This window comes from Capra hircus, chromosome 13, assembly GCF_001704415.2.
Source record: "Capra hircus breed San Clemente chromosome 13, ASM170441v1, whole genome shotgun sequence".
Classification (NCBI taxonomy): domain Eukaryota; kingdom Metazoa; phylum Chordata; class Mammalia; order Artiodactyla; family Bovidae; genus Capra; species Capra hircus.
Window position 1 is genome coordinate 3,254,652 of NC_030820.1, and position 144,179 is coordinate 3,398,830.

The following is a 144,179-nucleotide window of genomic DNA, read 5'->3' on the forward strand; positions in this document are numbered from 1 at the left end:
GGGTGTTGAAATCTCCAGCTATTATTGTTGAATTGTCTATTTCTCCCTTCAATCTGTCGCGCTTTGCTGTTATACTGTTAAGATTATAAATGTCCCTCCTTGTCTCTAGTAGTAATTTTTATTTGAAACATCTATCATGTCTGTTGTTACTATGGTCACTGCAGACTTCTTTTTGTTGTTTGCATAGTTTTTTTCTTTTTCCATCTTTTAAAATTTCAACATTTGTCTTTGATAAACTAGGTCTCCTATAGGTAGCAGATAGTTCAATTGCTTTATTGAGAAAATCCATTTGACCAGCTTCTGCCTTCTGATTAGTGTCTTGAATAGTTACATTTAATATAACTGATAAGGTAGGATTTATGTTTGGCTTTTTATTTGCTTTGTATATATCCTATGCATTTCCCATCAATTTCTCCATCATTGCCTTCTTTTGTGTTAAATTGATATTTTCTAGTATACCATTTTAATTTTCTTGTCATTTTTTTCTTTAACTGTTCTTTTCTGGTTATTTTCTTAGTAATTGCCCTGTGATTTACAATTACCATATTTATTTTAAGAATCTAGTTGAGATTAATATTAATTAATGATACAAGTTAATATTAATCTTGCTATTGAAACTATCTCAGTAGTACACAAAAACTTTTCTGATATACCTCCAATCCCCTCTAGCCACCTTTATGAATGGTAATACAAATTTCATCTTTATGTTAATATATTATAAACCCATCAACACAGTTTCATACATATGGATTAATGCAGATGTCTTCTCATAATAGAAGAGAAGAATTACAAACCAAAAACTACTGACTTTTATATTTAACCATGTATTTGCCCTTACTGATAATCTTCACTTCTTTCTGCATATGGATTTAAGTCACTATCCAATGTCTCTCCATTTCAGCCCTGTAGTGTTTCTTGTAAGGTGATTCTGCTGGCAGCAAATCCTTTCAGTTATTGTTTTGTTTTAATCTAAGAATGTTTCAAGCTATCCCTTTTTTGAAAGACAGTTTTGCTGAATATAGAATTCTTGGATAAAAGTCCTTTTTCTTCATCACTCTGAATATACCATCTCACTGCATTCCTGGTTTCTGATTAGAAATCAGCAGTTAGTCTAATTGAGGATCCCTTATACTTCTCTCTTATGACTTTCAGGATGCTCTCTTGGTCTGTGGCTTTTAATAGCTTTATTATGATGTACTTCTACTTGGAGTTCACTAAGTTTCTTGGATGTTTAATGTTATTCCTCAAACTGGGAAGAAGTTTATTTCTTCAAATATTCTTTCTATCTCTTTCTTTTCTCCCATTCTACTTATTTTATAGATATTTGGTATGTTTAGTATGATCACTATCACGATGCTGTGATCACTCACCTAGAGCCAGACATCTTGGAGTGCAAAGTCAAGTGGGCCTTAGGAAGCATCACTATGAACAAAGCTAGTGGAGGTGATGGAATTCCAGCTGAACTATTTCAAATCCTGAAAGATGATGCTGTGACAGTGCTACAATCATCACACCAGCAAGTCTGAAAAGCACAGCAGTGGCCACAGGACTGGAAAAGGTCAGTTTTCAATCTGATCCCAAAGAAGGGCAATGCCAAAGAATGTTCAAACTACCACACAATTGCACTTACCTCACAAGCTAGCAAAGTAATGCTCAAAATTCTCCAAGCTAGGCTTCAACAAGTACGTGAACCAAGAACTGCCAGATGTTCAAGCTGGGTTTAGAAAAGCCAGAGAAACCAGAGATCAAATTGCCAACATCTGTTGAATCATAGAAAAAACAAGATAATTCCAGAAAAACATCTCCCTCTTCTTCATTGACTACACTAAAGCCTTTGACTGTGTGGATCACAACAAACTGGAAAATTCTTAGAGATGGAAATACCAGACCATCTGGCCTGCCTCCTGAGAAATCTGTGTGCAGATCAAGAAGCAACATTTAGAACCAGATATGAAAAAACGGACTGGTTCCAAATTGGCAAAGGAGTACGTAAAGGCTATATATTGCCACCTTGTTTATTTAACTTATATGCAGAGTACATCACGGGAATACCAGGCTGGATGAAGCACAAGCTGAAATCAAAATTGCTGGGAGAAATATCAGTAACCTCAGATATGCAGATGACACCACCCTTATGGCAGAAAGCACAAAGGAACTAAAGAGCCTCTTGATGAAAGTTAAAGAGGAGAATGAAAAAGCTGGCTTAAAACTCAGCATTCAAAAACGAAGATCATAGCATCTGGTCCCATCACTTCGTGGCAAATAGATGGGGAAACAGTGGAAACAGTGACAGACGTTAACTTCTTGGGCTCCAAAATCACTGTAGATGGTGACTGCAGCCATGAAATTAAAAGACACTTGCTCTTTGGAAGAAAAGCTATTACCCACCTAGACAGCATCTTAAAAAGCAGAGACATTGCTTTGCCAACAAAGTCCATCTAGTCAAGGCTATGATTTTTCCAGTAGTCATGTATGGGTGTGAGAGTTGGACCATAAAGAAAGCTGAGCACCGAAGAATTGATGCTTTTGAACTGTGGTGTTGGTATGTTAAACATTTGTTGCTGACTGTTTTTGACAAATGCCCTGGGGAAGACACTATTCACATTGATTGCATTCTGGTACATGACAAATACAGATAAGCCCTAAGAGCAGGAGTTTCCAGGAAACTTTTAAACAGGTCAGGTCAGTTCCGTTCAGTTCAGTCACTTAGTCGTGTCCAACTCTTTGCATCCCCATGGACTGCACCACATCAGGCCTCCCTGTCCATCATCAACTCCCGGAGTTTACTCAAACTCATATCCATTGACTCTGTGATGCTATCTGATCAACTCATTCTCTGTTGTCCCCTTCTCCTCCTGCCTTCAATCTTTCCCAGCATCAAGGTCTTTTCAAATGAGTCAGTTCTTCACATCAGGTGGCCGAAGTATTGGAGTTTCAGCTTCAGCATCAGTCCTTCCAATGAATATTCAGGACTGATTTCCTTTAGGAAGGACTGGTTGGGTCTTCCTGAAGTTCAAGGGATTCTCAAGAGTCTTCTCTAATACCACAGTTCAGAAGCATCAATTCTTTGGTGCTCAGCTTTATTTATGGTCCAGCTCTCACACCCATACATGACTACTGGAAAAACCATAGCGTTGACTAGATGGAGTTTGCTGGCAAAGCAATGTCTCTGCTTCTTAATATGCTGCCTAGGTTGGTCATAGCTTTTCTTCCAAGGAGCAAGCATCCCTTTTAATTTCATGGCTGTAGTCACCATCTGCAGTGATTTTGGAGCCCCCAAAAATAAAGTCTGTCATTGTTTCAATTGCTTCTCCATCTACTTGCCATGAAGTGATGGGACCAGATGCCATGATGTTCGTTTTCTGAATGTTGAGTTTCAAGTCAACTTTTTCACTCTCCTCTTTCATTTTCATCAAGAGCCTCTTTAGTTCTTTTTCACTTTCTGCCATAAGGGTGGTGTCATCTGCATATCTGAGGTTATTGATATTTATCCCGGCAATCTTGATTCCAGTTTGTGCTTCACCCAGCCCAGCATTTCTCATGATGTACTCTGCATATAAGTTAAATAAGCAGGGTGACAATATGCAGCCTTGACATACTCCTTTCCCCATGTGGAACCAGTCTGTCGTTCCATGTCCAGTTCTTACTGTTCAAATAGTGACAATTCTCTCTCTTTAAAAGAAAAAAACACTATTTATTTTAATTGGAGGATAATTACTTTACAATATTGTATGAGGCTTCCCAGGTGGCATTAGTGATAAAGAACCTTCCTGCCAATGTAGGAGATGAAAGAGACACAGATTCCATCCTTGGTTCAGGAAGATCCATCCCCTGGAGGAAGGTATGACAACTCTTTCTTGAAGGATCTTCTGGGGAGTTCCAAAACAATTATGCTTCCCTCTACTGGCCTCTAGGCTCATGGGTTTGCAAGGGTACTACAGAGCTATGGAAAACAGAATGGAAGCAAGAGAAGTTAAATGCCACAAAACTTGCTGTTCTTACCTAGATTCAGCCATTTTTATTGAATAAATTGTTTAAATCAGATTGTTGCAAACCTTTGCCTAATTTGCAGAGGCAAGAAAAAAAAAGTTTTAGAAAAATTTTGCGAATATTCTTATTGCTTTTTTTCAAGGAGCAGATTTTGGAAATAACTACCACATCATTCCAAAAGTAACTCCTTTATTATTACTATTTTATTATTAAAATGTTGACTCCAATAGGATTCCTGCCCAGATGTCAGCTCCCCATCTCACATTTAATCCACACTCTCTCTTTAGCATTACCCAAAACAAAGAGATTAAAAATCCACTTCAAACAATTTTTTTTTCTTCTCCACTCTAAAAATGGGTGCCATTTTGACAGACTGAACAAGCAAGGTTTTAGAATTGCCAAGGCATTATGAGATAGACATTTCAGATAGAACATTGCAGCCCACCCAAGTCAGGAGTGCCTGCTTAAAAGCATTTTGAAATAATTTTGATATCTCCATCCTTTTTAAGAGTAAGGCAGTCACATTAAAAAAAAAAAAAAAACCTCTAGGAGTGGAAGTGCTGAATCACATGGTAGTTCTATTTTTAATTTTTTGAGAAACCTCCATAATATTTTTACTTTCCTGGTGACTCAGATGGGAAAGAATCTGCCTGCAGTGCAAGAGACCAGGGTTGGGAAGATCCTCTGGACAACGGAATGGCTCCTTATTTCTGTATTCTTACCTAGATAACTCCATGGACAGAGGAGCCTGTCAGGCTACAGTCCGTGGGTCACAAAGAGTGGGACACCACTAAGCGACTGTCACTTCTCTTGTCAATAGTGCATAAGTATTCCCTTTTCTCTAAATCCTTGCTAACATTTGCTATTTCTTGACTTTTTTATAATAGCCACACTGACAGGTGTGAGGTGATACTTCATCGTGATTTTGCTTTGCATTGCCCTGATTTTCTAATGCTGATTATCTTTCAAGGTGCATGTTGGACATCTGTATGTCTTTGGAAAATTGGAAAATTGTCTATTCAGGTTCCTTGAACAGTTTTTAATCAAATTGTTTTATATTGAGTTGTATGAGTCCTTTGTATATTTTTGGATATTAGCCCCTCATATCATTGACAAAAATGAACCTCCACACGGACCAAGAAACTGAAGTCTCCTTAAGGCCAAAGTGCTGAGAACAGGAATCCTCTCGCGGGGGCCAGCAGGGAGCGCCACTACCCTCCTTCCTCCAGACGCCCCGCCTCAAACCGCAAAATCCCGTCTTTACACAGGGCCTTTTCCTCTTTCTCACGTCTCAGCTGTCTCCTCTTCTTCCTCCATGAACCGTTCTCAATAAAACCAAAAATCTCCCTCTCTCTCTTCAAAAAAAAAAGATTTCTCCCATTCAGTAGGTTTTCTTTTCATTTTGTTATTGGTTTCCTTTGCTGTCCAAATGCTTTTTAGTTTGATGTAGGCTCATTTGTTTACATATGCTTTTGTTGTCCTTGCCTAAGGAGACAGACCCAGTAATTCCAGTTCTGGGTATTTATCCAAAGAAAACAAAAACACTAATTCAAAATATATATATGCACTCCAATATTCATTGCAGCATTTATACCAGACAAGATATGGAGGCAACCTAAGTGTCCACTGATAGATGAATGAATAATCTCAGCCATAAAAAGAAATGAAATCTTGTCATTTGTGGCCACATTTATGGACATAGAGGGTATTACACGAAGTGAAATGTCATACAGACACAGACAAATACTGTATGTGGAATCTAAAACAGCAAGTAAACAAATATAACAAAACACAAACAGACTCAAAAATACAGAGAACAAACTGGTGGCATTCAGAAGGAAGAGGAGTGGGAAGATAGACAGAATAGGGGAAGGAGGATTAAGAGGTGCAAACAGTTATAAAATAAGTAAGTCATGGGGAAGTAATATACAACATAGGGAATATAGTCCAAAGTGTTATAATAACCAAGTTTGGTGACATATGGTAACTAGAGTTATTGTGGTGATCGTTTATTAGTATATAAAAATATACTAATTAGTATATAAAAATTACTATATACTATTAATTAGTATATACTAATTAGTATATTAAAAATCCCTATGCTATACCCTGAAACTAATATTAAGTCAATTATGCTTCAACAAAATTTTTTAAATAAAATAAAATCAGGCATTTTAGTGTTTATCCTTCTCCAAAGTAACCATCTTTAAATATTTCAGTTATAAGTTCTTCTTACTGTTTATAACCTCAATGTTAAGTGATATAATTCTATTTCTTAATATACCAACTTTAAATGATATTTATTAATCCTTTCTTATTAAAGGTTAGAACATGATCTAATTGGCCCTTTCTCCCTTATTCCAACACCTAAACTTTGTTACTTCTGTTAATTTTTGGCTTTCTGCTGATTAATTTTACATATAACTCAATATATAATCATATAATATGATTATCTTTTCTTTCTTTTTTTTAAATTTTAATTGGAGGGTAATTACTTTACAACATTGTGTTGACTTCTGCCATATAACAGTGTGGGTCAAGTACATGTGTTACCCCGCCTCCTGAATCTCCCCCCCAGCGCCTCACCCCTTCCCACCCCTCTAAGTTGTCACAGAGCACTAGGCTGAGCTGCCTGAACCCAGACAGCAGCTCCCACTGGCCATTTTAGACAGGATGGCACAATATGCCAGTGCTCCTCTCTCAATCTGTGCCAACCTCTCCTTTACTCTCTGTGCCCAGAGTCCGTTCTCTGTGTCTGTGTCTCTATTCCTGACCTACAATTAGGTTCATCAGTACCATTTTTCTAGATTCCGTAGACATGTCCTAATATACGAAATTTGGTTTTCCCTTTCTAACTCACTTCACTCTGTATTAACAGGGTCCAGGTTCATCTGCTTCACTAGAACTGACTTGAATGAATTTCTTTTTATGGTTAGTAATATTCCATTGTAACCATATGGACCACAACTTCTTTATCCATTCATCTGCCAGTGGACATCTAGGTTGCTTCTATGTCCTAGTTATTATAAATAGTGCTGCTATGAACATTGGGGCACATATGTCTTTTTAAATTATGGTTTTCTCAGAGTATATGTCCAGTAGTAGAATTGCTGGGTCATGTGGCAGTTTTATTTCTACTTTTTAAGGAATCTCCATAGTGGCTGTGTCAATTTTTATGCCTCCCTTCCTCCAGCAGCCCCTCAGTCACCGATCCCCCAGCCTAGACCTTCTCCCACTCCCCCCTACCTGGTACCTGGTCACTCCTGGGGCTCCTCCCGTCAGCCTGTCCACTGCAGGTCCTTCCCGCACCTCCTGAGCATCCTAGGTGTGGGGAGACATGAACCCCCTGCCTTCCCTCACTGTCATCTCGGCTTTGCCCCTAAACTTTATTTTTTTCTTCTATCAGCTTTATTCTCTTACAAGTGAAGTGAAGTAGCTCAGTCGTGTCCAACTCTTTGAGACCCCATGGACAGTAGCCTACCAGGCTCTGCCGTCCATGGGATTTTCCAGGCAAGAATACCAAATAAAATTGGATAAATTGGATCTTGTACATTAAATAAAATCTCTCCACCTTGTCTCTTCCTGTTAAAGTACCTCCTTTAACAGTCACATTCTGAAAGTTCTACCATCTCTTTTTTATAATATTTAGATTCTGTTAGATAATTAAATCTTCTGTGCTTGATATACAACTTGATTATAAACTTTGAAAATTAATAAATAGCACTTAAGCATTATGATTATATGATTACTATCCATTACAGAACCAGGTAAAATATTATGTTTTTAAATATTCCTATGGCACTAAATCTTCACCATAATAACAAGAAAATAAAGAGAAAGAACAAATGGAAAATATTTCCTTAAGCACCATCAAAAATTTCTCAAATTTTTTTCATATTTGAACTAAAAATCTAAGTTGTAGTTTTGCTTTTCATGGTATTTTTAAATAGGGACTTTTTATTTTTACTGCTCTTAGAAGAAAGCTGTGGAAAATTCTTAAAGAGATGGGAATACTAGAACAACTTATCTGTCTCCTGAGAAACTTGTGTGTGGGTCAAGGAGCAAGGCTTAGAACCAGACATGGAACAACTGATTGGTTCAGAACTGGGGAAAGGAGTCCAACAAGGCTGTATATTGTCTTCCTGCTTATTTAACTCATATGTGGAGTACATCATGTGAAATGCTGGGCTGGAAGACTCACAAGCAGGAATCAAGATTGCCAGGAGAAATTTCATCAGATATGCAGATGATATCACATTAATAGCAGAAAGTGAAGAGGAACTGAAGAGCCTCTTGATGAGGGTGAAAAGCAGAGTGAAAAAGCTTGCTCAAAACTCAACATTCAAAAAACTAAAATCATGACATCCAGTCCTATCACTTAATGGCGAATAGACGTGGAAAAAATAGAAACAGTGGCAGATTTTATTTTCTTGGGCTCCAAAATTACTATGAACAGTGACTGCCACCATGAAATTAAAAGACACTTGCTCCATGGAAGAAAAGCTATGACAAACCTAGACAGTTTATTCAAAAACAGAGACATTATTTTGCCAACAAAGGTCCATCTAGTCAAAGCTATTGTTTTTCCAGTAATCATGTACGGGTGTGAGATTTGGACCATAAAGAAGGCTGACCACCAAAGAACTGATGCTTTTGAACTGTAATGCCAGAGAAGACTCTTGAGAGTCCTTGGACAGTAAGGAGATCAAACTAATCAGTCCTAAAGGAAATCAACCCTGAATATTCATTGGAAGGACTAGATGCTGAAGCTGAAGCTCCAATACTTTCTTTGGCCACCTGGTGCAGAGTTGACTCACTGGAAAAGACCCTGATGCTGGGAAAGATAGAAGGCATGTGGAGAAGAGGGCAGCAGAGAATGAGATGGTTGGATGGCATCACTGAATCAATGGACATGAGTTTGAGCAAATTCTTGGAGAGAGTGAAGAACAGGGGAGCCTGGTGTGCTGCAGTCCATGGGGTCACAAAGAGTTGGACATGACTTAATGACTGAACAACAACAACAATGCCATTGTCAGACCAATACCATAATCATCCACCTTTTAAATTATACTATTTGCTACATATAATTTGCACTGATATATTTCTATACTTGCTTCCTAGCTTTGATAGTAAGAAAAAAACTCAATATTAGTTCTAATATTTCTTAAATCTTTAGTCTACCTGCATTTTGTGGCTTCCTTTGCAAATATATTTTATTAGGGTACAATGCTGTGAAGTTGTTTTTCACAGAAAGAACACAGGTAAACTTCCTGATGTTGTGTATATCCGGAAAGGTCTTTATTTCACCCTTTATTGTTTATGAACACTTTGGCTTGGTATAGACTTACTGACTAAATTTTATCTTTCTTCCAACATTTGAAGACTTATTCCATTGACCCTACCTTCTGGATTCACTGATGAGAAGCCTGATGTTGATGTGATTCATATTTCTTTGTAAACAACCATCCTTTTCTCCTCTACAGAACCTCTTAAAATCTTCCCCAAGGAAAGTGGAAAATAATTTAAAAGAAACAACATATTCATTGCATGGTGCTAACTTGTCAGTGAACAATACTTACCTAGTCATATTAATGGCTAAGTGATTATATAAAGAAAACTCATGATATTGAAAGAACAGGGAGAGGAAAATCTAAGAGAGCTTGATTACCATTGATCATAACAGGAAGTCAAATGATATTCTATTTTATAAATCAAGAATTAATAGTGTTAGAGCCTTCCCTTAGCAGCTAAGAATCCGTCTTCCAGCTCAAAGGATGTGTGTTTGAACACTGGTTGGGGAACGAAGATCCCACACTGGGGGCGGGGTTGCAAGTAAGCCCACATAACGCAACTAGAGAAAGCCTGTGTGTGCAATGAATACCCAGTGCAGCTAAAATTTTAAAATTTTTTAAAAAGAGTTAACAATGTCTGCATATTATTTAGAAACAAAAAAAATTTACCCAAAGGAAAAGCTAATGTCATTGACAATTGTTGCCTCTTGAAAATAAGATGTAGATAAATAAACAAATAGATAAAGTCAAGAGCAGAAAAGTGTTATAAAGAAAAATAATTCAGAGTAAAAAAATAAAGAATGATAGCGAATTGGAGATTAGCCAAACTCAACGAGTTTGGATTATCAGAGAAGGTTCTTTTGAAAAAGTAGCAGTTGAGAAAATGAGACATGAGTGGGAACAAGTGTTTCGGGTAGTGTTTTGGGTTAAGTTAATAGCAAAGGCAAAGGTCCTGAGGTGGGAGTGAGTGTGATTGTACAGTGAACAACAACAAGACCAATATGACTGCAATGAAGATAAGTGGAGAGAGAACACTGGGAAAGAAACTTAGAGAGCTGGCCAGGAGCCTGATCTTACAGGTCAAGAGAAGAGCTCTAAGTGTGATAGGAACCGTTTAACATTTTTGAGAAAGACTTGTCTTTGAAAAGTGTCACTGTGGCAGCTATGTAGAGAAATAGGGATTAGGAGACAAATTAGGAATTTACTTTTAATAATTCACTGAGAAATGATGGTGGCTTAAACTAAGATAGGATCTATGGAAAGTTGAGAAGTCACTGAATTTTAAAAATGTACTGACAATAGAACATTTGCTTACGGGTTAGACGTACATGTGAAAGAGATGAGTGAAATAAGATTTTTCATCTTCTTTCTGAGAAAGTAGGTGAATGTAGTTGCCATTTATAACACAGGGGACAAAGTGAGAGGAGTCATTTTGGAGTTAAAAATCACAAATTCTTCATGCTAGGTTATAAATCCATATTTATGTTTTTATTTAAGTGCATGTGTGGAATACAACGGGTTCGAGAAATAAATAGGACTAAACATGTAAAGATGAGAGCATTAATAGGTAAATGCTACCTGAGGTTCTATGTGCTATATGTGCTGTGTGCTAAGCTGCTTCAGTCGAGTCTGATTCTGTGTGATCCTATGGACTGTAGACCGCCAGTCTCCTCTGTCCACGGGATTCTCTAGACAAGAATACTGGAATCGGTTGCCATTTCCTTCTACAAGGGATCTTCCCGACCCAGGGGTCAAATCTGTGTCTCTTAAGAGTCCTGCATTAGCAGGGAGGTTCTTTAACACTAGCACCACTTGTGAAGAATTGGATAAAATCACCAAGAAATGAGTGTATAGAGAGGAGGAAAGGTCTTGACCTGAGCCTGGAGAGTTGAGAAGATGAAGAAAAGCCAGAAAAGGAGAATACCAAGATGCATCTGCGTATTACTTTAGTAAACAAGACATCTTGTGATATTGTTAATTAAGCTCGTAAGTATGCTCTTTTGTCTCAACAATATTTTTGGAGGTATGTCTCCTTGTGAAAGGGCAACAAAAGCAAAATTAAACAAATGGAACTACATCGAACTAAACTACTTTTGCATAGCAAAGGAAACCATCAACAAAACAAAATGGCAGTCTACTGAAAGGGAGAAGATATTTGTATATGACATATCTGATAAGGGGTAAATATTCAAAATATATTTTTAAAAACTCATACAACTCAACATCAAAAAACAAACAATGCAACTAAAAATGGGCAGAGGACTTGAATAAACATGTTTCTAAAGATGACATAGAGATGGCCAACAAGCACACGAAAAATCACTAATCATCAGGGAAAAGCAAATCAAAACCACAGAGGTATCATCTCACACCTGTTAGAATGGTGATTATCAAAAAAACAATAAATAGCAATATTGGCAAAGATTTGGAAAAAAGGGAACCCTATTTTTCTGTTGATGAAAACGCAAACTGGTAAAGCAACTATGGAAAACAGTATGACGTTTCCTCAAAAAATTAAAAATAAAACTACCATACAACCCATCAATTCCACTCTTGGATATTTTCCTGAATAAAATAAAAACAATAATTTGAAAAGATATATGCATCCCTATGTTCATAGTAGCATTATTTACAAAAACCAAGATATGGAAGCAACCAAAGTGTGTCCATTAATGGATAAATGAATGAAGAAGGCATGATATACACATATATTAATATTTTATACATATAAACAATGGAATATTACTCAGCCATTAAAAAATAAAATCTTATAATTTGCACCAACATGGCTAGACTTGGAGGGCATTTTGCCAAGTAAATAAATGATAGAAAGACAAATACTGTATGATTTCACTTATTTATGGGCTCTAAAAACAAAAGAAATGAACAAATATAATAAAACAGAAACAAATTCATAGATACAGACAACAAACAGGTGGTTGTCAGAGGGAGGTGGGTGAAGGAGATTAAGAGGTACAAAGTTCCAGTTTCAAAATAAATGAGTCATGGGGATTATAATACAAAATAAATGTATAGCATGAGGAATACAGTCAATAATATTGTAGTAACTTTGGTGACAGATGGTTACTAGACTTGTCATGATGATCATTGCTTAATGCATAGAAATACTGAATCACTGTTATGTGCTTAGAACTAACATAGTAGTGTGGGTCAATTATACTTTAATTTTTTAAATGAAGCTGAGAAAAAAACAGCTGATTAACTTGTCTAAGTCACACAGTTGAGAGTAGAGCCAGGGTATAAACACAGGCCATTTGGTTTGTGAGCCTCTACCGTGCTGCCTCAAGAAAGCCAGATTTTGGCCACTCTGGAGAATAAAATGCAAACGGGGCAGTCTCACAGTGATTAGAGCCATCTGTGTATGAAAAGGCTTGCCTTTCTGAAACGGTGATGAGTCCTGTACAACCGCAGGTGTTCAAGTACAAGTTGGACTACCACTTGGCCAAACTAATCAGAGTCTTACTATTCGAAGCGTCATCCATGGATTAGCAGCAATGACACTACTTGGGGGCTTGATAGAATTTCAAGCTCCTCCTCAAGCCCACTATCAAAGCTTAAGAAGCACTCTAGCACAGGATATTTATGAAGCGGAGTTATAATACAGGGGTGAGAAGCATGGCTATACTGTCAGAGAGGGCAAACCTCAGCTAAGCCAGTTTCGAGCCATGTCACTTATTTGCCTCAGTTCAGTTTCTACATCTGAAAAGGGCCAATAATTGTATTCCCATGGGGTTGCTGTGAGAATTTAATGCACTTATACATGAGAGAGTCAATTCCTAGGCAGGTTGATAAGAAGTCTGGGGGTCCCTGAGGAGGAGAAAGGGGTCTGGGGCTCTCAAAGCAGAGATAGGGGTCTGGAATTCTCAAGAAGGAGGAAAGAACAGACATCTTTTTTTTTTTTTTTTTTTCCTCTTTCTCTCTATACACTCCTTAGTCTTAGTCACATAAAATGTTTTTTTCTTTAAGACCTGAACTGATGATTACACACAAACAATTCTGTTTAAACTCTGTACTAAGGATTATATAACAGTTTCTCCTTTCTGAAAACATTCTGGCTAATCCTGTTATCTTAAAATGTAAATTATGGGAGTGGGTCTCCTAAGATCTTTACAACCTTGAGACATTCTTTCGATTTAGACTGCAGCTATGAAATTAAAAGAAGCTTACTCCTTGGAAGAAAAGTTATGACCAACCTAGACAGCATATTCAAAAGCAGAAACATTACTTTGCTGACTAAGGTCCTTCTAGTCAAGGCTATGGTTTCTCCAGTAGTCATGTATGGATGTGAGAGCTGGCCTGGGAAGAAGGCTGAGCGCAGAAGAATTGATGCTTTTGAACTGTGGTGTTGGAGAAGACTCTTGAGAGTCCCTTGGACTGCAAGGAGATCCAACCAGTCCATTCTAAAGGAGATCAGTCCTGGGATTTCTTTGGAAGGAATGATGCTAAAGCTGAAACGCCAGTACTTTGGCCACCTCATGCGAAGAGTTGACTTATTGGAAAAGACTCTGACGCTGGGAGGGATTGGGGGCAGGAGGAGAAGGGGACGACCGAGGATGAGATGGCTGGATGGCATCACTGGCTCAATGGCCGTGAGTCTGAGTGAACTCCGGGAGTTGGTGATGGACAGGGAGGCCTGGCGTGCTGCGATTCAAGGGGTCGCAAAGAGTCGGATATGACTGGGCGACTGAATTGAACAGTCCTATAACCACCTTTTAAAATGCATTTTAAAACCTGGGATAAGTTTAACCCCCAAAGTTTAAAAAAGGCACTCCTGATCTTCTTCTGTGATGCTGAATTGCCACAGTATCTTTTGAAAGATGGGGAACATTAACTTGCTGCTGAAGGGTCTCAATAATAATACTGTTTCACAATTAGGTTGATTCTGTAGAAAACAAGGGAAATGGGTAGAAGTGCCACATGTGTTGCTCTATCTCTCTGCGAGACATGCCAGACTTGTGTTCTAAGGGTGTGGATTTGGGTATGAAACCTTCAGCTCCCTCCTGTCCTTACTTTGCCCCTGTATCTCAGATTCCCAGCTGAGCAGGATGAGAATCAGGGCACGCTTCCTGGAGGGGTTGCCTCAAGTCTAGGTAGAAATTCAAAGTCCCAATTGTGGTTGAGACTATTTAGAGGATCCAAAACGTACATGGAAGGCTTTATAGGACTGACTTGACTTTGTGATGCTACTTGGAGAGATGTAACACATGTCTTGGGACAGACACTGATTCCTGACTCAAAAACTTGAGTTTTGGGGGAAGCTACTACTTTTGGAGATGAACTGGATGTATTCTTAAAGGACTTAAGCAAGCACACACTAAGACTTTAAACTATGCTAACTTGGCTGACATAGAACAGGGAGAGAAGGAAACTCCTGGTAAATTCCTAGATAGACTATGGGAGGCTCTCCACAAGTTTACTGTAATTGATTTCAACTTTCTCACTCACTCAGCGCCAGATATCTGCCGTAAGTTACTAAAACAGGCGTTCAGACCAAATCAGTCTCTAGAAAAACTGTTACAGCAGGCTCAGACAATATATTATAGTAGAGAATATGAGAAGGATAAACCAAAGAAGAGGCCCAGGCTCTAGTGATGGTTGTGAAAACTGCTAAGAATCAGCCTGAAGAGAAAAAAGCCCAGAGGGACCCAGGTGAAAAGGGACAGGCCTGTTATTACATGGGAAGGAGGGGCACCTCAAGTGGGCTTGCCCTCAGGCACCGAAGCCGCTCCCAGTTCCATGTCCAGTCTGTAAAGGACCACACTGGAGAAGAGACAGCCCCCTGAGGCGTAGGTCCCAGAGGTTGGGCTCTCAGGACAATCAGCACTGAAGGTGCCCAGGGGTCCCCACACAAGCGCCTGTTCTAATAAAATCTGAGGAACCCCAGGTGTTAATAATGGTGGTGGGGGGGCAATCCAGTCAATTTCCTTTTGGACACTGGGGCAACTTTCTGAGTCCTCCTGAAGCCCGTGCCCGCTTTCCTCCTGATCCACTACTGTAATGGGATTCTCTGTATGAGCCAAGTGTTATTATTCCAGCCATCCTTTAAGCTGCAACTGGGACTCTGTGCTATTTTCTCACGAGTTTCTATTTGTGCCAGTCTCCCTCACCGGTCTAGGCATCTGTTTTCATGAATATGGAGCCTGCTCTTTCTCTCCCATTAATCTAACAAAATGTAAATCCTAGAGTGTGGGCTGATGGAAAAACTATGGGTTGAGCACAAAATGCTGTCCCTGTCATCATTAAGCTCAATAACCCTCACCTATTTTCACATCAAAAGCAGTATCCACTAAAGCCTGAGGTTAATGAATGGGCAAAATATTACTGTACTGACTTCTCATGATGTAAGTGGGAGCTTAAACTCGAAAATTCAGAGCAACAGTACTCTACCTTTAAAGCTCCTGTAACTCAAGGAGTGTCAAAAGCTCTAGGAATAGAATATCACACTGTTCCTGGGGACCCCAATCTTCAGAAAAAGTTGAAAAGGCTAATGACATTATTAAGAGGCATCTGCATAAGCTAACTCAGGAAGCACAAGACAGTTGGTTTAAAGTTTGACCCACAGCTTTAATGAGGCCTTGAACTGCCTCTAAGAAGAAGGGACTGTCTCCATAGCAGACTGGTTTTGTGCACAGATATTGTCATAGATCCTGAAGTCTTAGAATGAACTATGTGACTCAGCTTTCAGCTTTTCAACCTCCTCATCAATTGAAGGCTTCCCATGGTGGGTTTCTCCATTCAAGAAAAAGACTTTCTTCAACTCTGAGAATACCTTCACCACCAACAATCATATGTGACGCCTCTTCTTGATCTGATGACATCTAACAATCTTAAGATGGAGTGATGTAACTATGGAAATAATGTGATTTTTAATTTTGATTATGTTTTAACCTGGTTTAATGACTCTTTTGCCTTACATCTGTAACTGTACAATGGGGTTTGTTTCTAACTGTCTGAAGGCTTTTAAGTTACAAATGGTTGTCCAGGCTCCTAGAAGTGCCACAACCTCCTACAACTATTACTTGGGGCTCCTGGATCAGAGGCCCTCAATATGAGGGTTAGGAGAATATGCTGCCTCAGCAATTCAGGGACAATGCCTCTCAATACCAGGAAGTAGTTATGGAATGAAAATGATGCCCCTTTCCCTGGCAACATAATTCTCCTAAAAGAAAAAAGGGGAATGAGAGAGTCAATTCCTAGGCAGATTGATAAGAAGTCTGGGGTCCCCAGGGAGGAGAAAGGGGTCCAGAGCCCTCGAGAAGGAGAAAGGGGTCTGGAATTCTCGAGGAGGAGGAAAAGACAAACATCTTTTCTCTCTCTCTCTTTCTCTCTCTCTCTCTCTCTCTCTCTCTCTCTCTCTCTCTCTCCATTCCTTAGTCTTGGTCACATAAAATGTTTCTTTCTTTAAGCCTGGAACAGATGATTACACAACAAACAACTCAGTTTAAACTCTGTACATATAACAACAGTGTATCCTGCTTGAGGACAGTTTCTCCTTTCTGAAAACATTCTGGCTAATCCTGTTATCTTAAAATGTAAATTATGACAGTGGGTCTCCTCAGATCTTGACAACCTTGAGACATTCTTTTGATTTATTTAATAGCTAATTTAAAAAGTATAGAACTCCCTTGTTTAGACTAGTGAGGGGGGCAATCTCCATCCCCCTTCTGATGTCTGTATAAGAAGCATTCTCTGTCCCCTTTCATACCTTAATAAAGCTCTGCTACACAAAAGTTCTTCAGTGATCAAGCCTGGTCCCTGTTTCCGAAGCTAAATCTTCTTCAGGGATCACAAATCCAACACTGTTCACCTTAAGGTATCATACATGCAAAGCACACATCACAATGCCTAATAGCTAAGTACTCAATAATTGTAAATCACTAATAGGAATATGCATCAGATGTAAGACTAGACCAGATAAATACCTCCTTTATCCTCTTTAAAGAAAAGAGTTTTATAAAAAGGATTTAAGAGGAAAAGGGTAGGAGAAATCAATTGATGCATAAATATCTTCAGTTTGAAATGCCTTTGATTCTTCAGATGAAAGAGTATTCAGTAGGAAGCTAGGAATATGTTTCTGAAGATCATGAGAGAAGGTGGGATGTGGAATATAAAAGTGAAAGTGTTAGTAGTTGTGTCTGACTCTTTGTGACCCCATGAACTGTAGCTCACCAGGCTCCTCTGGCCATGGAATTCTCCAGGCAAGAATACTGGAATTGGTTGCCATCTCCTCCTCCAGGGGATCTTCCCAACCCAGGAATCAAAACAGTGTGGATTCTTTATCACCCAAGCAATCAGGGAAGCCCATACTTCAGAGAATTGTGGGAATAAAAAGAGATCACATGTGTGCCAGTGCTTTACAATTTGTACAAATGTGAACCATTCAATCTTCTCTTTGGCTTAGAGTATTAAACTGTTCGTGATGGAGAGTCAGGACATGCTCCGTGGGTAAATGGAGCTCCCAGAGGGCTTGTGCAGGGCTCAGGGAAACGTCCAGCTTAATGTGTGGTGCACCACAATTTTACAGCTTCAAACCAAATGCTGTGGAGAATGAGCAGTCAGCAGAGAAGGTGGGGACAGGAGCAAGAGCATGATAGAGCACTTTAAGAAATGGAAAGCGTTGCACACACCGTCAAGTGAAGTCAGAGGTCAAAAAGAAGGGCAGTCCACTGGATATGAGCAAGAGGTCACTGATGCTATCTGCTGAGATATTAGAGTGCCTTGCCCAGCCTGGTACCTGTTAGCTGGCAGAACTGCACTGCTTTTCATGGCCAACGCTAACAGAATGACCCCAGATAGCCTTGCTCCATCCCAGCCATATCCTGAATTATTCAAACCAACCCATCCCCACCTGACTTTCACTGCCAGAGTCTCTGGCTCTTGAAATCAATTCTTATTGAAGATCTCACATCATCCCCTCAAAAACAGTAGCTGACACTTGATATTGATATTCTGTTCTGACTTCTGGCTGACTCTCTCCAGTATATTTTGAGTGTTTCTTCTGACCCAATTTTTACTTATGCTCCTTATTAGGTATTGATCTCTGAATTCCCTCCTTGATTGTACTTGGCATTCTTTTCTTTGGACTGTATTTTTTCTGCTTATTCCAAGTAATCATCTTGCCAGCCTAGATCTTGTCTTGAAATTCAGCCCAAACAAACCTATGGTCAGTGATCCATAGACTCATCCCATTACCAGCATGCTTGCATGCTAAGTTGCTTCAGTCATGTCCAACTCTTTGTGACACTATGGACCATAGTCCTCTAGGCTCCTATGTCCGTGGGATTCTCCAGGCAAGAATACTGGAGTGGGACATTTCTCTGAGAGTGTCTTTGGATGAAATTAACATTTAAATCAATAAACTGATGAAGCAGATTGTCCTCCCTAACGTGGTGAGCCTCATCCAATCAGCTAAAGCCCTGAGTAGAACAAAAAGGCTGATTCTCCCCCAAGTAACAGAACTCCTCTTGCCTGGCTTCCTTTAAACTGGGACACTGGCTTTTCCTTGTCTTCAGATTCAAACTGAAGCAACGGTTCTCCATGAATCTTGAGCCTGCTGGCTTTTGGTCTAGACCTACACCATCATTGGCTTGGTGTCTTTGATCTCCAGCTTGTTGGCTCACCCCACCCTGCAGGTCTTGAGACTCATCAGCCTCTATCATCATGTGAGCCAAATCCTTACAGTAAATGTCTTTGCATATATATATATATATATATATATATATATATACACACATACATACATATACACATACACACACATACATATTAGAGAACAAGAAGGGGGAGGGCAGTATGGGGGAGAGAGAATGTATGTCTCTATATATTCATTATCTATTGGTTCTGTTTCTCTGCAGAGATACAGATGGAGTAAGTTCAATGGGGCTGGCAGAGTCTGTACGAAAGCACAGTGATTCCAGTCTATACTAAAGCACAAATTCCAGCTGTATCATTTATTAGCTATGGTTAGATTACTTAGCCTCTCTAATCCTCAATTCCCCACTCTGTTTTACTAAAATCCCAATCCATTTCAGTGTCAAGCATATGGCAGGTAAATGTTGAGTAAATGAATGAACCAATACAGGTGAAGAAACCAGAGTCATTAATTGATACATATTTCATTAGCAGCTAATGAAAACAATCAACCCTTCATATTAAAGCAGAGTTATGTCACTACTTAAAGGAAAAGTTAAAAGTCTCATCAAACTGAGAGGTTTACTTAATCATTACTTCACAATTTACAATTTCCTTTTGAGTTGGTTATAATTTTTGTCCCCATTTTACCTATGAGAGGACCAAGGTACAGAGAGGTTACAGATCTAATAAAACTCCTGAAAGACTTACTAAAGGAATATTGTGATCGCTTTCAAAGAGCCCTTTGAAAGTTTGCTAATTTTGGCTATTATTTTCTCCTTCCTTTTGTCCCTGTCACAGGGTTCTTCCTCCCTGCTTGACCACCTTCATATCTCAGTATGGGAGAGGGTCCTAGGATGCGTTCATGTACAAAAGAGACCCTATAATTTCGATGCATTAAGGACTAGGAGTTTGGAAGCACTCAGCATCTGTCTGCTAAGTACTTCTCCTTCCATCCTACAATGTTGTTCTTAGTAAGGAATGAGGTGTTATTTGAAATTATGAGGTGCAGTCTTACTTTTTTTTTTCCAACACAGCAACCCAGAAACAGAAACCAATATCTTTAGTCCTCCGTCTACCTCTTACAAGATATGTCTCTGCCTCAGAGGTTTCAGGGCGCAATGAGTTTAGATTTAGAGTATTTACGTTTTCCCCAGGTACTATTAAGTCACTGTCTATAAATGGGGCGGGGGTTGGGGTCAGAGCTGGAAAAATGTATAAAGAGAAAGCAGCAAGTAAGCCACATGGAAAGGAAACCAAGGAATTGAAATGGTTGATCTGTCAAATTGTATATTCTTGTGCATTCACAATATTTTGAAATATTGTTCATGGGTATGATCTTGGAGAAGAGGGTTCTGAGCTGGGCTAGTTCTAAACTACTTGCAAACTGACTTTGGAAAGACCTTATAACATGTTATAAAAACTTTTTAATAATTATTCTTTGTGAGAGACAGTGAGAGTGCCGTCGCTCAGTCGTGTCTGACTCTTTTCGACTCCATGGACTGTAGCCCACCAGGCTCTTCTGTCCATGGAATTTTCTAAGCAAGAGTACTGGAGTGGGTTGCCATTTCCTTCTCCAGGGGATCTTCCCGACCCAGCAATCAAACCCAGGTCTCCCACATTGCAGGCAGACATTTTACCATCTGAGCCACCGGGGAAGTTTGTATCTTATACCTTACCTGGGAGATATAAACTAAAAATCTTACATCTGGAGTTACTGCAAACCAGGATACTCTGGCGCATGATGTACCAGAAAAAGCTTTCAGAGACTGAATTAGCATAGTGTAAATATCCATCCAGCAGAGCAGGTAATTTTCTCATTACTCATCAAATGAGCTCCTAAGCATTCATTACTCTACATGTTGGATCTTTGTAGAAATAACTCACAGGCAGCTGAATCATTTCAGAGCAAATTTCCCATCACTTTCCTTCTCTGTATGGCTTAGGCCTTTATGGATCCTGAATAACATAAATATGCTGGTTCCCTACTGGCAAGGATGACTATGGATTTTATTTTAAATCAAGCAAGGAGAAAACCCTAGGGGGGAAATCTCATAATCATATTAAAATGCATTTAGAGATGTCTGGTTTTCCTGAATAGACTTATATTTATCCAATGGCTATGTTTTCCAATTTATTCTTTTCTCAGAACAAAATGAAGAACATCTCAAATAGCATCGTTTTTAACAGAAGCACAAGAGAATGAGAAATGCTGCCTTCACCCAGCATAATCCTGTAGAGCTTGAGGTATTTTCTGTGATGCTTTGAATCAGTCTGACTCTCTCCTCGACTGTGTAATTTTTAAAGATGTCAATGTGGGGCATCAGCAGCTGAAAATTCAGAATACCAAGCCAGTCCTCCCCTGTGACTGCCACAGAGCTGTCGCCCGCAGGATAAGCCTTCATCACTGACGTAGATACTTTTTCAGTTTTACTATTTTTTAATCTGGAAAATCCCCTACCTCCTCCATTCCTGCACAAAACTTTCTGCCTGAATGACTTTCAGACTGAGGGCCATATACATATTCTGTTTCTTTCCACTTCAGGCTCCCCAAACCCTCAACTTTTATGGGCTAAAAAAAAGTCACATTTAGAGGAAAAAAAATTCTGATCATAAAGCGTTTTGCTGTGACATCAGTGCATTCGCCTTCACTTCTCCCAGCCCATTCCAGGTTGCTCTACAACGAAGGTGATAGTTATAACTAGGAGTTTCATTGTCAAGTATCTGAGGACCAAGCAGATTCTTTTTCTTAACTGTATAAGAATATTAAATGTTTAATGAAGTAAACACATTTCAGCAACACGTCCTGTTTTCAGAATCCAGCTTATTTGTTAATTATTATTGAAAGCATTAATATTTCAAAATACCCTTTGGTCAAGAAGTCTTTAAAGAGACTATAACATCCACTTATTTCAATTAAAGGTATTGCTTATTGAATTCTTACAGTTCTGTTCGGTATAAATGATCCCTTTACAACTCTGCTTCTCTCCTTTGTTTCCTGGGATTCGTTCTCTCTCTCTCTCCTTGTGCATTAAAAACCTAAGCTGGCTCTCATGCCTCAGAGCGGGGTTGTGTGTTGCGGGGGTTGGGAGTAGAAGTTATACGTTGTCCCCCACCGAGCCCCCAGACAAGGATTTTCCATCCCCTAAAAGGAGCCGTCAAATTTTAACACTGCGAGGCACGACTTCTAATCTCATTCTTCCCGGAAAAGTACAAACAGTTCCTCAACCGAGGTCCCCCCTCCCACGCGCTCCCCAGCTTGCCCTCCCCGCGGAGAGCCCCGAGACAGCCTCCCCAACACCTATGAATCATCCGAGAGGCTGCCACCGCGGGACTATTTGCATATGCGCCCTCCACCACCCCTCCCCTTCTTGGCGCCTAAAGCACACAACAAAGGACAAGATTATTGCTTTATGATTATTCTTTTTAATCTCTCCTATGACCAGCGCTACTAGCTTCTCTCGCCCACGTCTTGTTTTGAGCATCGGAAGGCCAGCTTCGTCTGGTACCGAGGGTTTGCGCACTGAATGAACCAGCAGAATTTTGTAGCGTCCCAGCATCCTTGAACCTGTAGCTATTCCCATACTACCCGCTCCCCAGAAGCCTAGTCAATCCTATAAGGCATGTACGGCGCCTCTGTGGACTAAGAAGTTCAACATAAAACCCTAGGCTCCGACTGCAAATTCAATCCCAAACAGCGTCATCTATTTTGCCCTCCTCAAACAGCTCTCAACTCCAAGCCTTGAACTCAGCAAACCCACGCTGGTTGGGTTAACTACCTACCATTCCCTACCCTTTCCCCCAACTCCTTTGAAATCTCTGTGATGATTGCTCTGACGTACTTTAAAATAACGTGTACTAGTCTCTCTCCGCAACTGACCATATTAATGCGAACTCCAAGCCCTCGATGCTACTTTGATAAAATGAAGAAATCACTCATAAAAATAGCAACCCACGTAGCCTGACCATATATGGAGCTGGTGGGGGTTGACAGGGATGCCCCTTCGGACCAGCTTTTTTTAAAAAGCAAATTGCAGCTGAAATCCCCCACCCCTTACTCCTCCTCTGCCTTCCCCTTCCGTTTCATGACTCAACCAAAGACTCAACTCAGCAGGGGAAATTTTTTGTATATATATAATCGCATATAGTCCATGTATATAACAAATACACATACATACACACACCTATACAAACAAAACAATATCAGAAGACCAGTCGAGAGATAAATGAATTTGCCCGTGCCTGGGTGTTAAAGTGGAATCATAAGAATAGTTCCGTTCGGGTGTTTATAAAAGACTAAAATACAAAGCTTTGCAGTAAAGTGAGCTGGGAGCTGAGTCAAGCGCTCAGTACCTCGCGGCTCCTCGCGGCTCCTCCCCTCCCACCCCCGCCCGCGTCCTCCCCCCGCCCTCCCATCAACACTTCCTCCCCGCCCCTCCAGGAGATGGCTATTAAAAGCTGCTGACGTCAAAAGGGACGGCCATCTTTGATGAGGGCAGAGCTCACGTTGCATTGAAGACAAAACCTCGGGGAGGTCAGGCGCTGTCTTTCCTTCCCTCCCTGCTCCGCGGCTCCTCCACACTTGGAACCTGCAGGGGCCAGGCGAACACCACCCTCTGGAGAAGCCAAGGTAAGGAGACCCCTCCCCAGGTCGTGGATCTGGCACTGGCTGGCTGCATACCCAGAAGGGACCACAGCTGGGCAGACCAAGTGAGCTTGGGCAAATACAAGAATTTGTGCACCCAGGGTGCGGTATTCCGTCTGTGTGCGTCCGGCTAGACTCTCGCCTAGGGCTTTATAAAGTATTTTCGAGGTGAGCTGCTTAGGGAAGGGGTGAATGGGGGTAGTGCAGATGGAGCGATGGGGTGGAAGCGCAAGAATACGTATGGAATAACTTACTCTTTTGAAACAGTAGTGGGACCCTCTGTCTCTTCCATTTTGCGATGCAGTTTTCAGAGATGTTTAGGCTGCTGTTTTTATCCTCCCCCCCCCCCCCTTCTGTAGATGAAAACAAACCAACCCTGTCGTTCTGACCTTATTATCATGACTGCTGTCGTTAGGGCGCTGTTATCCAGGGAAGAATTAGGTAGAAGGCAGGGTGTGGGCGCTGGGAGGCGAAAGAAAGGGGAGTTCCCGCCCCGGGCAAGCTGAGCTGCAGCCGCCACAGCAGCCTCCATGCCCCACAGACTTGATTTATGCCGCCTGCTCCACGTCAACAGCAGGCTGGCGGAAGGCGGGCGGGTAGTGCTGGGTGGGAGGGCTCTGCGGAAGACTGGCGGGGGCGGGGGCTCGGGCTCGCCTCCGGGACTGCGGCGGCCCGCGCTCAGCACCCTGGACAGCAACATCAGGGGACTGCATTGGCGCCCGCGACCTTTCAGCACCGCGGATAGCGGTCCGGCCACAGCGCCGCATCTACCTGCGGCAGAGACGCCTGGCCAGGGCTAGAGGTTTCAGGCCAAACTGCTTCTCTGAGACTCCGATCTCTCGGATATCCCCAATAGAGCAGGCATAGTAGGTTAAAAGGGAAAAATAAATCCCTCCTACCGGACCCCTCTGCAGGCAATTACCAGTTCCCATGCTTAGCTCCTGTATAGCTTCAGAAAAAAGTCTACTTATGGAAATTTTCTGTTACTCTCTCCCTCTCCTTACCCCCCGCCTTTTTAAGGTAGAAAACAAACACATTTTTAAAGATTTGTACTTATCTTCCAGTAGGAAATCAGGGGTTTTATTTATTGACACAAAATAGATCTGTCTACAGATCCTAGGTGGTCATGGATAAGGGTATATATGAAGATGGCAACACGATCTCTTTATAGGAGTGTTATATCTTTTGACATATATCTATTTGATAAAAAAAATATGGGGGTAATTGAACTAAGCAAAATCAACTTCAATAATGAATCCCTCTTCCTCTCCTTTATCTTTGTAATTAGGCATGAACAGAAGCACATACCCATAAAAATACATCTGTAAGAAATATTATGGGTCTTTCAGGGTGTAGATTTAACCTCTTTGGCCATGATTTCAGAATGAGAGTGTTTCCTGTAGACATTGGTTATCTCAGGATAATTTTCTGATTTTGACAACATTAAGACTGGTTTTCCTCCGGAGAATCCAACCGTGTCCTTCAGTGTGATGCAGATGGAAGGACCATAGTGTTAGACTGAAACTGGACTCTGACCTAAAGATCTACTGTAATTTCCTTTACAGCACTGCGGGATTTTGCTGAGGCAGTGATAAGTACTTTAACTATTTTCTACTCTGACATTTTGAGCCTCTGAGTGAAGAAAAATTGTTACAGGGATATTTCCAGCCATTTGGCATAGACAAAAATCAATATAAAATGACCAGGAACAAAACTGTGCTCGCTGAGTAGTTGTTAAATAAGAGTAACAGCATCATGTGTAAGAATGTAGATACCACACAGTAAATAAACGTTAGCATGATCCCTTGAAAAGCCTTAAAATAAGATCTTATATTGGGGCTAGTCATTAAGTCCAGTCATTTATATGCTAGAGGTACTCAAATGCCCTATCCACTTAGAGAAAGTATTTTTCATTCCTGGCTATTTATTTACTACTGTTATACAGTTTTTTATGGATAACTATGTGGATCCATGTAAGTATATATTCAACTGTTGTTGGATACAAATGTAAAATTGTTATTGAAGTGTATGTAACTGCATAGATGAATTTTATAACTCTGCAGTCTACAGATGAAATAAACAACTGTGTTTTAGTGATGGGAGGAGAGGAGACAAGATGGCTAGGAGTCTTTAAAAATGCTTTGACTCCATGCTGCATGTCCAGACAGCTCTCTGCGTAGTTGGGACAAATGAAAAAGCTCAACGCTTCCGGAATTACGTGCTTGGTCATTAGTAACTACTGCTGGGTTTGTTTGCTAGTGGAAGACTGGGACGGTGGGGCAGAGGTAGAGGACTGCAGTGAAGCTGGCAAAGGGCACAGATCTGGGAGGAAGTGTTGATGTGCACAATTATGGAGCTAATGGCTTACTGAGAAGTTAAACAGAAATGTAATTGAAACATGAATTTTAACATTTACATTGTTGATAAGCTTCAGGGAAAAAAATCAAAATATTTCCTATCTTAAGTTTTAAATTTAAAAAATCCAGGGCAATACAGTGAGAAGAGGCAGAAGCAGATGGATGTAAAGACTTGCCAAGAAACATTAACACAGACCTTCTGATGGCCCCTGCCTGATTGCTTGCTGGAATTTTCTGCTTTACCACCTTGGCATTCAGAACATGAAACAATTTGTAATCTTATTAACCTCTCCATGGTAAAATCTCCCAAGAATTCACTATCTTATTTTCACTTTGTTAGACATGCGTGACCACACATGCACAAACACAGTACAAACTGCCCCTGAATTAGATTATATAAAGACACTTTTGAAGTCTTAAGTCTTGACCATCAACCAAAAGACTGAGGTGTCTGCCAGCAGCACCTCCTCTTGTAGCAGGCAGCCTTCAGCAGATCGTGTAGGTGTTGGCGATCAGGAGAAGTGAGAGATAATTTGAGAGAGAAGTTGAGAAAGAAGATATGAAGGATTAAAAATACATGAGTCTGCTTTTTATATGATGCACTATGAATAAACTTTTTCTCACATCATGGAACTGATTTACAGCTCTATAAAGGGAAGAAAATTGGTGTTTTCAGCCTCAGTGCTAGATACATTTCTGCAATGTCATCCCTTGTCAGCAGAGACAAACCTGATTGAAAGATATTGATCAATCAGTGAGCACCAGATGCATAAATGAACCCAACTGAAGATATAAAATCTCATGCTTAAATGGTTTTTGACCTCAAGAAGTTTAACATCTAGTATTCTTAATGAAAACAATAAACAACAAACATTTGTAAATAATACCAGAAAGAAAATACAATAAAACAGTAGAAGGAAAATCATGAGGGAGTATATAATTATTTGCTAAGTCAGTGTGACCAAAAGTAAGGAATGGAAATTCTTAGGGCAATATTTCATTGGACTAGAATGGTTTGACAGAGGAAACAGAACCTGAGCTGGCTTTTGGAGGTTGGAGAGAGGTGGGGGGAAGTCTGCCAAGTAAAAGTTACAGCATAGGTAGGACTACAAGTTAAACATGCTCAAGTTATGCTCAGCAAACCCTAAAAATGCCCATCCATTTGGGTGGAGTGGGAAGCTTGAAAAGGGGAACATGCTAGAACAGTGAGTTAGAGCCATCTATGAAAGGCCTTGAATGCTACACTGAGGAATTAGTGCTTTATCCTTTGCAGATGATTTCTGAGCAGAAGCTGATGTACAAAGTAGCCATGTCTTTTTTTAGCATTTTGGAATTGTTGTTGACTGAATGGAACTAAATTTGCATTCTCTCATGAATAGAGAGTGGCAAAGTGTTATCATAAAGGATGATAAATTAAAAAAATAATAACCAGTCCTCATTTAGTCATCTGTTAAGATCACCCTGCATGGAGGGAATATTCTCAGATATAGAGAATGGACTTGTAGGAGAAGGAGAGAGTGGGACAAATGGAGAGAGGAGCATCGACATATATACACTACCGAGTGTAAAATGGATAGCCAGGAAGTGGCTGTGTAACGCAGGGGGCCTGCCTGGTGCTCTGGGAGGGCCTAGCGTGCTGGGATGGGAGGAGGGGGGGGAGGCTCAAGAGGAAGGGGAAATATGTGTAATGATGGCTGATTTGCACTGTTGTACAGCAGAAGCCAACAGAATACTGTAAAGCAGTTTTCCTCCAATAAAAAAATAAAGGAAACCAGATATCTCAAAAAATAATGCATTTTAAGAAAGATCATCCTGCAGTACACACATGGGCTTCTAAGTCCTACCCAGAAGTTAATTGTAAGTTTCAAATTTTAATTATTGACTGGGAACAAATTATTCAAGATGAATGTCTACCAAGAAGGTTCAGAATCGGGTCAGAAATCTGGGGATGAGAGGTATCCAGAAGGCACACTTGAATAATAAACACGTGGAACACTCTTGTGGACTCTGAGTAGTCTGCATTGTCAAATATACTAACTGGATAGATGGGGAAAGAGGCCAGGTTTTCTATTCATGCTTCAGGTAGCATGACACACAGAACCAGTTCCCAGTGGCCAAAACTGGAGAAAGAAGAAAGGAAAGAAGGAATACAAGATGCTATGATGAAAGTTTGAAAAACTGAGGTAAGGTGGGTAGTATATCCTATTTCTTTCCTTACCATCCTAGCATCCTAGCTGAATTTTGCTGATTACTCTCACTCCAGGGCTTGCTTGAGGTCTGAGCTATACCCATTTTGTTTTTAATCTTGTGGTTGCTACTCTCACAGCAGAGCTTCACAATTCCAAATTCTGATGGAACTGCTGAGCCCGAAATAGTCCGTGGCTTCATGTGGAAAAATAAATGGCAGTTGCAGACATAGATCTTGTTGCTATTTCAATTCTCGCTCAGAAGTGTCAAGGGACTATTCTCATCTGTTCTTCACCAAAACACTGGCAGGAGAGACATCCTTAGGATAACATGTTGATTTCCAAGTTGGCTCCCTGGGGCAAAATTGCAGATAGTGACGTTTGATGCTTTAGAAGGTCAGACTGATGGTTATTAAACTGAGTGCAGAGGGCCTTCCAAGTTATTAAGTAGAAGGGAGGAGATAGGACAGAGCGCTGAGGAAGCAGAACGTGGTGAGTGGAGACAGTTTTTTAAAAAGTAATCTTACAAGAGGAAAGAGGCTTCAGAGAAATTTCCAGAGAATGCTGTCTACACTTTGAACTCTTCAGAATTACTATCATTGCTACTTATTTGAACATAATTTTCTTCACAAGGATCTCAAAGCACTTCGCCCAATATAAAACTCCAAGCAGTTTTCTAATGTCTAAATAAATGATAAACCGTAGTCAGTTCATATGTGATATTAGATAACATTTAGTAAGCCATAAATCTGAGAACAGAGATACCCAAAGCAGTGATTAATCAGAACAGGTCTGTGGGGGAGAAGAGTGAACCTCTAATTCTAAAAGCTTTTACCTGTGCTAGCTCACTGAATCCTCATAACAGTCCTGTAATCAGGTACCATTATTGTTTCCATTTTACAGAAGAGGAAACTGAGGCGAAGAAAGGCTAAATAACTTGCCTAACATTACAGAGCAGAGCCAGGGTTTAAATGCAGTCCGTGTGATTTCAGAGTCTAAGCTATACACTCTGCAGCCTCTTGCAGTGTCTACATTTTTCATGTTGGAGAAATAGGGCACAGAATATCCATGATTTTTTGTTTGTTTGTTTGCAGTATCTTTCCCCTTTCAGTTTGACGGCAGAGCATGATGGCAAGGATGCTAGCTGCTCAGGAGCCAGGAGATCTGGATTTAGACCCAAAGCAACTGCTTTTTATTTTCTTTAAATGAATCATTCAACCACTATTGAATGGTGGAACTGAGTTCCACTTGGAACTCAATTTCTCCATCTACTGAATGACAGAATTGAATGAATGCTTCCCAATATTCTTACCATATTAATGAAGTTAATGAACTCAGTGGTGAAAAGTCTAGGTGGGTGAGTCTGAGACGGTTTACCTGGTGGTCTCAGAGGTTACTGCCTAATACTGCTTCAGTAACTGACCTGACTGCCTCTCTCAATGTAAGATTGATTATATCCACCGCCCCTCTGCTCCTCAGCGTTTCTCTCTCTTTTTTCCCCCCTCAATAATTTCTTTGACATCATCTTTCTGAGGCCTTTCTGGTCAGACTTAAGAAATCTTGACTTTTTTCTCAAAGCCCTAATCTGAGTCATCACTGCTTTGGGGGATCTCCCCTCCTTCTCAATCAGATTTATTGCTGTCTGGCACAGACTGTTTTATTCAACCTGCCTAAACTTTTTATAATTCCTCTTTTAACCCACCTGACTGTTTTTAAATTTTTCTTTCTAAACCCCCTTTTGATCATGACTTCTGCCTCATTTAAAGCAACTGATTAGCTGTTATATCCTCATTCTTCTTTCTTCTCCTACCTCTTAGAAAAGGGGAGACAGAAGCTTTTTATAGAGTCTGTGAGATCATAAGTACTTAAAAAGCAACATTTTTCATATGAACTGAATTACATGATTTAAGTAGCCAGCTCAAAAACTAATAAAATTTGGAGGATTGGGAGAAGGTGCTGAAATAGCATTACGAAAAAGTTTCAAGGATGAGGGACTAGGAGAGAAGGAAGCTTTAAAGGCTATGAGATTTAAAGTTCAGAGGTTACAGCTGGCGGTACAATATATGTTAATTAAATTCATAGTCATGTGTGGATTAAATTCACAAGTTCCAGAAAAGCCTTGTTCCCCTTGTTGCTATAACCTCACTCTTACTGCAGACTTCAGCATCTTTCCATCAAAGTAAAGCATGATAACAAGAGGAGTTGCTAACTGATTTTCTTACTGCTGACTCACAGAGGTTAGTTTCAGCAGTGATTAACTAATGAGAAGAACAAATCTGTATCCCCAAAAAGAGATGGGGAAAAGTCCTGTTCAAGTGTTAGTGCTTCCTTTTAAATGCTTAACAACCATTCTGGAGGAACTCAAAGTGAATTAACAATGCTCAGACTGGATTGGTGCTGAATGACAGCTGCGCTAGGTTTATGACTTGCTTTCTGTGGTTTTGAAAAATAAATTTGATCCTCTTAGTTAGTAAAAGAAGCTGAAGTATAATCCCTGGGAAGGGAAAATTAAAACAACTTACTTATCTTTTATTCTATTGTTGGGTTTTTGTTACTGATTTTATTTGGTTCCTATTACCGAGAGGGGCTTCCCTGGTGCCTAGACTGTAAAAATCTGCCAGTGTGGGAGACTCAGGTTTGATCCCTAGGTTGGGAAGATCCCCTGGAGAAGGGAATGGCCACCCACTCCAGTATTGTTGCCTGGAATTCTCCAGGACAGAGGAGTCTGGTTGGCCACAGTCCATGGCAAGAGTCAGACACAAGTGAGCAACTATCGTGTTATATTACCCAGAGATGGCTAATTCTCATGTCTTAATTTGAGACTGCACTTTCTGCCCGCTTACCTCATTTTCCAAAATGGTCCATTTCATACTTGAAGAAAAGGTTGTTTTCCGTCTAGAATGGTTCCAGGTTCAACAAAATGCCTATCTTGTCCCAGTTTCCCCATCATTTTCTATATCCAAATGACCCTAGATATAGCTTTTGAACTTGGGAGATGATTTTTTATGCCTGCAGGCTTGAGTGAGTGGTTTCTGTCCTTTGCTGATGACAGGTAAGAAAACAAAAGCCTCTCAGCTGCCCCCAGAGGCCAGAGTTTCCCTGTGCTCCTGCCTCATCCCTATTCTAGAGAAATCTCTCAGTGCAGCTTAGAGAGTCCTGCAAGTTGAACAGAATTCCCTTTCCATGGAGAATCTCAAGCCAAATTGCTGATCTCTTTTATTCATGTTCTGTACAGTTTCAAAGAATAGTGGCTGACAACTTGTGAAGCAGTATATTTGTTAAATTTTGCTGAGGTTGGTCTGACAGCTAGTTAGAGGCAAATCACACTGCAGCATAGACAGAAAGTAGAGGGAACTAAATGCCAGTAAATCGGCTAGGAAGAACACTGGCAAAAGGTTTCAATATGCAATAGTTCCATCGAGTGAATGTTTTCATTTTCATAGGAAAGTCCATTATAACTTCATTATAATACTAGAAAGCAAGATAGTATTCCTGATTTATGCTTGAGAAATTGCTGACTATATGAACTTTTTCCAATTTCAAAGTGACTATCCCTCTATTCCCTCCTCAAACATAAATCAGCTGTCATTATAGCACTCTTCACTAATTAATTCAACAAATATTTATTGAACATCTGTCTTGTCCCAGGAAAGCAGTACTGGTTAGTGAAGATAGAGCAGTGAATAAAACATACATGATTCTGCCTTCAGTGTATTTTTGCTGGGCATCTGTTCTTGATGTATTTTTCTTTTAGAAGACACAATTCACCTTGAGTCCTTTTAGACTCAAGGACATTAACCCAACTTAGAAAAGCATTTGGCTCTCTGTCCAAAATATGCAACTGATTGAAAGTTTCTACTCAGTGATCAATGTCCACGGAAAGGTTGTCATCATAAGCAGAATGTAAATTAAGAGCCATCCTTAGCCATCTAGGAACTTAGTAAACATCTAAGATGCATCTGTGTGCACACTTGTCTCTGTTTGTGTGGCAACAAATGAGGAGATCACTAAATGTCCTTTATATTCCTGTTATATTACAGTACCCCAGTCTCTCCCTATATAGACAATTCCCCACCACTCATGGGGAGAATAGGTCAGGCTTCAAGAAACATAGTATTTCCTAGGCCAGGAAACCTAGTCCCAACTATAAAATTCATGGCACAAAGTAAGAATAGAGTGACTGAGAAAAACAGCAACATCTTTTAGGTGACAGTACCTCCCAAGCCAATCCACTCCCCTCCTCTGGAAACTCCCTCAAACAAGTTTCAAAGATTCAGGAACAAACAGAAGAATGTAATGATCTCCCAGCTCTTGCTTTTCAGAATCTACCTCTTCTTACCAATAAGCAGTGCCCCCATCTTCCTTATAAGATTTATCACATTGCTTTGTAATTAGGTACTTGTGAATTTCTCTACCTTCACAGACTATAAAGGTCTTTGAGACCAAGGGCAGTGTCTTAACCATCTTTGAATCCTCAGCACTTGTAACAATTCCTGTCACACACCAGGTATACAGGAAAAGAATGAGTGAATGGGGATGCCAGCTACCCCTTTGCAGAGAATTCTACCACTGTAAGTAATTTCTTCTTTTATTGATCAGATATGATGATCAGAACAACTCAGAAATACAGATTCACCCTAAATGTTGGAATAAAATCGTGTCCTAAAGAATTACGTTTGTTTATCCCAACTAGCTGCCAAAGTTTGGCAAATAATTAATTTTTCTGACCTGCTGTTTTATCACCTATGAGTCAAGAGTTAAAATGCTAATGAAGAATCAGAAGAATCTCAAGAAAAACACTACTAAAAGTAGGTTTATATTCAGATATGAAAAACCACTGAAGAACATGAAGGATATTGCCTATGAGTGATTTAGGCCAGTTTCACATATAAGGCCAAGCTGTTTAACATAGATAAGCTGTTGAAATTCTTTACTTTCCGTTAGGATAGAAAGGATATTTTTGCTGCCTCTCTTCACATGTTTACTGAGACATACAGTCAGTGGAGACAGATCGGTGGCTTCAGCTCACTCTTGTTTTTGAGGCCACGCATTTTGCTCGCTTCTGTGATGGAGTTGGTGGCCTGGTCATATACGAACTCTCCATGTTGAGTTAACTTCTGAGAAAATGTCCTCTAAACACAATAATTTCTAACTTGTCCTTTCAAACATCCAGTGTCCTCTTGCGTAGGAGAGAAAAATACCCTGAGACATGATGTGGTAAATTAGTCCCATTTATCATCCACCTGCCAATGCAAGACTCAGGTTTGATCTCCAGGTCAGGAAGACCCCCTGGAGAAGGAAATGGCAAACCACTCCAGTATTCTTGCCTGGAAAATCCCGTGGACTGAGAAACCTGGCAGGGTTGCAAGACAGTTGGACATGACTTAGCAACTAAAGGACAACAATCATTAAGAAAAAGCCGTTACCAACGCAGCGCTGAATTTTGCATGCCCCGCCCCCGCCCCGCCAGTCCTCTTGAGACAAGTCTAAAACCACTGAGCAGTTACTCTGTGCCCTACCTTCCCCAGCTGAGTGGAGGCACCACTTATTGGCCACGAGAAAAAAGTAACTAACTTGTTGCATGCCCATAGTAGCTGTGCTAGACCTTGGCATACATTATCTCATTTAATTTCCATGGCAACCTTAAAAGCCTTTGGAATTTTTGTTTCTCTGACTGCAAAGCCCATGCCTTTCCCTACCACCTTATGAATTTTCTCATGAGTCGCACACAATACATTGAGATCTTCTTTTAGAAAATGTGCTCTGATGTACAGAACATGAGTCAGCAAAATCTGAAGAATTCTGTCCTCTGGACAAAAAAGCTCAGGTGAGATATGGTGATGCGCGCTACCTGGAGAAACTCACTGAGCGCTGAGTCAAGTGCCAGAGGGCGGCATGCCCAGCCCATCCCTGCCGCTTCAGTTACATCATCCTGACCAACTTGCCCAGCTTGGGCTGAGCCTCAGTGTTCCGTCTGTATGAAGAAAGCAGTGGCTGCCTTGCATGCGTCTTATGATGCTATGTGGCGCTGAGCTTGTGGAGTATTGTCACCTCCCCCAGGGAAAGAAGGACCTGCTGTCACCATGTTCCACTGTCCACCATTTGCGGCGCCAGACGTCCAGCGTTCTTTATCGCAGGCCACGTAAAGGCCGTGTGCTTCTCTTCCTCTTTGTAGTGTGGGTGTTGCTTACAGAAACAACAGGTCATACCACCACATTATTCTTTTATCCTCAGCAGCATGCACGATAAAATGGGAAAATGTGTCAACAGTCTTTGGTTTTTCTATTTGTGGAAGGATTTTTCAAATGCTTTTGAATAGCACCTCCACTTCGGGAATGGCTTTGTGAGTCTCAGGATAGCTTTCGGAAATGAAGAAACTCGGGCTATGCTTTATCAAAGCACTGGTCCCCTCTTGCTTAAGGCCTTGGGTGTTAAGGCCCTTGAATTAGAGATGATATGCAAAATTCCCTGCTCTGCTTTAGCTTAAGAAAAAATAATTTGCTGTAAGTTAGTGAACTGTTGCTGAAGCTACGTCTGTTGGCTTCATTTTGTATTGAGTGTTAATATTTTTGTTGGGGACCATTGGGCTCCATATTAAATATTGTACGTGGGCATGTGTGTTTTTGTACATGCACATAATATATAGGCAGAGAGGTACAAACACAGACTCTCTTGCAGCCAGCTCCAGGGACAAGATTCCTACATGCGTCACCTCATCAAAACCTTTACCTTTATTCATGAAAACCAATAAATATAAAATCAAATATATAATAGAACAAGTCATGTGAACTGCAAAAGGTATGCTCCAGCCTGCTTTCACAGAATGATTTCCCTCCAAAGTTGGGAAATGCTCCCAAACAATTCTCTATGCAGCAGCGACCTTACATTTTGGGGGAATTCTTGCAAATTGAGACTCACAAAAGGAGGAAGGGCTTCAGAGATAAGTGTACTCAGGCACAGCAAGAATATCTTAGGTCCTGGCTTCCCCCTTATCCCTCCCAAGATGCAGAACATGCCTCAGAAGATTTGCAGCTTGGAGGAGCAGAAAACGTAACCTCTCTATGGATAAGAAAAAGAAAAAGCCAGATGGAGGACTGGGCTCTACTTGCTCACTGCCTGTTTCCCATCTTACAAAGCACTTAAGTTGGGTGTTGGAAGGGCAGATAAAGGAAGGAGCGGAGGGAATGGTGGAAACTATCTTCCCAAAGAGCGAAGGTCCCCATTTTAAGGGACAAGGGAGGAATGAACAAGTCTGAGAGGCAGAGAATGGATGCTCCTTCCATGTGGCTAATAAGAGAGGAAACGAGTTTTCAGATCCCAAGCGCAGTACTGCTGACCCTCCGCAGTCATGGCTCTTTACTCTGGGACATTGGCTCTCAAACTGCCATCTCTGTACCAGCAACATCAGTGTCCCCCGAGTTTGTTAGAAATGCAGTTCTCAGGCCCCATCCCATCTCACCAAGTCTGAAACTTCAAGGATGGGGCAAGAGTCTTCCTGTTTCATCACTTCCAAGTGATTCTGATACATGCTGCAGTTTGGGAGCCAATAGCCTTTAGTAGGTCCTTCAAGTTTTCACACTGATCTTAAATGGGGTCTGATGAGAATGAGGCATTTCCCCTGTTCTCTGCCACACAAAAGCTGTGTGCCTAGGTATTTGGAGAGAGAAGTCCTGTCCTGGGCCCCTGGTTAGAAGTCTCCACTCACTCTTCTGACCTAGTTAATATGTGGATGCTATTGCCCATCAGAATGAGTTTGAAGGATGGGAAAGACAAATGTCCAGAGAATGAAGGCAGGGGGCCTGGGTGGGGAACGTGGGCTCCTTTGTTATCTTTTTCCCCCTGCAACAATTTTTGGCTGTTAGATTCTTCCTCCTGAAACTTAGAAAGATTTACCATCTCGCCAAATGACAGAGTAGCCCCTGCTTTCTGCACTTCCAGCCTGCAGCCTCCAAAGGATACCAGAGAGGAAACAGTACCCACTCCACAAAGAATGAAGCACTTCTCCATGCCTTTGCTTTGGGCACCTCAATAAACTGCCACAGGCGCAAGAAGGGAGCCTGACCTTTTCCACTCATCCCGCACTGGTTTGTTTTCTCCTCTGGATCAGAGCACCAACTGTCCTTAGAAGAAGGATCCTGACGGCTCACATCAGGATCTGTGTGATTTCTGTCCTCAGCTCACACAGAACCATAGGTCTGAGCTACGGCAGAATGTACAAATGGCATTTAAAAAAATAATAACAGATGACCAGGCTCAGAGCCAAATTATTTACCAAGCCACAGGTGAGCATTAAGCAGGACTCCAGACTCAGAGTTCAGTGCCCTTCTGTCCTGTTCTTCCTTGCCAGTCCTGCCTCACCTCTTCCAAATTTCCTCTCCACTCAGGAGATGTCTCAGTCTGTGTTCCCCTCAGAGATCTCAGGCTTCAAATGGTGACCCAACATTTATGAAAGCATTTGAGGAACATTTTGATTCTGAGCTGCCAGGTAGAGCATCCTAAAATGATTGGCTATATTGCTTGTGTCTATTTGGGGTTTGCACATGACAGAAAAGCCCAAATATAGGTTATTTAGGCAAAAATGGAGATGAATGGTTGCTCAAAGAGTCTGAGTAAATGTTGAACAGCCAAACCATGAGAAGGACAGAGAGGTTGCTGGAATTCAGGAACCACCCAAACCTAGTGTTTAAGCACCTCCAAGGCTCTCCTGCTGCCTCATGGCAGTGCTTCCTTCTGCGCACTGACTGCGCTTCCTCCCCTTGAAAAGTCAGCTCCTCTCCCCGTACACCGGAAACATGGATGCCTCGTTTGTGCTCCCTGCACGGCCACTATTGAAAACGGTCTACCCTCTATTGTCTATACCCCATGTTAAACGATCTCAGAACAGCTCTGGCTCGTGCAGCTTGGGCCAGGTGCCCAGCTTATATCCATTGATTGTGGGTGTGAACATCATGCAAGATTATGTTTTATGTGCTGGAACCACACAATGCAGTTGAGGGGAGACCAGGTTCAGGGTTGGTATGATAAGCCGCAGTGTGTCCTACATGCACAGACTTAATTTTTATCAGGTCACTTACCAAACTTGGAGAACCCCATGGACAGAGAAGCCTAGCAAGCTACGTACGGTCCATGGGGTTGCAAGAGGCAGACACGACTTAGCGGCTAAACCAAACCAAACCAAAACCAATATTTAAAGACTTTTTTTGATGAATTGCTTCCCATGATATGACCTAATTTTTTAACTTCATGACAGCTCTCGAAAGGAAAGTGATTTATCTAAAAAGTAACCATTTTGTGGCTATGCAAACTGAGGCATCAGAAATTTGACTGCCCTGGGAAACATGAGCTACCTACTTAAGGCAATGACAGTGCCAGCTCAAGGAAAAGGACTGATCAGATGGCTGGTTTTGCTTTTAATCCATGGTTAACAAGCTAATGACCCCTAGGCTTAATACTGTCCACAGACTTGCTTTATTGGGCCAATGCTGAGTTTGCAAACACTTTAAATCTGAGTGCCTTAACATAGAGTATTTCTGTTTCAATTTGCCACAGAGCCTAGCACTAAATGTCTTTATATACCTGCTTCAATTCACACATCTATTATTTTCCCAGCCTGTAAGGGCATTTGAGTTTGTTTCTACTACCTAAAAGTAGTGGTTTTCTTGGTGATTCTATGATCCTGTCAGAATCAGATACAGCTAGAAGTTTCCTGGGTTATCTTTTCCTAGTCTTCATAAGTGATGTTAGTATTTGGAGACTAGGTTGGTTGTATTAAATAGGCCAACCAAGTTTTTTTGTTTTTGATTTTTAATCTGAATGGAGTTAGCTTTTTTTTTTCCCCACTGACCCTCCTAGCAATCTAGGGAAGTCTTTGGATCCCTTTGCAGGGTGATATGTTTTAATGTATGAAATGAAATACTTAGGATTTCATAGGAAATCAACTAAAGTATAGCTATCAAAATATTTAAATTGTGGGATAGCAATATATAATCTTTTAAGTATTTAAGTATTAAGTAACAATGTTTGGTCCAATAACTACCATAGTTTCATAGTGGTGCTGAGAATATAATATTCTGACATATTTTCAATAGCTGTAAAGTAATATGAAAACGTCCTAATATTTCTCCTGGTGACTCATCAGGGTTTGCACCGTCCTGGTGGTGGGGTGGGAGGAGGCTGATGGAGGGAGCAAGGGGGGGGTCTGCATGCCATCTAGGTACCAGGGACAGCTGGGAGACCCTGAAGCCATTAGTCTTTGTTATGAAACAGTTTACCTTAAAACTTAGAAGTTTGAAACAGCAACCATTTATGATCACTTATGGGTATGTGGGTGACCTGGGTGGTTTCTTATTCAGCTAGTAGATTGGCTAGGGTCCTGTTGGTCCATGATGTCTTGACTTCTGTGAATGGTGGTGGGTCCTGGCTCTTGGCTGGGGCAGTAGGAGTGACTGGACCACATATCATCCAAAAACAGCATGAGAGGGCAGGCCACCATGTTTCACATTTCCCAAGTCCATTGAGGCCACGTTCACTATCATCCCATTGGCCAAAGTAAGTCACGTGGCCAAACATACAGTGAGTGGGGGAGGGGCCACCCAAGGTTGTAGATAGCAAAAGGGAAATTATTTCAGCCATTTTTATAAAATTATCAACCACAGCCCCCAACAATCTTGGGAGCATAAGTCACAGAAACCACTCCACCACCACAGGCTGGGCTCTAGGCTCTGCCTGTCCATCTGGGGGCTTCCACTAATTTCCACAAACCAGGGAACTTGGGCATGCGTGATTATGACCTTGTCACCTTGTAGGCCTCAGTCCCTTCCTCAGCCTCAGAGTCGGAGCCCTTGGCCTAAGCTTGCATATCCTTGAGTCAAGAAGGCACTGTAACCTTTTACTGCATCTCTCCAAGGTGGCCAAGAAATCACAGAGCCAGATGTCTAGTCAATTCAGGAGGCAAAGGGAAAATTTTCTGCTCTGAACATTGAGGATGAGTAAGCATTTCTGTGCTCCAACTGGAGAAAAACATCAGTTTCTTACTGTTTTGTGATGATGTTCCTTCATCTGAAATTTCACTCGGGCTTGTCTCAGTGAATTTGTATTCGAAGTTTTTTCTTTGTCCTTCCAGAAGTCTCCTCTGTATAAGAAAACCCTGCTTTGTCCTCTAATTGCAAAAGCTCCCCGTAACGGTAGAAGCAGCCCTCAGCCAACCCACTATCCAATGAGGGCTTTGGAAATGGGAACCCGAGGGAGGAGGCAGTGGAAAAAACCCTGAAGGCTTTTCAGCGGTGCTGCTGCACCACGGAAAACAAGCCAGATACCTGCATCGGGACCTCACAGCAGCCCCACCAGAAACTTCATCTTAGCTCTTCTGCAGATTAGCAGGGGATGTCTGGCTCGCCCCACTTTCTGGTCAGGCACTTGCAAAGAGTATCCTGAAAGCTGGCTGTTGATTTTCTCAAACCACTTCACATGGCAGGTGGCAGGCTCCTGAGGATAAGACCCCAGGCAGAAGAGCTGTCCACTTGTTCAGTCTTTCAGCAGCTTTAGTTTACTGAACCCCCAAAGTGAAAAAGGAAAATGCAAAGGCTTCTAAAGGTTTTCATCAGCATGCTCTCTTAGGTAGAGTCCTCCTAGAAGCAGAGTCCGGGAGAAGGATGCCGCACTCTATTTGGGAGGTGATCCTAGGAAGCAGGGTGGTGTGCAGGGAGGCTAGCTCAAATGGGAAGGATGCCAACCCATGGGGCATCAGAGAGCAGAGTGCTGCCTGCAGGGGTTCATTCCCGGCAGGACCTCTCTCAGAAGGAGCGTACACTATGCCTGAATTGCCCCACCTGAAGGGCATGGAATCTGGGAGTACTTATGTATCAACTCCCATCCTTCAGTGGCTAAGTGCCACTTGCACCCAGCCCTGCAAGATGCCAAGCTTACTCCTGAGAATGCAGAAATCCCCTAAAGCACATAGGTGCTTGTCATAGATGCTCTTAGAATATAAGGGAGAGGAGAGTCCCAAGGTGATGTAGGCAGAGAATCAAGAATGACTGCTACAATTTTGCAAACTGTCATCTCCAGACACCCCAAGGGTCACAGCTGTCTCCAGCTTTGGCACATAGATATTACAACCCTTCATTTATTCAGCATCTCTGTGCTAGTCACTGAGCTAAGGTTTTTGCATACATCATCTCATTTGATTCCCATGATAACCTGCAAGGTATTATTAGGCTCATTTAACAGTTGGGAAAACTGAGGTTCAGTAAGTAATTTAAGGTCAGTAAGTTACCTTAGTCTCTTGGCTTGAAAATGGCAGAACTAACATTCTCATCCAGGTCTATCTTCAAGTCTAAGCTCTGTTCACGGTAACCCCTCTCTGAGGGCAGTGGGCTGTCCCTCTCATGTCCCAGGCCCCCCTACCTACAATGATAAAGTGGGACTTACATTTTGGTCTCTCTAAGCTCTCTCCCACTCTCTCTAAGCTCACTACATCTTTGAATCCCTGGATCCTTAAACATTCTCCAGCCCACACCCACCCGTGATCTGTGCTCCCCCATCCAGCATCTGTCAGGCGCTTTGTCTGGTCCTGCTGCTCCTGGTTTCTTACTGAAGGAGTCGGAGAACCATCTTTCTGTGGCATCTTGTGATCTTAAGGCTGATTGCACCCATGGGCCCCAAGCAGACAGAATCAAACGGTTTGTTTTCAAGCACCAAACCAAAATGTAAGTCCCACTTTATCGTTGTTAACATTTAAAAAATAAAATGGCATGGGGTGAGGACCGAGAGAGGGAATAATCTTTCCAGCCTGCCAGCCGGAGAGTGGGAGGGAGGTGGCAGCTCTTGCAGTCCCAGGAAGGATGCTGCAGCTGTCGGCACAGAACGTCAGTCTCCAGGTGGCAAAAAAATAGGAAGGGGAGCATGTGGGGTGCATAATGATGGTACACAACTCCATTTTAGAACCCATATATCTGACTTCATGGGGGCCTTCCTGTCATTTTGGAAAACATTATTGATAGCACATCAGTGCTGCTCTGAAGCCAGTATTGGTGAGTGGCTGAAACTCTCCACCCTTCACCGGACAAAAACAAGATAAAGTTGGACCTGAAAGAACCCAAACTAGGGGGAGGGAGGGTCTCTGATGGAAAAGTGCCCTGGTATAGATCAATGAATGTAAATTTCATGCTATGGGTTCACAGAACCCATTTAAATGACATACTCTAAAGTGCTTTAATGGAGATATGGAGATGAAAGCTAGGGCACCTTGGGTCATTCAGGCCTAGTTTGAATCCCATCTAAGAAACCATTTCTAGTTGCTTCTGAACCACTCAATGCGGTGCCCCCAGGGGTGGGGTTCCATTGTAGAATCATGGAACGTTGAGCTGGAGAAAACGTTGAGAAGCCTTTGATTCAAGCCCCTCACTCACAAGTAAGGACACTTTGGGACTTTTGTTATGAGTAGAGCTTCCATGCTACACTGCAGTACCCGTGAGCCTTCCCTAAGTAGAGGTGTGGAGGGAGACAAGAGAGGGCAGAAGCCCTCTGGTCTGGAGGAGGCAGCCTGCAAACCCATAGCGGCCTCCCTAAAACCCAGGTGTAGCTCTTATCTATTGCTGTGTAACATTATTACCGCAACCTTGTGGCAGAGCATCTCACAGTCCCATGGGGCGTGGGTCTGGGCACTGGGTGGCATAGAATACCTCATGGTCCCGTGGGTCCTGGGTCTGGGCGCTGGGTGGCATAGAACATCTCACAGGTCCCGTGGGTCCTGGGTCTGGGTGCTGGGTGGCATAGAACATCTCACGGGCCCGTGGGTCCTGGGTCTGGGTGCTGGGTGGCATAGAACATCTCACAGTCCCGTGGGCCCTGGGTCTGGGTGTTGGGTGGCATAGAGCATCTCACGGTCCCGTGGGTCCTGGGTCTGGGCGCTGGGTGGCATAAAGCATCTCAGTCCTGTGCGTCCTGGGTCTCGGCACTGGGTCCTGGGTCTGGGTGCTGGGTGGCATAGAACATCTCACAGTCTGTGGGTCCTGGGTCTGGGCGCTGGGTAGCTGGGCTCTCTGCCCGGGGCCTCACTGGCTGCTGTCCAGGGTCAGCTGGCTGCACCTCCTGAGGGTGTCTCCCAGGCGAGTTTGGGTGGTTGGCAGTATTCAGCTCCTTGGGCTACAGGACTGAGGCCCCGTTCCCTGGCTGGCTGGCTACCAGGAGCCATTCTCAGTTCCTTGCAAGCCCCCTCGCAGGCCCTTTCAGAAAGCTGCAGTTTACTTCTTCAAAGCCAGTGGGAGAATTTCTTCAGGAAGGGCCAACCAACTCCCTGGTTTAAGGACTTTCACCTGATTAGGTCAGGCCCACCCCCTAGATGATCTCAAAATCATCTAATTAAGAACCTTAAGTACCTCTGCAGGATCCTTTCACCTTTTCCATTTGACATAACCTAACCACTGGGTTATGTGTTATCCTATCACATTCACAGATGCTCACAGCCAGTGCCCAGCTGATTACACACAGAGCTTATGGTGGAATCTTCAGCACTGTCTTTTTTTTTTTTTTTTTTCCCCTGATGTGGACCATTTTTAAAGTTTTTAATGAATTTGTTACAATATCACTTCTGTTTTATGTTTTGGCTTTTTAACAATAAGGCATGTAGAATCTTAGCTCCCCCACCAGCGATCAAATCAATACCCCCTGCATTGGAAGGCGAAGTCTTAATTAACCACTTTACCACCAGGGAAGTCCCTTGAGTGTTGTCTTAGAATCCTTCCCCCACACTGGGGAAAGGCCAGTTCCATTTCCTATAGCCCTTCAACTGTCCATAGGCTCCTCTCCTGAGGGCACCCAGACCCACAACCATCTGCGGGCTCCCAAACGACCCTATCTCAGCAGCTCAGTCTCGCTCTGAACTGGGTAATTTGGTTATTTGCAGCCTGCCTGCCAGCCCGAGTTGGGGCGCGTGCACTTTTCTGACCTTGATTGCCTGAATCCACAGTCGTTGTTCCAGAAGAGGCAAGGCCTGCGGAGCCCTGGAAGAGCAGGCAGGGGGCTCTGGAGGAATGCCTTTCAGTGTTAGCCGTTAGCAGCCCTGGGGACTGATGCAAAGGCTTCAGTCACAGTGTGGGGCCAGCAGTCACAGCAGGTGCTGGGGTCCCTGGCGCGAGCTGTGGAGACGCCTCTGAGAAGCAGCTCTTGGGGGTGGGGAGGATGCCCCGTGGCCTCGCTGAGCTTCCGTGGAGCTGAGCAAAAGATCTGGGGCCCGCTCACCCTGCTTGAGAGGGGCTGTGTGCGCTGTGGGCCCTCGGTACATGAGTCCCACCAAAGCTGGGGCGCCCCGAGCCAGGAAGAGCAGTGAGGACGTGGCCAGAGAGAGGGGGACTGGAACAGACCTCGAGGGGCCAGTCTGGCAGAACAGTGCCATCGCAGCACAAGGGTGGCCTCTTTTTCTGTGATTTATAGGCTACCTGGTAATGCCTCTTGGGCCTCAGAGGTCGTCGGTGGGCTTAGATCCCCTCGACGCGGCGTTGGAGCACCAAGCACCGACGCCTCAGCTCCGCTCCTTCCGTGCACTTCCCGAGCATGTTAGGTGCCTAGTGCTTCTCTAGGTGAACAGGGCCAACAGTCAGGCAAGATCGGCAGGGAGATACCGCTTTAGCAGGAAGAGGCAGGCATCCAACAAGCAGAAAGACCAAAAACGGTCTCCGATGGCGGCTAAGCAGCAGGGGCTAAGCAGCAGATTCAGAGAGGGTGAAGTGGAAACGATACGGGTCAGGGCGGGCCCCTCTGAGGGCGGATGGCAGTCCAGTCCCAGAGGCGCAGGCACCAGGCCTGGTGGGGGCGAGGGTTTCAGGATGGTGGTTCAGAGCCCTGAGGCAGGAGCCAGGGGGCTGTTTTCAGCAGCAAGGGGTCAAAGCTGGTGAAGAAGGAAGGGATGTGGGGTGAGGCCGGGGTTGGGAAGTGCTAGGTCGGCCAGGACCGCTGGGCCTGGAGGAGGGTCCAGCTTTTGGTGGAAGAGCACTGCAAGCCTCTGGAGGTTTCCTCAGAGGGGCTTTATCTTTTTCCAGCATCACTCTGGATTGAGGTGAAACAAGAGCGGAAATAGGGAGCCCAGTAGGAGGCAACTGCGTCTCCTGATTGTAGCTGTGGATGGAGAAATTAAGACCCCATGAGAGCCATTCTAGGGGTGCCCAAGGAGACACTGATGGTGGCCGGTGAGGATCACTGGGGTGAGAGGACCCTAACTGCTGTCCCCCAGTAACCAACTGGAGTGGGATGCACGCAGATAGAAGTCTGGTTCCCTGGTTGTAACAGAACTCAAGTGCAAGTGATTTGACGAGGAAGGATTCTCAGGTCAGCTTGTAAGAGTGTGAGGAGAGCAAGACAGGGAAGGGGAAAGAGCCCAGCAAGGATGCCATCTCAGCTGGGGACTAGCCTCAGCCTGGTCCTGAGCTCCGGAGGGCACAGTGCATCCTGCCTTGAGGGAAGGCGGTAGCTCCGTATCAGCCAGTCACTGGGCAGCCTGGAGTGCCGGGCAGGACTCCCAGGCATCTCAGGGTGGGGTGGCCCATGAGCCAGGGGCAGGGCTCAGGGGAAGTCACAGGTGTGACCTGTAAGCACAGCAAGCCTGACCTCTGGGGAACTGGTACACCTTCCAGTACAGAGTCATCGGGATCCAGGCAGGGCACCTCCAGCATCCCTTAGGGTAGCCACGACTCAGCTGAGTGAGGGAGTGAGGTGACTAGGCCGTAAAGTGCCCTGCTTCTGAAAACATTGGAACCAAATATAAATAAATTAAGTGAGCTAATATGGAAGGTCTGTTACAGGAGGAACTTCTCATTGTCCACGGGTCCTCTTCAAAAAAGCCTTTAAATAGTCACCTCTCACTAGGCACTTAATTGGTTCCCGGATGTTCCATTCACTCAGCTCCTCAGGAATAAATTTCTGGCATGCTGGACGGTGTCATAAAACAAGCTCTACTGTCTGAATAAAACAAAGCAGAAGGATGAGTTTATTGCAAGGCTTTTGACCTGTGAACTGGGAAGCTCAAGACTCCAGGAGCAAAGAATTCTAAGTTGCTCACAGACTGAGGGATTTATGGGATCGATACAGAAGCTATTTGGCTTTTTCAGCTGATTGATTGCCCAGGGATCGTTCTTATTTGGGTCAGGGCAGCTGAGTCAGGATCACAAGGAAATCTAGAGCTGATGGGAACAGAGCTAGAGTTTGGGGATTGGCCGGTGTCCTCTGCTGATTTCTGAGAAGAGCTGTAAAGTCCTGTAAGGCTCGGTTATGTTTCCTCTGCGTGCCTGTATCGACCGTCTTGATTTCGTTCCTGACAATAGCAAGTCGATTTTAGTTTGCTTCTACAAAAGGAGGTCTGAATACCCATTTAGCCAGCACACCTAGGATTAGGCCCACCTAACCAGTAAATTAGAATCTCCCATCAAAGAGATACAACTCTGTTTCTGAGAATAAATATGAGAGTACATCTGCAAGGAGTGTTGCTTCAGAAAGAACCACTGCACTGAGCCTTTGACTGTGTGGATCACCACAAACTGTGGAAAATTCTTAAAGAGATGGGGATACCAGACCACTTGATCTGCCCCTTGAGAAATCTATAGGTAGGTTAAGAAGCAACAGTTAGAATTGGACATGAAAAAAAAGACTGGATCCAAATCAGGAAAGGAGTAAATCAAGGCTGTATATTGTCACCCTGCTTATTTAACTTATATGTAGTATACATCATGCGAAATGCTGGGCTGGATGGTGTACAAGCTGGAATCAAGATTGCCAGGAGAAATATCAATAGCCTCAGATATGCAGATGACACCATCCTTATGACAGAAAGCGAAGAATAACTAGAGCCTCTTGGTGAAAGTCAAAGTGGAGAGTGAAAAAGTTGGCTTAAAACTCAACATTCCGAAAACTAAGATCATGGTATCCGATTCCATCAGTTCATGGCAAATAGATGGGGAAACAATGGAAACAGTGACAGACTTTATTTTGGAGGGCTCCAAAATCACTGCAGATGATTGCAGCCATGAAATTAAAAGACACTTGCTCCTTGGAAGACAATTTTTGACCAACCTAGACAGCATATTAAAAAACAGACACATTACTTTGGTTTCTCCAGTAGTCCTGTATGGATGAGAAAGTTGGACTATAAAGAAAGCTGAGCGCCAAAGATTTGATGCTTTTGAACTGTGATGTTGGAGAAGACTCTTGAGAGTCCCTTGGACAGCAAGGAGATCCAACCAGTCCCTCCTAAAGGAAATCAGTCCTGAATATTCATTGGAAGGACTGATGCTGAAGCTGAAACTCCAATGCTTTGGCCACCTGATGTGAAGAACTGACTAGACTGGAAAAGACCCTGATGCTGGGAAAGATTAAAGGTGGGAAGAGAAGGGGTCAGATATGACTGAACAACTGAACTGAGATCACAGAGAAGGAAGCAGTAGCTCAGGTGTTCGGTTCAGTTCAGTTCAGACGCTCAATCGTGTCTGACTCTCTGCGACCCCATGAATCGCACTCCAGGCCTCCCTGTCCATCACCTACTCCTGGAATTCACTCAGACTCACGTCCATTGAGTCAGTGATGCCATCCACCCATCTCATCCTCTGTCGTCCCCTTCTCCTCCTGCCCCCGATCCCTCCCAGCATCAGAGTCTTTTCCAATGAGTCAGCTCTTCGCATGAGGTGGCCAATGTATGGGAGTTTCAGCTTTAGCATCATTCCTTCCAAAGAAATCCCAGGACTGATTTCCTTTAGGATGAACTGGTTGGATCTCCTTGCAGTCCAAGGGACTCTCAGGAGTCTTCTCCAACACCACAGTTCAAAAGCAGCAATTCTTCGGTGCTCAGCTTTCTTCACAGTCTAACTCTAACATGCATACATGACCACTGGAAAAACCATAGCCTTGGCTTAGAAGGACCTTTGTTGGCAAACTAATGTCTCTGCTTTTGAATATACTATCTAGGTTGGTCATAACTTTTCTTCCAAGGAGTAAGCCTCTTTTAATGTCATGGCTGCAGTCACCATCTGCAGTGATTTTGGAGCCCAAAAAAATAAAGTCTGACACTGTTTCCACTGTTTCCCCATCTATTTCCCATGAAGTGATGGGACCAGATGCCATGATCTTCGTTTTCTGAATGTTGAGCTTTAGGCCAACTTTTTCACTCTCCACTTTGACTTTCATCAAGAGGCTTTTTAGTTCCTCTTCACTTTCTGCCATAAGGGTGGTGTCATCTGCATATCTGAGGTTATTGATATTTCTCCCAGCAATTTTGATTCCAGCTTATGTTTCTTCCAGCCCAGCGTTTCTCATGATGTACTCTACATATAAGTTAAATAAGCAGGGTGACAATATATAGCCTTGACGTACTCCTTTTCCTATTTGGAACCAGTTTGTTGTTCCATGTCCGGTTCTAACTGTTGCTTCCTGACCTGCATACAGATTTCTCAAGAGGCAGGTCAGGTGGTCTGGTATTCCCAGCTCTTTCAGAATTTTCCACAGTTTATTGTGATCCACACAGTCAAAGGCTTTGGCATAGTCAAGAAAGCAGAAATAGATGTTTTTCTGGAACTCTCTTGCTTTTCCAATGATCCAGCGGATGTTAGCAATTTGATCTCTGGTTCCTCTGCCTTTTCTAAAACCAGCTTGAACACCTGGAAGTTCACGGTTCACATATTGCTGAAGCCTGGCTTGGAGAATTTTGAGCATTGCTTTACTAGCATGCGAGATGAGTGCAGTTGTGTGGTAGTTTGAGCATTCTTTGACATTGCCTTTCTTTGGGACTGGAATGAAAACTGACCTTTACCAGTCCTGTGGCCACTGCTGAGTTTTCCAAATTTGCTGGCATATTGAGTGCAGCACTTTCACATCATCATCTTTCAGGATTTGAAACAGCTCAACTGGAATTCCATCAACTCCACTAGCTTTGTTCGTAGTGATGCTTTCTAAGGCCCACTTGACTTCACATTCCAGGGTGTCTGGCTCTAGATGATCGATCACACCATCGTGATTATCCGGGTTGTGAAGATCTTTTTGTACAGTTCTTCTGTGTATTCTTGCCACCTCTTCTTAATATCTTCTGCTTCTGTTAGGTCCATACCATTTCTGACCTTTATTGAGCCCATCTTTGCATGAATGTTCCTTTAGTATCTCTAATTTTCTTCAAGAGAGCTCTAGTAGCTTTCTAATTCTGTTGTTTTCCTCTATATTTTGCATTGATTGCTGAAGAAGGCTTTCTTATCTCTTCTTGCTATTCTTTGGAACTCTGCATTCAGATGCTTATATCTTTCCTTTTCTCCTTTGCTTTTTGCTTCTCTTCTTTTCACAGCTATCTGTAAGGCCTCCCCAGACAGACATTTTGCTTTTAGCATTTCTTTTCCATGGGGATGGTCTTGATCCCTGTCTCCTGTACAATGTCACGAACCTCCATCCATAGTTCATCAGGCACTCTATCTATCAGATCTAGGCCCTTAAATCTCTCACTTCCATTATATAATCATAAGGGATTTGATTTAGGTCATACCTGAATGGTCTAGCGGTTTTCCCTACTTTCTTCAATTTAAGTCTGAATTTGGCAATAAGGAGTTCATGATCTGAGCCACAGTCAGCTCCTGGTCTTGTTTTTGTTGACTATATAGAGCTTCTCCTTCTTTGGCTGCAAAGAATATAATCAATCTGATTTCAGTGTTGACCATCTGGTGATGTCCATGTGTAGAGTCTTCTCTTGTGTTGTTGGAAGAAGGTGTTTGCTATGACCAGTGCATTTTCTTGGCAAAACGCTGTTAGCCTTTGCCCTGATTCATTCTGTATTCCAAGGCCAAATTTGCCTGTTACTCCAGGTGTTTCTTGACTTCCTACTTTTGCATACCAGTCCCCTATAATGAAAAGGACATATTTTTTGTCCTACAAGACCTTCATAGAACCGTTCAACTTCAGCTTCTTCAGTGTTACTGGTTGGGGCATAGACTTGGATTACTGTGATATTGAATGGTTTGCCTTGGAAACGAACAGAGATCATTCTGTCGTTTTTGAGATTGCATCCAAGTACTGCATTTCGGACTCTTTTGTTGACCACGATGGCTACTCCATTTCTTCTAAGGGATTCCTGCCCACAGTAGTAGATTTAATGGTCATCTGAGTTAAATTCACTCATTCCAGTCCATTTTAGTTTGCTGATTCCTAGAATGTTGATGTTGATGTTCACTCTTGTCATCTCCTGTTTGGCCACTTCTAATTTGCATGGATTCATGGACCTAACATTCCAAGTTCCTATGCAATATTGCTCTTTACAGCATCAAACCTTGCTTCTATCACTAGTCACATCCGCAACTGGGTATTGTTTTGGCTTTGGCTCCATTCCTTCATTCTTTCTCGAGTTATTTCTCCACTGATCTCTAGTAGCATATTGGGCACCTACTGACCTGGGGAGTTCCTCTTTCATATCCTATCATTTTGCCTTTTCCTACTGTTCATGGGGTTCTCAAGGCAAGAATACTGAAGTGGTTTGCTATTCCCTTCTCCAGTGGACCACATTCTGTCAGACCTCTCCACCATGACCCGCCTGTCTTGGGTGGCCTCACGGGCTTGGCTTAGTTTCATTGAGTTAGACAAGGCTGTGGTCCTAGTGTGATTAGATTGACTAGTTTTCTGCGAGTATGGTTTCATTGTGTCTACCCTCTGATGCCCTCTTGCAACACCTACCATCTTACTTGGGTTTCTCTTACCTTGGATGTGGGGTATCTCTTCATGGCTGCTCCAGCAAATCTGCAGCCGTGGCTCCTTACCTTGGATGAGGGGAATCTCCTCACCGCCACCCCTCCTAACCTTGAACGTGGAATAGCTCCTCTAGTCCCTCCTGCACCGCACAGCCACCGTTCCTTGAATGAGGTGTCGCTCTTCCTGGCCACGGCCCTAACCTCAGATGCAGGGTAGCTCCTCCCAGCCGCCGCCCCTGACCTTGGACTGGGGTAGCTCCTCTCGACTGTTCCTGCGCCATTGCAGCCTGGCACTCTCGGCCACTGCCCCTGACCTCAGAGGTGGGGAAACTCCTCTTGGCCACCACTCCTGGAGCATGGGGTCCTCCTGGCTTCTGCCCCTGACCTCGGACGTGGGGTAGCTCCTCTCGGCCGCGCTAAGTGCGCCGGTCTCAGCCGCCCGCACAGAGTCACCTTAAGGCAGCTGCCCCTTTGACTTACCTAAAAGGAAGTAGCTTTACTGCTCAACTCCTAAAAGTGTGAATCCATGGTATCCAAAACTTGTCTGCAGATGAGAATTCTGGTGGCTCTTATAAAAATTCCAAAGCTCAGGCCATGTCTTAGAGCAATCAAGTCACAATTTCTGGAAGCATTTTTAAATAAACTCTTTATTTAGGAATAATTTTAGGTCTACAGACAAATCTCAAGGGTATTACACTGCCCATCCAATTTCTCCTGTTAACATCTTACATTTTCACATTTTACATTTGACACATGGTACATTTGTCACAATTAAGAAACTGACATTACTATTTATGAAATTCCGGATTTTATTTGGATCCTACCAGCTTTTTCATTAACACTCTTTTCCTGGTTCAGGATCTAATCCTGGTACCACATTGCACTTAGCTGTTATGTCTCCCCCACATCCTCCGATCTGTGGTGGTCTCTCCATCTTTCTCTGATTTTTATGAACCTTGGTAGTCTTGACGAGCATTGCCCTGTATCCCCCAATCTGGGTTTGTGTGCTATTGCTCTTAGCTTTAGATGAGTTACAGGTTTTTGGAAAGAATATGGCAGAAGTGAAGTGTCCTACTCACCACCTCCTGTCAGGAGGGACCGTAAATCCCTGTAGTATCACTGGTGAGGTCTACTTCAGGACTTGCCAAAGGCGCATGAATGCGTGCCTGGTCATTTCAGTCATGTCTGACTCTGCAACACCATGGACTACAGCCCACCAGGCTCCTCGGTCTATGGGACTCTCCAGGCAGGAGTACTGGCGTGGGTTGCCGTGCCCTCCTCCAAGGGATCTTCCCAACCCAGGAAAGTTGAACCCTCATCTCCTGTGTCTCCCGCTTTGCAGGTGGATTCTTTACTGCTAAGTCCCTGGGGAAGCCCACTTGCCCAAGGCAGAGCTTGGCAAGTCTCTCCCTGCAGAGTGACTATTTTTCCTTTCCATATGCTTATGTTAGAAACTTATCACTGAATCTAGCCCATCCTTAAGGAGTGTGTGTATGTGTGTGTAGTACCCAGACCGCACTCACCAGCAAGAACCTGAGGGGCACACTTCCATGGCCACCATACTGCCCTCCTCTCTTTGCCTTAGTTCCTAGTCACTATTATGCAAACTTCTTAAATGATCCAGGACTTAGCATACTCCTCAGAGCCCCTGGGACTGAGTCAGCACTTCCTGGCTATGTTACCTTGAGCAAATTGTTTAGTAACCTCTGAGCCTCAGTTTCCTCATCTGAAATAAGAGTATTAATATCTATTTCTAAGATTTATTGTAAAGATTCCATCAGATAATGCCTATAAAGTTTTGACTACAGTGCCAGATACAGAGCAAATATTCCATAAATGTTAGGTACCAACCGTAGTAGTAATAATAGAAGTAGTAATGCCTTCCTTACTCCACCCATGTGCATTGGACATCTAGTACCACAATAATTTATCTCAGTGATGAAAACCAATAAATTGGAACTTATATTTGAAAGGAATGCATTAAACAATTCATTCCGTTCTGTTTATATATTAAATGAACACTTGTTTAGCGTTTACCTTCTGCCAGGCACTGTTCTAATCATTTGCATAAACATTAACTCATTTGATCTTCAAAAAAAGCCTATGAGGTAAGAACTACTCTCAACCCCATTTTATAGATATGAAAAACTGAGGCACAGAGAGGTTAAACAGCTTACCTAAAAGGACATGGCCAGAAAGTGGCAGAGCCAGGATTTGAACTGAGGTCTGATTTTGGAGTCCATACTTATAACCACTACAGTATTTTAAATAGTACTGTCAAAAGTATGGAGTGTTATGAGACTGTTTAAAATGGGGCATGGCCTGGTCGGGGAAAGGGACTCCATCAGGAAGTGTGCCTGTGAAATCTTGGGAAAACTTATACCAGGAAAGTGAGTTGGGAGTGAGATAAGGGAAGGAGAGCAGAGATGTATGCTAAGATTTGGTTCTCTCCAAGGCCATTTGACGTTAAATATCCTTTACACAGGAAGTCTCTTTCTTATTGCTTTCTCAATTCTTGAATATGCACTTGGGAAAATTCAGCAGGTCTTTGATGTTAAGGAGATGTTAGGAGAGGGGAGGACACTGCCTTCAATAACTCAAACTGGTGGTCAGTATAAAAGAATCTGGACCATCCAAAACACATCCTTGTGCTCTGTCTTGCGCACTTAAGAAAGTCAATCTGTCTTTCATTTTTATGTCGAGTTTGGTAACACAAAGGAAGCTTCTGATTGTGAAAACTTAGGTTAGCTATGTTTCAGGAGAATGAATATTCTCTTAAATTTGCGAGTCTAAAGAAAGTATTATTTCCTGGATAGGGTGGGTTTCTGAGTACTGCCAGGGCCTCACCCCGACTATGTCTCCAGACCCATGTTCTTGCACCTGGACTCAGCTACAAACTTCTTGGCGACAGAAATGCTATCCTACTTATCATCCACACACAGGGCACTGACAATTCCCACACAACTGGTGCTTCATACATATTTTTAAATGAGTTTATAATTAAATAGACTCATGAATAAGTCTGTTTGTTTACTTACCAGTGCAGCCTATTTGAAGCCTCAGAAGCACATGTAAATCATAAGCTGTCTTTTCTCTTATCCTTTCTTGTCCCTGTGTAAAATCATCTTTCTGCTTCCAAATTTGGCAGGGAATAGAAGTATATTAATTCACATCATGACTGAAATTTTAAACATGGCTTTACCTACATCTGAGACTTCAAAGCTTCATGCCCTTCAGCCCAGGTAATGAGTATCCTCAAGGTTTGGCATTATTTAGTGGAGCTCATTGGAATTCATCTTACACTTGACTGTATTGATTCCACTTCTTTCTGAAGCCTGCTGGGAAAATGCAGAATTCTAGGGCTTTCATGAGGGTCATGTTGATTCTGAACTGATTCTGAGCAGTTATATTTCACAGATAGAGTCTTACTTGAATTTTCCTGATTGAGAGCAAAAAAACAAAACAAAAAACATGGGTGGTGGGCATGTGATGTGTGTTCTGTGCACATCTGTCCGTGTTTGTGGGGTGGGCACAGGAGATGGAAGAAAAGAGGTGAAAATGACTGACCGGTTTATTGAAAGGGAAAACAGTTCGTACTTGCAAGGTTTTTAGTGAACATTGCATGATCAGCTGAACCATAGAGAACAGAGAAAAGAGGTAAACCACCTTGGCAATGGCAGGTGTGTCTAGGGGGACGCTTTTCCTACCCACCATGCCCAGAGTCTCCACCAGTCCCCCAGCTGTCATCCACAACACTCACTGAACTCAAGTGAAAAGTATGTGTGCTAGGATACCTCGCTTTCCAGACAAGTCTCCTGAACTTCCTACCAAATCACCACTTTTTCAGCCATAAAGAATTTCATGGGCTCTTTGAAATCCATAAAGAGTGGATATGCTAAAAGTGTCCCTATAAAGAGAAAGGTGGGGATAGAAGAGGCAAATCGATCAATACCCATCACGAATATTCATTCTCCAGAAGCTGCTCACCAGGCCCAAGTGCAACATCCTACTAGGGCTCACATTATCAGCCCCACGCAGTACCTGTTGACCATCTGCCACATCCTAGACACTGTCCTGGCATGTGGCTGCCGTCTAATGTAACGGTTAAATGGTGGGTGTTTCAGCCTCAGATCTGGGGGAAGTTATTAAATCTTCCTGTTCCTCGTTTTCTTCACTTATCAGATAGGGAAATGATAACGGAGTTGCTGTGGAGAGTATCACATTTTATTTTCCCAACTTCATTCTTCCTGTCCTGGCCCACAATGTCAGTATTGTCTTTCAGACCAAGCTAGATATTTAACTGGGAATAAATTTCAGCTTCAATAGAGAAAAAGGTTAAGAATAGAATGGCTGGTTGTTCCTGAAATGCCATATGAAAAATTTATATTAAGTCAGGCTTCTTTTTTTCCTCTTGGCCTATTTTCTTTTATTAAGGATGAGAAGACAGCACCTTCCATTACTGACGTGACTTCTGAGCATATTTTATTTCTGCTCTACTTGCTGCCTGCTGCTTACTCATCCTGATAGTACCACTATCTTTAAAACTCCTAGCATAGAAGGGTAAAAACAAAAATGATTTCTGGGTATGGAGAGAAGAATAAGAGGATGGCACTTAGTAAACTTGATGTATACCCAGTATATCAGTTAGCATTTTCTGGGTAACAAATAGCCCCCTCAAATGTAGTGGCTTCAACACCATTTATTTAGCCTATGATTCAGAGTCAGTAGTCTGGGTTGAGTTCAGTTGGGCAGTTTTTCTGCTCGTGGTTGGGCTCATTCTATGGTCAGTTGCTAGGTCAGCTGGGTGCTAGTTGGTCTAGAGTAGTCTTAGCCGAGATGGCTTATCTCTGTTTCACATGGTCTATCTTACAACCCACTAGGCCAGCCTGAGTTTGTTCACCTAGCAGTTGCATGGATACAAAGAAGTATAGAAGTCACCCCAGTCCAATCGATCATCTGAAGGCCATGCCCATGGGTAATGGGCCTAGGATGTTTTTCTTCATGATAGACTGCACAGGAATGAGCAAACTCATACACGTGTACACATGTGCAGAAGCCAGTAAAATGTATGCTTGGCTCTAAGGATAAAGAGACCCATGAGGACCCAGATAATACTCCACAGCCAACCCAACACCTCATCCAATTCAGTTGTTAACACTTTCTCTCCTTTAATGAATATCATTTTTTATAGTGTTGTTTCTGGTTATAAAAACAATTAATTTTAATTGCAGGAAAAGTATGTCAAGAAAAGTATAAAAAAGAAAGTCAACAATGATCTCACAGTCCAAAAGCAATAATTAAGTAATAATTATAACGAATTATTTATTATATATATGCAAGCTCTCTGATAACCAGGCATTACTGTGAGATGTGGAGGTTGTTATTCATTATTAGTTATATAGTGTTACATAGTGTGTGTGTGTGTGTGTGTGTGTGTGATTTCTGTAGTTATTCATTCATTCATTCATTCAGTCCTTCCTTTGGGGAGGGGCTCAGCTGGGAAGCCCTGGGATGCACAGTGTTATGAACCCCACTCCCAGCAGCCTCTGGTTACTGATACTTAAGGGACTGTCCCCATCAAAAGAGGTGAAAGAAAAAAATTGAACAGAAGTTTTGCCTTTTGAAGGTACAGAAAGGAACCTGCTCTAGCACCTTCTGTGCTGTTTTTTGTTTCACTGGATTTCTATGGGGGAAAAAACGAAACCCTCCCTGTGGTTGCCAGGGCATCATTACGTGCTGACCGCGTGGAGTGTGGCTTCTGTAGCCATGTGTGATCAGCTCATGGCTTTCTGGATGCCTGCCCTTGCTACTCAAAGTGTGGTCCAGGGATCAGCAGAACCACTGGGCAGCCTGACAGAAGGCAAATTTATAAGCAGCACCCCAAACTCACTGGACTAGAATCTCTGTGGTTGGAGCCCAGGAATTTGTGTTTAACAAGCCCTCCTGGTGATTTTGACACAGCTATTTTTTTAGAAGCTCTGGTGTTCTGAGAACTCTGTAGAATGGATTGATTTGCTCCCCAAGGAAGATAACTGATCTGTGGAGAGTTTTGAGTTTGCTCACCTAGTGACCCTCAGGATCACCTCTAGAGCTTATGAAAACATAATTTTGGGGGCTGCATGCTCAGAGACTCCAGTTCAGCTGGCCTGGGGTGGGGCTCGTGAGTTAGTATTCCCAGCGAGTCCCCTAGGGCTGCGATGCTGCCAGCCCTAGATCACACTCCAACTGGCACTGCTTTAGCCAACACCCTTCTCCAAAAAAGAAACTGACCTCAACTTTCAAGAACTTTTTGAGGTCTCTGATTCTATGGTTACCTTTTAAAAGGATATTTTCTTAACTGGGGACTCAGAAAACCACTTATTTTCAAAACATTTTTTAACCAAAGTCTGTGGCATCATCGACTCAAAAGGATATGAGTTTGAGCTAACTCTGGGAGATAGTGAAGGACAGGGAAGCCTGGTGTGCTGCGGTCCATGGCATTGCAAAGAATCAGATACAGCAGAGCAACTGAGCGACTACAGAAACTGTTTTGAAATAGAGCTAGTGCTGGAGCCCAGAGGCATTTCTGAAAGAGCTGGCTAAGCCTAAGAGAATAGAAAGGTGCAAGTTACAGTCATAATTTCATGTTCTGGGAACTTTGCTGGCCTTCCAACTGGTTTCATTGGAAGCAGAATCCCTGGAAAATATGGCTGGAGCTACATTTTCTGGGCACATTAGTCAGGCCCTACAAAAGTGACACTTGATGGCCAACAGTGGCCTCTGTGTCTCTCATATTCCCTCCACCTTCTATGACAGAGTCAGATAGTGTGTGTGTGTGTGTGTGTGTGTGTGTGTGTGTGTGATTTCTTAAACTGCTCATTGGATTCTCCAATAAATATTAACATGCATTAATTAAGGACATATTGCCTTCAGTGATCAAAGGAAGACTGGTGCCAAAAAACTGCAGGAAATGAGCAACATGTGTGTGAGTGTCTGCTCAGGTGTGAGAGCCCAGCGTCAGGTCAAACCAAAGCTGTTACACTGAAGGGTGCGCTCTGACCCTTGTCCTCAAAATCAGTCACTTGATGTTTTCTGTGTGCTAGCCTCCCTCAAAGGTGGCTGTTGAGGACCCGTGAGGGGGTAGTGGAGATGTCGGTAACATAAAGAGGCCAGTGTAACATGAAGTGAGAAAACAGGACACCTAGGGGCACACAGCAGTCAGAGGGGGCCTTGGCCCAGGCTACCAGCCTCCTCCCAGAGATACCACTTGCCCTGAATTCTGAAGGCTGGCCCAATAAAGAAGGCAGGGCAGAGACTAGAGTTGATATTGCGGCAAGCGAAATCACAGGGATTTGTAGGATTACAGTAAAAGTAGGTAAGCATTTTCATCAACCTTGCTCCTGAGGGAGCAATGATTAATAAGTATGAGACAAATTCTTTGGAAAATGTTAAACAAACCTCCTGCCACCTCCAAAAAGGAACACATAAATAGATTTGAAAGGATCTATGTTTGCTCTTGTGATTAAAGCAGGCCAACCTTTTCCTGGGTGGCTTTTCTGTTTCCATTTTGTTATTCATGAAATCTTTCATTTCCCATCACATCCCTTTGAGGTTCTAGTGAACTGAACAGTAGGCACAGAAAAGCCCATTTGCCTGTAATCCCTGCCTGCTAGAAAGTGAATTTATGGAATTTTTAAGTATTTATGCAGCTACCAGAAAAAAGAAATCTCAAACCTGGGGAAACGGGCAGAAGAGGAACCTGGAGACTCAAGGCATGCATCCTCAATACTCGTGTCTGCCAGGTTATTACACCAGCACACGCCAAATACAAATGTAAGCCTTGTTTCTGCCATGGCTTCCATGACCTTCTAGAACCTTCTGGAGTTCTACCATACTTAAGTGGATAAGAAAATGGGTGCCTTAACTTACTGTCTGGAGACATAGGGATACGTCGACACATTCTCAGATCACACTTGCAAACTCAGTAGTGTCCAAAGAGTTACAGCGTGACTGTCCTCTCAGCCCATAGTAAGTATATTCTAAAGGTTGGGTCATTTATGTCACTAGTGAGAACCAGTTGGCTGGGAAAACACATTCACAGAGCATTGGAGGAATAAAGATTTATATAAACAGTTAGGAAAAGATGTTAGAATAAATGCTTTCAGTTAAGTATGAAGCTGATTAATGTCTTATAGGGCAATAAAACTGTAATACTTGGGATTATCTTTTCTACTAAAGAGAAACCATTTGTATCTCTATTGGACAAAAAACTCATTTGCTCAGTTGTCTATAAAGTGCCATTTAACTTGATATTCTGTTCCCTAATTAAGAGGAAATAGTGAAAATTTGGGGGGTGATGGATACAGTTATTACCTTGATCACAGTGCTGGTTTCGTGGGCAACGTACATGTGACAGTACAGTTTAAATCTGTGCATATATTTTATATCAATTATGCTTCAATAAAGCTGTTAAACAGAAAGAGAAAAAATAGTAAGCCAAACAAAGAAACATTCCTCTATAATGTTAAACAATTCTCCAGTCTGATAGAAAAGGATGTGATCATTCTCCTTTATTTCCAAACTTTGGATAATTTTTATTGACACCAATTAAAACAGCTGATTCTAGAATAAAAGAGATTTAGATTTTGGTCACCTGCCAGTTGTGTGACCCTGGCCAAAATATTTAAACCTTCCTAAAGCTCAGGCTTTCTATCTGGAAAAAAAAAATGAAGATTAAAAATAGCCTTCTATATAACTAGGATTGAAGGAAATAATACATGTGGAATGCTTAGCAAAATACCTAGTACATATTATACTGAGGACTAGTCAGTGTTCACTGTTTTTAGTTACTGTTTCTAAGGAAGAAAGGGCTTCCCTGGTGGCTCAGTCAGCAAAGAATCTGCCTGCAATGCAGGAGACCAGGGTTTGATCCCTGGGTCGGGAAGATCTCCTGGAGAAGAAAATGGCAACCCACTCCAGTATAGCTGAGGAGCCTGAATGAGATAATAAGACGGATAGAAAGAATACAGACCAAAAATGAGGCACCAAGAGTACTAAGAACTGCATCGTCTTGACCACAGCACCTCCCTTTACCTTATGTCTCACTTCTCACCTGTGGACTAGGCGAAGAATAGGTGAGCACCCAAGCTGGATCTAACTCTTAAAGTAGAACTCACTTACCAGGCCTTGGGCCAAATCCTGATGGAAGTCCGGCTTCTTCTCATCCTGGAGCTACTCACAGCTCTTGGAACTATTGGTCCCCAAGGCTGTGTAACCCAGTGGTCAAGGGGAAAGACTGGATTCAGACTCTCTGGCTTCAGATCTCAACTCTGCTACTTGCCAGCTATGGAACCCTGGGCCATTCACTCAACCCCTCTGTTCCTTGGCTCCCTATCAGTAAAATGGAGGCAATAAAAACACCCTTTTCTGGGCAGATGCTCGCTGCTCAGTGGCCCTTGCCTTATTATTAGGGCCTTTGCATAAATGGCTAGGCAGCCAAGGGTCCTGGATGTGTCAGCAGAACTGATAAGCAGTGTTCACCTTCTCAGAGGGATGAGGATTGAAGACATTTTTATATGCAGAACCATTTCCCTTTGGGCTGTCATTCAGTAACAGCTACAAAGCTATGTTTGTGTTACTAACACACATTGATGACTGCATATACAATCTAATGACACTGAGGTTCTGGTGATCATGCCCAGCCTGGCACTGGAGGGAAGGTGTTGACACTGCACGGGGCCCAGGCAGGCAGGCTGCAGGGTGAGCTGGCCAGGCTTTCCCCCCACTGACTGGCAAGGATCCCTAAGCAGGATGTGCCTCATGCTCCCACAGAGCCCACAGATGGCTTCCCACCTGCTTTTGGCCAGATGACTTTTCCTTGGTTTGGGGGTATTGCTCTGCCCAGGGCTGCTGGAAGATGCATCCCCAGAGGCTCCTCCCCAGGCACTGTGGGCCCGCCATGAGATCCTGGGTCCCTTTCACCAGCTCTTTACACAGTGTCTGCAGCTTTTGCTGCTCAGACAGACCCTGCCTCCTGCCATACAAAGAGCTGCCTGTGTATAGCCCCGTGAAGCGCGCCTCAGTCAGACAGAGTCTCAGAAATGCCTGTGAAGTCTTCGCGCCCCTCATCCAGGCAGAGGCTTTCGCCCATGGCTAACTGGGGTGGGAGTCTGAAAGCCCAACTCCCTGGCCTCAAGGCAGCACATAATCTCAGGCTGGTTTTACACTTCGGGGCTCCCTGCAGGATGAGCCTGTCTTGCGTGATGTCTTCCCCTTCTTCAGCCTACTTCCTCTATTCTCTCCCAGGTCTCTGCTGAGACTCTTCCCCAGGAGAGTCTTGTACACAGATTCTTGGCTCGGGGTTGGCTCCTGGGAGAAATCAGTCCAGGACCACCTCTTTCTCCCTGCTGTCACCAGGATAGAAGTATCTTTCTGCCCAGAACTTGTGGGGCCCCTATGGAGAAGGGTCCAACTTTTTTTTTTCTGTTTTATTCTGGAATATAGCCAATAACCAGTGTTGTGATGGTTTCAGGTCAACAGCAAAGGGACTCAGCCATGCATATACATGTATCCATTCTCCCCCAAATTCCCCTCCCCTCCAGGCTGCCACATAACATTGTGCAGAGTTCCCTGTGCTACGCAGTAGGTCCCTGTTGGTTATACATTTTAAATATAGCAGTGCATACATGGGGAGTCCAACTCTGAGGTTCCTACAAAGTCAGGGCTTGTTTTGAGAAAGGGCCCACTCTGAGCGACTGGTTTTGTAAGCACTGTGAGAGGCTTCCCTGGAGGCTCAGATGGTAAAGAATCCACCTGCAATGCAGGAGGCACAGGTTCAGTCCCTGGGTCGGGAAGATCCCCTGGAGGAGGGCATGGCACCCCACTCCAGTGTTCTTGCCTGGAGAATCCCATGGTCAGAGGAGCCTGGTGGGCTGCAGTCCATGGGATTGCAGAGAGTCGCGCATGACTGCATGACTAACCCTTGGGTGCAGGAGGAGAAGCGGGCTGGGAGTCTTGGTCGCAGTGGGTGAAGAGCACAGCATTCAGAACACTTCAGGGGACAGCTGATGTGTCCTTAAGGCAAGATGCCTTCTGCTCAGACCTGCATCACTGGGGTTTTTTTCTTATGCACGGGGAGACCCAGAGCCTCAGGAGCTTCTCCCCAAACAGGTGCAGTCTGCTCTGAGCCTCACTGATCTCGGCACAGTGTGTTCTGCTTCCCCCTTGAACTCAGCCACAGCAGGGGGTCTGGGCGTCCTGCTGTTTCTTCATTTGAAGTGAGGGGATGGCTGAGACATGGTGGTACTCTTCAGCCCAGCCATCTGCCAACTAAGGGTCCCTGAAGTGACCTCAGGGAAGGCCACGTCCTATGGCAAGGGAAAGACCTGGAAGTTTGCTGGGTTGAGTTTGCCAGATCACACATCCCCAGGGGCCCTTGGGTTAATGCAATGACCGTGAGCACCATCCTGCCAGGTTTCCAAATGCTGGATGGTCTCACAAGGACGTTTTGGTGCTGGGAAGCACTTCTAAGTGCTACTTGATCCCCTGGCCACAGATGACACCTTTAATCTCGGCAACTGTCTTTCACTCATATTTCAGAGGAGCAAGTAACTCCTTGATCAAGATAGAGGCTGGGTGGGGGAGGGTTGATGAGTTAGGGTAAGCTAGTCTCAGTTTCTGAAACAATAACATACGATCAACACACACACATTTCCTCTGTCTTCTCAAGGTAATGGAAGTACACGGAGGTCAGCTGTTCCTCTTTGTAACACACAGTCACTAGGGGTCTATACAATGTCTGGAAATAGGAGATGCATAGTGAAGGTTTCTCAGACTCAACAAAGCTAACAGAGTGATAATGCTAATGAAGTACAGCTCATTAAAAAACTGAGTAGGAAATGTCATGTGGCAGCCTGGATGGGAGGGGAGTTTTGGGGGAAATGGATACCTGTATAGGTTTGGCTGAATCCTTTCACTATTCACCTAAAACTATTATAACATTGTTAGCCGGCTATACCCCAGTACAAAAGAAAAAGTAAAAAAAGAAAAAGAAAAAGACTGAGTAGGCAAGTCTACCTTTCTTATGATTTAATAGAGGAATTTTAAGGAATAGAAAGGAGAAATTCGGGTCCTGCAGTCATCAAAAATGTTTCTATGTTCTTGAGCATAATTAAAAATTCTGGGCTCCTTTTCTTTTGTGTGATATGGCTTTGATAGATTTGGTCTTCATTTCATTATTTTAAATAAGGATATTATGCACAGAACAACGAGGCTATAATTATTATAGAAATAATATTAAAAATAAATATATGTAAACAAAAACATATGAAAAGGGGTCTCACTAAATTCAGAATTGATAGTAAGTGATCAGAGACATTACATAGAAAAGCCTTTCTTTGTAGGTAATGTAAGAGTATAACTGACGTTAGAAAGGGAGAATATTTAAAGGAGAGCAGATGGATTTAGGCAGGCCTGCTATTGGCAAAGCTACAAGCTGCTTGCAGACAGATTAAAGCCATCTTAGGGAGGATGAGATTTGAGTTGCTTTTCAACACCTAAGAGTTCCCTGAGTGAGCGTTAAAACCAGAACTCGGTATCTCTAAAACACAATGATGGTTAGAATTGAGACAAGAATACAGTCAAAATAGTCTGTTAGTAGTTTAAACCTTCATGAATATCTGTGAGTCTGTCACCCATTACAAAGCACAGTTAACTAACCTACATATTTTATTTTATATAAATTAATAGAGAAAGAATGAATTATTCCACAAAGAATGTTGAAAAAAGGGATTGTTTGGAAACTATATGAAATTAGAGGTTTAACTGTTTCTATATATACTCTAACATAAATTTAATCTGGATTAAAAAGTTAAAAATAACCACTGAGACAGACTGAAAGAAAATGAATATTTGACTGTTATTAGAATATTTAAATAGCTTGTAAATAAAAAATTGAAAAGATCATCAGTTTAAAAGTATACATTGATAAGACTTTATGGGAAGCAATTTGGGTAACATGTCTCAAGTGTCTGTGAAGCATTTATTTATTTATTTTGACATGTAAACCTACGCCCAGAAATCCATTATCAGGAAATAATCCAAGAAGTAGATAAAGTTTCTATGTAAATATGTTCCTGACAGTCTAACTTATAACAGGAAAACAAGAAAACAAAAGTAAAGAGCATTAAATGTCTAGGGATAAGCCCAATGAATCATAGCACACTTATATGATAAAGCACAGTATAGTCTTTTAAAATGATATCTGAGAAACATTTAATGATTACTGAAAGTTTTGAAAATATAATTAATAAAAGAAAAAACAGGATGATATATATCATTATACTTTAACTGAAAAGTAAACTTATTTATAGACATATATACATATATGTCAATTCTAAATAGTTCAGTGGTTCTCAAACTTCCTGCAATTAGAATCACCCAAACAGATTTAATATATCCTCCTGTCTAGATCCATTCTCAGGGAGTCTCATCGAATTGCTCTGCAGTGTTGCCCAGACATGTCAATTTTTTTAAGTTCTATAGGAGACTAATGTGCCTCCCGACCCACCTCAGATTTGAGAAACTAAAAACAAAACAAAAACAAAAAACACTCCTTTTCACTAAGCATACCAGGAGAAAGCACTCCACCTTCCAAAGCAAAAGAAACTCATCAGGTGGCAGCTACAAATTTCATGGTATAGTGCCCATGGCATAACTCACCTATTCTATATTAAGAAAAATTATCCAAAACTTGGAAATAAGACAAGAAATTGGGTACAAGTCTAAGGGACTCACACAAGGATTACTTACTTCTCTTTGTATGACTTTCTATTAACTTCTGATCAGGCTCCAGACCCTGTGAAGATCAGCTTGGAGATTTTTGTGTGATAAGATTTGAATGATTTGTCTAGCATCAAAGTTACAGTTTTACTGCCCTGTAAAATATAAACCAGTTTGCATCTAATTTAGTAATCTCAGTCCAGCACCATTATATGTGAATTATCTGTGAACAAGCTTTTTCATCTAGTTGCTTCCCTCACTAATGAATTGAATAAATCTGTTTTTTAAACCTGAAAGCAAATGGATTTTTAGAAAACTGTTTATTAAGCTCTGATATTTATTTATTTATTTATGTCCATACCATACCACATGTGGGGTCTCAGTTCCCTGACCAGGAATCACACCTGCACCTCCTGCGTTGGAAGTACAAATCTTAACCACTGGACCTCCAGGAAAGTCCCTAAATAAATATTTGGCATATTTTTACTCTATATTTTCATGAGAGTTGCGTTTTTAACTTTTTGGAATTTTGCATTGGATTTATCTGTGATCAAACAGTTTCAATGATAGAAGCGAACATTGGAAATAGTTGGAGTGGGGATTTAATCTAGCATGAATATCTTAGCACTTGGGCACAGGAAGCTTCTTTGTCTCTGATGTTCTCAGTATGTGCAAAAAAAAAACCCTAGGCCCTCTGCCCGCAAGATTTAACCGGAAGTTAAACCCACTCCTTATTAATGTTGTTGTTGTATTGCGTTGTTTAGTCACTAAGTCATGTCTGACCCTTTTGCAATCCCATGGACTGTAGTCCGCCAGGCATTCCCAGGCAAGAATACTGGAGTGGGTTGCCATGCCCTCCTCCAGGGGATCTTCCTGACCCAGGGATTGAACCCGAATCTCCTGCACTGCAGGTGGATTCTTTACCACTGAGTCAGCTGGGAAGTCCATATGAATGTTAGGGAATGCCAAATCAAATCATCAAAGAAACCAGATTTATACTCTGGTGACTTGTTCTAAGCACCTGGAGATTTGAGTAAATCTCATACTACAAATCAGTCTTTGGTTCCCAAAGACTTACACGATCACATCAGAGACACTTCACTACCTCTTGGAGTCCTTCTGCCTTTAGCTGAGATTCCTGATGCTCTGGCCAGACTTTTTTATTTTTTGTTCACACTCTGTCTGTCAAGTACTTAATGATCTGGAAAATGCTAGACTGTAAGCCAGGAGCTTTGCTATTTAAAGAAACCCTGAAGTGAATTCATTTCTAGAACAAGTAATTTTCCATGAGTTTCTTAGTTTAATTGCCTAGTAGGTTGTTCCATGATGGGTGTGCCTAGAGTGGGCTTGAGTTTGAAGGTGCTGGCTGCTTCAAGGAGAGACAGAGCTCTTATATAAGGCCAACAAAAAATATATATTATGTCTATCAGAGGTGAAAATTATATAGTCCAGGGTCAAAGGCCTGTATTGTTTGATGGGAAATTATCAACGAAATTAAGAAATAACCATTAGGTTGGCATTTTTGGTTCTCTCACCTCCATAAAGTGGACTTTGCGAATGAAACAACTCCTTCCTGGGAGCTCGTCTAGTTAGGAAATATTTTCCTGGCTTCTACCCACCTCCTATCCTTTAACACAGAGAAGCAGATAGTGTTGCTGATCAGTGACTCCCAGTTGCCATGGCCACAAAGACCCCACTCCTGAGAAGGGCCTGGCCTTGCAGCATCACTATCATAAATTCACCTTGACTTCCCTTATAGAGCCGAAGAATGCAGGTTTGAAAAGAAGTTTTACACATTGCCTAATCCAGTGTCCTCTCTCTTATTTGAATCCGTCCACCGTGATACCACCATAATACCACCCTTTCCCTGAGTATTTCCAAGAAAAGGAATTCAATCCATCCAAGATGTCAAAATCAGACCTTAGACTCCAAGGTTCTTTACTGAGCCAAACTCTCTTTTCCTATAACTTCCCCCCAGTGCTGGTGGTTTTGTTCCTTGGAATCCATTGCACATTGTCTTCTCACAATTATTTTGTAGATAGTCACAGCCTCCAGTACTTAGAGCTTGTGGGTCTCTTCTGACACGACTTTGAAACTAGATATTATGTTAGAAAGAAAACAAGATTCAGGATGAAGTGTTCTCTTCATTCAAACATTATCAGAAAAAAAGATACAACCTTCACAACCCTAGATGGACAACCTGTTCTACTAGTGCATATCCCAACTTTCTGTTCTTCTGGACACTCCAATAAGTACCTTGCATGAAAAGCTTAATCCAGGAGATTGCCAAAACATTCTAGTGGGAGGATTCACGTGACCTTGTAATCAGACGATATCAGTGATTCTCAAAGTGTGTTCCCTGAACCATTAGTAGCAGTATCAGCTGGGAGTCTCTTACAAATTATCAGGTCCTATTCCAGAGTTACTTACTACATCAGCAAGCTGTTTTTGCAGGCTCTTCAGGTGAGAATCTGTGGGCAAGGAAATTACCTAACTACAACAGAATCAAGAACCAAATTCCAAACTTGGGCCAATGGCACAGGTCTGGACTGAGTGAGTACATATGTGTGCAAGTGTGCATGCACTTTATATTATGTGGGACATTAGTGCCTGTATTTCTAGCCAGTTCCCATATCTTGACCACTTTTTCACCTATGAAAAGGCATCCCTAACATCCATTATGTTAATTAGCAGGGCTCCCAGTAGATCCCAGATGAGGGGTCCTGAAGCACTTGGAAGAGCTGTTTCAGGAAGGTGGGCCTCTGGGGGTCACCAAGACCACCATCACGCTTCTTCCTTGTAACCATCACATTTTGTTTTGCTTTCTTCTATCCCAGCTAAACACCCTCATGCCTTCCTTCATCCTTAGTATAATATGATTTCAAAGCTCCTGACCCCCTTGTCCTCCTCCCAACTTCAAGTTAACCACAAAGTGATGAGTATGAATTTTGATAGATATCATTTGGTTTGGGGGCTCCTTGATTCCAGGAAAAGGAAGCCTGGCAGTGGAGCAATGGCAGGTGAGGTCACCAGGTGTGACCCTGAGCAAACTTTCAGAGTGTCCACTGAGTTCAGGATGTCTCTCGCTTTAGGACAAAAAAAAAAAACAAAAAAACCTGGGCTTCCGTATTCCTGTGCCAACAGGTTGCCAGCTGTGGGTCTGCCCACACGGACCTGGGGACTTGCAGGTGATCAAGCAGATCACGTGAAGCCACATTAGGGTGGTTTTACAAAGAGGGTCACGTGCATGAGTCAGGAGTGAAACAGACAGAAATAGGGGGTGACCCCATGGAAACAACGGTGGGAAGTCGGGGAGGGGGGGGCAAGCAGAGCCCCAACAGCATCTGCAACTGAAGGCAAGGTGTCAGGAGACAGAACATACCGTGGCTTCCTTCTAACTGCTGATTAGTCATGTGGGCACGAGAAGAATTTGTTCCAATGAGAACGAGGGTCTTTCTGCCTGGTCCTGGCTTCTATCTGTTCATGTGCTCCTGAGTGAAATCATTTTATTTGGGGCATTTTGTTTTTCATGTGGCCAAGTACTAGTCGTACGTGGATATTGTCCTTCCCTTGGAAACCAAGCCAGATACCTTGTAATATAAATATTTGAATCAGTTCCTTCTGAAGGCCAGATGGAGGAGAAGACCTGAAAGCAAAGACTTCCAGCTCAAGCTCCTACAGCCACCCTTTCGAGGAAGCCGTTCCTCTCCAGCTGCAGGCTGGGTGTGGCTGCACTAACCTGTGCACTCGGCAAATACTGGTTAAATGTATGAACCAGTTACTGTGGTTTGCTTTGACTATGATCAGGGTGAATGAGATGAGATTTAGTTCTGCCTTTCCCTCTCTCCTGGTCAGTGATTCCTCCCAGCATGGCTCCCACGTAAACAGTCAGAAACTGTTGCATAATACAAACCTCATTGCTAAATACCCATCTGACCACATTTGCAAAACAGAGAAAGGAAACATTGGCATTTTTGAAAAGGGAAAATTTAGGCATAATCAGTGTTGGTTGTGGCTGGCTGCCTTGTTGCAATTAAGAGATGCCAAAGCTGGGTGCATTGAAATGCCAGGCCACCCCTGACCCAAGTCCCTAAAAAACAAAAACCAAGCCAAATCCGCCTGTCAGTCATGATGTCATTAATCCCAGAATAGGCCAGGAAGGGACTCATTTGGGAAGTTAGGCTTCCCTTATCAAAGGAAACCAGATCAGGACTGTATCCATATAACCAGACGTACAAATATAGAGTCACATTTAGGAACAGTGTGGGATGCAACGGTTTGGAAGATAAATAAACCCAGCTTAAAAAGAACTGGGCTCTAATAGTGGTCAGTGCCATCCATCAGAAACACTAAGGGGCACAATGACACTTCTGCAAGCTGGTTGAGATATTTGTCACTCGAGATGGTTCTTAAGTCAAATTCTCCTATAAAGAGTGTATTCATGGTCTTTAACCCAGCACATACTATGCTATCTATTGAGAACATGGTGGGGAGAAGCAAAGACTGCTGTTTCAGATCAAGATGACCTCCTAAATGCTGGACAGCCATGCACTTGTATTTCTAGATGGATCTATCATAGAACTATCAGACCATTGAGTACTTGCAGGACCCTTCAGCCTTACATGATACTGCACATGGATCTTCCCATTCTGGACACATAAGAAAGACCTGTGGTTTCGTCAAAAATACAGATTGTGAGACCTGGCAGTCCAGTGGTTAATACTTTGCCTTCCAGTGGGAGTGCAGGTTCAATCCCCAGTCAGGGAGCTAACCCCACATGCCCCAGGGGCAAAATAACAAAACATAAATAGAAGCGATATTATAACAAGTGTAATAAAGACTTTTAAAATGGTACACATTAAAAAAAATTTTTTAATGCATACGCCAGCCCCACCTTCATAGATCCTGTTCCATAGCTGGTGTGACTGGAAATTTGTATTTCAATAAGCAAGTAAAATGTTTGAGATGCAAGGAGAATTCAGACCATGCTAAGTCACTTGTGACTTCTCTGTGAACCACATAATGGACATAAAATGGACATATGATAGTAAGTCAGTTCATTCATGAGCCACTTATTCTTTATATTTGAAAGATACTCTTTTCATTCAACAAAGACATTTATTAAAACCAGTAGTGAAAAGAGGTTAAATTTCATGCATAAGAATGTTCAAAACAGAGTAACAGGGAGCCAAATGCAGTCGACACTTTGAAGAACTTACACAGCCATGGACCCAGCAGATTTAACCAACGGCCATTTTCAGCAATAGAACTGCAAACAGAATCTTGTTGCCTGTCATCTGCTGAAATTATTCTTTGCTCTGGTCCTGAGTTTAGCATTAAGACATGTATTTGCATTATCATCATTTTCTGAAGAAGAAGAAGAATTTATCCGGACCATCCATAGAATCTCCAATATGCAAAATCCCCAACATTTTCTTTTTTGAGTTCTAATGATCTTAAACAATAAGCTTTACAGACTCTATTGTCTGGGGAAGATGAAAAGTCTCCAGTGCGCTTTTTCTTATGAGCATCTTCTCTGTGCATTTTGAATGACATAATCTCATTGAAACCAGCCAGTTTGTCCACCTCCAAGGACAAGACTCTGTTGTGAGACATTTAGAACCATGGCCCCATGGAGCTTTAAGCTTTTGGGGAAGCAAATGCTGCTGGAAGTCTGCAGGTTGTGTAGACAGAGCAGAGTGAAGTAATGCATCCAGTCTGAGAGGAGGGACAGGCAGGGTCAGGCTCCAGAGGTGGGGCGCTCGGTCTCTTCCGCTGCAGCTCTGTGATCTCGGTTGGTTATCAACCGGCACTTCATTCATGCTTAGTGTGAAGGTGATGTGTTTAAGGCAGCATGTCTCAAACTTTTTATGCTCAGTGATCTTCTATGGCAGATGATCATAGGTCTGGGTGAAGCCTAAGATTCTGCATCTTCAAGCTCCCAAGCAAAGCTGATGCTGCTGGTCTGGGGACCACACTTGGAGTAGCAAAGGTTTGGGGGACCCTATTATAAACCCCATATAAAGTTTAATGTAAAGTTCCTGGCCTGATTTCTATCACTTATTAAATTCTCAATAAATGACTATTATTACATCTAATACTTTGACAAAAGAGTTATATGACATAAAATGTTGGATAATTGCAGATGATTTATTTTAATCAAGAAGGGCTGCTTCAAACCTAGGCTTAATTCAGATAATTCAGAATAAATAATGCTCCTCCTGTGCTTGAGGAATCTTAGAGACTTTGTGCAGCAATAACTGTGCTCACCATTCTCTTAGAATGAGCATTTTAGATCTTATAGCTGCATTAACCTCAAGGAGAAATTTCAACTGGGAAAATAATAGCACTGGGCCCATCCTTGATCACATTCTTGTACCATCACAGTTGGGAAAAGAGGCCTGCCTCCAACCACACCAAGTACTGGCCCCTTCTGGACGGCAGGAGAAAAGCCCAGAGTAACAGAAGGCTGCCCCACTGCTAGCTTCTGAGTCATGAGCCACGTGAGAGCTCCCACAGCTTGGATCTGTGATACTTGCTTCTTGTTGCTGTTGTAGCTCTTTGGGTTTATTTACTGTTTGTTGAAGATGAAACGGATAGGCTGAGATATATATTCCCTCCTTTGAGTTTGACCTAATTTGGGCAACATAAATAACATAATGAAATGGGGTACACAGGTACAATACTATGCTTTAACATTGATAAGAGCTGCAATCCACCATGAAAATGTAGCTATTGGGCAGGGTCTATATGTATGATAACACAGCTGCAAAATAGAAAAAGCAAAAATGGACTGAAATTTTAGAAGGAAAATATTAAGCAATAGCTCCTATGCAGAATGTGAATACACAGGAATCAATAGGTCAAGTTGACTAAGGATTTCAGAGAGTTTGAATAACACACTTTCCTTTTCAGTTCCATCTGATGGGGGTGGGTAGCTAGATAGTGTGAAATATGGAATAGATCTTCTTTTCAAACACAAATAAAACATTCTCAGAAGACCATATGTTAGAGTGCAAAGAAAATCTCAGCAAATTTCAAAAAGCAAGAATTGGACAGATTGTCTTCATTGATCATAATGAAAGTAAAATTAGAAATTACCAAAAAATATTTAATTTGAATTTTAAAATCAAATTTTCAAATAACAATTGAGTTATAAAAGAAATTAAAACTGAGATCTGAAACTATTTAGAAATAAATAACAAAGACCATTCTATATGTCAAAACATGTAGGAAAGGGCCACAATAACAATAAAGGGACAATTTATAGCAATAAGCAGTATACTGTACCAAAAATAAGAAAATATGTAAAAGGAATCTTTTGTCAAGTCAAGAAGATATAAAAGGAACAGTGTAGGAACACATATTAGGAAGAAAAGAAGTAAAATTAGAATAAAGGTAAGGGAAAAAAGAATTGAAGATTAAAAACATAAGTAGAGGTGATAAATAATATCAAAAGTTGGAATATATGAGATATACCTGTCTGTGAGTGTGAGTGAGTGAAAGTTGCTCAGTCGTGTCCGACTCTTCGCAACCCCATGGACGATACAGTCCATGGAATTCTCCAGGCCAGAATACTGGAGTGGATAGCCTTTCCCTTCTCCAGGGGATCTTCCCAACCCAGGGACTGAACCCAAGTCTTCCACTTTGCAGGGGAATTCTTTACCAGTTGAGCCACAAGGGAAGCCCAGCTTCCTTAAAAATCTAAAACTAGAGTTACCATCAGTTCAGTTCAGTTCAGTTCAGATGCTCAGTTGTGTCTGACTCTCTGCGACCCCATGAATCGCAGCACACCAGGCCTCCCTGTCCATCACCAACTCCTGGAGTCCACCGAAACTCAGGTCCATCGAGTCGGTGATGCCCTCCAGCCATCTCATCCACTGTCGTCCCCTTCTCCTCCTGCCCCTAATCCATCCCAGCATCAGGGTCTTTTCCAATGAGTCAACTCTTCGCATGAGGTGGCTAACGTATTGGAGTTTCAGCTTCAGCATCAGTCCTTTCAGTGAACATTCAGGAATGATCTCCTTTAGGATGGACTGGTTGGATCTTCTTGCAGTCCAAGGGACTCTCAAAAGTCTTCTCCAACACCACAGTTCAAAAGCATCAATTCTTTGGTGCTCAGCCTTCTTCACAGTCCAACTCTCACATCCATACATGACCACTGGAAAAACCATAGCCTTGACTAGACGGATCTTTGTTGGCAAAGCAATGTCTCTGCTTTTGAATATGCTGTCTAGGTTGGTCATAACTTTCCTTCCAAGGAGTAAGCGTCTTTTAATTTCATGGTTGCTATCACCATCTGCAGTGATTTTAGAGCCCCCCAAAATAAAGTCTGACACTGTTTCCACTGTTTCCCCATCTATTTCCCATGAAATGATGGGACCAGATGCCATGATCTTCGTTTTCTGAATGTTGAGCTTTAAGCCAACTTTTTCGCTCTCCTCTTTCACTTTCATCAAGAGGCTTTTTAGTTCCTCTTCACTTTCTGCCATAAGGGTGGTGTCATCTGCATATCTGAGGTGATTGATATTTCTCCCGGCAATCTTGATTCCAGCTTGTGTTTCTTCCAGTCCAGCATTTCTCATGATGTACTCTGCATATAAGTTAAATAAGTAGGGTGACGACATACAGCCTTGACGTACTCCTTTTCCTATTTGGAACCAGTCTGCTGTTCCATGTCCAGTTCTAACTGTTGCCTCCTGACCTGCATACAGGTTTCTCAAGAGGAAGGTCAGGTGGTCTGTTATTCCCATCTCTTTCAGGATTTTCCACAGTTTATTGTGATCTACACAGTCAAAGGCTTTGGCACAGTCAATAAAGCAGAAATAGATGTTTTTCTGGAACTCTCTTGCTTCCTCCATGATCCAGCAGATGTTGGCAATTTGATCTCTGGCTCCTCTGCCTTTTCTAAAACCAGCTTGAACATCTGGAAGTTCACAGTCCACACATTGTTGAAGCCTGGCTTAGAGGATTTTGAGCATTACTTTACTAGCATATGATCCAGCAATCCCACCACTGGGCATATACTCAGAAAAGAAAAAAATTCTTAATTTGAAAAGTCAACTGCATTCCAATATTCATATATATATATATGTATACATATATATATATGGAATATTACTCAAGCCATAAAAAAGAGTGAAATAATGTCATTTGCAGCAACATGGATGGACTCAGAGATGATCACATTAAGTGAAGTAAGTCAAACAAAGACAAATATCCTATGATATCACTTCTATGTGGAACCTAAAAAAAAAAAAATGATAGAAACTTATTTAAAAAAAACAGAAACAGACTCACAGACATAGAGAACTAGCTAATAGTTACCAAAGGGGTAAGGGGAGAGGAATAAATTACGAATTTGAGATTAACAGATACACACTGCTGTATATTAAGTAGATAAACAACAAGCACCCTGTGGCTCAGCTGGTAAAGCATCCTCCTGCAATGCAGGAGACCGGGGTTCTGTCCCTGGGTTGGGAAGATTCCCTGGAGGAGGGAACGGCTGCCCACTCCAGTATTCTGGCCTCGCAGGAGCTGCAGGAGGAGAGAGACGTGTCCTATAGAAGCTTCATTCAAACGATCAACAGTGTGCGGAGACACAAAGATGTTGAATTCAGCTTTCTGTAATAATTCAGCCAATGGATATTGGTGTATATAGGTTTTTTTTTTTTCAATTAAAGTTTGAAACATGAAGAGAAATAGATGTTAGCTCAAGGTACACTCTCTACACTTTCTCCATGACATTCCTGCCCTGTGACCCTTGCCCTGATAGCTGGTAACCCCAGCATAATGGCCATCCATGTCTCTGTCAAGCTTGTACATCAAAGCCACACATCTACATATCCACACTCACCTGCGCTTCTTGAGTCCTAACCCCTTATTTGAGTCCAGACCCTATATTAAGAAAGCAGTCTTAACCTAACTCATGTAAGTAAGTAAGCCTGTTCATGACAGAGAAAGGGTTTTCTCTAGAGCCCACCTGTCCTGTGTCCAGTGTGGGTCTCAAATAGACTTGCATGCAGAAGGAGAATGAGAACTTTTCAAACTACATTTGACGGCAGTGGGTAACTGCAGCCCGCCCACTCTACTGATTAGCTCAACAGTGGCAAATCCTCAAGACATCTCTGTCTCCAGCGCAAACCAGTGCTGCAGCTGAGGCTAGGGACCTTGGTCTGCAGCTGGTCATGAAAGCTAGGAGTCGTTATGAGGGCTGTGCGCCCATCCCAGATTAATCACAGATTAATCTGATTTGCAGTCCCCAAACTCTTTTAGATTACTGTTTTACTCCATGCATCATTTCTTGTTTTAAAATGTGGTCCAGGAGGCACAAACCCCATCACAGGAAGACCCAGGCAAAGGGGATTCTACAGACAAATACAAACAGAGAAACACACAGCCTGTATCTGTATACGGCAAATATATGGTGCCCATGGACAAGAACTGCTTTAAGGATTTCTGTCTAACTTTATTTAGCCTAGGGATTAGCAGCTGCTTTCCGTAGAAGAGCAGAAAGTAAATATTTTCACTTTTGAGAGCCCTGTTGTCTCTGGCAACCACTCAGCTCTGTCAAAGTGACCTAAAAGGACCATGGAGGGTGGGGAAACAAATGAGTGTGGAAATGCTCCAGCAAAGCTTTGTTTATGGACCCTGACACTAGACATATACAAGATATTTTTCTTCTTTAAGTCTTTTTAACCATCTTAAAATGTAAAAACCATCCTTCACTCACAGCCAGAATAAAAGCAGGCAGCTATCTGGATTTGACCATGATTTCCAGAAGCCCCTGGTTGAGCCCACTGTTTCTCCAGCTCCAAACAACCACAGGGCCTTGCCCACCCCACCTGGGGACACTTATTAACATTCTGGGGGAGTGTTCTGAGGAGCAGAGCTACTCGAAGTGCATTCCGTGGACCAACAACACCAGCATCTCCAGGATGCTCGATAGAAATGCAGAATCTGGGACCCTACCTCTGTCTGACTGACTCAGAATCTCTGAGAGTGAAAACCAGCAATTTGTTTCAACAAGGTTTGTGGTGAGTGTGATGCCCATTGAGTTTTAGAGGTACCGCTCTGGACCACATCTGGAAAATCACTATCTTGGAAGCATCAAATGCCACCTAGGGGTGTCAGAATGGTCCATTCGTTCATTCAACAAGCCATTTAACGTAAACTGAACACCTACTAGGGACCAGATCCTTTGATAAATACTAGTGATTTGAGCTAATTAATAGGATACTGTTGGGCCTTTAATGGACTGGGAGAGAGACTTTACATCAGAGCCCCAGGGAACAGATTTGAGAGGCCCTGCTTCTAATTTCCTCACTTACTAAACAGGCTGTGCTGGCTGAGGCCACACTAGCAGCTTGGGCAACACCCAAGATGGAGGTTATGTGCTAATCTGAGTGAAGTGTTTTGTGTTACCTGGGTAATAAATGCCACTTCACTGTTAACATTCTTTCAGCTACTGAAATTACCGCTAATCGGTATCATTATGCTTCTTCTGGTGTTGCCTCTTAGAATCTAATACGCATGGGTTTGGGGGGTTTGGGGGCGATTTATCAAATACCAACAATAAACGTCCCAACAGAAGATCTGAAGGTTCATTCTGTGCTTTCGTTCCCCCTATTCTTACCGGGAGAGTGGACACTGCTATCTCAGCTTTGAAACACTATGCATCTAAGATCTGTCAGATGCATCACCAATCCCCCAGTCACAGACATACCCCACTCTTTAGAGCAAGACAAGAGCTGGGAGCATTAGGGAGTGGGGATCGTGAAAGTGATTAGGAAAAAAAAAAAAAAGGTGTCTATCACATGGTTTTGCTGCCACTGTGCCAACTACCCATTCGCCAGGTCCCTATAGGTGACCATGAGCTTGAGCTTAGTGGTCCCTGAAGCTGTTCTTCAAGTGCTGAGAATAGCAACTTTAAGAGGAGATTGCCAAGGAAACACATGAGACGTGTGTGTGTGTGTGTGTGTGATGCTACAGATCTGAAAGCACACAGACCTCTGCCTTCTAACAAACTGGCCTATTTAAAGGAAAGGTAGGTTTCTTTCTACCTCCACCAAGGCAGCAGAAATACAAAGATGAGAACAGGGGAGAAGGTGCTCTTGTTTGTCTCCACATGGAAATCCTTTGAGAGGTGCTGCTTGGAGACTGGAGGCTCAGGCCCTCTGCTGGTTCCCCGGGTTTCAGGCTTCCGTGGGTGCTCAGCACTGCATGCAACATGCCTCCTACCCAGCCATCAGTAAACGAAAGCTAATTAAGAAACACTAGACCTATTCTACTTTTGGTAAAGGCTACAGGTTTATTCTGATGGCGCAAGCCTTTCTGATTTCTAAGCTCCCACATCCTTACAAATGAGGTTGATCAGAACTTCATATAATATATGTCCCTCCCCAGAAGCCAAAGAGACTGGTATTATTGGCCCGGTTGAGAAAGCTGGGGCTCAGAGACATTGATAAATTTGCCCAGAGTTACCCAGCAGCTGAGTGCCAGAGCCAACAGTCCACCTCGGCCTTTCTGACATCACAGCTACAAACTACGATGTACTCAGTGTTTCCACAAGGTCACCACCTTATCCTGGAGAGCTGATCCCAGCCACAGAGGATCTCAGGAATTTTGTTTCTGCTCATCTCAAGGTTCAGGAGTGGTTTGGTATAAAAATTGCTACCAATTTCTGTTTCCTAGATCCCTAATTTCTAAAATGGAGACTTATGCTAAAATGCAAAGCATTTACAACTCTACATTATATCATAAGAACTTACTCTGGTGACTAACATGGAGGAAGAGGTGGGCAGGGGAAGCAAGGGGCCGATTGGCTCTGGAGGGGACACTCTCGTTACCTGTAATTTGCACCACACAGGATTTCAAGAGCATAACCAGAAAAATGCACAGGTCATGTTTCACCACCAAGGACCCATTCTTCTTTGGAAAAATTCCTATGCACCCCCCCACATAAGCCCTCTCGACAATCTGTGATAATAACTGAAAGAGACTAAAGAGCTTCTGTCTTTTGCTTCTGAATACAATAGAATATCTCAAATAAAAGTCCATACTGTATCATTCCATTTGTATAAAATTCTAGGAAATGCAAACTCACTTATAGTGACAGGAGGCAGATAAGCCATTATCTTAGCACCGGGAGGGAGTTGTGGGTCACAGGGTACAGTGTGATGGAGTGAGTGGATGGGTAGGATTACAAAAGGCCTGAGAGGAAACTTCTAGGGGTGATGGATATGTTTATTTTCTTAACTGTGATCATGGTTCCCTTGGGAGTATGTATCAAGATGTCTCAAATTGTGTACTTCAAAGATGTGGTATTTTTTGTATGCGAATTATGCCTCAATAAAGCTGATGAGAATAAAATAAAAATAAATGCAAGGTTAAATGAATTCTAACCTGGAGCCACATTCTTCCATTCCAAACGTGGGTGGTGTGTATCTTTAAGAGTGCTTCATGGGTAGACGGGTATCTGGCTCCACTGTGAACTAGGCAGCGAGGCACTCGCGTGGCTTGATTCTGTGCCCTCCTGTCTGAGCACCGCTTCCAACTCAGAAGATTGCTAAGGCATGGAGACAGAGAGTGTGGGCCATTTAGAGCTTCCCCTAGTTGGGCACAACAGCGTGTATACATACAAACACTCATATGGTCAAACCTGCTTCTTTCCAGGTTCCGTGGCCAACCCGTCCCTGACGCCCCGACCCAGGCGCCGCGCCAGCCCACAGTGCTACCATGGCCGAGGACGCGGACATGCGCAATGAGCTGGAGGAGATGCAGCGGAGAGCTGACCAGCTGGCCGATGAGGTGATAGAACCCAGCCCCAGGAAGCAAGCAAGAGATGGGCAGCCGCGTAGTCTGTTTTAGTCAGGCTGAGGTGGGGAGAGGGCTTCTTCTCGTGTTTCAGAAGAAGCAGCACTGATTTCCTATATAGCTAAGGCCTCTGCAGACAGGAATGGGTTGGTTATAAAACTTACATGCAGATCAGTGACTGAGCCCAAACTCCCAACTTGTAGAAATCCAGAGAAGTCAAGATCCTCTGAGAAAAGCAACGTCTCTGGATGTCTTACAGCCAGCGGAGTGCAGGAAATGGCTCACTTCTGAAAGCTGGTTGTTACATTGTCCAGAAATTTGCAAGCTGGTATTAAAATTGAATTATATAAACTGAAATTAAATAGATTCTATTAAACTTAAAGGTAATAAATACTTAAATCTCATCACATCCTAATGATTTTACTACAATCTATGCTTTCAAAGTTCTTGGCATGTGCGGTATCTGTAGTGTGAGGATATAGTCTACCAGTATGTGACCGTTGAACCTTCCCAAGTGTGACACCATGGTGCACTTAGAAATCAGAGCAAAAAATATTTAGACCATGGAATCTGCAAACACTACAAATCGGGACTTGACCTATTGTTTTGTTGATCCTCTAGACTTAAAAAAGTGGAAAAATATTAATAACAGGTTAAATTTTGAAGGATGAACATCCACAGCCATTACACTATAAAACACACAGACACACAAAAAAACAACTGAGCAAATCTTCCAGTATTTGAAAACTATGATTGTCTTCAACAGAGAAGCTGCTTGCATCATTGACAAATGAATAGAATTGCAACATACATCTTCCTTCACTTTGATTTTATTCATTAATGTAAATGAAAATATCAACCAGTGTTCATACCAGAGCTGCACTTGTTGTCTTCATGCTTAGCTGTGGACACAAGAGTTCAGCAAAATAAACAAAGCTTTCTGTAGAAAATCCATTGGCTATATGGAATTTGCAATAAAGAGTATTATATATTTTATTATTAGTGGTAAGTTTTATGCTATTATATAAATAGCATCCTTTATATCATTTATATTCATCCTTTATATCATTAAAATAACACTCTTTTTTTTTTCTGGTGAGCCTATTGTTAGGCATTTACCAGCACACCACTGCTTACAGCTCTTCTATTTCGAAAAGCAGACTGCTGACAGTTCTTCCCAGAAAGTGAACATGCTTCATGTTCCTGAAAACTCTTGTCCCAGATAAGTTTGTCACTTAAAAGCACAGCTTTTGAGAAATCACAATCGTTGCTGAATTCTAATAATTTCAAATGAACTGAGAAAAAAGTGACCACACTATGCCCAAGGGACCAGTGCTGAATTCATTTTTTCTTATCTCAGAACCGAGATAATTATAGCTGTTTCCTGTAGGCTAGTCATTTCAAACATGCTTGATTTTTTTTCCACCCTAGGGCAACAACTTAATTTGTACTGATAAGACCTTCCAATTGTGTTTGTAGGAGCTTTGTAAGAAACTTGATGTTAGATTCATCTCAATTCATGAAAAACAACGTCTTTAAAATTCAATATTCTTCATCCAGGGGAACAAAATTAGTCCTCTGGGTATTTGAGATAATTTTTCATGACTCCTCCACATGCAAAATTATCTTTTCCAGATTGCTTTGTCTTTGATATCAAGAACAGCTTCATATGGTTCTGATTTTATGACAATCAGCTTTAATGTAATTGCTTTAAGGAATCTTATTATGTAGAAAGCCTGATAGGAAAGAGATTGAAATTGTGTTTCTGTTACAAACTTCAAAGAACATGTGATAATGGCCCTATGTGTTTCCCAAGTGAAGAAAGTTTTCTGATCTTCCTCGACCTCTGGATCCTGCACTCATAATATTTATGTTTTTTTGTCTTAGTCTCTGGAAAGCACCCGTCGTATGCTTCAACTGGTTGAAGAGGTAAGGAGTGACCATATTTCAAGATGCACATTCCCTTTGGCTGACGTATTCTTTGCCTAGGCCCTTTGTCTTTCCCTTGGCCACCGTCCCTTTGATTTCAGTGTGAACGTAGGTACCAGAAAGCTGCATAAGGCAGGAGCTGTTGTATTTAAGCTGCCACGTAGACATCAAAGTATTCACTCTCCCTCCAGCCCAAGCTAAGTCTGGAAAGCAGAGGAAAATGGTATTTCCAAGTAAATAAATGCTCCCAAGAAATCTTAAAAACATATCAGAGTGATATTTTTTTAATATACGAAAGAATTGTCCACATAAAAATCCTCATTTGTACTGATTTTGATGCCTCTAAATTGCATCTAATCTTGGCTTTCTGTTCTGACTTTAGCCACATGTATGACTTTTAAAAATATGGCTCCATAGAGGCATCATATTTTCAAAAATTGTTAGATTTAGAGTCAGGAACTAAAATTCATGAAATAATAGGAAAATTCCTTAATAAAAGGAAGCATTAAGTCTAGTCATATAAATATAGAAGCTCTTTTTTCATTCCTGACTCTAGACTGAACATTCATTTGCAAGGTACAGTTAATGAATCCTTGACTATTTTTAAATGGGTAAAATAGGGCAGATAGCAATAATGGAATCAAAACGGCATTTGCAATAAACTCTACTTATTCCAATTTGGGAGAGCAGCAGTCAACCAGGAAGAATAAATAGATTAATTGAACTTGTCCACTGGGAGAGATGAAGTGGAAAAAGAATGGGATGAGCTATATTTATCTTAACTGAATAAAACAAGTCTAATCGTTTTTATTCAGTGAGATGCTGTTTTAGCTATGCTTTGAAAATGCTTATCAACGTATGAATTCATGTGTGGTTATCATCTTCAGAGATCTTGGGGGTTTTCTAGCAGAATGATTCAATGAGCCTACTGGCCTCACGCTACTGTTAATTGCTTCTGCAATGACATGAAAGGAGGAAAAGATAAATTTTACAAGGCGAAAGGGAAGGGCAGCCATCTCTCACACTATAGAAGCCACCATTTCCCCTTATTTCTGCAGCTTCAGATTCTCAGCTAAGAATGAAATAAAGCTAAATGTGACTTGTCACAGGAAGGGGAGGAGAAGGCGGCAGCCAAGAACTTGGAGGACCCCCGGAAGGGTGGGGGCGGACTGCTAAACAAAATCTGTTGTCATGAAAAATGATAGTGTGAGCCTACAGTGTAACAAAAATTGGTCCCACAGGAAGGCAGGCCAGCCAGGGGCCAGGGGCCCTTGGCAGACACACAAGGAGGCAACCTTCACTCTCTTAATGAAGAGAAATGTTTTCTTTGCTCCATCCTGGGAACACCATTCATGCGGAAATACTTGAGGACCAAGAAGGAAGCAGATAAACTAAATCTAAGAGTTCTGGCAAGGCTTTCCGAATAAACGTGTTTCCCCTCAACCTGTTCTGAGAACAAGTGAAAGGAATAAATCTCAGTAACATTCCCACGTGAGCTATCACGGTGACTGGGAGGAAGAGAGCTTGGAAGTCAGCTGATGTCATTATCTTGATATATAGGGATACATCTGTATGACCTTCAACTGTGGCCTCCAAGCTCATATTTAATGTGTGTGTATGCACGTGTGAAGCGAATTTCTAATCTACAGAAACTATCACCAGTTTGCCCTCCTGTGCAATGTTGGAACACTGCCTAGAACGTGACGTGATAGAGAAATGTATCCAATACACCTTTCCCCCCGCCCCTCCCCAACCTGAGTCTTTGGGCTGTGCACACTTCTCTTTTGTGTGTCTTCTTAAATTGCAGGCAGTGTTGGCCAGTCTTGGAAAAGAAACATCTGCTCTAATTCTCTAATTTATTCTGGAGGAAAACATCTCAAAAGCTTTATTGATTGAAGTAGGATTCTCAAATCATACATTTTTGTTTCTCCTAAGTGTTTCTGCCAAGCATAAAGTTGCATCTTAGATCAGGGGATAAAGCAGATGGATGCTATTTCCTACCTCTAATGAGAGAGAGGAGGTTATTAGACTTTCGATCCTTAGGAAGTTATGAGCAAGGCATAATGAGACTAGATTGATTGCTCTTATATCCTCCTGGGTTATTTTATATTGATGGTCAGATGCCTCTTATGTCTAGGGCATTGGCTAGTCAGATGATATTCTGCTTTTCAATCAAGAAGGAAATTCTCTTTAAAGAGAATCAGCATTAAATATTCATCAAGGACAGAAATCATTAGGAAAATTCGAGCATTGAAGTACCAGGATCTTGCCCATGATCCCAAAATACATCAGTGCCATATAATTTGAATTGAGCTGAATGCTTATTGAAATTCAATCTTAAAGACAGGAAAGGTTACTCAGCTTGTGAAGTCTCCCTGAGGTAAACAGTTCCACTTTCAGTGGAATATAGGACTTTGTGCCATCCCTCATGGACTTAAGTTTACAACAGAGTGGAAGCATGGAGGCTTACTTTTTAATAGAAGCTACCGTGAGCCTATCAAGGACAATGTCAAGTCACACGGAGGTCAGTGGAGAAAGTTCAGAAAAGCTGAATACCATATACACATAAAAAGATTGAAAATCACATAGCACTTGGTTCTTAGGCTGAGTTGGGAACTGGCTGTTTTGATGGATGCATTTCAACAAGTATTTATGGAATGCCTGACTCTGGGGGTGGAAGATAAAAATGGATGTCATGCAGGAAAACTGATGAAAATAGTTCTCCAAAGTCAAGACTCCACCTGCCTTGGGAGCATAAAGGAGGGGACAGTGAATTCTAGAGGGAGAGTCATAAAACTATCTGCAGGGAACGGTGTCTACACGTTCATGCCTTGGGCCATGAAACTAAACCAGGAAAAGCCAAGCTGCTGTAGGGCAGGCTGATCCTAAAGCCCCACACAGCCTCATGCCGTGGTGGTTACTGAGGGCTCCCCAACATTGATGGGTGTTTTAGCACTTTTCTTTTCATTCCCACTTATCTTTTGAAACACTTTGGCCACAAGAAGAAAGTAAGTATTCTTAAGCTATGTCTTTATTATGCCATACTTTCTACTGAAGGGGAAGATCAGGCTGCACAATTATTTTCAGGTAGACAGATGGGAGGGTGTTTTGGAACTCTAGCGATTGAGAGAGTACCAGGACTGGCCTAGTTTTAGCTCAGGTGTATTGGACTTTGGAGAAAGCATTTCAGGATGACAAAAGAAAGACTTTAAAATGTTCTATAAACATTGTCTTAGTTCATCAGCAAGGGAAAAGTAAGACAGAGAAATAAAAGGTAAATAAAAAGAAATAAAAAAAAGAAGTCCCTGACATCTCCAACTACCCCTGTTAGTAGGTAGACCGGTTTCCCAGGAATCTCAAACAGGAACCAAGAATTGAACTAAGACAAATATAGAATCATCTCCTCTCCCTCCTTGCTATTAAAACATAATACTCGTCTTCTCAGGCATGTATTTGTCTGGCCCTTACCTTAGTTCCAGGGGCAGAGTAGAAGCCTAATAACCATTTAGTGAATGAACAAATGAGTGAATGAACCAACCTAGGAACTTCCCAGTTTTATTTAGCATCTCTGTCCTTGTCTGAAACATGGGGAAGCATCTGCTGCTGCTGCTGCTGCTAAGTTGCTTCAGATGTGTCCGACTCTGTGTGACCCCATAGATGGTAGCCCACCAGGCTCCCTCATCCCTAGGATTCTCCAGACAAGAACCCTGGAGTGGGTTGCCATTTCCTTCTCCAATGTGTGAAAGTGAAAAGTGAAAAGTGAAAGTGAAGTCGCTCAGTCGTGTCCCACTCGTAGTAACCTCATGGACTGCAGCCTACCAGGCTCCCCTATCCATGGGATTTTCTAGGCAAGAGCAGTGGAGTGGCTTGCCATTGACTAGACCAGTGCAAGTGCGTTGCATGAAGCAGGGCACTCAAAGCCCATGCTCTGGGACAACCAAGAGGGATGGGATGGGGAGGGAGGTGGGAGGGGGCTTCAGGGTGCAGAGATACATGTGCACCCATGGCTGACTCATGTCGATGCATGGCAAAAACCACCACGGTATTGTAAAGTGATTACCCTCCAATTAAAATAAGTTAATTAAAAAAAATTTTTTTAAAGAAAACATGGGGAAGCATCTACAAAGGTCAAGTGACTGTTCCCCAATCTCAGTTGCTGGCTGAGTTAACACAATCTAGTATTCCTAACTTTCAGATCTGTGCTCACTGCTTCTGTTCTCCCAAATTGGGGCATATCTGGATTGTTCAGTGAATCATTCCAACAATGAAATATTGAGCACTAAATTGAACAAAGAGGAAATTATACTTGCAGGGCTTCATATAAAATAAATGAGTAGAGCCAAAAGGGTCCACAGCTGAGAGCTGGGTTGACTAAACTGAAATCATTCATCTGTTGCCCACCCTCTGTCCCCAATAGAATGGAACAGAGATCTCATACATGACCTTGAGTTGAGTCCTCACAAAAGAAGATGCTCCCTAAGATGACCCTGTCCTCACCAGAACTTGCATTATCACATCTGTATGTCTGAATGAGCCATCTGCTTCTTAAAATTTCTTCTCATATGCAATGGCTAAAATATTCAGAAAAGGGGCACAGAAATTAAAGTAGTCCGCCAGGCTGCTCTGTCCGTGGGATTCTCCAGGCAAGAGTACTGGAGTGGGTTGCCATTTCCTTCTCCAAGGGATCTTCCCGACCCAGGAATTGAACCCAGGTCTCCTGCACTGCAGGCAGATTCTTTACCATCTGAGTTACAAGGAAAACCCCTGTTAAAGTGTGTAGATGAATTTCCATTTATAGTGCATTGAAGAACGAGGTTTTGAAGTATCTTCTGGGGTCTAGAATCTTGCTGCTAGTGTACGTCCTTGCACCAGCCAGCATTGATGATCTTGCTCAAAATGCAAAATATTTGGCTCTATCCCAGTCCTACTGAATCAGGATCTATATTTTAATAAGATGTTTCCTATGCAGGGGATTCACATGCACATCAAAGTTTGAGAAGCAGTGATCTAGAAGCTTCTTACGGTAGTTGGTAATGATGATATTTTAGTTTGCCCAGATATCCTGCTATAGATGCAGTTTGTGAAGATGTTTATTTTAGTAACCCGATTGTAATGCTAACTATCGGCCAGGCACTGTTCTAGCACATGCTGACTATTAATTCATTGAATTCAAGTAACAACTCAGTAAGATACGAACTATTATGATCACTATATTATAAATGAGAGAACTGAGGCCGAGAACAATTAAGACCCTTACCCAAGGACCCATAGCCAGGAAAGAAAATCACCAGGATTCCAGGGCAGAGTCTAGCTTCAGAATCTGTGCTGTCAATGACTCTTGAAGTCACACTGAGCCATTACTCTCAAAACTATATCCTGAATTGGCAGCTAGTTTATCAAAATGTGTTCAAACACTAGTTCAGAAAGATACATGCCCCCCAGTGTTCATAGCAGCATTATTTACAGTTGCCAAGATATGGAAATGACCTAAGTGTCCATCAACAGATAAATGGATAAAGAAGCTATGGTATATATATACATAACAGAACACTATTTGTCATAAAAAAGAATGACATTTTGCCATTTGCAGCAACATGGATGGACTTGGAGGGTATTATGCTAAGTGAAATAAGACAGAGAAAGACAAATACTGTATGATATCACTTTTATGTGAAATCTAAATACACAACAAACTAGTGACTAGAACAAAAAAGAAGCAGACTCACAGATGCAGAGAACAAACTAGTGGTTGCCAGTGAGAAAAAGGAAGGGGTTGTATAGGGATAGGAGGAAAAGGGGCTTTTATGAGATATATGAAATCAGGCGTGTGAACCTTGTGAAAATTATACAGCACTTTTAAGAATCTTTCATTCAAAAATTTTTTTAAAGCAAAATAGTCTTTTCTGTCTGGGAAAGTTAACTGCACACATTTTCTGAAATGGTGAGTTTATAAAAGCTCACAGAAATAATTTTCATTGTTTTAATTCTATTGAAATTGAATCATTGAAGAACTATTCAAACAAAAACAACAATCCAAACCTTCTGTTGACCTCCAGTAACATCTCTCTCTCTCCTAGTTTACTATAAACCAGCAGAAAATAAAAGGAGCCATGAGAGATGTGTTATTTTAGAATTTATTCTCAGGGCTGCCATGAGTGTTCCTTGGAAAACCAATTAATCCAAACTATAAGCAGTACCATTTAATACCTATCAACAGTCACCCTGTGAAATGGAAGGTCTTTACTTAACTAGTTAGAATTCCTGGAAATGATGATTCCTAAGTATGAGCAATACAAATATCTCTGCTCCTTTTCCCACCCACCACCAACTCCCACTTCCCTCCACCAAATAGTTCAGGGCTGTTGGACATATTGAGATCATAAGGAGTGAGGTGTGGGTGCCTTTTATAGACTTCTCCTGACCCGAAAAACTGCAGGAAAACTTGTGGATGAATTATTTTCTCACACTATATTGTTGTGCAGAATTTTAGATTTCATTAGAAAAAGCCCTTATCTCTCATCTTTCAACCCCTTTTCTAAATCTTGTAGAAAACCTCTCCATAGAGAAAAATAAATGGAAGATTGAATTTCTTTTTGAGCTGTATTTCTCAACCTTTGTGATGCAGTCATCTCTTTTGATAACCCTAAAAATCTCACCCCATCTCCCACACAAGATTCCACACACATCTTCCCAGTGGACCACCCTTCACCAATTTGCTGATGGAAACTTTCTGATGCATCAAGCCAGAGAAGTGTTAGTCTCAAAGATTTTGAAAGAATTTTCTTTCTGTGGTTGGTGTTACCAAAATGATAGGCATTTTATTTTCCAGGTATAGAATCATAGTGTGATATTATATGTGTATATTCCAAGTCCATGTCAAACCCCAACCCCAATCTTACCCCTTGGAGACTGAGCTGTATCCCCTCTTCTATCTGAGAATCGCTGAATGATCAGGTCCATAAGTGACCCACTCCTGAGTCCCTCCCCAGCCCCTAAGGTTCTTTGCCATGTTTCCTTCCTCTTTTTCCTTTGATCCTTCTTCATTTTCCATTTCTAGGGCTAATTGTCCCCTTACTGATTTCTCTTTCTCTCTTTTCTCTCTCTCTAACTCTTTTTCCACTTTGCTACCATTATTGGAATGTAGAGTAAAGATGCTGGTATCAGGACTTTGGTTATGTTGGATGAACAAGGAGGTAAGTTCAGATTTCTTCAGTAAGAACAATTCCTCCTCTGAATAAAATGCATTTAAAAATGATTTGTGCATCCACAGGTGGTCATTGCATGTGTTATGCACATATAGAAGTGTAAGAGTTCTGGTTTTCATCTTATTTTTTTGTTCCTTTCTCTCTTAAAGAAATTGGTATATGTATAGAAATGTCTTCATGGTTGAATAATGGTACTACACTCCCTGTTATATGTGTTGGGGTAAAAGAATTTTGAAGGCAAAAGTCATTTGTTTGGATTTTTTAAATGATAATATTTTGGACAGTTTGGGGATTCTCCCACTTAGCCCCAATATTTCCTATAAATTTGGTGTTCTTCTAATGATTCCCACATAGAGTGAGAGAATCATGTACCATGTTGTCCATTTATTTTGACCATCCTAATTCAGCATCTGGCTGTTTTGATTTATAAGTCATTATGAGAGTTCCTTAAATATCTAGAAGCTTTTTTAACAGATCATAAACTGAGGGAAATCATTGGAAAATGGAAAATTGAACCACTTAAAACATTTGAACTTTTTCATTTAATTATAAAAATAGAGGCAGTGAAAATCAGAGTAACAGCATTTTAGTATAGCGTCTTTATAGTCTACAGTGGAATCTAGAAGGGAGTACTAACATTTTTCCCTTTGACTTATTTGTCTAGTCATTCAGAGATGCTTTAATTCTAGCTAGAAGTTAGTTGCCTGATTCCATTCCAAATTCTTATCATAACAAACAGACTTGGCAGAAATATTTTCTCTTTATTTGTATTTAATGTCGGCAATAGAAAACTCTCAGCAATCATGAGAAATTTTTAAATGTCAAAGATAAAAAGGTAACATTTATTTAAAACATGGAACATCATAAACAAACTCTGGGAATAAATCTCAAATTGAGAGGAAAATTGCCTTAATATGTAAATCATCAGCTTACATGTAGATGTATGAAACTATGCTTTACGCAACAACAGTAATAAGATGCCACTCTTTAGCTGACTGGCACAACTTTTTTTAACTGATAATAATCAATACTGTGACTATGTCAGGAAAACAAATCCTCAGTCTACATGCGGGCATTGTTGATTGATACAAACGTTTGAGAGTAATTTGATAATATACACACATTTTGATGTGCACCCATCTTTTGACCAAGATATTCCACTCCTAGAATTAGATGCTGCAGATATTCACTGACAAATCTGTGAAGAAAAATAAACATGCCTTACCTATAATACTGTAAAACTGGAAACAACCTAAGTGTCCAGCAGTGAAGAGGCCAACCACATCAATATGGTATGGCCATGAAAAAATTCTGCATAAAGTGTCGCAACCATTGCAATATATAATATAAATCTTTATTTACTGACCTCTGAGCAGTTGGGGCAGGGACTGGGAGGGACTGAACTACTCTTAGCGGTCCTCTGAGAAACAACTGCTAGGAATCAATTAGAAGTAGATTGGTGAAGAGGAGATGAGCAGAAGTAGGCAGGGAGAGTTTTCTGTGATGTGGGCCTGACACTTTTGAGAGGGGAGAGTATGGGTGGAGGCTTGGGTAGGAATCTCATACTGCAATGCTGCTCTGAGAAAGTCTCAGCCAGACTGATGCGCAGCCCAGGAGCAAAGACAACCCGGTGAGGCAACCCCATGCTGGGCAGGATTGCCCCCAAGCTAGTAAATCATGCTCAGTCATTGGCTGGGAGCATCCCAGAGAGGGCGTGGCCTCCATGTAAATATGGGAGATCATAGAGATGCCACAGCTGGAGGTGTCTGCTAACTGAAGGGTCCCTCTTGGAAGGAGATCTGAGTATACCCTCATGGCTGTCAGTAAAGACATTTGTTTCTATATTATTTATTTGTATTAAATTTTTCCAATAAACATACACTAACCAGTTTTTTAAAATCAAGAGAAAAGTTCTTTTAAAAAAACAATGAACATCAATCCCAACACTTACCCTCTCATTTAAAAAAAAAAAAGTAAATTGCAAAATTAATACAAAAATAATGAAGTATAGTAGAGTTGTATTTTGAAGGGATTACAATAGCTAGAGCAGTCTTCAGAACTCCTCAGATGAATTTGCTATAAATTTTAAGACTTGCTGACTTGATCCATATAGCAATGTCCCAGACTTTGAAACTCAGGATGCACTGTCACTGCGATTTTTTAAGAATTGCATTTAATTAGGCAACATGTGCCCATATAGAAGAGTAGTACTTCATTTCTAGTGCTAAATTGATACATATACACTCAAGAAATATAGAGGTCTACCTTATTAACTCTCTGTAGTTAATGATTTGCATATGAAAGGGGTAGAAAAAGAAGCATTGCAATAGAAAGAAAGATTTGAAAAAGGTTCAGGATAATGCCATTTTACCCCTAACTATAAAGCTTTGACATAAAGACATGAAAAATAGTACATAAAATCTGAAGTAAAAAAACACAGTAAGATATTGAGTTGCAAATTACATTGTACTTTGATGAGGAAAATCTAGAGACAAAATTTGCCAAAATCTCCAAACAAATGCAAAAGCAAATTATTCTTAAACATAAATGATTCCCAAGAATATCTTTATATTATTCTCAGAGAAACAAAGCAAAAGTGCAGATATTCCCTGCAAGACAATTAATGTTCTCAGCTAAGACATTTCAATTATGGCTGCATGGCTAAATTCTCTGTTGAACATATTTCCTAGGATAACCTGGGTTTTACCAGATGCATGATGGATAATTGATACAGATGAGAAACACACAACTGTAAACATTCAAAAGTAGGTGGCTTCTGCCTGGTCTTAAGTGGTGTATGTTCCATTTATACTGTAAGAAGAGATTAGGATCTTTTTAAATGAGTCAACAACTATCTTCTCTGCCATTGTAAATGCATTTGAATGCTGTATATGCTGTGTTTAGTTGTTTAGATCAGTAACTGCTTTAAAATTTCTCTCCAATTTATGCTCTACTAATTTTATCTTTGCCTGAACACCAAAAGTGTTGACTGCTTCTCCCCTTCAGCTGCACAGAAGTCTCAAGAAACAGTCATCCTCCTAAAGAGCCATTCCAGGTTGCCCTGCTAAATGCTTGAACTCAGAAATCCCCTACTGGATTCTTGTTTCATGCTCAGGAATCCGGAGGCCGTGGAACACTGAGCATGGCAGCCGGCCCTGGAAATGTACTGCGTCCTGGGATTTTTCTGTTCTATGAACGAAATCCCCCGAAATACCCTTACCTCTAATTTGGGATGACTCAGACTTTCACTTCCATATCTCTTGTCCCCTTTGTTGGTTTTTGCTGGGTTATATGTTTGTTTAGATGCTGAAAATGTGGCTCTTGGGAAAATCCAATGGGAAAAACTCCAAACTAGACAGTGAAATCTTTGGCCAGTGCCTGGCAGAGTAAAGGCAAAGTAAACTGTCATCCAGAGAGTCTGCCAACATTTCTAAATGGTTCATGGCCCTACAAGAGAGCATTGGTGAAAACATCCCTCTTGCTAAAGTCCCCTCACCAATCTCTCTTATGAATGACTAAAGCTGCTATTGTCCAAAATGGTAGCCACTAGTCAAGTGACTATTTGAATTTATTTAAATTAATTACCATATGTTCATCAGTGCTCAGGAAAATTAAAATCATATACTCAGCGTCTGTAACTGGATACACTCATGAAGGCTTATACCTTCAGTCTTCCTGTTCGTCTATTTTTTTCTTACTAGACTGACGATTCTAATGGCCCCATGCTGCTTTACTTAAGTAATATTAGTAGAAAGTGACAGTTGCTCGGTCGTGTCTGATTCTTTGTGACCCCATGGACTATACAGTCCATGGAGTTCTCCAGGCCAGAATACTGGAGTGGGTAGCCTTTCGTTCTCCAGGGGATCTTCCCAACACAGGGATCAAACCTAGGTCTCCATTGCAGGCGGATCCTTCACCAGATGAGCCACAAGGGAAGCCCAAGAATACTGCAATGGGTAGCCTATCCCTTCTCCAGCAGGTCTTTCCGACCCACGAATCAAACCAGGGCCTCCTGCATTGCAGGTGGATTCATTACCAACTGAGCTATTAGTAGAAACGATATCTAAACTTAGATCCCTAAGCATCCTGCCATTGGTGGATCCATCACAAATAACCAGTCATCCAAATATCATGGCAGAAATAAGAAAGAACAATTTCTTGCCCCAACATATAGTGTGACGTACTGGAACCACCTCCCCAATCCAAAATGTTATTTCCCTCCCAGTCTCCAAGAGTAAACAGAGAACAGTCAGAAAGTAAGTTTATGGAAGTAAGGAGCCAGTCAAACCTGAATACTGCATTGCATAGTCTCTCAGGTGTTGTTGTCCATGTCAGAATAGAATGAGGATATGGATTGCTTTCAAGCATTTCCTGAGAAATATCTTCACAGAAATCACTGAAGTGCTGTGAAGTCCCTATACTCCAAACATATTCATAAACATAACTCAATTACACTCTAAAGATTGATATTATTTGGGGTACCTAGTACGTGCCATGACACTGAAGAAAACAGACAAAAGTCCCTGACTTCATAGCATTCACATGCTAAGAGGGGACAAGAAAAAGGAAAGAATGTTATCGTTAGAATATCTGTGACAAAATTGTTCCATGATGTTTTTTCAGGATTTGACTTCAGTTCAGTTCAGTCACTCAGTTGTGTCTGACTCTTTGCAACACATGAATCGCAGCATGCCAGGCCTCCCTGTCCATCACCAACTCCTGGAATTCACTCAAACTCACGTCCCTTGAGTCGGTGATGCCATCCAGCCAACTCATCCTCTGTCGTCCCCTTCTTCTCCTGCCCCCAATTCCTCCCAGCATCAAAGTCTTTTCCAATGAGTCAACTCTTCACATGAGGTGGCCAAAGTACTGAAGTTTCAGCTTCAGCATCAGTCCTTCCAATGAACACCCAGGACTGATCTCCTTTAGGATGGACTGGTTGGATCTCCTTGCAGTCCAAGGGACTCTCAAGAGTCTTCTCCAACACCACAGTTCAAAAGCATCAATTCTTCGGAGCTCAGCTTTCTTCACTGTCCAACTCTCACATCCATACATGACCACTGGAAAAACCATAGCCTTGACTAGACAGACCTTTGTTGGCAAAGCAATGTCTCTGCTTTTGAATATGCTATCTAGGTTGGTCATAACTTTCCTTCCAAGGAGTAAGCATCTTTTAATTTCATGGCTGCAGTCACCATCTGCAGTGATTTTGGAGCCCCCAAAAATAAAGTCTGACACTGTTTCCACTGTTTCCCCATCTATTTCCCATGAAATTATGGGACCAGATGCCATGATCTTCGTTTTCTGAATGTTGAGCTTTAAACCAACTTTTTCACTCTCCTCTTTCACTTTCATCAAGAGGCTTTTTAGTTCTTCTTCACTTACATTGTGTATAATGATACATTCAGCCAATGTTGGTAGATATAAAACAGTTTTCAGAATCAACTGTTCTGAAATAGCTCCAGAATTCCACTTTGCTATGATCCTTGCTGTACAAGCTGCACCCCATGGCAGGAGCCCACTCTCAGAAATAGGGTTCTGACCCTGCCTGTATGTTTTCATTCAGATTCTCTGGTTCAGAAATCTAACACTTGTGCACCAATTTACTTTTATTTATGTTATTTTCTAATCCCTGGAGACACAGTGAGTGGGGCTCCTGTGTTTTGCTGAAAGTACTAACTTGAGGAATTCCCTAGGAAGGGCAAGCACCTGAATGCATGTCCGCATGCCATAACCTTGTATGTGCCAGCTTATTGGTCGAGCCTATATTTGCCCTCTCTACCCACATACGGGAATGTGGGCCTACCTGCCCACAGTCCTCTTGGTTTCAAGCACTCTTCTGAGCCACTTCCGCTCCTCTCTGATGAGGGCAGACTTTCAAGAACCTTGTCCTGACCAGGGGGGAGAATGTGGAGCTTCAGAGCAAGCCAGAAGGCTGGTGGAGGTGGAGCTCCTCCAGAGGAGAGATGCTCTGCTCGTCTCTCACAAGTTGAATGAGAGCAACTAAGATTCAGGGAAGATCACTCAAATGAACTTGGGAGACTTCAGATTTTTGAAGCAATGTAGAAACCAGTATTTCAAATCGTTCTTTACAATTAATGCCACCCACAGTGAACACACCAAGAGAAACCTTTACTTTGATAATTCTGGGAGGCGAAATCTTGCCACAGGTACCACTTTCATCTCCCACCAGACACCTGCATGTCGTAATGAGCCATGCCAAGTGGGGCCACCCGAGACGGATGGAGCATGGTGGAGAGGTCTGACCAAACGTGGTCCACTGGAGGAGGGAGTGGGAAACCACCCCAGTAGTCCTGCCTTGAGAACCCCATGAACAGTATGAAAAGGCAGAAAGATAGGACACTGAAAGATGAACTCCCCGGGCCGGTAGGTGCTTAATATGCTACAGTGGAGAAATAACTCCAGAAAGAATGAAGAGATGGAGTCAAAGCAAAAGCAATACCAATTGTGGATGGGACTGGTGATGGAAGTAAATTCCAATGCTGTAAAGAGCAATATTGCATAGGAACTGGGAATGTTAGGTCCATGAATCAAGGGAAATTAGAAGTGGTCAAGGGAGATGGCAAGAATGAACGCTGACATTCCAGGGATCAGCCAACTAAAATGGACTGGAATGGGTGAATTTAACTCAGATGACCATTATATCTACTACTGTGGACAAGAATCCCTTAGAAGAAGGGGAATAGCCCTCATAGTCAACAAAAGAGTCTGAAATACTGTACTTGGATGCAATCTAAAAAATGACAGAATGATCTCTGTTCATTTCCAAGGCAAACCATTCAATATCACAGTAATCCAAGTCTATGCCTCTAACAGTAATGCTGAATAAGCTGAAGTTGAATGGTTCTATGAAGACCTACAAGACCTTCTAGAACTAACACCCCAAAAAGATGTCCTTTTCATTATATAGGCCTAAAGTGCAAAAGTAGGAAGTCAAGAGATAGCTGGAGTAACAGGCAAATTTGACCCTGGAGTACAAAACAAAGCAGGGCAAAGGCTAACAGAGTTTTCCCAAGAGAACGCACTGGTCATAGCAAACACCCTCTTTCAACAACACAAGAGAAGACTCTACACATGGACATCAACAGATGGTCAATATCGAAATCAGATTGATTATATTCTTTGCAGAGAAAGATGGAGAAGCTCTATACAGTCAACACAAACAAGACTAGGAGTTGACAGTGGCTCAGATCATGAATTCAGACTTAAACTGAAGAAAGTAGGGAAAACTGCTAGACCATTCAGGTATGTCCTAAATCAAATTGTTTACAATTATACAGTGGAAGTGACAAATAGATTCAAGGGATTAGATCTGATAGACAGAGTGCCTGAAGAACATGGACAGAGGTTCATGATATTGTACAGGAGGCAAGGATCAAGACCATCCCCAGGAAAAAGAAGTTCAAAAAGGCAAAATGGCTGTGAGGAGACCTTACAAATAGCTGAGAAAAGGAGAGATGCAAAAGGCAAAGGAGAAACGTAAAGATATACCCATCTGAATGCAGAGTTCCAGAGAATAGCAAGGAGAGATAAGAAGGCCTTCCTCAGTGATCAATGCAAAGAAATAGAGGAAAACAATAGAATGGGAAAGACTAGAGATTTCTTCAAGAAAATTAGAGATACCAAGGGAACATTTCATGCAAAGATGGGCTCAATAAAGGACAGAAATGGTAGGGACCTAACAGAAGCAGAAGATATTAAGAAGATGTGGCAAGAATACACACAAGAACTGTACAAAAAAGATCTTCTTGACCCAGATGACCACGAAGGTGTGATCACTCACCTAGAGCCAGACATCCTGGAATGTGAAGTCAAGTGGGCCTTAGGAAGTATCACTATGAACAAAGCTAGTGGAGGTGATGGAATTCCAGTTGAACTATTTCAAATCCTAAAGATGATGCTGTGAAAGTACTGTACTCAATGTGCCAGCAAATCTAGAAAGCTCAGCTGTGGCCACAGGACTGGAAAACTTCAGCTTTCATTCCAATCCCAAAGAAAGGCAGTGCCAAAGAATGCTCAAACTACTGCACAATTGCACCCATCTCACACGCTAGCAAAGTAATGCTCAAAATTCTCCAAGCCAGGCTTCAACAGTACATGAACCATGAACTTCCAGATGTGCAAGCTGGATTTAGAAAAGGCAGAGAAACCAGAGCTCAGTTCGCCAACATCCACTGAACCATCAAAAAAGCAAGAGACTTCCAGGAAAACATTTACTTCTGCTTTATTAACTACACCAAAGCCTTTGATTGTGTGGATCACAACAGACTGTGGAAAATTCTGAAAGAGATGGGAGTAACAAACCACCTAACCTGCCCTCTGAGAAATCTGTATGCAGGTCAAGAAACAACAGTTAAACTGGACAGGAACAACAGACTGGTTCCAAATCAGGAAAGGAGTACGTAAAGGCTATATATTATCACCCTGCTTATTCAACTTATATGCAGATTACATCATGCAAAATGCCAGGCTGGATCAAGCACAAGCTGGAATCAAGATTGCCAGGAGAAATATCAATAACCTCAGATACACAGACGATACCACCCTTATGGCAGAAAGCAAAGAGCTAAAGAGCCCCTTGATGAAAGTGAAAGAGGAGAGTGCAAAATTTGGCTTACAAGTCTACATTGAAAAACTGAAGATCATGGCATCCAATCCCATCACTTCATGGCAAATAGATGGAAAAAGAATGGAAACAGTGACAGACTTTATTTTGGGAGGCTACAAAATCACCTCAGATGGTGACTGCAGCCATGAAATAAAAGAGACTTTCTCCTTGGAAGAAAAGCTATGACCAACCTACACAGCATATTAAAAAGCAGTGACATTACTTTGCTGACAAAGGTCCATCTAGTCATAGCTATGGTTTTTCCAGTAGTCACGTATGGACGTGAAAGTTGGACTCTAACGAAAGTTGAACGCCAAAGAATTGATGCTTTTGAACTGTGGTGTTGGAGAAGACTCTTAAGGGTCCCTTGGACTGCAAGGAGATCCAACCAGTCCCTTCTAAAGGAAATCAGTCCTGAATATTCATTGGAAGGACTGATGCTGAAGCTGAAACTCCAGTACTTTGGCCACATGATGCAAAGAACTGACTCATTGGAAAAGACCCTGATGCTGGAAAAGATTGAAGGCAGGAAGAAAAGGGGCAACAGAGCATGAGATGGTTGAATGGCATCACCGAATCTATGGACATGAGTTTGAGTAAGCTCTGAAAGTTGGTGATGGACAGGGAAGCCTGGCATACTGCAATCCATGGGGTCGCAAAGAGTCGTACATGACTAAGTGGCTGAACTGAACTGAACCCAGAGATGTACTTCAACCCCACCTCAGACCAGCTCTCCAGGAAGCCCTTAGCAATTCCTCAAATGGGGATTGTCATCCTCATTCTGTCTGTTCTTAATGTGCTTCTTGTTTTGAAGATACTGGGCTCCACTTCCCCAAACCAATCTCTCATTTGATAGTTATTTTGATCTACAGACTAATTTATTGTATTCCTTAAGGAAACTGGGATGAAGTGTTTGGAAAAGAACAGAATTCTCTGGAATGTAAAGAGTTGTCATCCATTTTTTTAGCCCCTTCAAGAATTTTCTTAAAGATAAGAGTATACCTATATTTATTCAGCAAAGTTTTGCCAGCACTACACTGTTATTTCCTGTGGCTATCACATACTGGATAAACATTCTGTTTTTCTTGTCTCTTGAAAACCAGAGAAGAGACAGCAAATTCCTAATAAGCTGAATTCTGTTCCTCAGCCCCACAAAAGACAACACAATAGCTTCTTATTTTCCAAATGGACAGGCAGTCTCTCCAGTTTGGAATGACAATTTAATGTGAAATTGTTTCTAAGTAATTATTTATGTCCTTTTATACAGGAAAATATTTACCAGTTTTATTCTAATCATATCTTTCTTCCCAGAGGCATAGGCATGCATGCATGAAAATATAGTTGAAAAAAGGAATAGAAATGTAATTAGGTTTTGTAAATAGCCAGCCAGGACATCCCACTGCTGCCTTAATGGTCTTATGCACCCAGTCACTATGCCGCATCTGGCTCTGTGTGACCCCATGGACTGTAACCCACCAGGCTCCTCTGTCCATGGGATTTTTCAGGCAAGAGTACTGGAGTGGGTTGCCATTTCCTCCTCCAGGGATCTTGCGACCGAGAGATGGAACCCTCATCTCCTGCAATGGCAGGCAGATTCTTTGCCGCTGAGCTACATGAAAAGCCAAAAAGTCATAAAAGCTGTTTTAAAAATCACGTGTAAAAATTCATGTAACTTGTAATTTACTCAATTTAATGACACCACTTTTGAAAAATTAATCAAGTTGATGAATGTAACCCTGGCAACCTAGAAGTATGATTCGTTTTTATGGCCATCAGTCTATGTCTTAAGATACTGTCTAAGGTCACCTTTCCTGGCACTGATGACTTAGTACTGTTTCATGTTCCAATCCATCGCCTTTCTCCAGGAATTTAATGGTCCAGTACCTGTAATGTTGCTGTGCTGATATTGCTTTTCTTACAGCTTCTATGAATTGAATATTCAAAACCAAAGACTGCCTATGGCCTGCCTTTGGCTAAACAGCCATTGCTAGGGGGAAATATAGATATGGTACCTATTGCTAATTATCACTATAGTTGTTATTTTTCCCAAAGGAGAAAGTGTATTATTTTCTATCCTTAGCTGGTTGAGGGTGCTAAAAACCAAAAGAGAGAGATGTTTTAAAGTTGAAGCAGACACTTCCTCTAGCACCATTGCATTTGAATGCCTAAAACATAAACTAACACCCTATTTTCTTTCTCTTGAGTTTCACTGGTGTCTGAGTAAGTGAATATGCTGTGCTGTTTTCCTGGACATTCAGAATCAAGCAGGCTTACCTACTCCATCCCATCATGTCTGAACTATAAACTATATGAGCATCACTTTTGTTCATTTCCTTCCACCCCTGGCTGCATAGGGCATCGACAGCCGATTCTAGCAATGCATCTCCTCAGACAATGCATTGTGATAGCTCTCCCTCTTTCTCAAATTCCGTTTCATTTCTCATGTTCTGTTGAAAACCCCCAAAAAATTCATTCCACACTGTCATCCCTTTGTCCTAACCAGAACAACTCGATCGTGTTGAAGAAGGCATGAACCATATCAACCAAGACATGAAGGAGGCTGAGAAAAATTTAAAAGATTTAGGGAAATGCTGTGGCCTTTTCATATGTCCTTGTAACAAGTAGGTACTGGGTACCAGCTCTAATCTGTGGCGTCCAGTTTTCTTTCTTTCTTTTTTTTTTTTTTTTTTAATGTCAAAGTGAATGTCTGAAGTTTTGTCTTTTTTTTCTTTGTCCTTTTCCATCCGCTTCATTCTGTGGGGATAAAATACTTGTGTTTAATCAGAACAACTGGAACGCATTGAGGAAGGGATGGACCAAATCAATAAGGACATGAAAGAAGCAGAAAAGAATTTGACGGATCTAGGAAAATTCTGCGGGCTTTGTGTGTGTCCCTGTAACAAGTAGGTGCTGCCTGCCTGCCTGAAGCTTTGGTTTCCCAAGGCCCATCTCCAAGCCTTGACAATCTCATTCCTGCTGGGTGCAAAGGCAGGATGAGTATGTGGCATGCAGAACAGATCAATACCGTCTCTAATGCATTCATCTCATAGCATAGATGATATTAGTGGGAGTAAACTGTTGATGCATTAAAAATCAGGCATACTACAGTGAAAGCTTCACTGTCAGCAACTTTTATTGATGAACGTTTCAACATTTTCCAGAAAGTGTACCTCAAGACAGAGACTAACCTCAAGAAAGAGGCACCACCCAGGGAATTTTATGTTCTCTAAGTCCCCGAAACCAAAATTGCAGATTTAGAAAAGACTGGGGGTAAGTTTGGAAGTTGAGATACACATATGTATCAAGGTTCGATTTTTCAGAAGCAAAAATAACAGGTAATTTGGCCCAAACAAGCATTCCATAAGGTAGAGAGTAAGTAAGACAGAGATTCACCCTTTCAACTGCCCACCAGTTACCAAATCTGGTCAGCGGTTAGACCATAGATGCCGCAGCTGCACCCAATGCAGAGGCAAAGAGTCCTTCAGCAAGAAGTGCTCATGCCTTAGCCAAATTGGGCCCATCCCTCTCCAATTCTTCCTTTAGGAAGATCTCCCGTACACTGGCCGAAATGTTGAAATGTGTAGATTTTGCATGCACGACATCACAAAACATTCAACTGTTAAGGTTCTGCAACGCTTTTTTGGAATGTAGCAGAAATGTGACATGTGGTTATAAAAGGTTTGCAACAGAAGGAATCTGAAAATAAGTGTTCTGGAAGGTAGTCTTATTTGACTAGCAGTGGAAAACAAAAAATGCATGAGTGGATTGTCCAACATGCATTTGGAAGATTAAACCCATTCCCCAATCCCCCTCACCCCTCCTACTTCCCTTTGAACAGAAGCCTTTTTCTAAAAGCTCTCCTGATCCTAGCTTTTAGAATAGAAATCGATGTCATTTCTAGCTGATTATATGACCATTCACATCCTTTAAACTTTGAGGCTGATTTAAAATATCCCACTTCCTGTTTAGGAGGGGAGGGGCTCATTTTACAAATAAATTTAAGTTTTGGTGTTTTTTTTTTTTAAAGAATGATCTACAGTAAAACCTGATTAACTGGAATCTAGCTAACTTGAACCTTCGAGTATATTTATATTTTTGTTTGTTTCGACTTTTAGCAAAAAGAGGCAAATAAACAAAGGGAAAAATCCCATTAGGGATTTAAAAGCATTTCTCTTAAAGGTCAGTCGAGGCAGTTTGCATTCTCTCACTCAGTCTTCATTCTGTAAGTTCCACATCCAAGCGGACCAAGCAATGAAAGCTGAGCTGCAGAGGAAAGGCAATCAGACATATCAAGAGAAACCAAAACCAAGGAATGCTTTGATCATGTTCCCTGCCCTAAGACTCTAAGGCAGGAAAGTGGCTCAAGGTCTAACAGATAGTCAGCCATCACTCTTGAAACTAAGTTTACCTCCACAGTCCACTGTGTTAAGAAAGTCCTATAATTCACCGAAATAACATTCCCAAGCATTCCAGTTAGTCAAGATTTAACTGTTCATCATTTTCAGTGGCCACTTGCCCCCAGGTGAGATGTCTACCTCTTTTGTGATGAATTTCATAGATACATTTTCCCCATCCACCAACTGTGTGGACAAAGGGTGGAGGCAGGCCCCCCTCCCTCCCTGTGACAGATTCTAATGCTCAGATGAAATCATGACCCCTGGGAATTCCACGTACCAGTTGGCACTAATTCCTTATTACACAAGAGACCCTAACTGAGCTTCAAAGCTTGACTGAAGTGTTCCCTATTGTGTGTAAATAATGCTTTAAAAACCATGTGTCACAGCACAGTGGCTGGTGGCGCCCTGCACTCTCTGGGGGCTTCGCCCTGTCCCGGCATGTTTCGAGGGACTACGGTAGATGTCCCGCAGTTATGTGAGTCTATGTGCAGCATTGTGGGTGCAGTGATTTGCCTTCGTTCCGAAACGCAAACTTTCCCACTCCCTTGACTGCCAAAGATGGTACACCGGACATTTTACATAGCAGAAAGCATCACAAGGTCCATATAACTTCTGTTAATGTGAGGAGGGAGGGGATGGGGATTCGGAAAATAACAAAAACAAAGCCATACTCTAACCTTTATTAAATTCATTTTTGGATCCTGTCCCACTAAGTGGCCCCGGCTCTTTAGAGCAGTGAATTCTGACTGCTTGAAGGCTATGGCATTATACATTAAATGTGGGAGTTGCTGGAATTCCATCTGTACAATTTTCCAATTCGTCTCCAGGGTTTCTTGGTCCCTAATCTGCAAATATTAGTCTTAGTGCCAGTTTTAATAGATGGCTATGGTCCTCCAATTAAAAAAAAGGAAAAAAAGGTTAAATTCTGGTGTCGTATAATAGAAAATACAAAATGCGAAAACAGGACCGAAAGAAGTTCTGTTCTTGGACTAAAAAGCGTGTGGTTTCTACTATGCAAAGAACAGAAAAACATCTTTGATTGCTCAGTTACAACGCACCCACCAAAATATGCTGCACACGCGTCTATTGGGCACAATAGGTATGCCTGGATTTTAAGTCTCTCTCCAAGGCAGCTCAGTGAAACATGGCCCACAGAGACCACACCAGTTCCATACCACTTCCCCTACCACGTCCCAGGATAGTTTGAAGTAGGCAGCTGTAACCACTCCCATCCTGTCCCTCAGTCCAACAAAGAAGCTATTGAACCTGCGTTTCAAATCCTCATGAAGGCTATTACTGTCCTGCTAGTGCCTTTTTTGAGAATGGTCAACTTCTGGAGTAGTTTGGCTTAAATGAGAATGCTTCACTTTCTACTCATGCCTGTAGCTGGTGCATGAAGAAGATGTAGAGGGATTTCCCTTTTTGGTGCTAGATGGCTTGTTCTCTCTTCTATTTTCCTGCATTCATTTCACTATGCCTCTTTTACTTTTTGTCTCTGTGGACAAAGGTTTGTACATCACCTCTGGATGTATGGTGACTGTTTGGAAGTACCGATATATTATCTAATTCAAATCACTCTAGAGGCAACTCAAAGACCATCACCCTTGGCCAACCACCAATCCTGTATGTTCTCCACGCAGGGTGAGAATGCTTGGTTCTGCACATGCATTGGGGGAAAACAATTAAAACGGGAATCTTTGCATGATGGTGTGTAAAAACTTGGTCCAGGATGTTTTTCTTGATGACAGTGTGTTGCTGTGGTGTGATATACACACTCTACTTGGCAGTCTTGTTTTGTGTCTGTCTGCCAGTATGTTTTTTTCTGTGTTTTGTGTCTCAAAATATAATTAGAACTGAATGTCCTCCAACTACGTTAATCCTTGTCTTAAATCCAACTAAACTAACAAAAATGAAATCCTGAGTAGCTGAGGCTTGGTGGTGGCCAACTGTTTGGGTCTGGATTATGATATATCGGTATTCTCTAATGCCTCGAATTAAGACTCATTCGCTTGGTTCGGTTCTGAGCTTGAAGAGGTAATGATTGTTGTGAGCTTGATGCGCCGCCCCTTTTGCTTGTCACTCACCCTCTTTTTTGCATAGGCTTAAATCAAGTGATGCTTACAAAAAAGCCTGGGGCAATAATCAGGATGGAGTTGTGGCCAGCCAGCCTGCTCGCGTGGTTGATGAACGGGAGCAGATGGCCATCAGTGGTGGCTTCATCCGCAGGTGAGCCTTGTGTAGCTGGCACTATAGCGGTTGCCTACTTTTGAGTGACAAACTACTCCAACCTGAGTGGTTCTTAAAACAACACTGGGAAGTTCTCCTGCAGTCGGATGGTTAGGACTCGGTGCTTTCACCGTCATGCTCTGGGTTCAGTCCCTGCTCAGAGAACTAAGAGCTCACAAGTCGAGTGGTGCCTCCAAAAAAAGGGAAAAAACACCATTTTTTTTTTAACTTCTGAATCTCTGTGTTGACTGAGCAGGTCTTCCGAGAGCATCTCCTGGGCTCGCTCATTACATGCAAGTGGGTGCAAGATGGTCTAAGACAGCAGTGCTTTCTTGTCTGGTGATTGGCTGGGGCCGTGGGTATGAGGCGTCCCTCCTCTTCTATGCGACCTCTCCCCAGGAAAGCCCGTGGTTCTTGCACGGTGGTGGCAGCACCAAGGGGTAGGCGCCCATGTGCAAGCACTTGTCAAGCCTTTGCCCACATGTCACTGGACAAAGCCAGCCACGTGACCACATCCAGCATCAGTGTGGCAGTAAACAAATGTTTCACTCCATGACTTTGATTGGACAGAATTTGTGAGATTATGTACAGATATGTGGGCAAGGCCGATAATAAGGAATGGTGAAACATCTATGAGCTGGCAATGGCAGGAAGAATACTGAAGGGACCGGAGAGAACTGTCACCAGAGCCCAGCGGTAGTTATGGCTGTGGGCAGAGGTCGAGATGCCTGGGCTTACTCCATACCAACTGTATCAGAATCCGAATCTCTAGAAGTGAGATCCAGGTGTCAGTAGTTTTTAGAGCCCCTCAGATTTTAATATGAAAAGAAGGCTGAGAATTATGGAACCAAAAGTAAGTCGTAGCTGCTGACAATCATTTATGTAAACTTCTCTTCTACACACGAAACCTGGGAAGTTCCCCTTTAATTTTATCTGGCCTAGATTGCTTTACAAACCCTAGAGGAGCAGTCTACATTGGGATTTACCATGAGGAATGAGTTTTAACCCCTCTGAGCACATTTTAGCCCATCGCCATCTGTAGTAGGAAAAACTCAGACATTCTGAAATAAGTTTCTACCATCTACAATAAAGAGTTAGTGCAGTACGTGCCCATGTCCATCAGCTGGGTCAAAAGCAGGTGCCAAGAATGAAGGAGCGTGCAAAAGGTTTATTAGAGAGCAACACTGGGGAGGGAAAGCGGGGAAGTAAGACTGGGGAAGAGCTGTCAGACCATCAGGCGGAGCTGGCAAAAAATCACCAACTCACTGGGGTCTCCACAGCAAAGTTGCTCATTGGAGGAATTCCACGGTAGGTAGAAATCAGTAAGTCTTTGTAACAAGTCTTGCTTCGTCATTGGCTGGGGACACCTTGAGAAGAACATGACCTCAGCTCAAAGCAGACCTGAAGGAATGAACAATGAGAAGCTGTCAGCTAACCACACTCCTTACAACTGGGCAATGAGTTCTTTCTTTTTTAAAAAAAATGAGTTCTTTCTTGAAGACAGTTTGAGCAGTGCGTGCATCCATACAGTGCAGGGGGTGAGCTGTGGCTATATAGTAGCTATTAATAAAAATGATGTGTGAATAAATTGCAATTAGAAGTTTTTTTAAGGGAAAAAAAGTGCCTTCTTAACTTTCAAGCTGAGTTATGAAAAAATGGGAACTCCCTTTGGGGAAGGCATTTTGAGAGCCAATTCCTTCCTCCCTGCTTAGGCTGAAACAATATTTTATCACAGTTTTCTTCCTTGAAATCACCGATTCACAATGTCACAAAAAACCACATAGCATTGAAACCAGAGCAAGTAAAAATCATCTTGAAAATGTAGTTCCCTTTGGAGTTCTTGGGAGCAAATAGGGTTAAGGAGCAGACTGTTATTCTCATTACTCTTCCCATTAATGTTGGTCCCAAATGGAGAAGTAGATGAGTGGAGAAACTCTCTGACTTAGTACAATAGCTTTTCTTTCCTTATAAATTTGAGTCTTGGAGACTTTGATTGACATTTCAGAAAGGAAAATACAGTTTCTAACGGGTTCCACCTCATTCTCTGACCCGGAATCCTCCCAACTAAAATGGTTTTAGCCTTATTGGGATAATCATACAGGGAGGAAATGAGGTGTTGGTAGAATTGAGAGAAGTAGGTATATTAATCTGCTTAATATGCCTTCTTTAAAAGTAGAAATTTAAGTGTTCAATAATGCATTTACAAATTATTTTCCTATCTACGAAAGCTAAAATGTTCTCATATTGAACAGAGATTTTTAAAGGTTCAGATTGATACCTGGAGATCAATAGATTTTCCCTAAGCTTTGGGTCTTGGACATTTGAGTTTGTCTTATCTTCTAAAACCTCTTCTTTGATGCCCAGGGTAACAAATGATGCCCGAGAAAATGAAATGGATGAAAACCTGGAGCAGGTGAGCGGCATCATTGGAAACCTCCGTCATATGGCCCTGGATATGGGCAATGAGATTGATACACAGAACCGCCAGATCGACAGGATCATGGAGAAGGTGAGCACGGGGCAGTCAGCAGGTTTCTGTTGCTTATCACCTCCACCAAGGAAGCATGAAGGGCTTAACAAGACCCGCAAACTGTGACTTTGGATTCAGGCCCTGGTAGATAGACATCTTCCCCTTCATTTTCCGAGACAGAAATACAGCAACAGATATGTAAATAATAGGGTAGAATTTAATCTAGCGGATATTGCTCAGGGCCGCCTTTACTACAGGCATTGTGCGAGGCATAAAGGACATATTAAGATGGAAAGACACCGTCTCCACTGCCAAGAAACTCACAGCCCATGGGAAGCACTGAGCATCCAGATGAACATATCATTTGTCAAGAAAGTTGCCCATCAAATGCTAAGTCAGGTTAGATGGGGAAAGATTTCAAGGGTCAGGGGATGGGAAAATCTCACCACAAAAGTTGAATTTGATTCGAGTCTTGAAGGTTGGTTGGGAGCTTGTCAGAGATGAGGTAGGGACAGAATCAGGAAATGAGGGAAGAACAGTTATTTTAAGTTAGCCAGAAGGTGAATACGAGCTTTGATTCTATAAGTGTGGAAGCTCAAATGATAGTCCAAAAAGGCCCAGATTCCATTTCCAGTTCAAAAGTGCACACGTCCAGATCTCAAAGTAGGGAACATAATCTAATGAAATTGAGTTCATATAAGGACACCAGATGTCACACTAAGACTGAGCCGCCTAGTGCCAGAAAGAGTAGAGACAGTCGAATGGGAAAAGATAGGGTTGGGGGCTTCAGATTAGGAAGGAACAGAAAGAAGTGCTGGAAAGCTTTTCTAAAAAGATTTGGGGCACCCACACCTGATATTCTACACTATGCAAATCTGATGCAGTCTCTATGTCTTTGTGTTCCATCCCCTCCCTAATCAGTAGACTCCTAAATATTACTTATAATCTCTTAAGATATCCAAATGCCAACAGGGAGAAATAGGCAAATTATGAGTTTGATGGTAATTGTACATCTATAATCAATTCTGCTTAGCTAATCTTATATGATGGGAGTTTATTCCTTGGAAGATATTGAAGTTTTGAGCCTGAAACCCTGAGTTTCTTTTCAACAACTCATTCCACTTTGGTTGGGGCTAGAAGGGCAGTTTTTGTGCTCTCTTGAACCCAAGACTAAATGCTCTGTTTCTTGGTGTCTGAGCATCCTCCACTGACTTAAAAAAGGAATGAGAAGACATAAAGGAAGCGCTTTGCCCTGTTGTGTTCTATGCACTTTATAAAGATATTTGAAACTGCGTAACATTTTGCCTAATCAATATTGAGCTACACAAATGTCAGTGTAGTTGGCAAAATACCTGTGCTTTGCCTACTTCACAAGTCATGACATGCTTACTGTTGGTAAGAGCCTTTGATGTGCTAAAGCTTTTAAGCTGTGTAAGTCAATAGATTTTTAGAACAATATTGAGAGTTTCAAAAGGCACTGGAGCCAATAGAAATGGATCTGACCCATTATGGCCCAGAAAAATGAACTAAGAAATAATTGCTGAACCACCTTCCAATATGAAAATGAATTGGAGGGGAAAAGAAAAAAGAAAAGTAGCCATTTTTCTATCAAAGGACCCAATTGACTCACAGATGTAGGAAGATAATGTATCTCTAACTCAATTAGAGTCCTAGAAAGAGAACTTCTGCTAAGAAAGAGGGGTCAAGTCTTTATTGACAGAGCTGGGCTTTAAGCAAGCAGTTTTCCTGGAAAGGCAGGAAAGCTCTAGATCTATTCTTTAGGGGAAAGTTTTCATTCTGGGCCCAGTTTACTGCAAGAGCCAAGACTTGTGCAGCTATAGGGTTTCATCAAAAGTCCAGCAAGTGGATAGGAAATAGCCATTATAGTTTATCTCATCCTTGGACGCCAAATTGCTTAAGAAGTGGGGCAGGGGTCTAGTTCCCTTCTAATAGCTAGCCTTTTTCCCCTCAGAACAACAATGTGGATATGATTGAGATAAAGCCCATTTCAATTCAGCATTTCCCCAAATGATACATGTCACATGATTATTAGTAGACTTCTACCTTCTTTTGCAAGTTCTTACTTCTGATCATAGACAATAATGAGCAAAGATCTTCTGCATATCTAGGGTTACAATCATACTGTAGGACTAAAAAGAGTCTTCTATTTCTCCCATATTCTCTCATGACCCAAACAACAACCCTCACCCAACTCCACCAATCATGATCTTTTCTCATCACTTCAATTAGCTGTGAAGTTTTGGGAATCCAAAATAATGCAGTCTTCCGTACATTCCTATGGACTCTCAAGAAATTACTTTGTCCATCTAAAAACCCTGTTTTCTGATTTAGGGTATTTATAAATAGGCAGTCTTCAAAGGCTGGAATTGCATGATTCTTTTGGAAATCTATTAAAATGGGGCAAGTTTCTGTCAGGTCTTTATGGGAACTGTTGCTAAGGAAACAATAATGTTCAAACTTGGATTTAAAATTGTCACTGCAAGATGTGACGCACACGTTAAAATACAGTAAAGTTGAAGATTGAGTGTTGCTCACAGTCTCCCATCAGTATGGAAGCATGGCATTTGAAAACTAAGATCTTGAGTTCCAGCAAGGCTTTTCTGCTCACCAGCTTCATGACCTGGCTCCTCATCTGATACTGGAGTGGGCTGCTATTTCCTTCTCCAGGGGAAAGATAATAAGAGAACAATTCAAATCTGGGATCAGAACAGGCTGTCATGTAAGATAGAGCTATCCTCTTCCAGAAGTCAGAGCTGTGCCCTAAAAGCTACTTGCCATGGTCTGGAGTTAAGATTTCCAGAGTGTTCAGAAGCATGGGCTAAACAGCCCCTTCTACCTCTTCCACTGGTGTTTTGGATCAGGTTTTCTCACAAAGGCAGATCATGTAGTGTATCTTGAGTGTATTAGCAAGTTTAGGATTCTCTAAATAGAAATGTGAAAACAGAGATGCATAAATATGTCCTGCAAGATATAAATAGAGTAAACACAGATGCATTCTCCAAATACCAGGAAGACAAGTAAAAGAAGATTATCTCGGGATTTTTTCCTAAAAGCACGTATGTTATATAATATAATAAAGACTTGGCTCCTGTGGAGTCAGGTATTGTATGGGCTGGAATTTTGATATGCTTCAGAAAGAACTGAGGTGGACATCACAGATGTTCATTGATAATACGTTTGTTCTAGCTCCTCCCAGATTCTTTGAGGGTATCCAAAGAGTAGCCTCGTGCTCTACTTCAAAACATTCTCTTGTACCATCACATGAAGACTCACCAGTGCCTTTGTAATGCAAGAAAATCCTAGAATGTTTGCCTTCAGAAATGCTATCTGTTTTTAAGTGAAGTGAAGTGAAGTCGCTCAGTTGTGTCCGACTCTTAGCGACCCGCAGACTGCAGCCCACCAAGCTCCTCCGTCCATGGGACTCTCCAGGCAAGAACACTGGAGTGGGTTGCCATTTCCTTCTCCAGGGGATCTTCCCGACCCAGGGATCGAACCCAGTTCTCTCATATTGCAGGCAGACACTTTAACCTCTACACCACCAGGGAAGCCTATCCTACCCAGAACTGTTGCAACCTGAGAGCCAGGCGTCCCCGGGTCAGGGTGCAGATCTTCAGGCAGGCATGCTTTTTCCTTATTTGAGCAGTTCTCAAAGTTAAGTCTGGAAAAATAATCAGCATAATCCAGTCTTAAGGAACATTTCACATTGATCTGAGCTTCTAATTTTCCTTTGGATCAAAGTGTTACTATTTCTGATAGGATTTGTAGCTAACGAGGGAATACTAAAGCATTCAGGAAAACTGGAGAGAAATACCCATTTTCCAAATTGCGAACCTAAAGGTCAAAACTACAAGTCTGTAGATCAAAACAATCAAAGAAAATTAGTGTTTTGCCTTATCTGTTTTGAAGTCAACTCTTAACTATCCAAACAGATGGTAAGGAACCATTGCCAGATAATTCAAAGCTATGAACAGCCTAGAAATATTTCTCTTTCACTTGGCAAACTTCTATTTGAATAGTGATAACTCTAGTGTCCTGGGAATTCACAACTAAACTGGATAAAGAAGACACAACTTGGTGGAGATTACAAAGCACCAGGCATAGTTGTTGATGTGAAAGCAGTAATCAGCAAATAAGTACTGTTGCTATAAACTAGTCCAGTTTCCCTACCCTGCCTCTCAGTTTCCCGCCCCCTTCCCAGGCTGGAGAAAGACAGACAACGTTACCAACCACAATAGAGCAGAAACAGCAGCCAGAAAGGAATGTTTGTCTTCTCTTCTGCTTGCTGACTCGTATGTTCCTCGGTGATGTTAGGAATAGTTCATTTCTAGAGTTTAACAGTATATCCAGGTAGTAGTCCTGGGTTTCATGATGCATGTATAGCAAAAGAGAACTCAAGCAATGAGTCAGTCAGTCAAAATATAAAATGATAGTAAGTGTGTCTCTGTTAAAACAAGCCAGTTACCAAGCTCACAGGAGTGTCTTCAGAAATGGGACTAACAAATATTAAATACCGCAAAAGCAAACCATGTTTTCACTGAACAGCAGTAGTTGTAAGATAAGATATATTGAGCACTTCATCTTTGCAAAACATTATTCTAAGACCATTATATGTAGCAACTCATTTCATCCTCATAGCAAACCTAAGTAGTAAGATGACTAACAGTGATTATAGTGTGGACTCTGACTCCGGGCCTTGACTCCGGTTTCCCCATTTATTAGCACTGTGATGTTAGACAAATTGCCTAAATCCTCTCTGCTTAGCTTCCTCAGTTGAAGAAAGGAGCGAATAACAGTATATCCCTCAGTGTTGATATCAGTCTTGCTGTTGTCCCAGTTGAGTGAGCGGAAACTAGTAGTGGAACTGTGCTCGCCAGCAGTGTTCTTTACTGCCCCCAGCTCACAGTGCAGAAAGCTGAGGCCCCAAAATGTTAAGTAATCTGCCCAAAGTGACGCTGCTAAGTAACTGTACAAATAGCAGGAATTCAACTCAATTTAACAGATGTGAATGTCTGCCATAGAAATCACCGGGTGTCGTTCCAGAATAGAAAGATAAATGATACGTCTCTGTCCTCCAAAGAACACTCTGTGGTAGGGAAAACAGTTATAAGAACTAAGTCATGAGATCAGACTTCTATGATCTTGCTCAAGTCCAGCCAATGGTTCTGGGAACACAAAAGAAGGGATGGTTCATTCTGATGAAAAGGAAAGTTTCAAGATGCCTTCACCCAGTAGGAGGCATTTGAACTGGACCCTGAAGGGGTCCAATAGAATTTTAATGGGTAAACTGAATTCTGTTTTTCTCTCCTCTTTTTCCAGGCTGATTCCAACAAAACCAGAATTGATGAGGCCAACCAACGTGCAACAAAGATGCTGGGGAGTGGTTAAATGGCCCATCTGTGTCTTCTTCCAAATGCTGTTGGGCAAGATAGCACCTTCATGCTTTTCTCATGGTATTACCTAGTAGGTCTGCACACATGCACACATCAACCTTCCCCCACTGTGAATGTCGTCTTGTGTCGTCCATCAGCCCAACGATACTATGTGTCTTCTGTTTTTTCTGGGTCTCTTTCTTTCCAAAGGCTATATATAGTGGTCATTTTGTGGCTCTAACTTTTTACGTAAGATGTCTTGGGTTTCATTTTACCTTTTCTCTTTTCAGTGGTGTTTGCTGAATGACAACAATTTAGGAATGCTCAATGTGCTGTTGATTCTTTCAATACACAGTATTGTTCTTGTAAAACTGTGACATTCCGCAGAGCTACTGCCACGGTCCTTTCTTTGGGTGTCAGGCTCTGAAACTCAAAATTTGCTGTCTTTGGTTCCTCATGGCTGTCCATCTGTCTTTATGATTTCATGATTAGACAACGTGGAATTACATACCAGGCATTGCACTCAAAGTGATGTGATTTATGCATTTATGCATGAGAATAGATTTTTAGATTCCTACTTAAACAAAATCTTTCCATGACAGTAGCATACTGATGAGAAAACACACACACAACAACAGCAGCCACAGCAAAACAACAAAGCATGCTCAGTATTGAGACACTGTCAAGATTAAGTTATACCAGCAAAACTGCAGTAGTGTCACTTTCTTTCTGTCAATATTTAAACTTATCGATCATAATCATCCTTTTTTAAAAAAAATAATTTTAGAAAAAGATGGGTTTGAATACTCACCATTTAATCATTTCCAGCAAAATATGCGTTTGACTGAAATTATGTCCAATGGATGTAATATAGAGTTTGTTTGCTGCTTTTGAAGACTGTGTTTTGGAGAAAGCAACCTTGCTGTGAAACAGTGTGGAGATGTAAATTTTATAAGGCTGACTCTTACTAATCACTATTTCCCCTGTGGTTTGTTATCAGTACAATTCTCTGTTGCTTAATCTAGAGCTATGCACACCAAATTGCTGAGATATTTAGTAGCTGATAAAGAAACCTTTAAAAAAATAATGTAAATGAATGAAATATAGATAAACTATGAGATAAATATCATTACGGCATGTAATATTAAATTCCTCCTGTCTCCTCTGTCAGTTTGTGATGTGATTGACATTTTGTAGCTAGTTTAAAATTATTAAAAATTATTGGACCCCAGATGTCTGCTTTAATTTCTTCATGGACCCTGTCTGAGTTTGTACTCACACAAGAAGTAGAAATCTGGCTACAGTCCCATCACTCCCAAGAAGTCCGTTCTGTGCGCTAAGGACACCGTATGGGAAAAGCAAAGGTGTCCCTTCTACACATGATCCATTGGCAATTGAAACATGGCATGATTTTTACAATCTGTTTCACAAATTCTTATGTATAGATCAGTGTTGGCCATGGGGGGAATGTAATTCAACCAGAAGGCACAGAAGAAAAAAAAAAAAATCCATAGAAAAAATCGGTAGTACTCAGACTTGGCTGTACATGGATTGAGGTATATTAGGTGTCAATCAACTCTCATCTTCCCTCTCTCCAGTGTCACCCCACCAAACTGAGCCCACCACGACCACCACCACTGCTGCTTCCACTTGATTTAACAGCCTTATTGACATCATAACATTCACCCATTTAAAACATATAATCCAGTGTGGAAGTGAAAGTGCTAGTCGCTCAGTCGTGTCCAACTCTTTGCCACCCCATGGCTTGTAGCCCGCCAGGCTCCTCTCTCCATGGAATTCTCCTGACAAGAATACTGGAGTAGGTTGCCATTTCCTTCTCCAGGTGATCTCCCCAATCCAGGGACCAAACTTGGGTTTCCCACATTGCAGACAGATTCTTTACCATCTGATCCATCAGGGAAGCCAATATATTCAATATTTGTATAATCCAATAGTTTTTAGTATATTCACAGTTGTGCAATCCAATTTTAGAATATTTCTAACATCCCCCAAAGGAACTCCATTCCTATCAGCAGTCATTCCCATCTCACTTCCCTCAGCCATAGGCAACCACTGATTTAAGTTTTGTCTATAGATTTGCCCTATTCTGAACATTTCCTGTAAATGAAATGGTACAATATGTGGTCCTTTGTGACCGGCTGCTTTTATTCAGCATCATGTTTTCAAGATTTCTTCCATGGTGTATAGCATGTGTCAGAGTCTTCCTTTCTATGGCCAAATAATATCTATTGTATGGAAAACATTTTGTTTATCCGTTCATCCATTGCTGGACATTTGCACTGTTTTTACCTTTGGACTCTTATCAGTTATGAGGCTCTGAACATTCGTGCACAGGTTTTTGTGCAGACGTGTGTTTTCAGTCCTTTTGATGTCACCGCTTTCACCCCATTACTGTCCCTGCCACCATCGCCTCCATCATAACCTGTGCCCTTCTAGCTCCTCCACCACCACTGCTTTGACTACCACCACCTTGACCTTGCCACTGCCTCTACCGCCTCTGAATCATCCTAACTAGCGCCTCCTTCCTCCCTGCTCCCTCCCCAGTCACCACCACCACCCTTCACCACTGCCGCTACCGCCCTCGCCTCCCCCTCCACCGCTGCCACCAGCACCATCGTTAACTCCTCACTCCTGCCACCCTGCTGCTTCCCTCTCCTACCCCACGGAGACCACACCGGTGAATTCGTCCTGATCACCTTGGCTCACTGCCAGGTCATTTCACCAGTAATTCCAGAGGTTTGGTGAGAGCAGTTGAGAAGTGAAACCAGTGATGACAAACTCATCATCCTCAGCAAATGTCTGCGGTTCTTCAGCTTCTCCCTAAGCCTTAGAACAAGTTCTAGAGATACCCAGATGCGCAGGGAAGTTACTCTAAGGACCAACTCTAAACACATTTATGCCTTAAAATTAGGCAGTGGAGAGGATGCTCAGAGATGGGGAGATAAACATACTGTGTATGTCAAAGCAGCTAAGGGGTTGGTGTATGGGCTGTGTTAGAAAATTCTTTTCCCAGCTCCACCTGTTCTTAGTGAAGTGAGTGTGTTTCCACATTGTTTGAATAATTAAAACCCCATACTAGGTATATGAAAAGTAGGACATGGGCATGCTGCTTTAAGGTCCAACACATAATTCACTCTGAAGCATATTTCCTTGGATAATTGAGCTCGTCTAGCCTCAGCTGTAATGCAGTCAGCTGCTTTTGGCTAAAGGAAGACAGATTCTCCAGGGATGAATCAGACCTGGGTAATGCACCAACTCAGGAAGTACACTAGAAATACAATTACTGGGGCAAGGCAGAATACCACAAGGCCTCAATCTTCTATAAAAACACTAGAAGGTGGTCCTGGGTCCTAGTGACAGAGCCCTTTCCTCTTGTCTGCCTCTTGTTTCTCCTGGTTCTCCTCCTTCCACACCCTCTCCTGGCCTCTGCTCTGATCACCTAGCCCCAAGCTTTGTGGCACTCATTTGTCAGCCCATTGACAACTGCACTAGAAACTGAGAAAAAGGGAACAAAGTCCATACTTCTGATCAGCTGATACATGCCAGGTGCTGTGCAAAATGCCTCATTTATGATGACTCATTAAACTCTCCTAAAAAGTCTGTAACCTTGACACTATTTGCCCCATTTTGCAGAAGAAATTAATAGATTACCAGAACCAGATTTATCTTATTAAAGCTAGTAAGCGATGTCGGCATGATTCAAGCCGGATGTGTGCCTCCAAAGCTGTAGACAGGCCTAGAAGATGACCCTTCCCAAGTGGCTCAGGGGTAAAGAATCCACCTGCCAATGCAAGAGTCACTGGACACTTGGGTTCTATTGATGGCTCGTGAAGACGCCCTGGAGGAGGGCATGGCAACACATTCCAGTATTCTTGCCTGGAGAATCCCATGGATATAAGAGCTTGGCAGGCTGCAGTCCATAGGGTCGCACAGAGTTGGACACAACTGAAGCGATTGAGTACACCCTCTCTCACATTCAAGCTGGAGGCTTTATCTGCTCAGATAAGTCAACCACTAAATATGAAGTATATCTGATGGTAAGTGTGCTAGAGAAATGTAAAACACTGAAGGAGATAAAGAGTGTAGGAGGTGGGAGAGAAGATGCTATTTTTTGAAAGAATGATAACTATACTATAGTCAACTGTAGGTCAGCTGGGCGAATTGGCAGCTGTCTGTGGAGGCTCCTCCCCTTTTCTCTCTTTCTGTGGTCTCTCATTCTCAAATCAATCAGGAGTTGCTTTCATGGCAAAATCAGTTAAGTCCAAGAAACAGTTCAGTTCAGTCACTCAGTCAGGTCCAGTCCTTTGTGACACCATGAACTGCTGCATGCCAGGCCTCCCTGTCCATCACCAACTCCCAGAGTTTACCCAAACTCATGTCCATCGAGTCAGTGATGCCATCCAACCATCTCGTCCTCTGTCGTCCCCTTATCCCGCCTTCGGGGTCTTTTCTAATGAGTCAGTTCTTCACATCAGGTGGCCAAAGTATTGGAGCTTTAGCATCAGTCCTTCCAATGAATATTCAGGCCTGATTTCCTTTAGAACGGACTGGTTGGATCTCCTTGCAGTCCAAGCAACTCTCAAGAGTCTTCTCCAACACCACAGCTCAAAAGCATCAATTCTTCTGCGCTCAGCTTTCTTTATAGTCCAAGTCTCACATCCATACATGACTCCTGGAAAAACTACGCCTTTGACTACATGGACCTTCATTGGCAAAGTAATGTTTCTGCTTTTAAATATGCTGTCGGGGTTGGTCATAACTTTTCTTTCAAGGGGCAAGTGTCTTTTAATTTCATGGCTGCAGTCACCATCTGCAGTGATTTTGGAGCCCAAAAACATTAAGTCTGACACTGTTTCCACTGTTTCCCCATCTATTTCCCATGAAGTGATGGGACCGGATGCCATGACCTTAGTTTTCTGAATGTTGAGCTTTAAGTCAGCTTTTTCGCTCTCCTCTCTCACTTTAATCAAGAGGCTCTTCAGTTCTTCCCTTTCTGCCATAGGGCTTCCCTGGTGGCTCAGACGGTAAGCGTCCGCCTGCAATGCGGGAGACCCAGATTCGATCCCTGGGTCAGGAAGATCCCCTGGAGAGGCAATGGCAACCCTCTCCAGTACTCTTGCCTGGAAAATTCCATGGACAGAGGAGCCTGGTAGGCTACAGTCCATGGGGGTCGCAAAGAGTTGGACACGACTGAGAGACTTCACTTTCACTTTCTTTTCTTTTTCTGCCATAAGGGTGGTGTCATCTGCATATCTCAGGTTATTGTTATTTCTCCTGGCAATCTTAATTCCAGCTTGTGCTTCATCCAGCCCAGCGTTTCTCATGATGTACTCTGCATATAAGTTAAATAAGAAGGGTGACAATATATAGCCTTAATGTATTCCTTTCCCAAATTGGAACCAGTCTGTTGCTCCATGTTCAGTTCTAACTGTTGCTTCCTGACCTGCTTACAGATTTCTCAGGAGACAGATCAGGTGGTCTGGTATTCCCATGTCTTGAAGAATTTTCCAGTTTATTGTGATCCACACAGTCAAAGGCTTTGGCATAGTCAATAAAGCAGAAGTAGATGTTTTTCTGTAACTCTCCTGCTTTTTGATGACCCAATGGATGTTGGCAATTTGATCTCTGGTTCCTCTGCCTTTTCTAAAACCAAGAAAATCTGGAATTTCACAGTTCATGCACTGTTGAAGCCTGGCTTGGAGAATTTTGAGCATTAATTTACCGGTGTGTGAGATGAGTGCAATTGTGTGGTCGTTTGAACACTCTTTGGCATTGCCTTTCTTTGGGATTGGAATGAAAACTGACCTTTTCCAGTCCTGTGGCCACTGCTGAGTTATCCAAATTTGCTGGCATATTGAGTGCAGCACTTTCACAGCATCATCTTTTAGGATTTGAGATAGCTCAACATGGGGTCACGACATGACTGAGCAACTTCACTTCCACTTTCATGCATTGGAGAAGGAAATGGCAACCCACTCCAGTGTTCTTGCCTTGAGAATCCCAGGGACGGCGGAGCCTGGTGGGCTGCCATCTATGGGGTCGCACAGAGTCGGCCACGACTGAAGCGACTTAGCAGCAGCAGCAGCAGCAACTGGAATTCCATCACCTCCACTAGCTTTGTTTATAGTGACGCTTCCTAAGGCCCACTTGCCTTCACATTCCAGGATGTCTGGCTCTAGGTGAGTGATCACACCATCATGATTATCTGGGTTGTGAAGATCTTTTTTGTACAGTTCTGTGTATTCTTGCCCCCTCTTAATATCTTCTGCTTCTGTTAGGTCCATACCATTCCTGTCCTTTATTGTGCCCATCTTTACATGAAGTGTTACCTTGGTTTCCCTAATTTTCTTGAAGAGATCTCTAGTCTTTTCCATTCTATAGTTTTTCTCTAGGAAAAAACATAGAAGCAGGCAAAGTCTCTTATTAGCCAAAACAAGTAACAAGACCAATTCAGATTCAAGAGATAAGAAATACATTTATTAGGAAAAGGTTAAAGTCACACTGCAAAGGGTGTGGATACAGAGAGAAGTGAACCCAGCTGTCTTGGCCATTTATCTATGACTTGTATGGAATTTTCCTTTCCTCCTCTGCATCCTTATTCTCACAGAGAAACAAAAGTTCAGGGCAGACCCTCTGTGTGACTTAGAGTAGGTACATGCAAGTATTCCTCCCCTTTAGTGGTAGAAGTAGTATTAGTTGCTCAGTCATGTCCACCTCTTTGTGACCTCATGGACTGTGGCCTGCCAGGGTCCTCTGTCCATGGGATTCTCCAGGCAAGAGTGCTGGAGTGGGCTTCCATTCCCTTCTTCAGAGTATCTTCCTAACCCAGGAATCGAACCTGGGTCTCCTGCTTACAGGCAGATTCCTTACTGTGTGAGCTACAGGGAAGTCCCATTCTTCCCCTTTAGTCATATTACAAAATAATAATAATAATAACAGAGGACTCAGCATGCAGCTGCCCAAGGGAGGAATTGAGGATCCAGACCAGAGTGTCTGTAGTTCCAGGCACTGCTGACAGGATGTGGCAGCCAGTCGATAAGACTGACCTTAATCCCGAAATAATGAAACTAATCCCTCCTATTCAAAGCAATAGGGTTTCAGCACCGTCATTAACCCCTACACACTAGAACTAGAAAGAAAACACTTTAAAATGTTCAAAATAGAACTGGATCCTTGACCAGCACCTGGCAAATACCCTTATTCTAGAAACTTCTGTGGTTTTTCCCTGTCATCTTTTATTTGTTGCTATTTTGTGAGAATTTACACTGAAATTTCTCAGGAGAATGGTGCTTTCTTTAATTTTCCTTTTCTCCCGGTCTTTTCTGTACAAAAAGATACTCTTCTCCTTGCTAAGAGGATAAAAAAGACTGATTACTCGGGATGAAAAAGAAATTATGTGTGTCAGAGACAGCTTAAGTACACACAAAATGTATCCTGGGTGTCTAGGGGAGTGGGGATATGGGAGGTGACTGCTGTCTTCCAAGGCACTGTCTTACTTCTTTAAGGGAACTGTGACAACCACCAGTTTAGGAAAGATGAGGCAAGTGCTAAGGGTGTGTGTTTTTAAACTTTCAGAGGCCGGGGGAAGAAAAATCCCAAGAGCCCTAAACCCATATCTTCATTTGCTGTTAAAGGCAAAACCTCCACCTAAACCAATGAGATTCTCCAGGAGGCTAAAGCTTTTATCTGTCTCCACTGAAAATCCAGTTTATCTTCCATACCTATCAATTTGACCATGGCAATGGCCCACTGGAATTCCTAGCCTCCAAAATTTCATTTCTGCACCTTAAATATGGAGAACCTGCTCAGCTCTGAGAACACTAAACAGTCAAGATACCCCTACCAACTATCTCAATATAATTATTATTCCAGAGCAGTGATTTCAAACCAAGAAGAAACACGAAGTGTTTTGGAAATGTTTTCCCCCAAACTCTAGGAGCTGAATGGGGGCATTCCAGGCTGATTCCTCAGAAAACAAAGCTGAGATTGATGCGCAAGTCTAAGTAATTTATCTGGGAGTGTGATTCTAGAGAGCAGGAAAAAGGGGTAGGACAGTGAATAGCAAGGGAAGGGAAGCAAATGCCAGAATGCATACCAATTAGCCAAGTACAGGCACCTGGATGTTTGATTTCCATGGCGAAGCTGAGAAGCCCTATGAAATGCACACCAGGGCCATCTTCTCAGGGCAAGCAGGAGAGATTTGCCCATCAGCTTTTATCTCCCTTTGGTCAAGGGTAGCCACAGGGCAGAGCATCAATTCCCTTGAATGTCAAGAGGTTCTTTTTAAGGATGTCCCACACTAGAGGATCAAAGAATTCCAGGCAAAAGTGAGAGGTGGGTACTGTCTGTCCTTGTGTGAAACTGGTTGAAACCTGCATGGCATTGGTCACCACTTCTGTGGCTGTGGTGAGAGAATTGGAAGGTATGTTTAAGAAGCATCTGATGTGCATTGCATACAACCCTCTGCCTGGGTTGCATACTGCTCAGTCCTAGGAGTCATCACTCACATCATAACAGCAGCTCCCTATTTCCCTGCTTTATAATTAGGGTCTCAAGTGAGATTTTGTTTGAAAAAGCTTCCACTGCTTAAAAAAAGAAAAAAGGCAAAAACAACATAAGATGACGTATTTAAAGCTTCTGTTTTACTATAATTTGGAGGACCAACAGAAATAGTTTGGGAGACCAAACTGAAGAATAGATGTGTGTGTGGAGATGGGGGTGGGGGTGGGGTGGGATGGGGGCGGGGGGCAGGATCAAGTTCTAAATATTGGTGGTGGATCAAAGGTTTTGGATGGCAGCAGAAAAGTGATAAGGAAGGCTTGGTTTTGAGTCCTGAAGACCCAGAGACAAAGGGTCAGGAAGCTTAGTATGAGGGGGAGATAAGGAAAAGTGACATCAAAGAAGATAGGATTGAGTGATTCTGGCAAAATGACAGCAGAGAAGAAATTGAGGGGGTGGGGGCAGAGAATGATGTAACTAGTCAAAAGGGAATAAGAAAGAAATATGAAAGAGCACTTTTAGGCGATACTATTACCTGAAGGGTTGGAGGACAGGGGCTGATTATAGACTCAGGTCCCCATTGCCGCTTCTCTTTCATCTTCTGAAAATAACCTCACCCGCAGTCCTTGGTCCTTCTCTACCTTATGCTCACAGCCATCAAGCTGACCTTGAATATAAGCTTCTACACTGAAAGCTGCTTTCATCCTCAGTCTCACCTAATATTGCCCCAAAGTTCAGAGAAAAATTCATCTCTGACCTGAAACTTTACACTTCCACTGTCTTGTGGTCTTACACATCTGCTCATGCCCTTCAAACTCATCTAAACTTTTAGCTGCTCCTCCTTTGTTCTTTCTCAGTAAGTCCAACTTCCTAATGTCACCAAGATGCTTGGTACACAATGCTCTCCACTCTTGTGTTAATATCTATAATTTCCTGCCCTTCAACCCTGAATGATAAACACCAGACTCTGAATAATGCAGTCCTCTGCCTGCTGTCTTGTATGAAGTCCTTGGGAACACAGGGTAAAATCATATAAGTTCCTGGACGGGTGCCAATGAAAACAAATGGTCCCACTAGAATTCTCATGCACATAGGTGGCAGTGTCAATTGGTACCACTGATCTAGAAAACAGTTTGGCGGTATAGTTGGTCCTCCATATCCAGGATTCTGCATTTGCAGATTCAACCAAACACAAACCTCTCCATAAGGGACTTGAGCACCCATAGATTTTGGTATCCAATGGTCCTGAAACAAATCCCCTGGGAATAAAAAGGAACAACCATATTTACAAAAGCTAAACATAAGCAAACCCTACAATTTAGCCATTCCATCTACAAAAGCTAAACATAAGCAAACACAAGCAAACACTGTGATTTAGTCATTCCATTCCTGGACATCTACCCATCAGATATGTACTGTACCTTCATTGATCAGAATCATGTACCAAGATATTCATAACCAAAGTATTCATTGTAGACCCAAAGTGGGATTTACCCAAATGCTCATCAACTGGAGAATGAAGAAATCTTTCATGGTTGTTTACACATGGAACTATTACAGCGATAGGAAGGTATAGACTATTGACACAACTACATGCTAAAGCAATACGCGTGGACCTTAATAATTCAAAGCAGGATGAAAGAAGCCAAACATAAAGAACATTTTTATTTAAAAATGTTGTTGAAGTATATTAAATTTACAAAGTTGTGTTAGTTTCAGATGCTATTTTCAAAGGTACTGCAAAGTGATTCATTTATATGAATCACTATATATAATTATATATATTCATTTATATACATATGTGTATTTTCTCAGATACTTCTCATTACAGGTTATCATAAGATAATCTATCTTGAATATAGCTCCTGTGCCAGAGCTCCTGTGTCTCTGTTGTTCCTTTTATATATAGTAGAATATATGTGTTAATCCCATATTCCTAATTTATCCCTCCTCTCACTTTCCCTTTGGTAACCATATGTTTGTTTTCTACCTGAAGAACACTTTATTTGAGTTTATGTATATAAATTTTAAAAACAACGACGACAACAAAAAATCAATCCACAGAGTTAGAATTTGGAATAGTAATTACCCTTGGGGTGAAGGGTTAAGAACTTAACCAGGACACAGGGAAGTTTCTGGGGCATTAATAATGTCCTATTTCTTGATATCAATGCTGGTTACATGCATGATTCAGTTTGTACAAATTCACTGAGCTGTATATGATATGTGTGCAATTTGGGGGATGTATTTTATATACCTCAACAAGAAGTCTCAAAACAGTTATAAAAACAACAAAATACAGTCTCCAAATGCATCTGGCTCTTCCTTCAGCTGTAAGGGTCTTTTAAATATAAACGAACAAGTTCTGGCCTACCCTTTTCCTTTCCTTTCTACAAGCATGATTTTACCTTTTATTATAAGACAAAAACTGAAGTTTCAGAAGGAGCATAGTTATGAGCTCTGTGGAAATTCCCCTTCTGTCTTTATATTCTTGTGTTAGCTTTTGCTCTCTCATAATGTTGCTGCAAGAAAAGGAAAGATATACCCATCTAAAGGCAGAGTTCCAAAGAATAGCAAGGAGAGATAAGACAGCCTTCCTAAGTGAACAATGCAAAGAAATAGAGGGAAACAATAGAATGGGAAAGACTAGAGATTTCTTCAAGAAAATTAGAGATATCAAGGGACTATTTCCTGCAAAGATGGGCACAATAAAGGACAGAAAATGTAAGGACCTAACAGAAGCAGAAGATATTAAGAAGAGGTGGCAAGAATACACAGAAGAACTATACAAAAATGATCTTAATGACCTGGATAACTATGATGATGTGATCACTCAGCTAGAGTCAGACATCCTAGAATGAGAAGTCAAGTGGGCCTTAGGAAGCATCACTATGAACAAAGCTAGTGGAGAAGGCAATGGCACCCCACTCCAGTACTCTTGCCTGGAAAATCCCATGGAAGGAGGAGCCTGGAAGGCTGCAGTCCATGGGGTCGCTGAGAGTCGGACATGACTGAGCGACTTCACTTTCACTTTTCACTTTCATGCATTGGAGAAGGAAATGGCAACCCACTCCAGTGTTCTTGCCTGGTGAATCCCAGGGACGGGGGAGCCTGGTGGGCTGCCGTCTGTGGGGTCGCACAGAGTCAGACACGACTGACATGACTTAGTAGCAGCAGCAGCAGCAGTGGAAGTGATGAAATTCCAGTTGATCTATTCAAATCCTAAAAGATGATGCTGTGAAAGTGCTGTGCTCAATATGCCAGCAAGTTTGGAAAACTCAGTAGTGGCCACAGGACTAGAAAAGGTCAGTTTTCATTCCAATTCCAAAGAAGGGCAATCCCAAAGAATCTTCACACTACTGTACAATTGCACTCATTTCACATGCTAGCAAGATAATGCTCAAAATCCTCCAAGCCAGGCTTCAGCAGTATAAGAACTGAAAACTTACATGTTCAAGCTGGATTTAGAAAAGGCAGGGGAACCAGAGATCAAATTGCCAACATCCATTGGATCAGAAAAAGTGAAAAAATCCCAGAAAAACATCTAATTCTGCTTCACTGACTACGCTAAAGCCTTAGACTGTGTGGATCACAGCAAACTGGAAAATTCTTCAAGAGATGGGAATACCAGACCATCTGATCTGCCTCCTGAGAAATCTGTATGCAGGTCAAGAAACAACAGTTAGAACCAAACATAGAACAATAGCCTGGTTCAAAATTGGAAAAGGAGTACATCAAGGCTGTATATTGTCACCCTACTTATTTAACTTATATGCAGAGTACATCATGTGAAATGTTGGGCTGGATGAAGCACAAGCTGGAATCAAGATTGCCAGGAGAAATATCAATAAGCTCAGATATGCAGATGACACCACCCTTATGGCAGAAAGTGAAGAGGAACTAAAGAGTCTCTTGATGAAGGTGAAAGGGGAGAGTGAAAAAGCTGGCATCAAACTCAACATTCAAACAACTAAGATCTTATCATCCAGTCCCATCACTTCATGGAAAATAGATGGGAAAACAATGAGAACTGTGACAGACTTTATTTTGGGGGGCTCCAAAATCACTGCTGACAGTGACTTCAGCTATGAAATTAAAAGACACTTTCTCCTTGGAGGAAAAGATATAATGACCATAGACAGCATATTAAAAAGAAGAGACATTACTTTGCTGAAAAAGATCTGTATAGTCACAGCTACAGTCATGTATAGTTGTGAGAGTTGGAACATAAAGAAGATTGAGTGCCAAAGAATTGATGCTTTTGAGCTGTGGTGCTGGAGAAGACTCTTGACAGTCCCTTGGACTACAAGGAGATCAAACCAGGTAATCCTAAAGGAAATCAACCCTGAATATTCATTGGAAGGACTGATGCTGAGGCTGAAGTTCTGATACTTTGGCCACATGATGAGAAGAGTTGACTCATTGGAAAAGACCCTGATACAGGGAAAGATTAAAGGCAGGAGGAGAAGGGACGACAGAGGACGAGAGGGTTGGATGGCATTACCAACTCAATGGACATGAGCTTGAGCAAGGTCCAGGAGATGGTGAACAACAGGGAAGCCTGATGTGCTGCAGTCCATGGGGTCTCAAAAAGTCGGACACGACTGGGCGACTAAACTGAGTGTTGCTGCAGGGGACCAACCATGCATCTGAACCCTTCAGCTTCTGCTCTCATCACTAGTTCTGCATTCTCTAAATCTTTTGTAGTAAGATTCCCAAAACAGGGACTCTATTTACATTCTCCCTTATTTTTACAACAAGAAGCATCATAGGTTGCTGACTCATCTACATTTGAATTGCTTGTGCTTAGTCACACGCTCACTCTTGCTCCAATTAGCCATTCCTGGAGAGTTAGATCATGTGATGCAAACATAGCCACCTAGTCAGCAGGAGCTTTAAGGAAAGAGGGTGCAGTGCAGTGAGTACCTATTTATATCTATAAATTCACCTTAAATCGTTAGTCTAAAAGATTTATTTTTTAATTTAGATTCTCCCAAAGCAGAGCAGGAATGAGGGCTCTGGTAAGGAAGAAAAGCCGATATAAGCACACATTGTCAAAATCACTGCTCTGAGCAATAGAGCTCAGTTCCATGGGCATCTCTGAAAAGTTTACAGAATGCCTCTCAGAATCCTCCATCCTAAAGAGCAGAGACAGTAGCACTCTTTTTTCTTTTCTTCTTACTTTACTGAGATATAATTAGCATACAACATTTTGTAAGTTTAAAGTGTACAAGGTGATATTTGATAGGTGTTCATATTGCAAACTGATTATCACAATGAAGTCAACTAACACATCCATCATCTCACATAATTATAATTTTTTTGTGTGTAAGAACATTTAAGATTTACTTTCTTAGCAACTTTCAAATATATAATGCAGTATTATTAACTATAGTCTCCATGCTAAATATTATATCCCCAGAATATATTCATGTTGTAACTGGCAAGTTTGGACCCTTTGACCAAACCTCCTGATTACCCTCACCTGGAGCTCCTGACAGCCACTATTCTATTCTCTGTTTCTGTGAATTCAGCTTTTTTCGGGTCCCACGTGTAAATGAGATCACATTGTATTTGTCTTCTTCTATCTGGCTTATTTCATTCAGCAAAATGCCCTCAAAGTTTAGTCATGTTGTCACAACTGGCAGGATTTTCTTCTTTTTATAGCTGAATAATATTCCATCATGCATAAATCCATTTTAAAATGTAGTCATCTGCTGATGGATACTTAGGATTGTTTCCATGTCTTGAATTATGAATAATGCAACCAGAAGCCTTTAATTCATTAATTCACATTCACATGGGTGTGATTGATTCCCCCACAGAGGTATTAATTCCCCAGTCCCTCTAAGATTGCTTGTACTGAGCAAGCTGTCACTGGTGCGCATGGCATTGAAGAAGCCCGGTACAGAAGGGAATACTCCAACTACAAACTAGAGGCAAGATGATGCTCGAAAAGGCCATACAGGACTGTATGGCTCGAAAAGGCCATACAGGACTGTATGGCTCGAAAAGGCCATACAGGACTATCTACCCAGCCATGGCTGCAGTCAAAGCTGAGGCTGAGAGACCATGGATGGATCTTCTACTAAGGAACAGTTAACAACCATTGTTGTCTCCATTTTCTTGTCTACTCTCTGCAAGAGATCTCTGACCCTTCCTGAACTTTAATTCAACTCTTGGGCAGGAACACCATGAAATTCAGCATAGTTTCTGGATACAAAACCAAGAAAAAACCTTCCAATGCTCCAGCCTCTCTGGAATATTTGATACTTTTGACCTCTGACTTCAAAACTCAATCTTAGTGTTTTAAGAAACCACTTTCTTCTGAACCTTCTCAGTCTCCTTTTTCTTTTCTCAGTCTCTGAATGTTCTCTTCCTCTGCCCATCTTTTAGGAGTTGATGTTTCCCTAAGGTACTAAATTTGGTTCACTTCTCACTCTACACAAAGCCAACATTCCCTGTAAAAGCTTCAGCTACAGCCTCCAGGCAGATGTTTAAAACTAGATGTTTAAAACTGGGGCTTCTCTTCTGAAGCCCCAAATCACATATCTGCCTGCCTACTAAACACCTCCTCCCAGCTCACCCACAGACATTTCAAATTCATCATGACCCACAATGAAATGCTTACCACTCCCCCTTACAAAGTTTTCTGCCTTGAGACTGAAGCCAGGTACCACTCACTCCCTCATTAAATCTGTTGCCTAGCCTTGTTTATACCACTTCCTAATATCTCCTTTCTCTTGTCCTCTTCTTATCTGTGGCCATATCTGGAAAATCATTGATTCAAGACTAGCCTCCCCCAGGGGATAATTGCTTGGGTTCATACCACTCCCAGAATGAACTTAAAAAGTCACCAATCTGTTTATGTTATGTACCTTCAACCTTTCAATGGCTACCTTTAAGATAAAGAACAAGGTTTTCAACAGGACATATAAAGTTATTCATGATCCAGTGGCTGCCAAGAAATAGGACTCATTTATTATTACTGCTCCCTAGCTTACTACCATGCTTAAGTTTTCTGAAAAAAAAAAATGGGCTTCCCCTGAACCTACCTCAATCTCCCAACCCACTCTAGAAAACACCTACTCATGCTTAGGACTTCATTCACGCATGAGCTGAGGTCTTCCACCTCCCTGACTGCTCTGAGGGAGGTTTAGGCACTGCCTTCTCACTCTTCCAGAGCACCCTATTAAATCCTCACATATAACATGTATCATGTTGCACTGCAAAATTTGCCTTTATATTTGTCTCTTCCTTGACACTATAAACTTGTATTAGTTACTATTTTTGTGTAACAAACAATCACATCAGCTCTGTGGTGTGCAACAATAAATATTAATGTCTCACATTCAGTTCAGCAGATCTGAGCTGGCTGGTTCTGCTGGTTTCTGCTGGGCTCCCTCATGCCTCTGTGGGTCGTTGGATTTCCCTCTGGGCTTATTTTGGCTGGGACAGTTTAGCTGGGATAGCACTGTTCCATCTGTATCTTATCCTCAAAGGTAAAGATTTGACTTCATTCATCATGGCACTTGATATTGAATTGTTGAGTTGAAGGACGTAGCAAGATAGCTAGTTCATATTGAGTATGTTAAACAGAAAGCACTAAATTGAAGCCAGCGGCACCCCCTACTCTTATTCTCATAAATATGACTTTTTTCACTATTTTCATGATTATGATGTAAGACTTTTTACCCCTTGCAACCTCTCAGCAGAACATTCACATACTGGTATTTTATTCACATACTGGTATTTTATCCACAGGGTAACAAGATCTTGTTTGCCTTCTCTGGAGCTATTGGAAGGAAAGCTCCTCTGGTGGTTTAAATTCTTTGATGCTCCCTCCAATAGGTGAAGCCTAATTCTCTTCCCTTTTAGTGGACATTTAGTGACTCACTGCCAAGGAACAGAATTAGGCAGAAGTGCTAGTGTGTAATTTCTAAGACGAGGTTGTCAAAGACCTGTGACTTCTTCCCTGTTTCCTCTGGGATCACCCGCTCTAGGAGCAGAAGGCAGTTACCAGGTCATGAGGGCGCTCAAGCATCCCTATAGAGAGGGCTTCATGACAAGGAACTGAGGCCTCCAGCCCAGGGGCACAGGAATCAGCCTCCTGAAAGCAGATCCCCTGGCTCCTTCTGAAGGCTGTAGGAGTCCTGTTATCAACCACAAGTTCATGTGCCTGGTGCACAGTGAGGCTGAACAGTAAAACACTGGAGTTTGGAGCAGAGAAAGATTCATACACAGGCCACGCAATGCAAGGTTAAGTGGGTGGTCATGTCCCTCAAAACTCTGAACTCTTGGAAAGGGTTCAGGAAAGCATTTTTAAAGGCCAGGTGAGGGAGGGGCATCCCAGATATGTAATCAGCTTGTGCACAATTCTCTGATTGGTTAATGGTGAGGTAACTGGGCAATTAACATTGTTAATCCTTAGGTACTGGAAGGTCTGGGAGCTAAGTGCTCATGATCTTCAAGTAGTTAATTTCTTCCACTTGGTGGTGGTTTTAGCATCCGAAAAACTCAGGACATATGCATAAGATACGACTATCTGGGTGGGCTTCCCAGGCAGTGCTAGTGGTAAATAACCTGCCTGCCAGTGTAAGGACATATGGATTTGGTCCCTGAGTTGGAATGTTCCCCTGCAGGAGAGTGTGGCAATCCACACCAGTAGTCTTGCCAGGAGAGTGCCACGGACAGAGGAGCCTCATAGGCTGCAGGCCATGGGGTCAGTCAGATATGACTGAAGCAACTTAGCACATGTGCACGCATGCACTATTACCTGGGTGCTTCAGAGAGGAGCTACAGCAAAGGGTATGGGCCTTTCTGTCCCAGGAAGGCCCATAGGGTCCTACTCAGTTACAGTCCCAAACAATATTTTGACAGGAACTTCACGAGAGACCCTGTCAGAATAACCCCTGATTCTCAGAAGCTTTGTGAGACAGTATACGCTTGTTGTTTTAAGCTGCTAGGATTGGGGGGAGTTTGTAACATAGCAAACACCCTCTGCCATTGACTCTACGCATGGACATCATCAGATGGTCAACACCGAAACCAGATTGATTCTATTCTTTGCAGCCAAAGATGAAAAGTTCTATACAATCAGCAAAAACAAGACCAGGAGCTGACTGTGGCACAGACCATGAACTCCTTATTGCCAAATTCAGACTTAAATTGAAAAAAGTAGGGAAAACCTCTAGACCATTCAGATAGGACTAAATCAAATCCCTTATACAGTGGAAGTGACAAATAAATTCAAGGGATTAGATCTGTTAAACAGACTGCCTGAAGAACTAGGGACAGAAGTTCCTGATATTGTACAGGAGACAGGGATCAAGACCATCCCCAAGAAAAAGAAATGCAAAAAGGCAAAATGGTTGTCTGAGGAGGCCTTACAAATAGCTGAGTAAAGAAAAGAAGCTAAAGGCAAAGGAGAAAATGAAAGATATCCATTTGAATGCAGAGTTCCAAAGAATAGCAAGGAGAGATAAGAAAGTCTTCATCAGCGAGCAATGCAAAGAAATAGAGGAAAACAATAGAATGGGAAAGACTAGAGATCTTTTCAAAAAAATTACAGATACCAAGGGAACATTTCATGCAAAGATGGGCTCAATAAAGGACAGATATTATATGGACCTGACTGCAAACATGAAATTAAAAGACGCTTACTCCTTGGAAGAAAAGTTATGACCAACCTAGACAGCATATTGAAAAGCAGAAACATTACTTTGCCAACAAATGTCCGTCTAGTCAAGGCTATGGTTTTTCCAGTGGTCATGTATGGATGTGAGAGTTGGACTGTGGAGAAAGCTGAGTGCCGAAAAATTGATGCTTTTGAACTGTGGTGTTGGAGAAGACTCTTGAGAGTCCCTTGGACTACAAGGAGATCCAACCAGTCCATTCTGAAGGAGATCAGCCCTGGCATTTTTTTGGAAGAAATGATGCCGAAGCTGAAACTCCAGTACTTTGGCCACCTCATGCGAAGAGTTGACTCATTGGAAAAGACTCTGATGCTGGGAGGGATTGGGGGCAGGAGGAGAAGGGGACAACAGAAGATGAAATGGCTGGATGGCATCACTGACTCGATGGACCTGAGTTGGAGGGAACTCCGGGAGTTGGTGATGGACAGGGAGGCCTGGCATACCGCGATTCATGGGGTCACAAAGAGTCAGACATGACTGAGCTACTGAACTGAACTGAACAGAAGCAGAAGCTATTAAGAAGAGGGGGAAAGAATACACAGAACTATACAAAAAAGATCCTAATGACCCACATAACCATGATTGTGTGATCAAGAACCTAGAGCTAGAGCCAGACATCCTGGAATGTGAAGTCAAGTGGGCCTTAGGAAGCATCACTATAAACAAAGCTAGTGGAGGCGATGGAATTCCAATTGAGCTATTTCAAATCCTAAAAGATGATGCTGTTAGAGTGCTGCACTTAATATGTCAGCAAATTTGGAAAACGCAGCAGTGGCCACAGGACTGGAAAAGGTCAGTTTTCATTCCAATCCCAAAGAAAGGCAATGCCAAAGAATGTTCAAACTGCACAATTGCACTCATCTCACACACTAGCAAAGTAATGCTCAAAATTCTCCAAGCCAGGCTTCAACAGTAGAGGAACTGTGAAATTCCAGATGTTCAAGCTGGATTTAGAAACACCAGAGAACCAAAGATCAAATTGCCAACATCCCTTGGGTCATCAAAAAAGCAAGAGAGTTCCAAAAAAACATCTACTTCTGCTTTATTGACTATGCCAAAGCCTTTCACAGTGTGGATCACAACAAACTATGGGTAATTCTGAAAGAGATGGGAATACCAGACCACCTGACCTGCCTCTTGAGAAACCTGTATGCAGGTCAGGAAGCAATAGTCAAAACTGGACACAGAACAACAGACTGGTTCCAAATAGGAAAAAGAGTACATCAAGGCTGTATATTGTAACCCTGCTTATTTAACTTATATGCAGAGTACATCATGAGAAATGCTGGACTGGAAGAAGCACAAGCTGGAATCAAGATTGCTGGGAGAAATATCAATAACCTCAGATATGTAGATGACACCACCCTTATGGCAGAAAGCAAAGAAGAACTAAAGAGCCTCTTGATGAAAGTGAAAGAGGAGAGTGAAAGAGTTGGCTTAAAGCTCAACATTCAGAAAATGAAGATCATGGCATCTGGTCCCATCACTTCATTGCAAATACATAGGGAAACAGTGGAAACAATGACAGACTTTATTTTGGGGGGCTCCAAAATGACTGCAGATACCAAGGGAACATTTCATGCAATGATAGGCTTGATAAAGGACAGAAATGGTATGGACCTAACAGAAGCAGAAGATATTAAGAAGAGGTGGCATTAGCCAGACTCATCAAGAAGCAAAGAGAGAAAAATCAAATCAATAAAATTAGAAATGAAAATGGAGAGATCACAACAGACAACACAGAAATACAAAGGATCATAAGAGACTACTATCAGCAGTTGTATGCCAATAAAATGGCCAACGTGGAAGAAATGGACAAATTCTTAGAAAAGTACAATTTTCCAAAACTGAACCAGGAAGAAATAGAAAATCTTAACAGACCCATCACAAGCACGGAAATTGAAATGGTAATCAGAAATCTTCCAGCAAACAAAAGCCCAGGTCCAGACGGCTTCACAGCTGAATTCTACCAAAAATTTAGAGAAGAGCTAACACCTATCCTCCTCAAACTCTTCCAGAAAATTGCAGAGGAAGGTAAACTTCCAAACTCATTCTATGAGGCCACCATCACCCTAATACCAAAACCTGACAAAGATGTCACAAAAAAGGAAAACTACAGGCCAATATCACTGATGAACATAGATGCAAAAATCCTCAACAAAATTCTAGCAATCAGAATCCAACAACACATTAAAAAGATCATACACCATGACCAAGTGGGCTTTATCCCAGGGATGCAAGGATTCTTCAATATCCGCAAATCAATCAATGTAATTCACCACATTAACAAATTGAAAAATAAAAACCATATGATTATCTCAATAGATGCAGAGAAGGCCTTTGACAAAATGCAACATCCATTTATGATAAAAACTCTCCAGAAAGCAGGAATAGAAGGAACATACCTCAACATAATAAAAGCTATATATGACAAACCCACAGCAAACATTATCCTCAATGGTGAAAAATTGAAAGCATTTCCCCTAAAGTCAGGAACAAGACAAGGGTGTCCACTTTCACCGCTACTATTCAACATAGTTCTGGAAGTTTTGGCCACAGCAATCAGAGCAGAAAAAGAAATAAAAGGAATCCAAATTGGAAAAGAAGAAGTAAAACTCTCACTGTTTGCAGATGACATGATCCTCTACATGGAAAACCCTAAAGACTCCACCAGAAAATTACTAGAGCTAATCAATGAATATAGTAAAGTTGCAGGATATAAAATCAACACACAGAAATCCCTTGCATTCCTATACACGAATAATGAGAAAGTAGAAAAAGAAATTAAGGAAACAATTCCATTCACCATTGCAACGAAAAGAATAAAATACTTAGGAATATATCTACCTAAAGAAACTAAAGACCTATATATATAAAACTATAAGACACTGATGAAAGAAATCAAAGAGGACACTAATAGATGGAGAAATATACCATGTTCATGGATCGGAAGAATCAATATAGTGAAAATGAGTATACTACCCAAAGCAATTTACAAATTCAATGCAATCCCTATCAAGCTACCAGCCACATTTTTCACAGAACTAGAACAAATAATTTCAAGATTTGTATGGAAATACAAAAAACCTCGAATAGCCAAAGCAATCTTGAGAAAGAAGAATGGAACTGGAGGAATCAAATTGCCTGACTTCAGGCTCTACTACAAAGCCACAGTCATCAAGACAGTATGGTACTGGCACAAAGACAGACATATAGATCAATGGAACAAAATAGAAAGCCCAGAGATAAATCCACACACATATGGACACCTTATCTTTGACAAAGGAGGCAAGAATATACAATGGAGTAAAGACAATCTCTTTAACAAGTGGTGCTGGGAAAACTGGTCAACCACTTGTAAAAGAATGAAACTAGATCACTTTCTATCACCGTACACAAAAATAAACTCAAAATGGATTAAAGATCTAAATGTAAGATCAGAAACTATAAAACTCCTAGAAGAGAACATAGGCAAAACACTCTCAGACATAAATCACAGCAGGATCCTCTATGATCCACCTCCCAGAATTCTGGAAATAAAAGCAAAAATAAACAAATGGGATCTAATTAAAATTAAAAGCTTCTGTACAACAAAGGAAAATATAAGCAAGGTGAAAAGACAGCCTTCTGAATGGGAGAAAATAATAGCAAATGAAACAACTGACAAACAACTAATCTCAAAAATATACAAGCAACTTCTGCAGCTCAATTCCAGAAAAATAAACGACCCAATCAAAAAATGGGCCAAAGAACTAAATAGACATTTCTCCAAAGAAGACATACGGATGGCTAACAAACACATGAAAAGATGCTCAACATCACTCATTATTAGAGAAATGCAAATCAAAACCACAATGAGGTACCACTTCCCACCAGTCAGAATGGCTGCGATCCAAAAATCTGCAAGCAATAAATGCTGGAGAGGGTGTGGAGAAAAGGGAACCCTCCTACACTGTTGGTGGGAATGCAAACTAGTACAGCCACTATGGAGAACAGTGTGGAGACTCCTTAAAAAATTGCAAATAGAACTACCTTATGACCCAGCAATCCCACTTCTGGGCATACACACCGAGGAAACCAGAATTGAAAGAGACACATGTACCCCAATGTTCATCGCAGCACTGTTTATAATAGCCAGGACATGGAAACAACCTAGATGTCCATCAGCAGATGAATGGATAAGAAAGCTGTGGTACATATACACAATGGAGTATTACTCAGCCATTAAAAAGAATTCATTTGAATCAGTTCTGATGAGATGGGTGAAACTGGAGCCAATTATACAGAGTGAAGTAAGCCAGAAAGAAAAACACCAATACAGTATACTAACACATATATATGGAATTTAGGAAGATGACAATGACGACCCTGTATGCAAGACAGGAAAAAAGACACAGATGTGTATACCAGACTTTTGGACTCAGAGGGAGAGGGAGAGGGTGGGATGATTTGGGAGAATGGGAATTCTAACATGTATACTGTCATGTAAGAATTGAATCACCAGTCCATGTCTGACGTAGGGTGCAGCTTGCTTGGGGCTGGTGCATGGGGATGACCCAGAGAGATGTTGTGGGGAGGGAGGTGGGAGGGGGGTTCATGTTTGGGAATGCATGTAAGAATTAAAGATTTTAAAATTTAAAAAAAAAATAAAAAAATTTAAAATTTAAAAGAAGAGGTGGCAAGAATACACAGAAGAACTGTACAAAAAAGATCTTCACAACCAAGATAATCACAGTGGTGTGATCACTCACCTAGAGCCAGATATCCTGGAATGTGAAGTCAAGTGGGCCTTAGAAAGCATCACTATAAACAAAGCTAGTGGAGGTGATGGAATTCCAGTTGAGCTGTTTCAAATCCTGAAAGATGATGCTGTGAAAGTGCTGCACTCAATATGCCAGCAAATTTGGAAAACTCAGCAGTGGCCACAGGACTGGAAAAGGTCAGTTTTCATTCCAATCTCAAAGAAAGGTAATGCCAAAGAATTCTCAAACTACCACACAATTGCACTCATTTCACACATCAGTAAAGTAATGCTCAAAATTCTCCAAGCCAGGCTTCAGTAGTATGTGAACCATGAACTTCCACATGTTCAAGCTGGTTTTAGAAAAGGCAGAGGAATCTGAGATCTAATTGCCAATATCTGCTGGATCATGGAAAAAGCAAGAGAGTTCCAGAAAAACATTTATTTCTGCTTTATTGACTATGCCAAAGCCTTTGACTGTGTGGCTCACAATAAACATGGAGAATTCTGAAAGAGATGGGAATACCAGACCACCTGACCTGCCTCTTGAGAAACCTGTATGCAAGTCAGGAAGCAACAGTTAGAACTGGACATGGAACAACAGACTGGTTCCAAAAAGGAAAAGCAGTACATCAAGGCTGTATATTGTCACCCTGCTTATTTAACTTCTATGCAGAGTACATCATGAAAAACGCTGGACTGGAAGAAGCACAAGCTGGAATCAAGATTGCCGGGAGAAACATCAATAACCTCAGATATGCAGATGACACCACCCTTATGGCAGAAAGCAAAGAAGAACTAAAGAGCCTCTTGATGAAAGTGAAAGAGGAGAGTGAAAGAGTTGGCTTAAAGCTCAACATTCAGAAAATGAAGATCATGGCATCTGGTCCCATCACTTCATGGCAAATAGATGGGGAAACAGTGGAAACAGTGTCAGACTTTATTTTGGGGGGCTCTAAAATCACTGCAGATGGTGACTGCAGCCATGAAATTAACAGACGCTTACTCCTTGGAAGAAAAGTTATGACCAACCTAGATAGCATATTGAAAAGCAGAAACATTACTTTGCCAACAAAGGTCCATCTAGTCAAGGCTATGGTTTTTCCAGTGGTCATGTATGGATGTGAGAGTTAGACTGTGAAGAAAGCTGAGCATCGAAGAATTGATGCTTTTGAACTATGGTGTTGGAGAAGACTGTGGAGAGTCCCTTGGACTGCAAGGATATCCATCCAGTCCATCCTAAAGGAGATCAGCCCCGAGATTTCTTTGGAAAGACTGATGCTAAAGCTGAAACTCCAGTATTTTGGCCACCTCATGCAAAGAGTTGACTCATTGGAAAAGACCCTGATGCTGGGAGGGACTGGGGGCAGTAGGAGAAGGGAACGACAGTGGATGAGATGGCTGGATGGCATCACCGACTCGATGGACGTGAGTTGGAGGGAACTCTGGGAGTTGGTGATGGATAGGGAGACCTGGCGTGCTGCAATTCATGGGGTCACAAAGAGTCGGACATGACTGAGCGACTGAACTGAACTGAAAATGACTGCAGATGGTGACTGCAGCCATGAGATTAAAAGATGCTTGCTCCTTGGAAGAAAAGTTATGACCAACTTAGGCAGCATATTAAAAAGCAGAGATATTACTTTACCAACAAAGGTCCATCTAATCAAGGCTATGATTTTTCCAATAGTCATTTACAGATGCGAGTGTTGGAATACAAAGAAAGCTGAGCACAGAATAGTTGATGCTTTTGAACTGTGGTGTTGGAGAAGATTCTTCAGAGTCCTTTCAAATGTAAAGAGTTCCAATCAGTTCATCCTAAAGGAAATCAGTCCTGAATTTTCATTGGAAGGACTGATGTTGAAGCTGAAACTCCAATACTTTGGCCATCTGATGCAAAGAACTGACTCATTAGAAAAGACCCTGATGCTGGGAAAGATTGAAGGCAGGAGGAGGAGAGAATGATAGAGGATGAGATGGTTGGATGGCATCACCAACTCAATGGACATGAGTTTGAGTAAACTCCAGGTTTTGGTAATGGACAGGGAGGCCTGGCGTGCTGCAGTCCATGGGATTGCAAACAGTCGGACACGACTGTGCAACTGAACTGAACTGAACTGTAACGCAGCAACAGGTAACAAATATTTGTTATTTGAATAATAAATTCAAATAATTGTGAATAAATTATTGCACCTTCCCCTAAGGACCAGGTTCCATAATTGCAACCTTACAGTTGCTTCTAAATAGCATAAAGGGGAGAAAACACAGCAGCAAAACCCTTACCTTGGAAGCCCTCTTCTGTTGTTGTTTTTAGTTGCTGAGCCATGTCCAACTCTCTTGTGGCCTTGCGGACTGTAGCCCAACAGATTCCTCTCCCCATGGGATTTCCCATGCAAGAATATTGGAGTGGGTTGCCATTTCCTTTTCCAGGGGATATTCCTGGCCCAGAGATCGAACTTGACTCTCCTGTGTCTCCTGCATTGCAGGTGGATTCTATACTGCTAAACCACCCAGGAATTCCCTGGAAGACTTCCACCTAATACTTAAAAAAAAATAGACAGAGAGAGAGAGAGAGAGACAAAAAATATCTCTCTACCTTCCTTGGAGGCTAATGGAAAACTATTATGTTTTAGGAGGGACTGTTAAATCTGACTGCAAACACTGTCCAGGAAGTCTGAGTTGGGCATTGAATTTGTAGAAGAAGAACCAAAAAAACTCTAACATCATCCCTTTGACTGAAACCCGATTCCTAGTTTTCAGATTTCATATTTATCCACTGCCCCCTCAGAACAACTAGACTGCCAGAACTCTAAAATGACGCCCAGTTTCTTGAACTGTCACATACTTCGTGGTCCCTAGTTTGGCTCTGAGACATGAAACACTGCCGGAGAACTCCTGTTTTAAACCCAAAGGTGATAATGAGGGAAATTGTGAAACTCCTAAGAATAATGAGTTCGCGTTTGTGGTGGTAAGTCACGGTTGTTTAGGAGGCAGGAGAAGGAAAATGGACAGAGGAGGAGACTATAAAAAGAGCACGGCAGAAAATAAACACAGCCTCTGCAGGTGCAAAGCTGAGGGGAGCCCGAGCTCAGAGGCCTCAGGAAGCTTCCAGGCAGGCTGAGCTGGAGGTCTTGATGGGCAGGTTCACAGGGGAGCTGCCACCCACCCACATACAGCTAGCTCTGGCCGATTATGTGAGGCCTTGGGGATCCTCAAATCTCCCCATTAGCCACTAAACAGCAGCATTTACCTCCTCTTCATGCCAAGAAACAAACACTTGCTAAGATGCCACTTTGCACTCAGCATGGTACCAAACCCAGAAAATGCAAAAATTAATAAGGCCCTTGGGGATTCAGAACTTAACAGGGAGATTGACTTCGGGATAGTCATACAAGAGAATGGGGGAAACAATAATAGGGCGAAAGCAATGAGAGAGAATTGTTCAAGGAACTGTGGGAGGGACTTCCCTGGTGGGCCAGTGGCTGAGACTCTGTGCTCCCAAGGCAGGCAGCCTGTTCCATCCCTGGTCGGGGAACTAAATCTCACAAGCTGCAGCTAAGAGTTCACATGCCACAACTTAAAAAAAAAAAATCCCACATGCCATAACAAAGATAGAAGTTTCTGCGTGCTACAACTAAGGCCTGGTGCAACCAAATAAATAATTTTTTAAAAAACAGAAAGAAACTGTGGGAGATGGAGAAGGTGTGTTTACTCAGACTGGGGCCTGGAGGTGGTGGGAGGAGAGGTGTAGAAGTCTACCTGGAAAGGGGGCACCTGAGCTGCAGATAGGCATCATTCTGTTGGAGTGTGTGTTGCAGAGACAGCTAATACCAGAAAAAGGTAATATTCCAGCTGTAATACTTTCTGATGGTTTCTGTGATAAATTACCATAGTTGGGCAGCTTAAAACCATAGAGTTTTATTGTTTCACTGGTCTGGAGGTTACAAGTCTGAAATCAGGGTGTTGGCAGAGCCATACTCCTTACGGAGGTGCTAGGACAGAATCTGTCCCTGCCTTTTCCAGCTTCTGGTGGCTGCAGGTACTCCTTGGCTTAAGGCCACATCAATCTCTGCCTCCATCTTCACAGGGTCAAATTTCCCTCTGCCTGTCTTACAACGACATACCATTGCATTTAAGGCTCACTTGAAAAATCTAGATAATCATCCATGTCAAGATCCTGAACAATTATATCTGTAAAGATCCTTTCCCTTGTCAAACTAACAGTTTACAGGGATTCGTACTTAACATCTTCGAGTAACCTTTATTCCATGTGCTACAACAACCTAAGACCTACATGTGCAAAGACCACGGTAAATGGATATTTTAGCAACCCTCTAGCTGAAGGAAGAGCGAGCAATGAGGAAGGCAGACATCTGGGCATGAAGCACGTATTTACAAAGATTGAGGACATCGGGGAAAGTCAGGAGGTCAGTGAACGTCAATGGAGGGGCCCCGGGGCCTGCAAGTTCTTACTGAAAGCACTGATGGGAGGTGCCACACCCAGACGATGCCACATGACCCAGGGCAATCCACCACCAAGGCCTGAGTGACATTGGGGTGCTAAAGGGTGGTCCCCTGAGTTAAAGCGGCACATCTCTTAGTGCCCTTCAGGCCCCAGAGCTCCCCAGGGGCGCGGGTTGAGGCTACAGATGAGACCACACCCCCGTCCCACTCCTGCCTGGCTTTGCCCTGCTCTCCTCACTCCATCAGTTTCCTCCTTAGTGCCCGCCCTAAGTAAGAATCCTCATCTCAGGCTCAACCTAAGATAGGTTCTTCCCCTTATGACGATGTAGATCTTAGGATGGTGTTAGCTAAGAAGTCAGCAAGTTCAAAACAGTTGCCAATGAGTTCTGGGAGGACGCTAATTCTATACCCACTAAAATGAGGGAAGAAAGTTTTAGCAACAAAATTTATATTCAGTAAGTATTAACAGATACCAAAAATTCGATGATCTGCACAAAGTAGAGTGTTTTTTCCTTTTCCCCATAACTAGTTTCTAATTAAAGTAGTTTGACACTTATCTCATTCTTCCTTGCACTGAAAATTTGTTTTTGCAACACATTTCGTTTTCACCAACTGAATTCTTAAGTCTTTGTGGATGAGGGCCATGCCGTAGGGTTTTTCCCCCGTAATGCCTGTCACCATAGCTGCCATTCAATCAGGTGCTTCACTAACACTCAAAGTTCACATTCACCTGAGTTTGCGTGGGCTTTAGAGTTTACAGAGCCCTTCACATACCCAAAGTGTGGCCCGTGGGCTGGTAGCATCAGATTCACCTGAGAGCTTGTTGCTGCTGCTGCTGCTAAGTTGCTTCAGTCGCGTCTGACTCTGTGCGACCCCATAGACAGCAGCCCACCAGGCTCCCCTGTCCCTGGGATTCTCCAGGCAAGAACACTGGAGTGGGTTGCCATTTCCTTCTCCAATGCACGAAAGTGAAAAATGAAAGTGAAGTCGCTCAGTCGTGTCCGACCCTCAGCGACCCCATGGACTGCAGCCCACCAGGCTCCTCCATCCATGGGATTTTCCAGGCAAGAGTACTGGAGTGGGGTGCCATCGCCTTCTCCATGAGAGCTTGTTAGAAATGTGGAATTCCAGCCCGTAGCCCAGATCTGCGAGTGAGAACCAGCAGGAAATCACTGGCAGTGGATAGATTGGAGAGAAGATTGTGGACAGAAAGCCACAAAGAAGCATGAGAGCAGCAGGGGCTGACCCTGCCCCCAAACCTGCCTCCAGCTGTGTTCTGCCTCAGGAGTGCCAGGCCAGGCCAGGCCTGCCCCCTTCCACCGCTGAGCTGCAGACCCGGGGCTCAACACAGGGTGCTTCAGCAAAGGACTTCCCTCAGCCTCTGCTTTCTCATCACTGAAACGGGAATAATCTCAGTACTAGCTCACACTGCATAAATAAATTGTGGTTCATCCATGGTACAAAGGAATACGGTGCAACCTGAAGAATGAGGTGGGCTTATATCTGTTGCTATAAAAATACAGTCAAATTATATTTTTGTGTAACGCAAGATTCTGATCAGTAAATTGTGCATGTGTATGTGTGTGTGTGGGGTTAAATATAAAAGACGTTGCATGTATATGTGCATTATACACACATGTATACATTGCCTATGTGTGTTCCACATATGCATTACGTATTGTGTGAAGTTAAAGGATTCATTAACATAGACACACAAATAATTATTACCTATATACTGTGTATGTGTGTGTGTGTATGTGTAAGAGTTCTCCAGTTTTTTACCTCTCATACACACATACTGATTATAGGTGAGATGTAGGAATATCAGTGAAAATAAGAACATCAAATTCTTGTATATGAGAAGTGTACTTTCTAAGAAGGCAGCCAACAAAGAATCAAATACATGAATAGGATAATTATAGATTGTGACTAATGTTATGAAAGAAACTATCTAAACAGCTTGGGAGAGGCTTGTTGATAAAGGACAGTGAGGATCTCCAGGAGGAGGTGATGCTTAAGCAAAAACTGATGGAGAGTGTGGTGACTCACATTGCTAAGGAAAGGGCATTCCAGAGGGAGCAGTATGGGCAAAGGCTCCGAGATGGAAGTGGCTGTGCTCATTTGAGGACAAAAATAGAGCAGGTCAGTAGAATAGGATTATAGTAAAAGGATGGAACAATGTTTTATAACAAAACTCAGATGAGCAAGCATGGTATGCAAATCTTGAGAACTGTGTTAACGTATTGGATTTTATCCTAAGAACATCATGGACATCACCAGATGGTCAATACCAAAATCAGACTGATTATATTCTTTGGAGTTGAAGATGGAGAAGCTCTATACAGCCAGCAAAAACACCACCACAAGTTGACTGTGGCTAGATCATGAACACCTTATTGCAAAATTCAGAATTAAATTGAAGAAAGTAGGGAAAACCAGTAGGCCATTCAGGTATGACCTAAATCAAATCCCTTATGATTATACAGTGGAAGTGACAAATAGATTCAAGAGATTAGATCTGGTAGACAGAGTGCCTGAAGAACTATGGATGGAGGTTGGTGACATTGTACAGGAGGTGGTGATCAAGACCATCCCCAAGAAAAAGAAATGCGACAAGGCAAAATGGCTGTCTGAGGAAGCCTTACAGATAGCTGTGAAAAGAAGAGAAGCTAAAGGCAAGGAGAAAAGGAAAGATATACCCATTTGAATGCAGAGTTCCAAAGAATAGCAAGGAGAGATAAGAAAGCCTTCCTTGATGATCCATGCAAAGAAATAGAGGAAAACAATAGAATGGGAAAGACTAGAGATCTCTTCAAGAAAATTAGAGATACAGAGGGAACATTTCATGCAAAGATGGGCACAATAAAGGACAGAAATGGTATCGACCTAACAGAAGCAGAAGATATTAAGAAGAGGTAGCAAGAATACACAGAACTTATTTTAAAAGATCTTAATGACCCAGATAACCACGAAGGTATGATCACTCACCTAGAGTCAGATATCTTGGAGTGTGAAATCAAGTGGGCCTTAGAAAGTATCACTACAAACAAAGCTAGTGGTGATGATGGAATTCCAGCTGAGCTATTTCAGATCTTAAGATGATGCTGTTAAAGTGCTGTACTCAAGAGCCCAGCAAATTTGGAAAACTCAGCAGTGGCCACAAGACTGGAAAAGGTGAGTTTTCATTCCAGTCTCAAAGAAAGGCAATGTTCAAACTATAGCAAAATTGCACTCATCTCACACGCTAGCAAAGTAATGCTCAAAATTCTCAAAACCAGGCTTCAACAGTACATAAATCAAGAACTTCCAGATGTACAAGCTGGATATAGAATAGGCAGAGGAACCAGAGATCAAATTGCCAACATCCATTGGATCATAGAAAAAGCAAGAGAATTCCAGAAAAACACCTACTTCTGCTTCATTGACTACACTAAAGCTTTTGACTATGTGAATCATATCAAACTGTGGAAAATTTTTCAAGAGATGGGAATACCAGACCACCTTACCTGCCCCCTGAGAAACCTGTATGCAGGTCAAGAAGCAACAGTTAGAACTGGGCATAGAACAATGGACTGGTTCCAAATTGGGAAAGGATTACATTAAGACTGTATATTGTCACCCTGATTACTTAGCTTATATGCAGAGTACATCTTGCAAAATACCAGGCTGGATTTATCACAAACTAGAATCAAGATTGTGGGGAGAAATATCAATAACCTCAGATATGCAGATTACACCATCCTTATGGCAGAAAGCAAAGAGGAACTAAAGAGGCTCTTGATGAAGGTGAAAGAGGAGAGTGAAAAATTTGGCTTAAAACTCAACATTCAAAAAACAAAGATCATGGCATCTGGTCCCATCACTTCATGGCAAATAGATGGGGAAACAGTGGAAACAATGACAGACTTTATTTTCTTGGGCTCCAAAATCATTGCAGATGGTGACTGCAGCCATGAAATTAAAAGATGCTTGCTCCTTGGAAGAAAAGCTATGACCAAGATAGACAGCACATTAAAAAGCAAATACATTACTTTGCAAAACAAAAGGTACGTATACTCAAAGCTATGATTTTTCCAGCAGTCATGTATGGATGTGAGAACTGGACCATAACGAAGGCTGAGCGCCAAAGAATTGATGCTTTTGAACTGTGGTGTTGGAGAAGACTCTTGAGAGTCCCTTGGACTGCAAGGAGATCAAACCAGTCAATGGTAAAGGAAATCAGTCCTGAATATTCATTGGAAGGACTGATGCTGAGGCTGAAGCTCCAATACTTTGGCCATCTGATGTGAAGGGCTGACTCATTGGAAAAAACCCTGATGCTGGGGTAGATTGAAGACTGGAGGAGAAGCAGATGACAGAGGATGAGATGGTTGGATGGCATCACCGACTCAATGGACAAGAGTATGAGCAATCTCCAGGAGATGATGAATGGTAGGGAAGCCTGGTGTGCTGCAGTCCATGGGGTCACCAAGAGTCAGATTTGACTGAAAGACTGAATAACAACAACAATCAAAAGTTTTATCTCGGGGAATAACAGCCTCTGAAATGTGTTTTTAGAAGATCCCTTGCCTGCTGAGTGGGAACAGCCTTGTAGGGAACGGTGAGGGAAAGTGGGGCTGCTTCAAGAGGCCGTAGCACAGATGCTTTAAACTAGGGCAGTGACTGTGTAGGTGGAAAGAAGTGAGCAAACTCGAGAATGACATTGGAGATAAAACCAGAACTAGACCGTGGATTGGTATGGGAGTCAGTCGGCCCTTGATTGATCTAGATTGTCTCTACCTGAGACAAACGTAACAGCTCAGTTCTGCTCCATAATCTCTCCTTCTCCAGCAAGACAGCCTGGGCACATGTTCCTGGAGACAGCAGAGACACAAACCACAGTGGAAAGGAAGAAGCTCCTTTTCAAGCCTCTGCCTGAGTCACATCTGCTCATATCCCATTGGCTAAGGCCAGGTAATATGGATAAAATCAGAGTCAAAGGCAGGGGAACAAGCTCAGCCTCTGGAAGGAAGATGCTGGAAAGCCACAGGGCCAAAGGCATGGACACCAGAAGGGCTGAAGAATAGGAAGACAGCTTTTCAAAGGACTGGCAATGCTACATTAACAGCTGGGGACAGGAAACAACAGAGGTGAACACAGTCCTGAAATGTTGAAAGTGACAAGTGCCCGTCACTTAGGAAGCCAAGGATTAAAGTGATGAAATAAATGCTAATCTGTGAAATGCCTTAGGGTCCAAGCGTATGCCAAAAATTCAGGATTCTCTGCTCTCTGACCAGTTTTATTTTATCTCAGTGAAGCCGAAATTGCGGGACAACACGAGAGAGGCTGGCAAACAATTTCATTTTCCCTTTAGTTAAACTATAAGTCCTTCTCAGTTATTATTTATCTGGGGCCTTCCCTGAGTGCTTCCCTGATAGCTCAGTTGGTAAAGAATCCACTTGCAATGCAAAAGATCCCAGTTTGATTCCTGGGTCAGGAAGATTCCCCGGAGAATGGATCGGCTACCAACTCCAGTATTCCGGCCTGGAGAATTCCGTGGACTGTACAGTCCATGGGATCCCAAAGAGTCAGACACACCTGAGCGACTTTCACTTTTTTTCCCTGAGTGAGATTTTCCTGGGTCCCACACCCCCAGCCTCGCAAAGCCCGTAGTAATTTCTCTAGAGGAAGCAGAATTTCTACTCCTATCCTCAGGCAAACCATTCCAACAGTCAGGTGAGGGTGGCGGTGGTGGTGATGATGTATTGTCACTCTTTTTTTTTAATTCGCTTAGGACATATATTATAGGTCCTTAACGGCATCAATTGTAATGTAACCTCACTGGGACAAGAAGGGATAAGCAAGCATCTCCCTAAAATTTCTAGAAACACAAATAGCAAAGAAATAGGACATTTAAGCAAACAAGAGCTTTTAGCATTAGCCCTGAAGATGTTGCCCGCTTCTCTCCAGCACTGTAGAGCTGTGGCCTGTCTCTGGGAAGGAGCAGGAAGCCTCGGGGCACCTTGCTCAAGAACAGGAGATAAAAGTCATGGTCTGTCTATCCCATCTGCTTCCTTGAAGAGGGAAATATTATAAAACAGTAACGTCAGGGCTCCAGGCAAAGCAGTTTCTCAAAGGGTCTCTGAGTTAACTCAACTAACAGGTCTTCTTCCATGTAAACTTGGAGTCGTGATAAGGGTGGGGCAGACGGCTGCTGAATGCACTAACTGTTGGCACACAGTGCAGATGAAAAGGTACCATCTGTTCAGTTGTTGAAAAATGATGATGCATAAATGCGACTTTTTTTCTAATGTTCCATCTGGGTATAACTGAATTGCCTCTTTAAAATAAAAAATATCCTTCTTTGATATAAATCCTTTCTTGTAATGGTCTCCATCCATTCTTTGTTTTTTCTGTAGGGTTTATTTCATGAGAAGTATGACATGAAATATTAAAAGCTAAGAACGAAAGCCTCTGGGGGATGACTGTGGCGTTTTTTTTTTCTTTGGCTGACTTGTTCTTCATTTTCTTGTCATTTCAAAAATACTTTCCATATGCAAAATTTCCTCTTACCCCCACCCCCTGAAAAAATACCCTTACCGGATAACTGGATAGACGTGCAGAAGGAGATTACGAGTCTGTTATCTACATAGAGGAAGAAAACAGAAGATGAATTTGCCAAAATACCCAGTCACCCACATTTCTAAAGCAAGAAAAGGTGTAATTAATTTCCTTTTAGAAAAATTGTGTTGGTTCTCAGTAACATTCTGAGAATAATAGTAAGGGCAATTAGAAGCGCAACTGGAACTCAGAGTGACTAACTTTTGAAGCTCTGACAGCATAAGCAGGAACACAAGTATATGGAGGAGCCTTTAACATGCCTCTCTCCAGGCACAATTATAGATCCGAAATCTGCCGTCACTTTACCATGGCAACCTTCATACTTAATTTCCCAACCGTTGAACTCCTGTCATCCTATCCCTTTGAGACAGCCCTTCAGCTGCTGCTTTCCCTGAACCCATGTCGTGGCGTTGCCTTAAAAACCTAATATTCCTCCAAGCACTTGCTATGAGCACACTTGCCCAGACCAAGAGCAACAGCAAAGACTAGGAAGAACTTGGCTATGCTCTCAGAAAAAGCGCT

The 144,179-nt window shown here is 42.1% G+C and overlaps 1 protein-coding gene across 2 annotated transcripts; it reads left to right on the plus strand.

Moving 5' to 3' along the window:
• On the plus strand, positions 23,383-110,870 carry SNAP25 (synaptosome associated protein 25). 2 transcript variants are annotated; one of them, XM_005687812.3, is made up of 8 exons: positions 23,383-23,562; positions 77,251-77,385; positions 79,279-79,320; positions 86,465-86,513; positions 97,940-98,057; positions 101,652-101,777; positions 104,142-104,286; positions 109,585-110,870. In XM_005687812.3, exons 2-8 carry the CDS (start codon positions 77,314-77,316, stop codon positions 109,651-109,653), a joined length of 621 nt encoding a protein of 206 aa, XP_005687869.1. In that variant the 5' UTR covers positions 23,383-23,562; positions 77,251-77,313; the 3' UTR covers positions 109,654-110,870. The 2 variants fall into 2 exon arrangements, with proteins under 2 accessions (XP_005687869.1, XP_005687870.1); XM_005687813.3 differs by lacking the exon at positions 97,940-98,057 and adding an exon at positions 97,658-97,775 and having other exon boundaries at positions 109,585-110,868.

What these genes read in the sequence shown, in the direction of transcription:
- SNAP25 (XM_005687812.3), top strand. Translation starts at nt 77,314, where the DNA reads ATGGCCGAGGACGCGGACATGCGCAATGAGCTGGAGGAGATGCAGCGG. An exon ending in CTGACCAGCTGGCCGATGAG is followed by an intron (nt 77,386 to 79,278) that starts GTGATAGAACCC and finishes TTTTTGTCTTAG; the next exon opens with TCTCTGGAAAGCACCCGTCG. An exon ending in TGTGTGTGTCCCTGTAACAA is followed by an intron (nt 98,058 to 101,651) that starts GTAGGTGCTGCC and finishes TTTTTTGCATAG; the next exon opens with GCTTAAATCAAGTGATGCTT.